This window comes from Notechis scutatus, chromosome 1 (genome assembly GCF_049901735.1).
Source record: "Notechis scutatus isolate UNSWTSFEM ecotype Mainland chromosome 1, rNotScu1.2, whole genome shotgun sequence".
Lineage (NCBI taxonomy): Eukaryota > Metazoa > Chordata > Lepidosauria > Squamata > Elapidae > Notechis > Notechis scutatus.
The window spans coordinates 143,899,957-144,044,135 of NC_142009.1; the positions used below are offsets into that span (position 1 = coordinate 143,899,957).

The window sequence follows — 144,179 nt, forward strand, 5'->3', positions numbered from 1 at the left end:
GACTGATGAAGTGAGACTGGATGATGGGCCTCACAGGTCAGATCGTGCCCAACGTGCAATTGAAGAAGAGCTGAGTATCTTGTGGAGGATTATGGCAATGGGATTAATGGCATGATTAAAACCCTGAGGATGTCTGCTTGTTAATGTTGCCATACAGTGAAAGACCATCCAAGCTGCAAAGACAAAATTACAATGAAAACATGGGAAAACTCAACACAATGAAATATGAAAGGATTATACATTGAATCTTAGGCATCGATAAACTGAAATGGCCTGGAATCAGGTAGTTTAAAATTAGATAAGGATACTGTTTTACTATTCAGGAAATTAAAAAAACAAAGGAATGCCATTGCTTTCAGTCAAGAAAGATGCGAAAGATGCTTGGGTATAGTGCAGTAAATGGCCAAATACCAACTGATCTGTAGTATGAAGGTTATCCAAATTTATGCTGCAGCTACTGATGGAAAGGAATGCAATGAGTTTACTATTGAGTTCAAATATACTACTTGTAAATGGAGGCTGGCATGACAAGATTGGAAATATTGAGGAAAGTATCTGATTTAGGAAACTGAAATGAAGAAGGAAAACTATTTATCAATCCAATTATGTCAGTGTTAATACTATCTTCAAAAAACCAGACATCTATACAAAAGGAATGCCACCAGATAGAGGATACAGAAGTCAAATGGACTACTCTTCCACTTTGACATCAATAGTGCTAAAAGCTACTTGTAGAATCCATGATATTCTGGAGTTTTTTAGAGCAGGGGTCTCCCACCTTGGCAACTTTAAGACTTGTGGACTAACTCCCAGAGTTCCTCAGCCAGCAAAGCTTAGTTGCCAAGGTTGGAGACCCCTTGCTTTAGAGAATTCTGTCAGCATCTTCTATTCTACCAGAAATATTTTCTACTAGATAAATCTTACAGGAAGTGGAATTGACATCCAATTGTTCAGCAAATATTTTAAATCCTTTCCCAGCCTGATTTGCATATATAACCTCTGAAGGCCTGAGTTTTCATTTGGCATGGATACCTCACTTCAATAACAAAGAGCAAATCAAACTAAATGAAAATGGACTAAAAAATGTAAATATGGTATGTTAGTTATATGTCCCCTTTATAAATATTGTATATATATATATTTGCTGAAATATATGTATTTAGAGTAAAAAAATTGTGCTTATTTTTTTACATGACAATGTTTTGTTAAATGCCTAGACTCCTTTCAATTTCAGTTGGTGGACAAATCTCAAATAATTATCAATGTGTAAACAATTTGGGGTCATAAATAGTTAATGTTAAAATACTCTTAAACCAAACTTCCAGACTATATGTATCTGAGCAACAGTATGAAAGAAGATTGTCATTGCCACATTGATTTCAGCTGACAAACTGTTACTCCTAATGTTATTAATAGGCACTCACATTTTTATATTAAATCGTTATTAGCATGCTATTTCCAACCACTGATCAAATCTTTCAGAACAGCATTTATAAAACTGGCAATTTTATTTCCCCACACTTCTCAAGAGTTGTTAATGTTCTATTTTATGTTCTATACCCAAACATATATAATAAACGTACATATATACACTAACATACATAGAATACATATGTATATTATACAATATAATATACATATATATAGCTCAACAGCGAGAGATGAAATTCAGACAAGTTTTGAAAAAGGTAAATTTAAAAAGTTTACAACATCAGTACAAGTGAATTAACATTCAACACATTGAAAATTATCAAACGGTTAATGACTAATTGCCATTATTTGGAAAGATTTATCTTCAGATCTACAAATTAGACACAATGTTCTTCTGTTCCTTGCCCACAAAGTTTAACTTAAGTGCCCAACATGCATCTCATTATACAATTAGTTTAATGTCATCAATGGTCTCTTAATGGTGAAATGCTCTCTAATGGTTTCATTCAGTGGTAAGATTGGTATAAATGTATCTCCTTTACATGTTAAAGCATAGCAATTCTTTCCATATTACATGTGTTTTTATTTATTTAGTAACAGTAAAGCTAAATTAAAAGTTAGTTAAACCATAGGAATTTAACACCTACACTGAGTTAATTTTGGTTTAAATAAAAACATGTGCTTTCATTCTCTGCTTTGCTCCTGTTGACCGATAGTTGCAGTGTTGACAGTTTGCAAAGCATTGTTTGGTCTGTAGATGAAACCAGTGCCTTCATCTCCAAATTCTCCAAGCTGTTCAAGCGAAGAAACACAAGGACTGTGATCTTTCAGCATACTTGGTAACTTATTCGCTTTTTCATGGATGCGGCAGGACCGTCTTACAGGTGTTAGGAATTTCAGATTTTTAATTGCAGAGTCATCACATTGCAGCCTTTTCTTTGTGCTTAGGGTAAAAAAGGGAAACCATATTTAGGTATTTACAGGATTAGAATGCAATAATTCAATGTGGCTTGACAACAGAACAGCCTTAGTGAGTGAATAACAGTATTACAACTATTAATTTGGCATTGAATATTGTAAAAAACAACAACATTGCTTCTCTACGGATAATGGATATACATATTTCAGCCATGTGTGATTTTAGGAACATAAAACCATGCCAGTTTAAAAGACTGATAATTTTGACTGCCAAAGCTGGTTTAGAAAATATTTCAGAATTTGATATTTGGGCCAAAGTTGCAAGTCTTAGTCACTGTTGCTATATACCCTTTTATAATGATATAGATCCAGATAGCTTGTTTTATTACTTCTAAGAAATTCTAAATATATCAGTACTAAATACAATATTACCACTGTTACTACCGTGTTTTTCATAAAATAAGGCCAGGTCTGGTCTTATTTTTTGAGTCCCGAAAAAACGGCTAGGACGTCTTTTCAGGGGTGACTTAATTTCCTCCCCCACACGCACCCCAACCTAGAGCGCCCCAGGCGCACTCACCTCTCCACAAGGCTGCTTCTATCGGCCGATGGAAGCTCCCCGAAGGCAGTCACCCGCCGCTTCTATCGGCCGGTAGAAGCGGCGGCGTGGAGAGTCGAGTGCGCATGGGGCACTCTAGGTGTGTGTGTGGGGGGGGGAGGAAATCCATCAGCTGGTAGAAGCGCCCTCGCAGCGAGCACCCACACGCACTCCCCTCACCATGAAGCCGTTTCTATCGGCCGATGGATGCTCCCTAAAGGCAGAGTCACCAGCTGCTTCTATCGGCCGGTAGAAGCGGCCTCGGGGCAAGCGCCCATGCGCATTCCCCTCGCCACGAAGCCATTTCTATCGGCCGATGGAAGCTCCCCGAAGGCAGAGTCACCAGCCGCTTCAGGGCAAGGCGTTACAGCCCGCGGAGTACTCCTGACAGGAGCGCCCCATGTGCACTCCTCGCCACGAAGCCATTTCTATTGGCTAATAGCAGCTCCCCAAAGGCAGAGTCACCAGCTGCTTCTATCGGCCAGTAGAAGTGGCCTCAGGGCAAGTGCCCCACGCACACTCCTCGCCATGAAGCCATTTCTACCGTCCGATAGAAGTGGCTGGTGACTCTGCCTTTGGGGAGCTTCCATCAGCCAATAGAAATGGCTTCGTGGCGAGGGGAGTGCGCGTGGGTGCTCGCCCGAGGCCGCTTCCACTGGCCGATAGAAGTAGCTGTTGACTCTGCCTTCGGGGAGCTTCTATCGGCCGATGTTCTATCGGTAGTAGATTGGAGTATTCTAGCCTAGGCTACCTGCAGGGTGCTCCTAAAGGCAAGTTTTCTCCCTCCCCTTCCCCCCCATTTCTCTTCACCTCATGTAGTTTTAACGAATGATGTGAGAAATGGCGGGGAAATGCATGGATTAAATAGGCCTAAATTTTTTTGGGGGGGAGGGGGGGGCTTAATTTCACTTCATGCCTAGAAATCATGCTGGGCCTTCCTATTGGTGGAGGCCATATTGTTGGAGAAACACGGTATTTAAAATATTCATACATGGCTTCTAGACATCTAGTAGCAAAAGATATTATTTTTCCTGACAATGTACTCTTATTGTCCAGCAAGCCTCAGGGGAAGACAGATATGGTCAATATAATGAAGATTGGTGGAAATCTTACAAAGTATATCATGTTAAAATCAAATATGTACAATTATCTTTTTTCCAAGCTCTCCAGGTGAATGAGAACCAACGGTTATCCTGGCTAAAAATTGTTATCCTATTGGTCTTAAGGAATTTAATAAGTCCCAGGTAGAGTTTAGGATGCCATGGGGTTGGGGAGAGCCATGCACAAGTTGAGGTAAGGGATTGCTGCAGTGTAATGCAAACTCAGGAAAGCCAGAGAAAGAGGGCGTGCAGCAAAGGGGAGGAGGAAGGTTACGGTGCGCAAGAGCAAAAATATAGCTTGAGTTTTAGGAGATTTGCCTGAGTGACTTGCAACCTTCCCTGCTGGTTTTCCCATTGGCTTTGCTTTTGGGAAGTCAATTGGGAGTTACAAATAGTGATCATGTGACTCTGGAACATGAAACCACTCATAAGTGAACTGGTCGCCATGTGCCTGAAATTTGTTGAATTTGTGCTTGAAATTTGAAACAGTTGAACAAATACTTGTAACTAAAGGACTACTTACGGTGGAATTTTAGTTTAAAACAAAATACTTCTTTTGAAGATAAGCTATGACTGAGAGCCTGATTCCGATAGATAAATCTCAACAAGGGATTTCACCTGCCAATTTTCACTAATCAGTTTTTGAGTCCTATAATGCAGGGGTCCTCAACCCTCACGATACTGATCCATAGCCTATTAGGAATCGGGCTGCACAAGCGAGCAAAGCTTCATCTACGCATTAGCAAGATCAAGGAAGTGCACAAAACCATCCTAGCCCCGCCAGTCCATGGAAAAACTGTTTTCCCTGAAATTGATCCCTGGTAAAAAGAAGATTCGGGGCTACCTCTACAATGGTTTTCAGCTATTAATTTTCTTCTCAGTCACAACCTTGAAATTATTTTTTTCAAACTCACTCAACTCAAATTCAGGTTCACTTTTCCCAAATACTTGGATATTACTACACAAATTGAGCATACCATCCTTTTCAAAAATTAAGGACAGCAACTCCACATCCTCAGACCCTACATAGAAAAGATCATATTAAGACTCACCTTTCCAAATGGGAAGTCGTTGACAAATTATATTTTATTAAATATGAGCATTTTTCATTTTCAGGAGTTTGAATCTCTAGGATTCTATCTTTCTCTGCATTGGTAGCAGTTTCTTCATTTTTTAAGTCTTTCTGCATCTGTTCTTTACTTTTGTTTTTTTCCTTAGGAAAGTCTTCTTTGATTTTTGAGCAAATTTCTGTTGATTCTAGAAAAGCTTCATTACTATGCTCCACTTCGTTATTCAAACTGACTTCCTTGAAAGCCTCTTTTATCTCCGCTTCAGCTGGTCCCTCAGGATTTACAGAGTTTTCTTCCTTCACGCATTCTGAAAAAAATATAAATATATTCTGTCATGGTATAAGGCAGTGATGGCTAACTTTTTTTGGCACCGAGTGCCAAAACGGGAGCGTGCAGTGAGCACGTGGGCACCCGCGTGCTGGAAACCGAAAGAACAGATGATCTTCTGGTTTCTGGTGCGCATGCACATGTGAAGACCAGCTGACCGGTGAGCATGCGCTGGCCTTTTGGGAGTCCTCGCGCCTCCCTGCCCACCCACCAATGACCCGGTTCCACAGCCTCGGAGAGGGAGAAAGTTGGGTGAGGAATGCTTCCTCCCTCCGCTGGAAAGATGGAGCCCCTTCCTGGCCTCAAAGGGAAGGGGCGTCAGTACTCCTGGGGCTTGGGCTGGAGAGCCAGCAGGTGGAGAGTTTCGCCCCAACTCTGGACGGAATGAAGCGCCCCTCTCTAGCCCACCACTGAGAACAAGCCAGTGGAAATCCCCCCCCACTTCTGCCAAGGGAGTGTGACTGCTTCCCGGCTAGTGTGCCTGTTACCCCAGCGCCAGACGGACAGACATTCCTCCCGCATGGAGTCAGCTCCTGCGCAGCCTCGCCTCCCCAGAAGAGACATAACAGGATGAGACAGAAGAACCACCACTGCTGGACCAGACAGTGGGGCACACAGGTAGCCCCACCTCCCCCAAAGAGCAGGCACAGGGTGAGAGACAGGAGCGACAACTGCTGCCGTCCTTTCATCCCTGGCAGCAGGAGCAGGGCAGTTGACCACCCAGCCAGCAAATGCTGCCCTGCCTGCTACTCCTGCCGCCGCTGGGGGCGAAAGGGTGGCAGCGATTCTCGCTCCTGTCTCTCATCCTGTGCCTGTCGCTGCTGCTCTTCTGGGGAGGTGGGGCTGCATGTGTGCACCATCGCCATCCCCTCAGCTCCAGCAGTGGTTGTTCTCCTGTCTCTCGCCCTGTGCTGCCACTGCCGGTCAGGACAGTTGGGGCCGTACAAGAAGGGAGGGAAGCCCCGGCCCTCCTGTCCTCGCCCCCAGTGGAGGCAGCGGTTGTTGCGCTGCCAACTTCCAGGTGGGCTGCTGGAGGTGGAGCTGCCAGCGGGGAGGCGAACTACCTGTCTGGAAATGCCGAGGGCCTGTCTTGCTGGCGTGGGAGCGGCTGTGGTGGCTGGCCAGTCCTGCCCTTACCCCTGCGTCTGCTCTTCTGGGTAGGTGCAGGAGCTGAGCAGGAGATGGCTATCATATAGATTTAAAAAAAGGAAAGAAAAGAGATTGATATACCAGCTAATAGATGGAAGGGGGTATATATATCAGGAGATAGAACAGAAAAAAGAAATTGCCCATAAGTATTTTGAAGAGTTATATAAAAAGGAAGAAGTTAACAAAGATAGAATAAGAAACTATTTAGATGAAGTGAAGGATAAAGCAATTGGGGAAGAAATGGAAGAATTATTAAACAAAGATATTACTTGGTTTGAATTGAAATCAGCAAGAGAACCAGAAAAACAATAAATCCCCGGGACCAGATGGGATTCCAGGGGAACTGTACAAGGCAATAGCAGAACAAATAGGACCTCTTATGGTGGAAGTTTTTAATGACATCTTATTGGCAGCCAGGATGCCGGATTCATGGAGGGGGGCATTGATTTCGCTGATCCCGAAGGAGGATTCGGATCCCCGATATATACAAAATTATAGGCTGATTTCACTGTTAAATACTGATTACAAAATATTCACTTCTATTATAGCAAGTAGACTAAAAAGAATGTTAAATGAGCATATATATGAAGATCAAAATTGATTTCTCCCAACCAGACAAATCAGGAACAACTTAAGAATAGTACTAGATGTCTTAGAATTTTACGAAGCCCACCCCGAAAAATAAATTGCACTTATGTTTTTAGATGCAGAGAAGGCCTTCGATAATTTAAATTGGCAATTTTTAATCCAAAAAATTTATAATATGAATTTAGGCACCAAATTTGAAAATATTATATCAACCATTTATGATATACAACAGGCTAATATTATAATAAACAGGGAATATACCCGCCCAATAAAAATAGAAAAAGGAGTCAGACAGGGCTGTCCACTCTCACCCCTGCTCTTCATATTATCATTAGAAGCATTACTAATGCGAATTAGACAGAACCCAGACATAAAAGGATTAAAGGTTAAGAAAGAAGAATATAAGTTGCAAGCTTTTGTGGATGATATGATTTTTTTTCATTGAAGAACCAATACAAAGAGGACAAAAACTGATGAATGAACAATTTGGAGCAGTAGCAGGACTTAAAATTAATAGGAAGAAAACAAAATTAATGACTAAAAATTTAACAGAAAATAGAACTAGAAGTTATGGGAATACAAATGATAAAGAAAATTAAATACTTAGGAATATGGTTGACAGCACATTGTAAGACACTTAAGGAAAATAATTATGATAAATTGATGCAACAGGTAAAGAAGGATTTAGAAACATGGGGCAAGCTGCAACTTTCATTATTAGGCAGGATTGCTGCTATTAAAATGAATATTCTTCCAAAATTCCTATATATATTTCAGACGATCCCAATCAAAGTACACAAAAAAAATTTTTTTGAAGAACTTAATAAAATAACTGTAAAATTTATCTGGCAAGGGAAAAAAACCTAGAATAAATTTAAAGGCAATGCAGGATATGATGAGCCGGGGAGGGCTGGCACTTCCAAATTGGGAGTTGTATTATAGTGCAGCCTCTTTAGTATGGTTGAAGGAATGGGTGAATTTAACCAATAAGAGAATATTATTCTTAGAAGGCCATGACTTGCAGAGGGGGTGGCATGCTTTTTTTATGGGATGTAGGGAAAACTAGCCAGAAATATTTTCACAGACACCTAATCAGAGACTAACTAATTTGAAGAAAATACGGAAAAAACACTATTTAAAAATACCAATTTGGATTTCAACAATGGAGGCAATGATTCACCCAAATAATCTGGATATCACTAAAATGATTAAATATAAGGACCTATTGGATACGCAAGGAAATTTGAAATCGCGGCAAGAACTTCAAGAGTGGGGACTAAAAATTGATCGGTGGGCATATCTTCAAATTCAAAGTAGATATAAACAGGACAAGAAAGAATTTGGAATTAACAATAAACTCCAGCAATTAGATAAAATTTTATTAGCATCAGGCAAAAAAAAATATAACAAAATTTTATAATTATTTATTAGAAGTAGAATTAGAAGAAATTGTAAAAGGGAACATGATAGCCTGGAGTAGGAATATAGGACGTAGCATCACCATAACAGAATGGGAAAAGGTCTGGGGTAGAAATAATAAAATTACAAAATCGGTAGCATACAAAGAAAATGCCTATGTTTTATAGATGGCATCTTCCTCCTTTGAGATTAGCGAAAATGCACCCCAATGAGTCCGAATTGCTGGAAATGCAAAAAAAAAAAAAAAAAAAGAGGGACCTTTTTTTCCATATGTGGTGGTCCTGAACAGAAGCTCAAAAATATTGGCAGAAAATTAGAAATTGGCTGGAAGAAATGACAAGAGAACAGATCGAATTCAAATCAGAGTCCTTTCTGTTAGGGATCTTTGATAAACAAATATCAAAAAAGTGAAATATATAATAATACACATTTTGACAGCAGCCAGATTGGTTTTTGCACAATGTTGGAAGCAGCCTCATGTTCCATCAGAGGAGATGATTATTCAAAAAATTTCAAGTTGTACAGAAATGGACAAATTAACTTTGGCATTAAAAAATAAAGACACTTCAATATACTACAACAGCTGGAACTGCTGGTACAAATGGATAGACCAAAGATAGACTTCACACTAAAAGGCAAAAGAGGATAGGATAAATCCATAGTAGTGATACACAGATATATGTAAGGATTAGGTGTGTGTATATGGCATAAAATAAGGATAAAGAGGTCTTACAAACTGTTGAAGATGAGAATGCTTTTAATAGTTTTCTATTTTTTTCTTTCTATTTTCTTCTTCCTTTCTTCTTTTTCTCTCTTTCATTTATGTATGTGTTGTTGGTTTAATTGTAACATCAATAAAATTTATTTTAAAAAAAAAAAGAAATTCAAAAGGTACTAAAATGGAGGCAAATAAAAGTTAACAATGCTGCTTATAACAAGTAAAATGCATCATACAGGATCAGGTTCAGCAGGGCAAAATTGAAAATCTGAGGAAACTAACCCAATAATGTTAAATCTTACCATCAGTTTTTGGTAGATCTTGTCTAGCCTTTATAACATCTGCAAATGTATGACGTAACTCATCCTTAGGCTGAAAAAACAATCATTAATATCCAGTTAGCTTAGCTAATTATTTTAGAAAATTTAGGTCTTCCTAGCTCACTGTGACTACAGATGGCTTACAAAAGTAAAACCCTAAATACAAAACCCAATAAACCCTTATCCCACACAGATACATGACAAACCACTTTCTCTTTATCACCTAAGGTCCTCAGGCCACTTGTAATTACTTACAATGTTATAAAAGATCACTATTCAAATAAAACTGGAGATCCAGGTTCAAATTTCCTCAGATATTTATTTTATTAATCAAATGTATATGGCAACCCACCACGCAGAAGGTGACACTAGGCCATGTAAAATAATATGCTTAATGTAATCTTAGACCGCTCACTCCCACATAAGATTGTTATAACAAAAGAGGACTATGCCAACCTGATTTCTTTAAATAAATGGTGGAATGCTTTTAACTTTTTAAAAACTGTAACTTTAAAAACTATTTTAACTAAAGAGTTAAAATATGAGAAAGTTTATAAATATATACAAATATATGCAAAGTAACTGAAAACAATTAAATTTAGTAAAACACATTTAAGGGTGTTTACCTGTGCTCCTGCAAGAATTGCATTTTCATAAATAGTTATTACTTTTTCTGTGGAGCGAAACTGCTCAAGACGCATATGGCACACCCAATACTTAGCAAACTTTTTTGCTTCTGGTATTTTCACTATCAGGTTTTCCAAAATGGAATATACTCTTTCACCTACAAAACCCTGAAGAGAAATAGCAAAGAAAAAATGTACCAAATGTCTTTAAACTACATGACTTCTAGAGAAATGTTAATATGTTGCATAAGCACAGACTGCAGTTGACTTTAACTGTTCAATTAATAATCCAAAGATGCAATTGGTTTGAAAAAAGTGACTGATGATCTGTTTTCCAAGTTATGACATCTCATCATCTTCACTCATGTGATAGCAATTCAGGTGCTTAGTAACAGGCATGCATATGTTTTCAGTGTCTTGTGGTCATACGATCCCAATTTGTTACTTTCCCAGCCTGCCTCTGACAGTCTATTGAGAAAGCCGGATTCACTTAATGATCAAGTGATTCATTTAACTGTGTGGTTCGTATGACTGCTACAAAAATTATTATAAAATTGGCTCTGGTCATATAACTCAATTTACAAATGCACCACCATACATTAGAAATGCCAGTCCCAATTGTGGTTTTAAGCCAAGAACTACCTATAATGCATAAACTTCTGTGAATTACTTTATATTTTCATTATCCAGAGAATGACTAGCCTTTTATTTAACACAAAACTTCAAAGAATCTTCTCTATTGTAGTAATAAACATATCTGTGTTCTACAGTTCAGTCTTTTTCCCCCATTCAGGGCAGATCAGATTGTTCTAGTTCAGGGCTATCAAACTCCCTGCTGGTGGGCTGGATGTATCACGCGCTGGCCACATCCAGTTTAATGAAGGGGGAAAAAGTCCAGATTGACACTCGTGTTCTAGTTACAATATAAAATGATATATAAGATGTTGTCATGAGTTCCGGTTTGTAAGGCTTCAGCGGTGGCAGGAATCCGCGATCGTGCGCGGTTTTTGCTGCGCTCGCTGCTGGAGTGCCCCCGATCCAGCCGGATTTGGAGGCTATAGTTACCCCATAGAAGTAACTGAAGATAGGGGAGAACTGGGCAGGGGCCTGGGGGGATCGCAACCCCCATCCTCGGCCGGCTAAACTCCCTTTTCCAAAGGCGGTGGAGCGGCAGTCAGCAATGGCCGCCACAAAAAAGCTTTCAGCCGGACAAGAATGTGCAGGAGGAAGCTGAGAAAGTGAAAGTTTTTGGCTGAACCGGGATAACAAGTAACATCTAAATACCCTGGAAATTTAACTTTCTTAAAGATACATTATTCCCTAAGAAGATCGTAAAAAGCGGCAAGTGAAAAGGGAAAGTTTGTTTTTTCTCACTCTCCTTCCCTATGGAAATAGCAGATGGAAATAGGAAAAACCCATTTTGGCAACAGAAGGTAATTAAACTTGAAAATTAAAGCCAAGGGGACATTAAAGATTTCTGAATATTGGAATTAAAAAATTAAAAATTCTTTTTTTGCTATAAGTGGGAAGGGAGAGGTAAAGAATTTATATTAAGACTTTGCTGGAGGAGACTGCTTGGGGCTTATAAGATCAGAGATGAACTGTAATAAGACTTCTAAAAAATACATTTTGGAACTTTGTAATTGAATTCTACCCCAGGAAGAGAAAGTATAAAAAGAAGAAAGTGCTCAATGAACCAGTTTGTGTTGATTTGGATTGCTTGGTGACTTTGAGACTTTTGGAAACTATTTTTTGAAAGACTAAAAACATTTGGGTTGTTTAAAAAAATTTCACAATGGCATTATCTGTTGAAGAATTGAAAATGGAATTCAAAAAGTTAAAAGAAGAGGAACAAGGGAAGGGCTCTTCTGGATCTGTTTTTCACTTCTTAGAAATGGCGATTTCTACCTACCAGGAATTACAACAAGAAGGCTGGGATGATGAAGAAGAAGCCATCTTTAAAGAACAAACAACTTTAGTTGAGGAAGAAAAGGGAAAGAGGGGAAAGAGAATGGAGAATTTAAGATTTAAAAAAACAACCAAAAAAGGGGAAAATAAGGTGAAAAATCGATACAATGTCAGAAAGCAACAAAAAAGAGGAATACAACAGAGAGAGGAGACTAAGAGGGTGGAGATTAAGAGATGGGGGAGGTAAAAAGGCTAGACTGGACAAGAAAGGAAGGGAAAAAGGGAAGAGAAGTTACAAAGGCTTGAAACAGGATGTAAAAAAACAGGTTTTTTTCAGAGACAAAGGGTAAAATACAATTAAAAAAGAGATTCTGCAAAAGTACATAAGACTGTACTGTAGTATTTGTATTTGAAATAGTTAGAAAATTGGAATATTATATGATTTAATAAAATATTAAAGGGAATGTGTAAGATGTTTAAGATTTAATGATAGAGTTTAATTTGTTATAGATCATTGTTTTAACTATGTTATAAACTTATTATTTTCTTATTTTAAAATGTAGTACGTAGAATGTACTAAGCAGAATCAGAATGGAAATAATATATTATTTTAAGTGTTAAATTTAGGGGAAAGATAGAAAAGCGTCACACTTCAACCAGTGATTATAGAAGAAATTTTGTGCTAAAGAGAAAAGATAAATAGATAATTGAAAAAGAACGGACAAAAGATACAAGTATAATGATTTAAATTGAGATGAAATAAATAAAATAGAATTAAGAGAGTGAAAAGAGGGGAGAAGCTATATAGAAAATATAGAATGGTAAACAAGATATGAAATGGTATATAAGGTGAGCATGGATTTATGTCTGTACAAAAAGATGTAACCCGGGATTAAGCCGCTTTCCAAAAAGAAGTTTTATGTTTCTGTTTTGTGTTTTGTCTGTTTATTGAAAATTAATGAAACTTTGATTTAAAAAAAAAGATGTCATGATGTAGCCTACCAACTCTCTTCACATTGATTCATTATAAGACCAGTTGCCTTGAAAATCCAGTATGCCTTGTACCTTCAGAATTTATAGAACGTAATAAAGTACAAGAATGTTATAAAAGTTAATTCAGCATTATGGTGGTTTATTTAAACATTGTACCTTTTCAATGAGATCCACACATTCTGCAAGTGTCTTGTTGACCTTATCATTAAGTAGTCCTTGTTCATCTTCTTCAACGATAGCAGCCCAAAAAGATTCAGCTGGCTCTTTGATAGTTTGCTGACATGTTGCTTTTTTAGGCTGACTATTTACAGGTACATTGTTATGTACCTTCTTTATCCCTTTTGAAGCCTGCCATTCAGCTAGCTTAAGTCTAAAATATAAACATTTAAGTTGATTAGTACAGTACTTCATCTTGCTTTTTAGCTAGAAATAGAACAGCTACAGTTATCTAGCCTCAGTGAAATGAGGTCTGTCAATTCACAGCTGTTCATATCTATCTCAAAAAACATTTACATTATAAGAGATAAAAATCAACTGTTAAGCAGTTAATATTCAAAATTGCAATTACAAGTCATGATTGCTAGAAAAATAAGGCAAAGAGAGAACTAAGCTGAAACAGCCAGAGCTGCCCGTATTTTTGTGCCATCGTGTTCAATTGGCAATTGCAGTTCAGATCCAATGGCCTACCAAAACAAAACTTCTAGTGAAAGCACAGAAGCCTGTAAGCCTAAATGCATGTAGTTTGCATGTATAATTGTTTGATCATAATTATCTAAAGCAAAAGAAATATGATTTATCACATTGGGTGGGGGAGCACACAATTAAACATTTATCTTCTGTAATAACAGTTGTGAAAGCATCCTATTATCAAGCCCCCAAATTCAGTATGTGCAATTACTTTAAACTGTTGACTATTCAAGGCTAATTTAAGACAAAGTGAATAAAACATCCTAGTCATAAATATGGACGTGATGGTGGGGCTGCAAGAGTTTATTTTCTTTTGTACAATCTGCATTTTTATAAGTATAGTCATAAAGCAATTTGCTGGATTTTGGTGTACCATGTTGATCAAACCCAGCTAAATGAGATTCCACAAAATCTAGCAAGCATAGTCTGAAACATTCCATCTCTTTTTTGATGTTGTATTGCCTCAATACATTTTGATGCAAAAATGCAGGTATTTACATTACCTTCTCACATCTACAGATGTCGGAGCTTTTTTAATTGATTTTGAAGTAGCATGACTTTCAGAAAGTGGCACTTTTAGGCTTCCACTTACAGTTTTAGATGAAGCAAGTTTGTTTATCCTTGGGACAGAATTATTAGCATTGACTGGAACAGTCTTTAATAGTGATTTCCGGTTGCTGGAAGAGTTCTTTTGGGCTGCCTCAGTATTCTCTGTGCCACCACTAATAGTTAGTTTCTCATGATTCAAAATAGTTTTGGGATGATAAACAGAAACTCTCACAGTACTGGTCTGAAGAGGCTTGGAATTTAGGACTTTAGGAGCACCGGTGTTGCCAGTGACTTTAGCATCCTTTATACTTGCATTATTAGTTGTGGCTGATTTTACTCCTGATTTAGGCAGAGAATTGCTAGGCTCATTTGCTGGAACTTTTCTGAAGGAGTTTACCTTAGAAGAAACTATTTTTCCACGATATGAGCCAAGTATACGTTTATCTGAAATGCATGGAACAGAATTGGAGACTTCTGCTTTTATTTGTTTCTTTATGTTTGCTTTCTGTAGAAAGGTCTGAGTAAATGACATAACCTTGGATTTTACTGCTGCAGATTCAGGATCTGCTACTGTTGTATTGTTTGGAGAATTACAATTTGTATCCGTCTTAATTTGTTTTAGTACATGGGTATTCAAGTTTTTAGGGGAAACAAAAGCATTTTCAAGTATACTGTCTCCTTCGTTCCATATACCCGTAGATACAGTGGCATTTTCTTTGTCTTCCTGAAAAAAATTAACATAGCATTAACTAACATGAATATTTTGTTCTAAAATACTCTTTAAAATTAGAGTGGTGTGAGACACATAGCATCTTGATACGTACTTCTTGTAATTTTCACTTTTCATCAGTTATAACATACTAAAAAGCTATAACATCAGGACATTGGAAAAGCCAGTCACAATAGTAATTTCACATTTTTTAAACTTATCTTTACAGGTAGTCCTTGGCTTATGATCACAATTGGCCCAAAATGTATGTTAAGTGAAACATTTGAGTTTTGTCCCATTTTACAACCTTTTTTTGCCATAGTTGTTCAAGTGAATCACTGCAGTTGTTAAGTTAATAACAGTTACTAAATGAATCTGGTTTCCCCATTGATTTTGCTTGTCAGAAGGTTGCAAAAGTGATCACATAACCCCAGAACACTGCAATGGTCGTAAACTGTGAAAAAACGGTCATGTCCCTTTTTTCAATGTCGTTGCAACTTCAAATATTCTGCCTTTTTAAATATATCCTAAAGTATTTCATTTTCCTAGGAGAGGGGTAGGTTTTAACTTCCAACAATTTAAAAAACTTTAATATACAAGAAACCCTGCCTGCCTTATACAGTACCACAAAATCCTTCCTTATATTTCATATATATTACGGTATAGCCGTTTTTTTTAAAGACAGAAATTCCCATGTCCCATCTCTTAATTGTAATATAAATCTATCTTCAGCTCCAGTCTAAGATACCAATGATAATCTTTTATGACTTACCATTTTTTTGTTGTTGACAGAATTCAGTTTTCCAACTTTCCTTGATTTCCTAAAAAGAAAAGAAAAACCTTTTAATATAAAGCCTCATTTACCCAATAAAAAAGTGTTTTAAACATAGCAATTCTATACGTATTGTTTTCTGGGTTTCTTCTGAAAAGATTGCAGAATGTGCAAGAAACGGCTCAACCAGACAAACCCATTCAAGTTGCACCACCAGATGTCACAAGCCGTTTTATACTTGAATAAAAACAAGTCACAGGAGGGAAGCAATCTGCCTTCAGGCATTACGGCAGCCAGAAAACTGTTGCTTGTCTTCAGAAGACTTAAATCATAACCTACCAAGTCCCCAACCACTGTCCCACCCCCCACCCCCTTCCCCAAAGCAAGAGCCCCCTTTTTCGGCTTCATTTGTTCAACTAGAACCCATCCAACAAAGTGGAAAACTTGCCCTTCCACTAAGTCCAAATTAAATTTGTTTTCGCTCAGTTTTTTGTTTTTTTTAAACAGCGGCACCCCATCCGACACCCCCACCCCCAACCTCACGGCGCTTACCCACCCGCTTGCCTTGCAAGGAAAAGATTCTCCCGCAGAAACGACGCAACCGACTCCCTGATCTCCTCCTACACGGCCGTTTGAATTTAATCTCGCGCCTGGAGGTCACGTGAGCGACACGGCCGGCCGATTAGTGCAGCCGGGAGCTTGAAATTAGCCAATCAGGAAGCAACAAAATGTTACTCGGCTCACTCTTTCTTTCCAGGGCTCAGCAGCCTGTGTGGTTCTTTTGAAAAATGCATGCCGGCTGTTACCGTTCCCCGCCCACCCCTCCTTCCCTCAGGGCTAACCGTCCAGATTGGCTATTTTTTGCATATAAAGTTTTGCGTCTGCCTATATCCTGGGTCCTACCTCTCTTTTTTTTGTGTTCTGTAATTTGTGAGTTCCTTTTGGGGGGAACGAGTGCCTGCTGTAGCAGAACTTTATGCAGTTCATTTTTCGTCTTTTCATTTTGGGAGAAAGGAAAGAAGAAAAATTGGAATCTTTAAAAAAAAAACTTGGGGAAAAAATATTGTTCCACCAGCTTGGAAGGAATTGCTTCCTTTATACGTGCAGATTTACAATCCCATTAAAACTTCATGGGTTTTACTTTTAAACATGCTTATTGTGTTCAAAAGTAACTCTACACTCGGCAGGTGGGAATAGAGGAAAATATTCTCGAGATATTTTAGAAAAACTCTTCTGGAACGGGATAATAATTTCCCCCTGTTTACAGTTAGAAAGCCGGTCTGCCTGCCTACCACTAACAAGAAGTCTTTAGAATAACTTTGTCACTTTGAATGTACACTAATCGGCATACATTAAAATGAAATTTCATTGCATACAGCTCTCAAAAGGTCACCACCACCAATATACACTACATAAATAAATATAATAATAAAATTATGCCTATACCCATATATATTATACAGAGAAAAAACACAGTCTAAGAATTATCACAGAACAAGTCTGAAGGGAATGTCTGGCGGGTGAGCAATGGGTGGCGCAGTGCTTAAAAAAGGGAAATCAAGCTATTCTCCAAAGCACCTAAGGGCTGGAAGGAATGGATGGAAACTAATCAAGGAGAGAAGCAACCAAGCACTAAGGAGACATTTCCTGAGAGTCAGAACAATTAATCAGCGGAACAACTTACCTCCAGAAGTTATGAATGCTCCAACACTGGAGGCTTTTAAGAAGAGATTGGACAACTATTTGTCTGAAATGGTGCAGGGTTTCCTGTCAGAGCAGAGGGCTGGACTAGAAGACCTCCAAGGTCCCTTTTCCAACTCTGTTATTCTGTTCTGTTAAATGACGCCTATAAGGTCTGCCTCCGGTGATGACATCTGGCGTCATTCTCGTCACCACGAGAACTCACGTCCAAAGGGGAGGCGCCATGGGCGGAGCGAGCCGTCTGTATTGCCGGGAAAGGGAAGCGCGTTCGTGCGCGGCGGAGGTTCCATGGATCGCTTCGCCTGGGCTACTGGCCTCTTGGAGATCCACGAGAACCTCGTCACGCAGCAGCGCGGGGTCCGCCTGTACGATGGGGAGGAAAAGGTCAGGGCGGCTGATGGAAGCTGCGCCAGGAGGGAGGGAAGCCGGCGGGGGAGGGCGGAGGGGCCTCGGCCTCTCCTAAAGGCAGCTGGCAAAGAGGGGAACGGGGATGGAGGAGCCCACCAGGTCGTTCTTCGACCGGAGAAAGCCGCGGGGGCGCTACTTGAGAGACGGGGAGTCGCCTAAACAGGAATCCACTTCCATCCCGGATTTCAGGCCCCAGCGAATCAGGCGTATGGTAGATCCGGTTCCTCGAATGTCCTTTTCCTTTTGTTTCATTAGCTTTTGCCTTCTTTATTCGTTACTCAAAAGTGGCAATTATATTGAAGTCAATTTCTCCACGCCCTTTTGCACCAATGTTAGTAGTCCCATATTTTTATATATATTTATGCTATCTCTAAGGAAAGCCGTATAGTGCCTACTCTGTTAGGAATTTTGTGCATCTCTGTGCGCTGCTGTGTTGCCTCTTCGGTCATATGTGAAGCTGTTTCTTCAGTATTATAGTCCATCTTGTAGGCATAAACATCTAAAGCAGTTTACAAATACAAATATATAAATATAATAAAATTACAGTGTTAAAATACGGGAATGCAAATGTCCCCAAAATCTTTGTTCCAGGGCAATTGCTAGAGTCTTTCCTTTTTGAATTGAACTTTATTTGGCCAGGTGCAATTAGACATACAAGGAGTTTGTCCCTGGTGCAGAAGCTCAGAGTGTACAACACAAAGCAACAGAATCATAAATCATAATACCTATAAGTATATAGGTATTTACTACCTATGAGTAGTAAAGATGAAGGATAAATAATATTGCAGCCACACTACATGAATAAAAATAGACATTAGACAACACTGAGAATTAGGAATTCATCAAAGTGAAAGCACAAAAGAAGAAACTATCACTTTGTCTAGTTGTTTGGGCATGCAGTGCCCTGTAGTGCCTCCTGAAGGGAGGATTTGTCCTAGTTGTGAAGGGTCTGTGGGTACCTTCTCGGCCCTCTTCTGACCCACCCAACATAAAGGTCCTCCTGGAAGGCAGACTGGTTGCAGTTGTTCTTTCTGCAGCCTAATTAAGACTACTGCCTGTAATCTGTAGTGGAGTCTGTAATTGTTTGTAATTTCTCCCGTGTTTTCCATAGATTTCTTTACAGTTTACCAGTAAAAAGGGGGGAAATCCAAACCCTTAAAGATAAAATGCTAGGTTGAGAAACTTTTAATACTCTGCTTACCTACCAATTTTTCATGGGTAGAATTAATAGTTTTGAAACAAGAGACATATAACTGTTCTTGGACGATACATGATATTAAAGCATTCTCTGTTTAAAAGAAATATTCCCTCCTTCACTTTGACTTCTGTGAACCCAACTACTACACTTGCAAATGGTGGTCTGTAAACATAAACTTGTGGTTTATTAATAAATCATAATTAAACAACATTGCTTAGCACAATATGTGAATCAATCCAATAGTAGTATCTTCAAATGTGTTGCTTAATTTTTTCCCTTACTATCAAGGGTGACCATGTCTTAAAAAGGAAGTTAAACATTTATTGTTTCTTGCAGGTATTGCTCTGAGTTTTAGACTTTTTTTCTGTACATATCTACAGTGCCTTGGTGTTAGGCATCCTTAGAAGAGATTCATGTATTCTCAGATTAAGTTTTCATTGTAGCAATGCTTGGCTTAGTTCATGAAGTTTCATTGGAATACAGGTGCCATAGATTTTCATTCTAGCCACTAAATTTTTCAAGTCTTTTTCAAGTTCCTGGAAGGAAGGCAAGTTGAACAGTGGTTTGAATGATCCTACTGGGCCATTCAGTTAAAGAAGTTTACAATTGGGATCATATATGATACATTAATAAGGCAGAATGATTGAGTTCATGCTAACAAAAATAAAATAAATCATAAAACAGGCTATTGTAATGTGTGAACTCTTATATTTTTAACTAAGGGAGTACCTTAAATAGGTAGATAGAGCTAGTTAAGAAAATACCTTGAGGAAAACATACAATGTTAATTAAAATGACTTAGGTTGGGTGACAAGCAAATATTTCTCTTGCATAAGACTGCTACAAAACACAAAGGCTCAGCCATCATTTGTTGGTAGCTCTTTACATCTTGAATTCTTGCATGACATTTTGTTTTGACTTTTTTTTTCAATTCATCCCCTTGCGTTTCATTGTTTTTCCTATGGAAATGGATGCACATAATTACATTAGAAGGAATTAATTTCTTCTCCCTTTCTGCAGTCTAATTTTGAAAAAATTATTAACCAAACACAAAATATTTTCCTAACACGTGTATGATTCTACAAAAAATAGCATATTGAAGGAAGCAAAGGTTCTGAATACCTTAAAATCTACTCATTTTTTTTCTCTAGGTGAAGTTTGAAAGTGGAGTATTGCTCCTTAGTACACACAGATTGATCTGGAGAGATCAGAAAAATCATGTAAGTAGATTTATTCTGGCATATGTAATTTTCCTGTAGTATATGATAAAGTTTGATTGATAATTGTATGGGCAAAATAAGTCTTCATGTCCAACTTCATGTTTTTCAGTTTGTTAAATTAAAAAAATATAGAAGTTTTATAGCAAGCAGAGAAAGCTCAGAAATTAGTGAGTGTGATTTATTTGGACCATTCAATAAATTCTCAAAGCAGCTGTGGATTATCCTACATAAAAGCTCTTCTCTGAGGGACTAGGACCAGGAAACCAAAAATATTTCTAGCAAAGAAAGACCAGCGTAGGGCCAGACATTCCCCAAAAGACCAATAGTTTTTACTATTGGTTTGCATGATATTCTATTGGGAGATTCTGCTTCAATTGTTTGGTAGGTACTCTTCCCCCATTGGTACCTCCCTCATTGGGAGGGGTGCTAGGTCTTGGTCTCTCATAATTCAAGGAATAAAGAATACAAAAGCCTCTAAAAGGCCATATCTGCTTATCCCCAAGAAGTTTGTATATAGATCAATATTGCTAAGGTTTGTTAGCTCAGGAATCCCATGCAAAATTTGGAGAAGCCATATATTATTTTATAACTTCTATGACATGAGTCATTTATTTCTGTGAATTGGTTTCTGTTTATGGAATGAAGGGGAGTAATTCCTTCCTTTCTTACAGTTCCTATGCATTCTCACCATTGGCTCTGGAGGGTCCCTCAACTTACCACAGTAGATGTTGAAATGTTGACTTCAGGGGAAAGCTGGTAAAATAATAAGAGTTAGTTTGGTGATTAACTAGTATTGGTAAACCATCCTCAGCTCCAGAAGCTCACAGAATGTGTTTGAGCCGGTCAATTTCTCTTACCACAAAGCAGAGGTGGTATTCAGCAGGTTCTGACCAGTTCTGAAGAACCGGTAGTGGAAATTTGAGTAGTTCAGAGAACTGGCAAATACCACTTCTGACTGGAGATTTTACAGTATCCCCTGCCACGCCCACCAAGCCACGCCCACAGAACCGGTAGTAAAAAAAATTGAATCCCACCACTGCGACAAAGGGTTGCTGCTGTGAGAAAACAAAGGAAAAGGTCTACCCCTACGTGCCACCTTCAGCTCTTTGCACTCATATTCTTGTCGGAAGTGCCTAAGGCGCTTCCGGGTTGAAAAGATTAGCCAGTAATATGACTGTTGCCTGGCGATGCCTGGTTTCATGTCTCCATTAATGTGTCCACTGAAGTGGTACCTATCTACTTGTGGTTATTCGATTTTGAACTGCTAGGCGGAGAGGAACTAGAGCAAATGATGGGAGTTTATCCCGCCACGCAACAGCAATCTGGTCTCGAAAGTGGGCTTACTAATCATTAGCCGAACGTCCTAACCTTGTGAGCCATCATGCTCCCCACCTTGAGCTCTTGAATGAAAAGGAGGACATTTATCTAACAAATAATTTTAAAAATGTGCTGAGTGAGTACAGTCTGCATGAGTAACTTGGGATTCCATTCCCTATGTTTACTGGGAAGCAAATCCTTTCAAACCTTCTTCCAACCTGCATGCAGTTGTAAACTGAATTTGAGTGCAAAAATATGAATATGCCTGATCATTTATTTAGTTATTTGACCTCAGCTTTATTAATGAGAATTCAGTGAACATTTCAAAAATATATTAATAATTAATGAAATACTGTAAACTTTGTAACCTGTATTCTAAGTACTTTCAGTCTAAGCTGTTACTGTGTCCAAAAAGTCCTATGATCAATTGGTAAGACTTACTTATTAAAATCAACCTGTTGCTTTTTATTATTAAAGGTATCAAATAATATAATAGTAACACTACCTTCCAAAGGAATCTGGTAAAGGAATCTCAGTTTGTTTTTTGAATGTCCAAAAGAGAATAGTCCACAAAGAAGATTTCCTGTTACTAGAAGTTGCTTTACCAACCAGGTTTAAGGATACTGTTATCTTTTAGGATTATAGCTCCTTATATCTATCCAAGTGACAATTACTACAAAACAAATTGGGCCTAATAAGCCAGCATACACCAAGGATCATCCTGATATATGACTGGATCATTTTCAGGATTTGTTCATAATCTTGATTATTCTCTCTTATGCTCTAGACCGGTCAGCAAGTGCTCCCCTGTTACTTAAGCTTCTATCCCTTCTTTCCATGTTATAAATATAGTGATTATATTTATAAATGTATTATTGTCCTCTTCAACAAATAGATTAATGGAAATCAGGAATCCAATGTTTTTTCTTCTGTGAATGCTATTGAAGTACTGAAAAGTTTAATCGCCATGAAAACTGAAATTGGTGATCTTGTTATATCCCAGATATTTGCCATAATTTGCAGCTCCATCTTATTCAGGACTACTCAGTTGTAAGCCCAATGAGTTCACTGAGTCTTACTCTGCATTGCAGCAGGTAGTAGCAACAATAAGTGCATATTCTCTTACAATTTAGTTATTGAAGGGCCTTCCAAACTGCAATGAACAGATTATGTATTTACTACATTTATATATTCACTATGTGTTTAAGATCACCCTTTGTTCTGTGAAGAACATTTCATGATGTCTATAAGTACAAGTAGTCTTTGACTTATGGAAATTGAGTGCAAAAGTTCTGTTGTTAAGTGAAACATTTAAGTGAGTTTTGCCCCATTTTGTGTCCTTTCTTGCCATACTTGTTAAGTGAATCACTGTAGTTAAATTAGTAGTATGGTTGTTAAGTAAATCTGGCTTCCCCATTGACTTTGCTTGTCAGAAGGTCGCAAAAGGGGATCACACGACTGTGGGACATTGCAGTCGTCATAAATTCAAGTCTGTTGCCAAGTGTCTGAATTTCAATCACATGACCATGGGGATTGCTGCAATGATTGTGTGAAAAACAAGTCGTAAGTCCCTTTTTTCAGTGCCAGTCACTTTGAACGGTCACTAAATGAACTGTTGTAAGTCAAGGACTACCTGTAAAATATTGATGTCAGTATTGCTACTGAGTAGCTATCACCTGTATCACAAGGCATCAGATGAACAGATGAAAAGGAGGAACCTGCTAGAGCATGTTTTTCCCAGTTGCTTTCTAGATCTTCTGGGGTCCACACTCCCCAATTTCTCAGGCAACAGAAGAAAATAGGAAGAAAGAGATTGCAGATGTTCTTCGGGTTCACAAACGGGTTCATATAAGCTTTCTTTAAAATTGCCAAGCAAAAAAATATATTTTACTGGCTATTAGTTTATGCTATTGATTAATATTTATGCATAACGATACCATGTAATTAAATGTATATTTGATGACAGACCCTGTTGTTGGAACAATGTTAGCTATTTACAGTTTATTAGAAGAAATGCTGTGTTCCACCAAATATGTCTTTGCTTTACCCTTTGTGTCTTATTGCAGGAATGCTGTATGGCTATTCCTCTTTCCCAAATTATCTTCATTGAAGAGCAAGCAGCCGGGATAGGAAAAAGGTAAAATATCATCAACACAAATCTTCGAAGAGCACTAAAGATTTATTGGCCATTGCTGTATCTTCCTATGCAGCTATTCAGTCATTTTTCCCCCAGAACAGGGATATTGTAGGGAAAAGTGGAAAGAATAAGACAGTGTATAAATTAAATATTTGTCTCCTATCAACTTTATAACTATTTTACAGGAACTGTATACTCAATACCATCTGTTAATTGGCATAATTTCAGAGGCTCATTTGTGTCTTATTTTGACCAAAAATTATGTATCTGTCCCAAATGTTCCACTAAATATGGTACATTCAAAGTGTAGAATGTTTAACTGATGTTTAAAAATGCAAAATGATTTAAAGCTTATGGAAACTTTCTCTTCCCCCACTTATTTTTGATTTGCTTTAAATGAAAAAATCTGAATGAAAAAAATTTAATAATGCTTTTTGATTTTAGGAATTTACTTTTTAATAACAAAAAATTCATTTCCTCCTCTTCTCCTATTTTTTTTGTATTTTTAGTGCCAAAATAGTTGTACATCTTCATTCAGTAGGTTCCAATAAGGATCCTGGTCCATTCCAGACTAGTAAATACTCATATATCAAGCTTTCTTTCAAGGAACATGGTCAGATTGAGGTAGGTATGCTTTCTAAATGACTGTTGTATAAAAATAACAGGAATATTTTTTAGTGTGGTTAAAAGATTCTTTTAAGGAGAGAAAAGGGATTTTATTATACAGAATTCCAAGATTATTATTATAATGGTTTGTCGTGCAGTCAGCCAGATTGTTCAGACTGGATTTGACATTTTTATTCACCTATTGAGTTTTTCCCAAAGTCCTGGAATAGGCAGATGTTGATGTTAGAGGTATCATCACAGGATGTAAGCTGTTCTTAGTAAAGCTGCCTTTTACAATTGTTCATTTTTTGACATTATGGCCACATAGTTCTTCAGGAGGCTTACGGAAGAAATGTCTCAGCGCAGATGGGAGAACATGCCAGCTTCTCAAACCATAGATGTTGACAAGGCTTCACAGGTATGTATGCAGTTTCTAATGTTTGGATATCTCATTTCTAAGTAAGAATGGTATTTAACACATGATAGAGAAAACATCAAAGAGGAAGAAGCTGCGTAGGAGCATAGTATGTGATATATATTGGATAAATATAATTGCAAGTGAACCTCTTTAAAAATGATATAAAATATATAACTGGGTCTTTATTTCATAAAGAGGTACACATTGCATAGTTGATAACTTTTAGGAAAACGTCATAATTTAGAATGCCAATATCATTTGGTATGCTGAGAAAGATTTTAAGAAATGATACCCTGACTTTATTTAGATAGTGAATTGTGATTACAGTGAAACCTGGTTTAGCAGATTTTGAATGCAACAGACAAATCTCCATTGTAATTCTGTCATTTTACAAAATTGCATAATGGATTACACTAATAACCATTTTAATTTAACAAGTAATCAGGAATGATGGACATCCATTTCCCCCAGGTGTTCTGTTAAATCAAGGTTTCACATGTACCTACATGAGCCTTAACCTCATCAGTTCGTCTCTCTTTCACTAGCACAGCCACAAGGAAATAGGGAAATATGGCTTCCCTTTTTAACTACCTGGAATGTACCTTTGAATCCAGCAATTTGTGCTTTTTCTTAACAGTGATTTCCTGAACTTTAAAATACAGTTTATGCAGTTTATATCAATAATATCCACATGCAATTAACCCCTTTTGACATTAAAGGGAAGACATATAATCTGCATTGGATAATGAATGGGAGGTGACAAGTCCATGCCCTGTGCACATTCACTGTATTCATATATTGCTGAAAGAGCCAGTATGGTCTAGTGGTTAAGGCATCAGGCTAGAAAGCAGGAGACCATGAGTTCAAGTCCCACTTTGGCCATGAAAGCTAGTTACATCACTTTGGGCCAGTCCTCTCTCTCAGCCCAACTCGCCTCAGAATGTGAAAAGAAATGGTTTGCCCTAGAGCAGGGCTGTCAAACTCGCAGCCTGGGGGCCAAATGCGTCATGCACTGCCAATGCCCATGCCAAGTTTAGTGAAGGGGAAAAAAGTCCTGATATGTCATGTGACGCTACTATGACGATGTGAGTTTGACAACCCTGCCCTAGAGCAAAAACAATTGTATTGATTTAATTATTTATTTATAAATAAAAAAATCATCATGTAGAAAACTTGATTTGTTGGTTTATTTTCTCTAATGATGTTGTGAGTACTTTCTTTTCCTATGAATGGTATCTTTTTGTACCCTACCTAGTTCACAGATACAAGATAAAGAAGGCAGAAAGAAGGCAAAACAAACTAGAAAACTGTTACTATTATTTTCTTACCTGTCAGCAAAAATACTGTATGTTTTTCCCGTCTTCTTCAAACCAAACCTGTTTTGTTGGATACAAAAACGGTCACTGTGTAATACTGCTTCTAAATGCAGCTATCAATGTTTGCTGCATCTTTCCTTGCATTGCTTTTCCATCGTAATTTGTTTATCATACGTTATATTATTCAGAGTGGAAGAATAAGAGCTGCAGGAATTGTTGGCATTGAGAGGAAATTAGAAGAAAGAAGAAAAGAGATGGATAAAAATATTTCTGAGGCAAGTAATTTTCTTCAGAACTAGCATAAATCATTTATACTTTTACGATTTTAAGGGAACCAAATTGCATTCATGTTTTGGAGCAGGGGACATTTTCCAATACCAAATGTTTTATCAAGGTTAGGAAAACCAAGAACTATCACTATTTGGGCAGGCAAAAAGAATGGAAATAGAGAATTCTATAAACCTGAGGCTTTCCTATTGTGAAAAGCTTCTTTTTTAATTTGTATCTTTTGTAACTTTATTCTCTTTTTTCTTCTGTACTTTTGGTTATCTTATTTTTGGATGTTCAGTTTGGGGAGAATAAATCTTCTGTGGAGAATTTCACTGGAAAATGTTACTTTATTATTGGATATATTTCTAGTCATGATTCAGGATTATGTACATGTTTTGTTCAGCATGGATTATGTTCTTTATCCAGTTAAAATGCAGATGTTTGCTTATGTCTTCAGCAATAGTTTGGCCTACTTCCTGCATCTGCTAGTTATTGTTATTTTTTTAAAAAAAGCGATTCAGTTAGTTATTTGTCTCAGGAAGTTCCTTTCAGGTGTGCATACATTTTCTTTGTAAAGTCTAAATCATTTGGTAGAAGGATTATTTAAAACACACTATCTGTTGATTTATACTATTTTTTCTTTTATTGTTGAGTAAGAAATTTGTTTATGTTGTTGGGAGCAAAGCTAAATATGCAGTTTTTAATTAGAATGGTGAGTTTTGCAAATATATGTAAAACTACATAGCACCATGCCCTAATAAATTCTTACAAATTTTCCTAGTGTTAATTTACTTTTAACTTGTAAAATATGTATAATTACATGTCAGATAAGAATATTCTGGTTTAGAGTAACTATTTACTTTCAAACCATGTTGAAAATGACTTGCTAGAAGATAGGAGGCTTTTTAAAGCTAAGTCTCTAATATGCTTTTATAGTCAGAAATAAATCCATTTAGATTACAAAGCAGAAGCATGTATATAATTATTTATGTATTAAAATTACTGATACTTGAATTCCAAAAATGGCAACCAATTGTTTTTTTTAGGTTTTGTTTTTAATTTGGGAGGAAAGTTAATGGTGAAATTACAGGTGTGATGCAATTGCATTTTATTGCAATATGAAGAAATTATGTATTACTAAATCAGTTTATTATTTCAGGCTTTTGAAGACCTCAGTAAGCTGATGGAAAAGGTAATACCTCCACTTTATTAGTAAGCATGCTGATTAATTGGGGACTGAAGAAACTAATTTTATTCAACAGAATAAAATAGGGGATGGAAGTTCTGGGATTCAGCTATATAGAAGTATTAAATGTATCATTCTATATATATATAAAACATGCACATACTATCAATAAAACTGTGCATTATTTGAATCATCATAGCCTAATGATTAATTGTGAAGTTATCATATAAACTAAATAGATAAAGTGAAATATTATTGACAGTCTGTCTAGATGGTAGATATTTGTCTATACAGCAAGCCACAATTGACTCCAACTCAATAACACCTAACTAGATTGTGAAGGAAGAGAAATGCCAGCTAAACCTAATCCAAGAACTCTCTTTCCTAGCTTTGACCTGCTGAACAGTTCAGCAACTCAAACTTATTCCGTGAAGAGTGATCTCACAATAAAGGAGCAAGATTGTGTTCTATCATGATTTTGTGTTTTATTTTGTGTCTTACAGGCAAAGGAAATGGTGGAATTGTCCAAATCAATTGCTAGCAAGATCAGAGAAAAGCAGGGTGACATCACTGAAGATGAGGTCAGCTAATATTCTGCCAAATTATGATTCCTTCATCATTCAAAGTGGTAAAACAGCTCATTTTTCAATAAACTGTGATTTGTTCAGTGAATATTAGTAAACAAGTATTAACAAGGTAAACAAGATTAGTGTTACATAAATATAGCCAATATAGTGGGGTGCCATGTTCACAATATGGTTGCATGATATTACAAGTGGGGACTTATCAAAATTCCATTTCATTCCATTTCTATACTTTATCTTACCCTTGAGTTGAAATCTCTTTTCCGCCATCCCAATCTTAATAAACACAAAGCTGAGACTCCCATATCACTAAGGGAAGCTTCTCAAAAGAGAATATCCTCATGGAAAATCTACCAATCCACTGTATGGATTAGTCAGTTTCCTCAAATCTGTTTGTCAGAAAGTAAGCGACAAAAAAATGATGGGATCCTGCTACATTTTTTTCAAGTATGCCAGGTGTATATCATGACCATGTGAGGCTGAAAAACCTTTTTTTTCCCTTCCTTCCTTCCTTCCTCCCTTTTGTTGTTCTTCTGTAGGGGGACATCATTCTTTTGTTTTGAATTTTCCCTCTTTCGTGCGTTGGGTGTATTAGGATCTTCTTCCAAGTTCACATAGTCTATTATAATTAGTTACTGTTTGATAAAAAATCTGATATTCTCAATTTTAATTTGTCATTTTTTAGACAATAAGATTCAAATCCTATTTGTTGAGCATGGGCATTGCCAATCCAGTTACCCGGGAAACCCATGGATCTGGCACTCATTACCATATGCAACTGGCAAAACAATTGGCTGGAATTTTACAGGCACCTTTAGAGGTAAAGTACTTAATTGTCTTTTTTTTTTTTTTTAATGTGCAGCCTTATATACCAGCACATTGTCACTTTAGCTAAATTTAAAAGGCCAAAGAAGTCAAATCTACTTAGCACATAAATCAGAGAACATTAGGAAATCCTGGGGTTGTAGTCTAGAAACAGAATTTGAAAAAGGAAATCTTGGAAAATCACTACTGAACTGTTGTCAAAAATATAAAGTTAACATATTTGATTCCAAGGGAGTCTTTTTATACATTATCCATAAATGATCCTGAATCTACAGATCTCAGTTCCTCCACTATAATTCTTTGTTTACTTTTCTCATGATAGAGAAAAAAAAAATAGCTTACCTAATAAAATAAATATAGTGCTTTATGAAATCAGAACTGTTTGTAAATAAATCCATTAAAATACACATAGTCCTCATTTAGCCACCACAATTGAGATTAACAACTTGGTCACTAAACGATATGGTCATTAAATGGAACACCACTTGACTGCAACTGTGCTTCGAATTTTCCATCAGCTTTCCTTTTTCCCCACTCCTGCATCCTTTGGGATGCTCATCCCAGTGCTGGAATAATCAACAAGAAGAGAAGTAATGTTTGTATTTCCACTCATTTGAGGAAAAGGGATTACAAGACAGGAAGCAGGCACACAACGGGAAAGGAATATGCTAGTACCAGCTGTTTGCCTGGTGGCGTTCTTGGCTCCCAATCCTGAGGCAGACAAAAACCAAGGTGTAAAAATAATTAAAATATTTACAGTTTCAAGCAGCATCTGCAAGCCAGCTAATTAAGACCACAGAGCTGAGCTTCTCGACTTAGGGTGAGTGCTTTTGGGGCAGCCCTGTAGATAAAAACTGCACTGAAAAACAGCTCCAAAGGGGGAGCAATTTCTCCATTCTATGAGGGGTGGGGAGAAAAAAATGAAGTCAGGTCAAAGACATCAAGTTCTGACTTACTTTAAAGACAAACAAATCACTGAGAATGACACTTTAAAGACTGTAAGTGCAGACATGGGGCACCAAGTCACTTCATCCTCACCATCGTAACTTCAATCACTGCCTAACGCACTCACAAAGCAAGATCTACTTTACAGGGGGAAAAAATCCAAGATTACTCATACAATAGCACAAAGAGTAGAATAAAAGAAATGTAAAACCAGGCAGGTAGAAACTAAAACTCAGTAAAATAAAAATAAAAACATGAAATAGAGAAGACTAAAAGTAACTAAGAGGGATTTCTTCAACTTGAGCATCATATAGAAAGAGAGAGAGAGAGAAGAAAGAAAAGGGAAAGAACGAAAGAGAGAAAGGAAGAAAAGGGATAGACAAAGAAAGACAGGATGGAAGGGAGAGAGAGAAAGGAGGGAGAGAGGAGAAAGTGAATGAGATATATGGATGAATGGATGAATAGATAGATACATGGAAGGAGGGAGGGAGGGAGAAAAAAAGGAGAGGAAGGAAAGATACAAACCCTGGGCTTCAGAAGACTCTTTGAAACAGCACAGCAATCTAGGGCTGGAAGGGATCTCGGAGATCATCTTCTAGTCCAAGAGTCTTCAAACTTGTCAAGTTTAAGACTTATGGACTTCAACTCCCAGAATTCCTGAGCTAACATGACTGGAGGAGGAATTCTGGGAGCTGAAGTCCACAAGTCTTAAAGCTGTCAAGTTTGAAGGCCCCATAGAATATTTAATTGAATTGCACTGAACTGAACTGAACTTTATTTGGCAAAGTGTGATTCGACACACAAGGAATTTGTCTCCGGTACAGAAGCGCTCATTAAAATTATTGTAGCATAAATGTTACATTTGGATGCCATGGAATAAAGAAGACATTCTGAAAGATAATTGCAGGACAATGTGGTTATCCATACCCATGCATGCTAAGAGGAGAGATATTTGAATGCATGGCAAATAAAGTAATACAAGTTCTGCAAAAATTCAATTCAGAGGCATTTCAGAATAAATATTGGTCATGTTTCTATTTTTCGCTTCACATCTTTATATTACTAACACTTGATTCCCATAATGTTTTAAATGGGTGAAATGGTACACCATAGGCAAAGCGTTTTGAGCCAAGTTCCTCAAATGAGCAGAATGCATCCAAATCCAGGATCTATGACTCCCATAAAATTGAAATTTGGCAAATTTTATAAACATTTTAATGACATAAAAGTTACCATAGAACAGTTTGTGGCATAATTCAAAATGTCACAAAACATTTCCTGTGCTGATGTTTGACTGCGCTATACTGTTTAATGTGGGCTGTTTTCAAGGCAGATACATTTGAATGTATCCCAGCTTTTCCAGTAAAGGAAGTTCATTAGAAACACTCACATTCTTGGAAGCATTGAGAAATCTGATAAGGAAATTACCTCTGAGAGGATGACCCAGGGAGTCACAGGTTATCTAGTATTTTGTTAAAAGCTGTAACTCTTCGAAAAGAGATTATTGATTTGAGGTATATTTTTGGCAATGTTAAGTATCACTGGCAAAAAATGACTGGAAGGACTTGACACATTTATGGCTCTGTTGAACGTTCTGGTACCACTGTCCTCTTTACCACAGCCTTGCACCTGTTGGTTTTGGCATCAGGTATATTGCTGCTGTGAAGCTACATCTGTTTGGATTATAACTTCAGTACCATTTTTATTTTTCCAGTGCTCTCTCTCTGGAAATATTGATATTGTCAGATTGCCAGATTTGGTTTGGGATAGCAGAATTTGTGTTTTAAGAGCTGTTCTTAAATCAACAGGAACGGGGAGGAATAATGTCCCTCACAGAAGTTTATTGTCTGGTGAATCGTGCTCGTGGCCTAGAGGTAAGGAATGCATTGTCTTCTGCACTTTAACAAAACTATTTGAGCTTAACTAAAGATGCCAAGGGATCTTTCTGGGGTAATTGCTGATGGAAAATACTGGAACTTAACCATTATTTTTGTTATTGGTCAATAACATAAAGATTGTCCTAGCACAATAAGCCATCTGGCAATGCATTAGAAATCAGTAGAATGAAAACAAACATGTAGATTGCCATTTTTAAGGCCACAACCCTGTTCAAATTTACCTGAAATGAAATTCCATTAAACTCAACTAGGATTATTATTAGGAAACAAGCAAACATATACTGTTAAAGTATAAGGAGGATCCTATGGTCAAAAAAAGTCAGTTTTGTAAAATGAAAGCCAGAAAAAGATGTGTCTGCTGATTGTTAGTGTGTGTGTGTGTGTGTGTGTTAATACACACACAAACTGCTGCTTTGAGAGCCTGGGACTGTTGATAGACTAAAATAGTTAAAGGGTGTGCACAAACTTGGTTAGAAGATGTAAACATCTCATAGAAACCTAGTTGAAACTAGAATATCTGCAAGGCTTTCTGCTACAAATCAGCTAGCGGGAGACCCAAGGAATGCTCCATTGCCAGCATCTTGCTGTGGAATTGCCAAATGCGCAGGAGGAGAGATGGATTCCAGCTATTGTGCATTTTGAGGCTAGCACGTTTGAAACAAAGAAGTAGATGGTGGCAAAGTCTGTTCTCCACTGTTCTTTTCAGAGGCTCAATGACATGGTGACAAGGTAGGACAGACTTCCCCAATCTGGTGCTGGCCAACTGCATCAGTTTTTAATGTCTATTCTCACAACTAGCTGATAGTAGAGACTGAAAGACTGTGTTATGTAATCCAACACGCATCATGTTAAAGAATGACAATGAAGCATTCCAAAAAGACAAATATGCATGTCTTCAGCAAGTATGAATCGTCTGAATGTATGTTATTCTTCATTCTTTTAAGTGTCACACACTCATGGTTTTTTTGAAGAAAGAATGGGGTTTATAGTATATGACAACATTACTCAAATTGTAATCATTGTCCCTTAATTGCTCTTTAAATCTCACAAAGGAATGCAAAAGCCTTGTTAGGGATATCCTAAATGTAGAAGTGTGATTATTATAAGATTAAGCATATGTATATTTTCTCATTAGTTGCTTTCCCCTGAAGATCTAGTAAATGCTTGTAAGATGTTGGAATCACTAAAGTTACCTCTAAGGTAAGAAGTCTTCAAATTGTAATGGGGTACAGGAGAAATCTCTCAAAAGGTGGGATGGGGCTCAGTCCTTTCCCTTCCTTGTATTTAGCGATAGCACTTAGACTTATACACTGATTCATAGTGCTTTACAGCCCTCTCTAAGCAGTTTACAGAGTCAGCCTATTGCCCCCAACAATCTGGGTCCTCATTTTACTGACCTTGGATGGATGGATGGCTGAGTCAACCTTGAGCAGGTCAGGATTGAACTGCTGGCAATGGGCAGAATTAACCTGCAATACTGCATTCTAACCACCATGGCTCTATTTACTTGTTTGTTAGATTTATATCCTGCCCTTTGTTCAGGATCTCCAGATGTCCATATAGAACCTTTATTTGATGTGTTTTTCAGATCCTTATAAAACCTATGTGGAGAAAAATGAGATTCAGAATTAGGGAGCGGCAAAAAGCAAAACCTAAATATATGTGTGGAGTTTTCTCATCGTATGAAAATGCCCATATTATAATCTGATATTATTCTGATAAAACTCCATGCTGCTTTCTCATGCATTTATGGAGTGTAGAAATCATACTGGACTGAACTTTTCACTTCTTCATCCACCTTGTAATGTCTGTCACAGTACTCTGACATATGCCATTACATTATACCAAGTTGTTATCACTTTGTCCCCATATGTAGAAAAAGCTTTGCTAACATAAATTTCTTTGTCAGACTATTAAAGGCACAGGAATAAAGATGGTTTTTAAAAGTTGACAACTATGTTCCGGACTAATGGGATGGAAATACTACAGATTTGATTTGATTTCTTTGCCAAACACACACATGAGGAAAGAGTTATGTGACATTTGGATTGAGACAAAAGCTTACACGTAGAGAGGTTGTGAATCAAGCGGAGTGTGCAAGTCATGGAGATCTTACGGATGCACAGTGTGGAAAAGACATTGGGAAAGTAGATAAATAAAGAACATTTCAGGAACAGGAAAGAGGAAATGTGGAATTGCAAAGAAGGACCTAGTCCTAGTAAATGAGGAGGGGCTCTGGGAAAGAATCCTCACTGTTCTTCAGATCAAAGCAGGCTGCATACAATGAGGAAGGAGGAGGAGTTTGGGAAAGGCTAATTAAAACGGCTAAAGAAAGCAAGACAAAATAACCCATGGTAGGAAAACAGGAACTTGAGGAAACCATGGATGATGGAGATATGAGAAAAAGCAGAGCAAAGAAAAAAAAATCTAGTAGGGACACTCCCCATTTGCAAGAAAGGAGCTCAGCAGGCATCAGTATATGGATGGCAACTAACTTTAAGTTGTGATCATACAAGATCAGTTACAAACTTGGGCACTGCCTTTATGCAACATGCTAAACTTGGTCAATTTTTTCAGTGTATTAATGTGGAATCAGCTTACAGTTCTGTTTAAACCAAGAAGACGGGTTAATTTGGTATCCAGGTTTAACCTATTGTGTAACTGAAGCTGCAGAACTGCTAGGACATCTGCCTCTTAATCCTGATATGGAAATATTCTGTTTCATTGTGTCCTAAGACAAAGGGGAAACAGAGGGTACCAAAACAGAGTATTAGAGCCATGGTGGCATAGTGGTTATAGAATGCAGTATTGTAGACTAACTCTTTTCACTGCCAGCCGTTCAATCCTAATGGGGTTCAAGGTTGACTCAGCCTTCCACCCTTCCGAGGTCGGTAATATGAGGGTCCAGATTGTTGGGGGCAATAGGCTGACTCTGTAAACACTTAGAGAGGGTTGTAAAGCACTGCAAAGTGTTATATAAAGCTAAGTGCTATTGCTATTGGGCATCATATTGGTGGGTAGTCCAACTCTTTGGTGATGGATTCGAGTTCAGATTTGTGCTTTTCTTTCTTTTGGGGATTTAGGTTACGAATATTTGACAGTGGCGTTATGGTGATTGAACTCCTATCACATAATGAAGAAGAAATGGTGGCTTCTGCTTTAGAGACAGTATGTATTTTAAGGGAAGAGGCATATTGTTATTGCCTAGCCTGGCATCTAGATGGGCTTCTTCCTTTTGCTTATTATCTTTTGTTAAGCACACATCCGTAGACACCCACACATTTAAACCTGCCAGGAGAAAAGACATCTATCTGGTTTGGGCTCAGTATATTTAACTTTAATGTTGACAGATTCCCCTCTATCTGCATATATTATTTCCTATCTTTATTGAAACAGGATACTTGTACTGCAAATACAATGTTTTAACCCTTGTTTTCCACCTAGACTATTCATCATGGAAATAGTTGTTTGGAAAACCTTTAAATTCATTCTAAACCCCGTTTTTAAATATTAGACTTCTTTGTTTTTGCCTTACCTTTTAAAATAATAAATGAATTTGTTAAATTAAATTGCAAAGCAGGAAAGGCCTGGTAATTGACCCAAAGTTTAGGGGCACAGGCCTAGCTTCAAAAGGTTTCCTGTTTCTGGGAGTAGGAATAAGCTTTATGTGAAAAAAGGGATGGTCATTTCACATGAAGACAAGCTCGATATTTATCAAATTTGTTACCCTTTGTTACCCCTCCTTCTGCCGACAACTTGATTATACAGTATATGGGTCCATAGAATCTCTCTCTGATAAACAGAACTGCTTTGTGCCACATATTGTATTCATTTTGAGTGTTGCATTGCATCATGTACATGTAGTCTTTGACTTACAACCACAATTGAAACCAAAATTTCTGTTGCTAAGTGAGGCATTTGTTAAGTGAGTTTGGCCGCTTTTTATGACTTTTCTTGCCATAGTTCTTAACTTAGTAACAGTTATTGAGTGACTCTGGCTTCCCCATTGACTTTGCTTGTCAGAAGGTCACAAATGATTATCACATGATCCCAGGAGATTGCAATTGTCATAAATATGAATCGGTTGCCAAGCACCTGAATTTTGATCACGTGACCATGGGGATACTTCAATGGTTGGAAGTGTGAAAAATGGTTATAAGTCACTTTTTTCAGGACCATTGTAACTGTCACTTCAAACTGTCACTAAATGAACTGTTGTAAATCGAGGACTGCCTGTACAGAAAAGAGGCATTGCTTGCATCAGAACATTGCAATTCTGATCTCTTCAATCTGAGCCCTTTCCCTCTCCATATATACTGTACTCCTGATATGGGATTATCACATTGACTCACTGTATTCTTGGGGAAGAGGATAAGGGAGAATTATTTTCTCAGAACTCTCACGGTTTGTCATGGCCAGACAAAGATTGGGTTTCTCATGTAAATCCCACAGACAATTTCTATATGGGGAAAGCCCAACATATAAGCTTAAAAAATGTTCCACGTTTCCTTAATCCACAACATGCTCTTCCTCTTAGATTTATAGCCTGAGTTCCACAGAACAGGCCAGTGTGCATGTCACATTAAGTTATTCAGAGTCAAATCCACCTGGGAGAAGATGACTGATAATGCATTAGCTTGATTAAGCAAGTTTAGCATGAAATGTGGTAAGCGATATTCTGACTTTGCCCAGAGCAAGCTAGGTAACAATAAATTAGTTTAGTTTAGTTTATTGTCATTGCACCTCGTACAACGAAATCAAACACCATCTTCGGTGCACATCATGACCATGAAAATAAACACAAAACACACATCCTTCACACTCCACACATTGAATTGAAAACCCCAACACCACACCAACACTGCACTATACAGTAGAATTCAAAAGAGCTACTGCCCTGGGATAGAAGCTGTTTTTCAGCCTATTTGTCCTTGTTTTTATCATTCAGTACCGTCTGCCAGATGGTAATAGTTCAAAAAAAGGGTGCCCAGGATGAGACGGATCTTTGAGAATATTTTGAACTTTCTTAAGGCAGCAGGAGCTATAAAGCTCTTCCAAAGAGGGGAGAGGGAAACCAATGATCTTCTGGGCAATGACGTTAACCCTCTGGAGCGCTATCCTATCTGCCACTGTGCAATTGGCAATAAACTTATTAATTTGTTATTAAAAATTATCAGATTATGATGTTTCGGGGGTGGGGGGGAGTTGGATGGAACTACAGTCCTGTGTTTTCATACTAAGTTTTGCTAAGCAAGCCATTGATGATTTGTGACCCTTAATCATTCAGAGGTGGAATTAATATGATGAGAATGTTTGCAAAGCCATCTTCAGTATTATTCATAATTGCAATTACATACTCATGTGCAAGACTCATTCTTGTCTTTGTAAACATGTGCTAGTATCACTGTGGCCAACCGAAGCTTGCAGTCTTCTTCAGAAGGACCACTGAGTTATGGGACTTCTCATTGCCTCACTCATTTTATCAAACACTCCTAGGGCTTGGATTAATGGAAGACTAGCTTTTGGATTGATTGATTTCCCGCCTAAGATCATCTAAGGCTTAAGGGTACAGTCATTCAAATCAAATTCAAATCTTTATTGTCAGTGCACAACGTGTACAATGAGATTGATTCAGCCTCCCTTAGTGCACTCCCCCCAGCACAATACATCACTCAGTGAAAAAAAGAGAGAAAATCCCTAGCCCAGTGATCATACTAACAAACGCACAATCCTCCATACATATATGTGCATAACATTAATATTATATTATATTATATTGCACCAATGTGATCATGTTACACATTGCACCGGTCCTGCAAGTCTGTCATACTACGTAACTGTGGTGTTTATGTTGCATTCAGGAGTCTGACAACCCACGGATAAAAGCTGTTTTCCAGCCTGTTTGTATGACTGGCTATGCTTCTATATCTCCTGCCTGATGGCAGGAGAGTAAAGAAGTGCTGACCAGGGTGTGAGTCATCCCTGAGGATTTTCCTCACTCTTCTAAGGCAGCGAGCCCTAGCGATTTCATCTGGTGGTGTCAGGGGACAGCCCATGATGTGTTGTGCTGTGCTCATTACTTTCTGTAATGTTTTTCTATTCGCGGGTATCAGGCCAGCATACCATACCCTAATGCAATAAGTGAGGACGCTTTCGATTGTGTCCCGGTAAAAGGAGGTCATCAGTTGTTCCACCTTGTTTTTCCGCACGACCCTGAGGAATAAGACCCATAAGACCCATGACAGTGTCTTATATCTCTAAAAGCAGTGGTGCTTATTTCTAGTAGACAGTTACAGAACTGCCAGGTTTATTTTGGTGAACTCTGAATGAAAACTCAATGCATTTTATTTCCATCTTGATATAAAGTTTTCATGAAAAAAATGTGTGGAAGTTTTAACAGTTGCTCAGAATGGTAAAGCTGTTGAATCAAGGATAGTAGAAAAATAGATACTCAATATATAATATAAAAAAGGGAAAAGATGGTAGAAAAGCATTGTAACATACAGACTATTTATTAATCTCTGAACCTTTTCCCTCTTAGGTTTCTGAGAAGGGATCTCTTACCGCTGAAGAGTTTGCAAAGCTTGTAGGAATGTCTGTGCTTTTAGCCAAAGAAAGGTAAAACTCTCCCATATGTTCTGATTTTAATGACAGAAGAAATTATAATTGAAGAATTAATTGATTATAATTAAAAAATATTTTACTCTTTTTTTGCAGGTTGCTGTTAGCTGAAAAGATGGGCCAGCTTTGCAGAGATGATTCTGTAGAAGGCTTGAGATTCTATCCAAATTTATTTGTTACCCAAAGCTGATTATTCATTTTTTCTATTTTTATCTTATTTAAATATGTTTGCTAGATGCAGTCTGAAGAAAAGAATGTCAAGAGATATACCCATTTATACCATGGTTTAGCTAAATTGTAATGATGAACCAGTAATGCACCAGGAGGGAAGAAGGGATTAGCTATGTGTAGAAAGAGAATAACGCCCCTAAAAGCTTGTAGATATCATGAAACTGCAGCTATTTCAGATCTTCAAAACAAATTGGACATGAAGGTCCGTTTAGTGACTTTTTTTCAAGAAGGAAGGAAGAAAGTGAAATTATTTAAAAAAAAAACACATGAGGGGAGGGTTAACTGTGGGCTATTTGCAAGGCTAGATAAATCAAGAAGTCTACTTCTCCCTCCATCCATCTTTTGCCATGGATTTGCATCTGCAACTTGAAATCAATAAAATATTAACAGGAGAAAAAAATATTTCTAGAGCAATCTAATGCAAAATAATGTTAGAAATGTCCATATTTTAGGAACAAAACTTCCTTATCAACATTTGTTTGTAATTATTTTCAAAGGAAGAATGGATCAAAAAACTGTTTTGTGTATGGCTTCATGCTGAATGTTAAGACAAGGAGCGCTGTGAACTCAAATTTCCTTCCTTCCATTCTTCAATTGTTGATTCTACAAAGTTTCTATTTTTGTCTCTCTGGCATAGCTGTGAAGGATATTCATCCTGAGTTCTTCTAAGCCAGAGGTTTTTTATGTTTCATCTTTATATTAAAAAAATAAAGATGAAAGATTTACTCATTCTTTATCTTGGAAAAGTTTGCTGGTACTGTATCAGTTTTTATATGAAACAAGAAGAAAACTTTGGTTTCACAAGTTATCTGTTATTTTTTTACTAAGATTATATCCTATTAAATACCAATAATCTCATTGCCCTGTTATTCTGTTTCCCTACCAGATCCACAGTTCACACTTGGCTAGCCAATAGTTTTTTAGCATCAAGTGTCTAAAATATACAATAATACCAAAATAAGGTATTAAAGTTGTCAGTGTGGCTATTTGTATTCATAGAAATATTCATGAATGTTTATTCTGATAATAAAATTCAATTTAATTTTAAATGTGTAAACTAAAATACAAATACAAGGATTGTACTTTGTTACATTACATTTCTGACTATATTTGTATTTTCAGTTGAATTCATTGAAATTTTAAAACTTAGAGAATAACAGTCATTTTGCCAGTGCAATCTTTTTAAAAGTTGCTGTCATCTCCCATTTTGATTATTTGATGAAACTATATTTTTGTTGTACAATATGACAGCTGATTTTATACTTCTAATTTTTTGCTACTTTCAGATATTAAAGTGTATGAGAGGCATTCCTGCTAAGAAGGAACACACAGTATTTTTCTGTGACTATAGTTGGCAGCAGTTTCTGTCAATTTCAATAAATCTGTTTAAAGCAACCAGTGTTTATATTATAAGTGGTGTGCTTGTCAGGGAGTCTTCTGAATAAAATTTAGTTGGGTGGGCTCATTTGGAGATTAGTTGTCCATAACTGGGAAAAATACATTAAGTCTGTTAATTGTTCATGTCTTAATTTGCAAACAGAATCAGTTCCTTTGCTCTTGACATTTTTCTTTTCAAGAAACTATGTAAAGAAGTAGACCTCCCTCCCTTTCCTTGTGTGATTACTTTGAGGGAACGGTACTGATTATATGTCCTGTTATTGATACAGCATTTTTTGTGATTTTTTTTTTTGTACACTCTGTTAAATCCGTTAAGAAATAGTGCTTGAACATTGTTCTGATCAATAGAAAATTGGGAATGGCCCCTTTTAAATTTCTCGATAAAAGTGCAGTGAAAAGTAAAACCACTCCCCACTATAAAAGAAAATACAATAGGGAGAAGAAACTGCCAAAGAGCCATCAGTAAACAGCCCAACCAAGGAATCTCTAAGACCATCCCCACCCACACAAGCAGGCAAGACACCAGAATATAAACTGCAAGAAAACAAGCTCAGAGAGCACCAAGGAGCCCTTCAAGAATAAGATGGCATAGATGATCTGCTGGGAATCTCATCACCTATATGTATATAATTGGCTTTGGCTGCTACTTCAAGGCTGCTGTGGAGTGGAATTAGCTGAGCTCCTCAGCCAGTGCAAGTTCATCATCTCAATCTCGGGCGGTAAGAGAGATAACTCCATTGCAACACTCTTGACGTATGGCTAATAGAGAATTATTTATCATTAATTATTAACTAAGCCCTCAAAGTTCAGTTCATAAAACAGCTATGGGGAGAATAAAAACAAAAACTTCCCCCTTCTCTCCCACCCCCAGGCAGTCATTTTGCTGGTGTGTCCATATGTATACATTTTCTTTGTACAAATGTCATCTTGGTGGACTAGTGCAGAAATGCATTAAAATGGTAGCAAATCTTATAATACAAGGAGGGTTCTAGTGACTGAAACCCATGAGGTTACAGATCTATAAACTTTTGTAACTTTTAGAATGACTAAACACTTGTCTCCAAGATGCTCACACAAGGGATAGAAATCACTACTACCTCCTGTTCATGTTGCCCATCAGATAAACATGCAGCTATTATAAGTAGGAGTCATTGTTTGTCTCGACCTACATTAGTTTGACTCATCCCATCTTGAAAGCATCTTAAGTTGTTAGTGAAAGTAACTTTATGATCAGCCCTTGCGTTTAAGATCTGCAGATCTGTATACTTCAGCAAAGGATAGCTGAAGGAAGAGCATAAGCACAGTTGTGGTTTCACTTAGTAACTGCTTTGCTTAATGACTGAGTTGCCTGTCCCCATTGCTGTCTGTAAACGAGTGTATCTCCAGCTCTCTTATATACGTATTTTTCATTCACCATTTCTGACAAATTTTCAATAGGTATGTTCAAAGGGAGTGCTTGCTTTCATTCCGGCAAAGCTGATAAATCTTTCTGGCATCTAGTGACAGATGGCAGGGCCCATTTCCTCCTCTAGCATATAACCTTTTCCAGCTGAACAGGCTCTTGCAAGCATTAGTTAGCTTTTTACAATAGTTTATTTAATGTTTCGCCCATTTTCGGATCAACTGAATGGTCCTTCCATTAGAATTCATGAACGAATCATCATTATCCTGTCAATTGTAAAAAAAAAAAAACCCAGATCCAATAAAGAAATCTTGCTGGCTACTATTATTCTTAGCTTTAGGAAGGGAGTGTAGATTACTGGTGTGTATTTCTGTGCAGAAGTAAGGAAATACGCGTATCCTGTTTCTAGCTTCAAGGAAAACGTCAGTGGTCGGACAGCGATCCTGTAGCTTTCCCCAGCAAAAACGTTTTCGCCCGTCAGGCTTCCTCGCAAATAAATACGTCCCTCGCACCTTCCAACGGTAATCGAGGCAGCCACTTTAAAAAAAAAAATCCCTGAAAACTACACGGGGCAAAAAAAAAAACCCCTATCCCAAATCTCTTCACTCTCCGTGCCAAACCTCCACCTGTCTCAACGCATTCTGCCCGCAACGCGCGGGACCTCCGGACTCTCCCACCGCGCTTCTTTCCGCCTCAAGAAACGCGCGGGCATTTTTGAGGGAAACGAGGCGAGCCAGGCCCTTGCAGGGATTCTCTTTATCTCGCCGAGAGCGCGGCGATGAACCCAATTCACTTGAGTTCCCACGACTGCGTGTTTCTTAACCACAGGCAAACTTTGTGGCCGCCATCGCGCGCTCTCCGCAACGCGCGTTGCGCTGGTCGTGGGGAGGGGAAAGTCCTGCCCCGCCTCACAAACTAGTCCCGCAATTCTGAGCCGGGAAGGGTGTGTGTGCGAAACGCGTCCCGCAGAAGGGCGCGGTGAAAGGCGGCGGGACGCGTTTCTTTCCAGACCCGGCTGGGCTCGGCGGCTGCGCCAGCGCTTTCCAGTGGGGCGGGCCAGCCAGCCTGTCCGCTTCCCGTCTCTCTCTCTCTCTCTCTTTTTTGCGCCACGCCCGAGGCCAGAGGCGCATCTCTCTCTGTTCCAGCTCGGGCGCGTCTCCTCCGATAGCCAAGGAGGAGAAGTCTCCGCGGTGCTCCCGCTCCAGACATGAGCCCCCAACGTGGGGAGAAACGGGCGAGAGGTCGGCGGCGAGGCCAGCTGTTGACGCCCCGGCGGCTTTTGCTCCTCAGCTTCTTCACCTGACGCCTCGCTGAAGAGCTCCTTCCCCGAGCAAACTGGAGAGATCCCCTTCGAGGATCAAGGTCGGAACTGGATCGCTTGCGCTGCCAGGGCGCGCAGCCGAGGATACGGCCACCGCACTCCTTCGGTGCGCTCGCCTGTTTTCCTCCCGCGACGCCTCTTGTTCCGCAGTTGCCCAGCGCGCTTTTGAAGCAGTAGTTAGGCACTGAGTAATGGGGTCGGCGAAGAAGGAAAATGCACTATATATTTGCGGGACGGTGGGAGGTTATTTTTCTTACGAACTGGGTTGCTTTGGGAATGCAGGTAGTCCTCGACTTACCACCATGATGCAGCAACTGTAGTGATTCGCTTAACATGAGGCAAAATTCACTTAGTAGCTGCCTCATCTAGCGACAGAAATTTTGGGCTCCGCTGTGGTCATAAGTTGAGGACCACCTGTACCGTGTTGCTTGCAATAAGAACATCTTTATTTTTGAAAACTATGTAGATGCTGCTTTTTCTTTGTAAAATAAATTCAAGGATGCTGGCACACATAGAACTTTTTTTTTTTTTGCTCATGCTTATTCAAAAGTACAGGTAGTCTTTTACTTACAACTACAATGGAGCCCAACGTTTATGTTGTTGAGTGAGAACTGTGTTAACTTAATTTTGCCCCATTTTACGACTTTTCTTGCCATGGTGGTTAAGTCAACTGCTGCGGTTGATAAGTTACTAACCCGGTTGTTAAGTAAATCTGGCTACCCCCATTGACTTTGTTTGTCAGAAGGTCACAAAAAGTGATTGCATGACCCCACTGGGACACTGCAACCATCATAAATATGAACCAGTCTGTCAAGCATCTGAGTTTTGATCATGTGATTGCAGGGATGCTGCAAAGGTTGTAACTTTGAAAACTGGGCATAACTTTTTCAGTGCCGTTGTAACTTTGAACAGTCACTAAATGAACTGTTGCAAGTTGAGGACTACCTGCACAGGTTTTAAAAGGTTTGTGATTCTTTTGTGTACCGATCTGTTTCTGCTCTGGAGTTGATCAGTTCAGTAAAATCTGGCCATTTGCAGTTAAACATGAAGTCTTTATTTCTTGTCCCAACATGATTTTTGGATTTCTCTCTTAGCGATTGCTGTAATACTCTCTCCACCCTTTTCTCTCTCTCCTTCTTTCACTGAATTTCTGAGCTGTCCAATAATTTCTGTGCAAACTAATGAAGTATGTACCGGTAATTGAAATCCAGATCCCCCAGGCTAATAGCAGAAAATATTAGAAAGCAACTCTGCAATGGGAAAATCAACGGATCATAAAAAGTTGAAATAACTTTAAAGGTCTGTCATAAACACAGAGAGTAATAAGTTATAGTCAGTACTGAAAGTATGTTAAAGGGACTGGCTCAGCTTTGTGCTCTGAAATGGAATTGTGTTGTGTGTGCATATAATTAACAATTTGGCAGGGACACAGATCCTTTGTTTAAATACACTGGCAGAGTCCAGTCTGCTAGAGGCATGGATTGTTCATGGACAGTGGGACTTCTAATGGGATACAGAAACCACTTTTTTGCAGGTGTATTTCTATTCTAAAACAATGGCATTGCATGCAGTGTAAGAGCATTTGAAATGCTTATGATGCCAAGGCACCTTTTTGGATGCTTTTGCTATGCTACGGCAACACAATCTGTATCTAGTCCAGGCTAGTCCAACCTACATATCCAGGTGTATTGTTGCTGAGATCCTGAATTCATTTAGTTACCAGTAGCTTTTGCACAACTTAATTAAGTATAGAGAAGCGCCAGTTTAAAATGTCTGGTTCCCAGAGGTCTTCTTTGCAGTTCTTAGTTTCTTATTTGCATAAAAGTCTCAATGATAGCTATATGGTGGAGGCTGATGCTTCAGCCACTGAGACCACAGACTATTCTGGATGAAGATGATGGACGTTAGATTGAAAATACAACTTCAAGAGAAGGTGATACTTTGGAAAGTCTAAGAATTAGGACGGCAGGTCCTCCAAGGGCTAATAGGTGTCACTTTTTTATTTTTATTTCCATGGCTTTTTATTTCAGAGAAATGTGTAAGAACTGAACTTTATTTTGGGCTGGAATAGGACATGAAGAATAAAAGGAGTTGGGAGATCACCAGATCAGGATGAAACAGAGGTTGAACATTTTTCAAAACCTACTTCTAGTTTTGCTCTGTGACTATGGTGAGTATTTGGTAAAATTAGCTGGGGATACATCACTCGTGTCATTTTGAAATGTGATGTCCAGATGGATGGACTGGCAAATCCCATCGTTCCTTGATGTCTAATAAAAAGCACTAAGTTGGAAGAGGTTCAGTAGGTACTTGAGGAAACTTGAGTTATTTTCCTTTCCTATAACTCTACACACCTGGAGGAAGACTGGAGCAAGCAGACTAGCCTATTACCTTCTCTGTTTTCTCTGCCCTGCCTTCCATATATGAACGGTGAACTTTCTGTAAAAAAATGACCCTCCCTCAATGGTGGTTTTGGATGGTGGGGAAGCAGACAACTCATGGATCCAAAATCACATTTCTTAATGAATTTTAGACTTAACAGCAACAACATTGGCCATCATTGAATTGAACCAAGCAGCAAGTCTTGCTACATACAGTACAAAACAGTTTTAAGTGTTGTTGTTTTTTTGCAAATATCAAGGGAACTATTTAAAGTTTTAGCTATTAGCTTTAATTTTAGGTAGTTAATGGTTTTAAATGTTTAACTTTCTAGAAAAACAGATGTTCTTTCTAAAAAATTGAAATCCAGTATGGGACAGGGAATCAAAAGTAGTGGAGGTAGGTTTGGCCAATGTAGTTGTGCTCTGTTACATTGTATGATGTAGCAGCTTTAAAATTATTTGTTTGTAAGAATGGTAAGGGAGAGAAGATTTAGGAGGGAAGAGTGGAAACAGTGGGGGTTTCTTGCTTGTGGTTAACAAATGTACTTACTTTTATTAAAAACAGCTAAGAATAAGAGAATTAATGGACCTCGCACATTATAAGTGCACAATCATTACTGAAACTTGATTGTTGTATAACTCAGCAATTGTACATATGCATACAGTTTGGACAGAATTACTATTTTGAAAAACAATTGGGCTTTTTGAATCTTTCACCTGTTTTGAATAAGAACATTGGTATGAAATCACATTAAATTTAGATTAAAATAGAATGACAGAGTTGGAAGGGACCTTTGAGGTCTTCTAGTCCAACCCCCTGATTAAATTAAATTGGGATTGTAAATTAAGCAGATAATAGTTGTGAACCATGTGTTATGTAGATTAAGGTAGGTAGCAGCAACCTTTAAGGTAGATTAAGGTAGGTACCAGTAACCTTTAAGGTAGATTAAGGTAGGTAGCAGCAACCTTTAAGGTAGATTAAGGTAGGTAGCAGCAACCATAATTCTAGCATCCCTTTCCACAGAGTATATTTTTCAGGGATGTTGAGAATGGTCATGCCTTAGGACTTAGGTGGAGTGCTATACTTGGTTAAATTCCCTAAAAAGCATGTAACTTCTACTTCTTCATGCTCTTCTCATTAATTGCGCTATCAAATTCTCTTTTTCCCCCAGTTCTCGGAGCAATCAAACTTCTCTTGGACCAACAGACTCATACAGCTTTAAGCAATGTTACAGTATCTGTTAGTTTTCAGAATTATTATTATGCTAACGACACACTGAAAAACACTTCTGTTCTACTCATGGAGGCCAGCAGCAACCAAATTGTTGCCAAAAAACAGCTTCCAGAAGACCAGCGTCAAGGTGTGATTGGTTTTGAGTGTTCCTACTTTAAGAATGCTGGGAATTACTGGTTGAAGTTGGCTTCTGAAAACATCGGAGGGCTCAATTCCCAACAGAACGGAGAAAGTCTTCTACTCAGCGTGAAATGGCCTATATTTGACTTTGATTTGAGGAGGACGTTAGAGGGTCAAGTGAATTCCCTTCAACTCGGGCTATTTACTAATGAGTATTTATGTCCCATAAATAAAACAGTGATTTCTCTGGATGTAATTCTAACCAGCAACCTATACGAACTAAGGACATTGATCTCAAATGAGACACTGGGCCTGAGAACAAGGAAAAGCCTTTCTCTCTTTGAGTCGCAGTGGGTGAAATTGGACTGCCATGTGATTAGCCCAGAAGCATACATCACTATATTACTGAAATCAGCAGAGACAGGCTCAATCATTGCTTCATCAGGACCTATAGATCTTGTGCACAAATTTGGATACAAGCTAGCCATATCAGAAGAAGTCCTATGTGAGTCATCAGTTGTGGCTTCTGTTATTTCTCCTCCATGCATATCATCTGCTGGACGCATTGCTGTGTTTAAGTATAACTCTTTGGGTCAAATGGTGTCAAAGCTATATGAAAGCATCCTGAATCCAGAAGACCATCAGATAGAACTCAGTTGCACATTGTTCGACAGTGGCACAAACAAATACTGTTTTGAATTTAGCTCTTCCAACCAAGTGAATTCCACACCATGGGCAAAAGAATGTGTACTAATCCAAAGGAATGTTGGTTTGTATTACTTTTCCAAAATGTCTTATTTGAAATTGAAGGATTTCAGGGTCTTCTTGGATGCATATTCCATCTGGAAACTAGAGTATAATACAAAAGCATAATCCATCAACTTTTACAAATAAGCCTGCAACAGTGCTGAGTTGCACACACAGGATAGGATTCCTGCTAAATGTGGTAAAAATTATGCCCTGACAGCTTGCTAGATGGATGAAAGGACAAGGGGAAAGGATTGTACTATATGTTTCTATACCTATTAAAGGAATGAATAGCTTATTAATTTTTAAAACATCAAGTTAAGTAGTATATTCTACTGTATATTCAAGCTTTTGTACGTATGCAGTTCTATAGATGGTGCTGGACTATGCTATTGAAATCTTGCCTTTCTTATTTAAAAAGAAAGAAAAAGAAAGAAATTTTCTTGTACAATTTTTTTCTATGGCTTCTAAAGTAGAGGCACCAGATGTGAACTGCAAAAATTCACAAGACCACAAGATAGTTGCAAAGGAAAATACAGATAGTCCTCAACTTATGGTCACAATTGAGCCCAAAATTTCTGTTGCTAAGTGAAACATTTGTTAAGTGAGTTTAGCCTTGTGAAAAAATGTCATAAGTCACATTTTTCAGTGCTGTTATAACTTGATCACTAAATGAACTGTTATAAGTCAAGGACTACCTTTTCCCCCCCTGCCACCTAATAATTGTCCAGATTGTTGCAACCCAGACCTCATAACCATCTAATTTGTGTCCTTTGCCTCATTCCAACTTATACATCTTCTCTTGTTTTATCTAAATATTTTTTTAAAAAAAATATTCCCCATTCTAGGGGACACATATTGTGTGATGATGAAGCAAATCAAGTAAATTTAAATAATGCAGAAATTCGAATGTGTGAGCATTGGCTTCAGATCCAGATTAGTCACAAAGTATTCCAGGTTGCCTTGGGCAAGGCATGGCAAACCGCTTTGATTTTCTACCAGACTTTATGATGCAAACCTCAGCTAAAAAAAGAAAGGAGTAGCCAGTCACTTACAGAAACAGGCCAAGTTGCTCTGGTGAGATACAAGTGATTTGCTCAACCAACTGAGAAAATACCTTTCTCTTTTGCAATTAATTATAGCAAACATCCAAAGAAATGTGATGATCGTGACTACTGTGTGGCATGCAACACAGATCGTTTTTTTTTTAATGTAGCCTTACATGGTCTTAGAAAGAAATGAACTAACAGCCATTTTGAATCTCTTCCCATACTCAATAGATGAACCTTGAATAAGATTATTGTGGAAATGATGGATCACACATGGTGTCTTGCAAAATGCACTGGGATTACAACTGCCAAGATTCACAGACCAACATATCTGTAAAGTGTCATATTATGACAGGGCGATATAAGGAAGGGTATTATGGCATTCTGTGCTAGGGTTCTGCAACCAAACTCCTACACAGTACCATATGTTCCAGTTTCCATTGCCCACCAATTCAGCTTGTGTGTTGGGGCTAATCTGGAGAGACTCTTCAAGCTATACATGAATGAGTTCAAACTGGAAAAATGTGGGCTGTTGCTTGGCATTATTAGAAATTCCTTTTCAGGAAGGGAGGGCACAAGGGAGTCTCACCATGGCAATAATTCCGGCAGTTGAATAGGTAGCTGCTTTTACTGGACTGCTTATTACTTTCTTTGTTTATTACTTTCTCTGTGAGAGAAGGCTCCAAGGGTAAATCATTGAAAATCATACTGGTGTCATTTCTGAGACGTATTATCTTGTTTATTAAATGTCCCACAACTATGAAGAAGTTGTAGTCTCTAATTGGCCAGGCTTTTTTTTAGTTAGTTCTGCTCCTTCTCAGCATCCCAACATACAAAAATTAAACATTTATTTCTATGCCAGGAAATAAATCACCTATTTAATTTTTCTGTTTGAAACTGTTACTAAAAGCTTAGAACCAGGACTGACAGCATGAACCCTCTGGTAATTCCAGTAGAGCTGCATCTTCTCTCTGACTCAGTCATCACCCATCCAAGCTCTCCTCTTATCTGTTGTATAGGGAAATGAGGATTAAGTATAGTGGACAAGGGGAAAAATTATGCCACCTTCACAAGCCATTGTGATCAATATATTGGTATAGCTGTCTCTATTTTGAAGTGGCCTAGGTATAAAAACTTTCCCAATCAATTATTTCAAATCACTTGCAAGAATGATTTCTCCCATCCCAGTAGCTCATTGACCAGGAAGGAAAGAAGGAGAAAGGAAGTGGTTCAAGGGAAGACATTCCTAACCCAATAGAGAGGAAAGGGGCCCTTGAAGGCATTCTTGACTTTTGATATAGGGGAATTTGCTAACTGGGTTCTTCTAGTGTGGAAACCAATGTGACTAACCTGAGAGCTTTTAATCTGGAGAACTTTGATGCAACTGACAAACAGAGGTTTCTGAAAGTTGACTGAAGCATTTCACTTGTTCCTAGTAGTCCCAGAAGATAGGGCTTGTTTTTTACTTTTCATTTCTTGAATTGTTTTTGTTCTGTACAAGTCAATTTACATACTCGTAGCCCCGCGTCGCGATTGGTTAAGGCGCGCGACGGATTGGTCGAGCGAGCCGCACTGATTGGTCCGCTGCGAATCCCCGCGATTGGTGAAACTAATCGCGGAGATTCAAGCGGTGTCATTGGTCGCGACCGCCGCGGCTCGAGAATAAAAAGCCGCCGTTTTTCCCTTCAAGTTTAAGCTGTATCAGGAGCCAATAAAGAGCTGAAACCAAGTCACTGACTCCGAGCTTCCTTTCTCGACGGACACGACACTGGCGACGAAGGTGGGATCCAGAGAATAACCACCGGCACGTGTCCCGAGGAAGACAAAGGACCGACGAGATGGCCAGCATGACCCCACCAGCACCCTTCAACCCCGCTACCGAGGACTGGGAATCGTACACGGATAGATTCCTGATGTTCCTCGAAAGTAGCAATTTGAAGGATGCGAACGGGCAGAAGAAAAGGGCCGTCTTCCTCACACACTGCGGGCCCGCAGTGTTTAAGATGGCCAAAGCCCTCGCGAAGCCAGAGGACGTGAAGGCGATGGACTGGGCCGATCTCGAGCCACTCCTTCGGAACCACTACGCCCCCGCTGTGCCCATCCTCATCCGGCGGGATGAGTTCTATCGGCGGAACCAGCGGCAGGACGAGCATTAGCGACTTTATAGCCGCTTTGCGAGACCTAGGGGGATGTGCGAGTTCAGAGACCTGGACGATGTCCTCCGAGACCGCGTGGTCCTAGGCCTCAGGGATCAGGCACTAAAAAGTCGACTGATGGCGAAAGGCAACATCGACCTCGGGACGCCCTGGCCAAGCTTCCGCAGCCGAAGCCACCCGGAAGTCAGCAGCCAGACTTCGGAGGGCAGACAACGGGACCACACTGAAACCCCGAGACAAGCCGACGAGAAACCACCACACACCACGGGGACCTGGACTCCGCCTCCGATACCACGGACGAGGAGGAAGACGTCCACCGACTACAAACAGGACGGGACCGGCGAGATCAACGGGTCGTAAGTCGGGAACCAGTGCGCCGGTGCGGGGAAACCACTTTCGATCCGAGTGCCGTTTATCGACGCAATCTGCCGGCAGTGCAACAAGAAGGGCCACATCGCCCGAGTCTGCCGACTCAAAAGACACACAGCCCCGCCGGCGAGAACCAAGCAACCGGGACGAGACGACACCCCCGAGAACCAGAGATCGCCAAGCCGACTATCGCTGAGCCGAGACAACCGAGGACGACGGAGCGGGAAGGCCGACAGAGAGAAGAAACCCACCAGACGGTCACCATCGGCCATGCAGAAACCACGGATGCCCGGAAGGTCTACGTGGAGGTGAGCATCGAGGGCGAACCATGCCGGATGGAGGTAGACTCCGGATCCTACCTCTCCATGGTCGCCTGGAAAGAACTCAAGCGCCTGGTGCCAAACATCCAGAAAAGAGGACTGGAGAACCAGAAACTGATCATCAAGGACTATCAGGGGAACCGCATCCCCGTCATTGGGACCGGACAGTTCGTGGTGACTTTCAAAAACCGCACCGCGAAACTTCCCTGACTATCGTGGACCGGAACCGACCCAGCCTCTTAGGACTCCAATGGTTCGCGCCACTCGGGATCGAGGTCACGGGAGTAAACCACACCACAGAGGCCGACTGGGAGCAGCAGCTGGCGAGGGACTTCCAAGAAGTATTCGACGGCACCCTAGGCAAGTACAAAGGGCCCCCTATCTCTTTTAGCCTAGACCCAAATGTCGCCCCCATACGCCTAAAACCCAGACGGGTGCCTTTTGCACTCCGGAAGAAAATAGACGAGCAGATTGACAAACTCGTCCAAACAGGGGGTTTTGCAGCCAATCGACCACGCCCGGTGGGAGACCCCTATAGTCACCCCAGTCAAACCAGATGGGTCAGTAAGGATCTGCGGGGACTATAAGGCCACCCTCAATTGCGCCTGCAACAAAGCGCCTACCCCGTCCCAGTAGTGCAACACCTATTACACTCGCTGGGGGCAAGGTCTTTGCGAAGCTTGACCTGGCGCAAGCCTATCAGCAACTGCCGGTCGATGAAGAAACCGCGAGGCGCAAACAATAGTCACCCACCGGGAGCGTTTGTTGTAACCGACTCCAGTTTGGAGTCAGCGTAGCCCCAGGAATTTTCCAGAGCCTCATGGAGAGACTGCTGCGAGGAATCAAGGGGTGGTTCCCTATTTTGACGATGTATTGGTGTCAGCAGCCAACCAGGAGGAACTAGAGGGTCGCCTAAGGGAGGTACTAGAAAAATTCAAAGGGGCCGGGCTAAAGGTGAAGAAAGAGAAATGCCAGCTATACACAGAGCAAGTCGAGTTTCTGGGGTACCTCCTAGACCGACATGGCATCCACCCAACCGGAAGCAAGGTCAAAGCCATAAAGGAAGCCCCACACCCAAGAACAAAACAGAGCTGCAGGCATTTCTGGGACTGCTAAATTTTTACAATGTGTTCTTGCCCCAAAAGCGATCACGGCGGAGCCCTTGCATAGGCTCCTGGACAGGACGGCCAAATGGACCTGGGGGAAACGGAGGACACCGCATTCAAGAATACCAAAGACCTACTCACCTCGGATGCCGTCCTCATTCAGTATAATGAGACCCTACCCATCGCCGTCACATGCGATGCCTCACCATTTGGCGTCGGCGCTGTCCTCAGCCATACACTCCCAGACGGAAAAGAAGCACCCATCGCTTTTTTCAAGAACACTCAGCAAACCCGAAAGAAACTACAGCCAATTAGATAAGGAGGCACTGGCCATCGCGCAGCAGTAAAGAAGTTCCACGAGTACCTCTACGGCCGCCGATTCACCCTCATCACGGACCACAAGCCGCTGCTAGGCATCCTGGCAGGGAACAAGGCCACCCCAACATCCTATCCCCCAGGATGACAAGGTGGTCTGAGTTCCTCGCCGCCACGACTACCGGCTCACACACAGACCGGGTAAGACGATCTCCCATGCAGACGCGTTGAGCCGCTCGCGCTTCCCGACCTAGACGACGATCCAGCTCCCACGACGACCACCCTCAGCATAGAGACATTGCCGGACCTACCCATAACCGCGTCAGACATTGCCCGAGAGACTAATAAAGACAAGCGTCTGGCGCGGTATTACATTGGGTAGCAAGGGGATGGCCAGAGAAAGACAGCGATGATGCATTCAGGACATTCCAAACCGGCAAACAGAACTGTCACTACAGAAAGGTTGTTTGTTATGGGGGACAGGGTGGTCATACCGAAAAACTGCAAGGGAAGGTATTACAATTATTACACGAAGGGCACCCGGGATTGTGAGGACTAAAGCTTTAGCCAGAAGCTATGCTTGGTGGCCAGGTATGGACAAGGAGATCGAGGCCTGGGTAGCCAAGTGCTCGCGCTGCCAAGAAACCAGACCAAATCCCCCGCAGCACCAATTTTAGAATGGGAAACGCCCAGGGGACCATGGTCGAGACTCCATATAGACTTTGCCGGGCCCACAAAAGGGAACACATTCCTCATCACGGTGGATGCTTACTCCAACTGGCTGGAGGTAAGCAACATGAAGACCACCACAACAGATGCAGTAACCAAGGTCTTAAACAAACTCTTCGCAACCCACGGTCTCCCGGATGTCATCGTGTCAGACAACGGACCCCAGTTCACCTCACTGGAATTCGAAAGATTCCTAGCGGAACGAGGCATACGACACGCACTGACAGCGACGGCGCATCCGGCGGCCAATGGAGGGCAGAACGGATGGTTCAATTTACAAAAAGAACCCTCCAAAAGATCGAACACGGGACATACAAGAAAAATAAATAAAATGCTCCTAATACAACATATCACCCCTAACACAACGACTAACAAAAGCCCGGCAGAATTACTAATGGGGAGAAAACTAAGGTCACCACTGACAGACTACACCCCACATACAACCCGGAAAAACCCCGGACTCATCTAGCAAGCACCGGGTTTTTGCACCAGGCGACGCAGTCTATGCAAAAACCTTACCGGAGACCCACTATGGGTACCGGCAACTATAACCCAACTGACAGGACCCCACTCCTACCGCTACAGACAACCGACGGACAAACATGGAAACGCCACATCGATCAAATAAGATCAAGAACAAAAACACAACCGACACGCAACCAAACACAGACGACACCGATAACACAAACCAAGAGGGAGGGAAGACACAGAGGATCAAATAGGAAATAACCAGCAATACTCACCAGTCAACAGCCAGCCCGAAGTCTCACCAGGAAGGAACAGCCAGGCCAGCTCAACCAGCCCGGAAAGACCAGGCAGGAGCGGCGAAAGTCGCAGTTTCGACCAACCCGGTAGACCGGGAGGGAGCTGCAACAAGAGGCCCAGCGACACCTTCCAGGAGGTTCCATCGACAGGGCCAAGAGAAACAGAAGTCCCGACCGAACCGGCCGGGAACCAAACAACAACTAAGCTGCGCAAGTCAAGTAGACAAGTACGAAGCTCCCGCCTACCTACGGGACTACGTTACGTAGGACCGAACCAAGAGGGAGGGGTGTTCTGTACAAGTCAATTTACATACTCGTAGCCCGCGTCGCGATTGGTTAAGGCGCGGCGACCGGATTGGTCGAGCGAGCCGCACTGATTGATCCGCACGAATCCCCGCGATTGGTGGAAACTAATCGCGGGAGATTCAAGCGGTGTCATTGGCCGCGACCGCCGCGGCTCGAGAATAAAAAGCCGCCGTTTTTCCCTTCAAGTTTAAGCTGTATCAGGAGCCAATAAAGAGCGCTGAAACCAAGTCACTGACTCCGAGCTTCCTTTCTCGACGGACACGACAGTTTTTATGGATTTTTTTAGAGGAAGGGTGAGTAACCTGTAGCCTAGTAGTATGTGGCTAATATATCTTGACCGCAGTATTTGGGTGAAATAGAGGTTGGAATCCAACTGTGTGGATCACCATACATTTTTGAACACTTCTTTGAAGTGTTGTTCCTACTCTGTAAGTTTTGAAGCTTAATGGATGAAATCTTGAGCTCAGCCTTACTGCTCCCATCTTGGATTTTGACACCTAATTTCCAATTTATATGAAATTGGATCTGAATCTAGGCAGGTCTGTTCTTTTTACCAAGTATTCAGGTATTTTTTTCCTTGTTTATAGAGGAGTTATCTGGAGATATAGGCCAGAATTTGCTTAATGGGCAATCGTTGTAATCGAGAAGTATTATGTTTGAACAGATTTTGAGCAGCACAATTTTTCGTATCATGTTTGTATACATTAGTGTTTCCAATGTGAAATTTAAATATATATATATAAAACAGCAAATTATCTGCCCAGGATTGCCTACTCTGGATGGCCAACAAATCTAGAGTCTCTCTTGCCACTTCTTATATGTTACTTCTTTAACTGGAAGTGTTGAGGGACTAAATCTAGAAGTACTGCATAGAAAAAGGGTTGCTCCATCACCACATGTGACTCAGTGACAATCACTTAATGCTTCAGTAACAAAAGTCAACGTGCAGATGAGATAGAAGCAAAGATGGTTTGCAAGGATAAAAAGGGATGGAATGTCACGCGGAAGAAGGTAGAAGCTCAATTTATATATATTTTATCTTACACCTTCTATTGGCTTGATTTATTTATAATCATTTTCTTGCTGCATTTTGCATAAAGTTTTTTAGCCTAAAAGAAAAGAGTGTGGTGGATATATACATATGCATATGTATATATATATATGCTGTTTGCTGCTAATCAGCCTTGGGTTATTCTTTGGTCAGTGGAAAAGTTCACCACAAAAATGCATTTTCCTGAAGGATCATCAGCTTCAGTTGTGTTACCTTGCTGTATGGCATTTATATAACCCAGGTCTTCTACTACCATTTGCAGTTTGGTTAATTTCTCAGATATTTTTTTTTCTACCCCATAACAACTGAAGTCACTATTGGTCCACAGGTAATCCTTAACAGCTCATTTACTGACTGTTCAATGTTACAACGGCACTGAAAAAAAGAGACTTATGATCGCTGCAGCTTTCCCACGGTCATGTGATAAAAATTCAGATGCTCATATTTGATAGTTGCAGTGTCCCGGGGGTCATGTGATCACCTTTTGTGAACTTCTGACAAGCAAAGTCAATGGGGAAGCCAGGTTCACTTAATAACCATGTTACTAATTTAACAACTGCAGTGATTTACTTAACAATTAAGGCAAGAAAGGTCGTAAAAATGGGGCAAACTTAACAAATGTCTTGCGTAACAACATAAATGTTGGGCTCAATTGTGGTTGTAAATCAAGGACGACCTGTATTTTTGGGGGGAGGGGACATAATTTCAATTTCCACAAGGAATTTGAATCCATCTACTCTCTAGAAGTAATAAATTAATCTGTCTTGCTTTTTGTGCAGGATGGTTGATAGCTTTCAAGAACGTTTCCCTACAGTAATGTAATTTATGTACTCCTAGGAGGATCCTGGAGCACTTGGCAAGCCTGGAGTTCGTGTAGTGCCACTTGTGGAGGTGGCATTCGTGAGCGCTTTCGGGAATGCCTTATGCCTTTCCCAGTCCACATGATGCAAGGTTGCCCAGGAAGGCAACAAGAAACTTCTCCATGTTCTTTAGAAGAATGCCCCAGTATGTAAGCTTGATGTTTCAAAAACTCTATAGTCTATACAACTTTGCATTATTTTTGTATGTGTTCAAGAGATCTCTCTGCCCAATATATTGTCTGGAGACTACAGCATGGAAATTTATGGCAGGCGGGATTGAGGGAAGGAAACCCAAGTATAGAGCTGTGTCTGACTGGCACACTTGAATGTACTCATGTAATCAACATTTCCCAGGGTACTGCCATTTAAGGCCACCTTGAGTCCAGTGAAAATGTGGTATAATATTTGTACATGCACTGGAAATTTTATAAATTGCAAGTATATATATGTGGAGCAAGGGTATCAAACCCATGGCGTCATGTGATGTATTGCAACGTTTTTCCCTTTGCTGAGCTGGGGTGGGCGTGGCCTGCACATGACTGGGCCACCAGTTTTACACCTCTGATCTAGAGAGCATCAGGTTGGGAAAGGTTGCCCATATGTTGTTTACATATTGAGATCCATATCCTTACAACAGGTAGACCTATTGACCAATTGATGTCATAAAATTATTCTTGACTGACAGCTATGCAAATACATGGTCTTTAACAGTTTTTAACCTTATCTCCAGGATTACAAAGTTCCTAAGAAACCCAGGATAAGCCCTATTTGGAATTGCTACCCATAGCATGTCAAGCTAAAAGATTTAGGTTGATACAGAGCTTGCTGTCTCAAAACAAAGTTGACTACTTTAGAGAGAATATTTCTTTGTTTGGTGTTGTCCACTTCCTGGTCAACAGAGCATTATGTGGGCCCAAATTAAGTTGAGATGGCACGCGTATTTCTTTTATGCAGTCTTAATTTACATATCTCAAAAATGTTTCACAAAATCACGAACACAAAGAGCAGCTCCAAAATGTCCCAGTAAAGTAGGTTGTTGTTTTTTTACAATAAATGCCTTGTTTCCTGAATGCTAGATCAGCCATTTTGAATGAGGCTGTCACTTCTGTACAAATAGCACACATTTGTGCTATGTTTTAATTGTGCAATAAATTTTAGTTGTGAAAGAGGGAAAATTGGCTCCAAACTTATTTTGGGCCAGCTCCAACGCCACATCTGAGTAAAAAGCAGTGACTACAAAGCTACATATATCCAAGCATCAGAAATCAGTCTGGTTAAAAGATTGCATTTCAGCTAGTGAAGTTCTGGCATGCAGTAATATCAGGAAGCCAATGCTGAAGTAGTTTACAAAGTTCGTTAAGGCCATAGAGTGAGAAACAGTAAGCTTTTTTGGGGGGGTTGATTGGCACTTATAAACTGTTCATTATCTGATGTCTTTGCTCTTTGTTTCAGTCACCACAACTGGCCTCCTCAGACCATTGTCTCCTGAAACGGAAGGAGAAAGAGCTGCCAATAATCTAATAACTATCACTGGGATATCATTATGCTTGTCTATCATCTTTGCCACCATCCTTATCACCTTATGGCGAAAGCTTTGCAGAACCCAGAAGTGCAGCAATCCAGTTAACTGTGACTCTCCTCATTCATCTGGCTTCCAAAAAAATTCTGATGAAGAGGATATTTGTCCAGACAGACGTCAACAAGAAAGCTTTTCTGAGGGAGAAACTTCTTGTTTTCCCCCAGGAGAAGCTTCTGACATAACCTTGAACTTCAGGAGAAGCCTTCATTCGGTCCCTGGAGATGGAGGAGGATTAGTTCATGACAATTTGCAGTCCAGCGCTCAAAAAATCATCCCTCCCATTTACAGCTATCGCCTTGCCCAGCAGCAGTTGAAAGAAATGAAGAAAAAGGGGCTTACAGAAACAACCAAACTGTATCATGTGGCTCAGGACTCTCTCATGGACACAGTGAAAACAGAAAACCAGGAGGTAGCTGCTGCAAGTAAGTTTAGAATCAAATCTCCATTTCCAGAACAGCCACCCGATTACCTAAAGTCGTCAGGTGAGAGGCCCTGTTCTAGAATGGATAGTACATTTTTGCAGCCCAATTCTGTGCGGAGCCCCGCTCATTCCTCAATGAGGAGAAGCCACCCCAGATATGTTGATAACAAAGGAGAGTCAACAGAAAGAGGATACCAAAAAAGTTCACAGTTCAGAAGAACGGCAAGTTTTCATGAAACTAGAAAAGCAAAGCCGTTTCGGAAAAGAAGCATGTCCACCCTTACGCCAAGCCAGCTGTCATTCATCCCCTGCAGAGCCAAAGTGTGGGATCCTGTTATGGAAAAACAACATTGCGTTAAATCTAAAAATGCAGCACAGAGCACTACGGAGCTTGAACTGTATCTCAGCACCCCGTTGGCTGCAGAGTCATTGAGCTGGGGTGGACATATTGCTCACAAACAGAAACTTCCAGAGAAGAAACCAGATCTGGTTCACAATCGTCCACTGGGATCTTTCGTATCTGGCGCTGATCACTCAGAGCATAAGAGAACCAGAAGCGGACGTTTTTTAAACCCTGCCAGTGCTTGGAGAAAAGAGGCTACTTTCCTAACTCTCAAGGACGATCACCAGAAAGCAGAGACGCTGAGTCCCTCACAGTATAGAAAGAGCAAATGTCAAAGCTTTCCATCTGATACTGGATGCCACTTCTATGACAACACTTCCTTTGCTCTGATTGACTCAGAACAACCAATGTATGGCCTGCCTGGATATTTTGAGTTAAATGAAGGTGAAATAAGTACTTTGACTGCTGAAAATTTGGTGAGCTGAATTTCTTGTGGGCAAAAGGGAGGCTGCAGCATTAGCAACTGCAAAAGCTATTAACTTTCAAAGTGTACTTTAACAGAAAACTCCTTAAGAAGGGAAGGAGGCCTAATTATCATTCCTTTTCCCAGGCCAAAACTTGGGAAAAGTAAATGATACCCTAGCACAAAAATAATGACTAAATATGTACTTGTACGGAGTCTCTCTCTCTCTCTCTTTCTCTCTCTCTCTCTTTAAACTATCTCAGAAATAGACCCTTTAAGGCCAAAGTTAGCCTGTATGCTTATATATACAGTTTACAGTATTGGATAATGATATTGGAGCATATAATACATTTTAAATTGGTTACCTTCACTATCCTCAGAATTCCTCATCAATGGCTGCTAAGTGACTGTGAAAATGCCTATGACATTCTACACTGTGGCATTCAGTGGCCTATAAAATCAGACTTGGAGGTCTGCATTTGGGATTAGTTAAGAAGTTAGTGGGTTGCAGGCATAGCTGGAATATAGCCGGTCTATTCAATTCTATTGGACAAGCACTGGGTGCTTCTTTAACCACTTGTTTGCATCACAGCAACTCCAATTACAAACTTGCCGAGCTTGTTAGATATCCTTTCATATTCAGTCGCAAAGCAATATTCTGCTTCAGAAGAATCCACTTTAAAAAAGATTATTTCCCCCTACAAGGAAACATATCATTTGCAAATTTCAATAAATTCCAGTTGAAGAAACTCCTTAAAATTAAGCCACTTGGACTTGGTTTCTCCCACTAGCATATAGTTATAGAAAGTGTTTTTCTTTCAGAAGATGTAAGTGAAAAAATGTAATGTGAAACAAGAAATGTTATTAATGTTTTGTAGCAGACAAATTCTAGACATTGATAAACAATGAACGAATGTTTATTTTTATGTTGTTTGAAAGACAATGATATAATTGTGATTACATCTTTTGCAATTGCTGCTGGTTTACTTGCATTAAACATGGCTGATGTAAATGTACGAGATAATTTCTCACACATTAGGAATTAATATAATTGTTCACATTTTACCAGAAGGCTGAGAGAACATCCATCCCAAAGCTACACTTAGCCCATCATGGAGTTGTAACATTTCACACATTATAAATTGAAAAGTGACGGCTTTAAACACGTGGTGCTTATTCACAATAATTTTAAAAAAACCTCTTGTGAAAACGTACATTAGCTTTATACTTAATTAGGCAGCTATCAAGCTTTTCACTTTTCTTTCCTTCTTTTCAACTTAAAAAACTCATCAATTTTGAAAATACAAATTTAAAAAGGACAATGAGATGCCAGGTAAATCTGCCTTCCCAATCTAACATTCTTTCGATCTGTTACAACAGCCAGAAAACCCTTCCCTTCTTTAGGTCTCTCTGATGGGATGCACACAAAACCGATCTCATCCTCTCTTTATGTACCATAAAAAATCCTTTCTTCCCAAAGGCTTACAACATTTTCTTTTTCTGCATTTCCCTGAAAGATGGTTAATTTTTGGAAGAGAGCAAACCAAATGAATTCCAAAAACAAATTTAAAAATATCAGTTTATGCAAAAGCTGTATTCAACAACTGAATATTTTTTGTAAAGGAAAGGTAAATAATAAGCAGGATTGTCCTTCTCTACAAGGTAGAGAATTTTTTTTTCCCCAAGCCCATTTTTGAGGGCAGGTTCTGTATGTATGAAAAGCCATCTTTTTCATCGTCAGCTGGTGTACAGGGATAATACGACGATTGGCAAACCAAAGCAAAATCTAATTTTGCTCCTTACTGTAAGGTTTGTTTCAGCATGCTAAGTCTCAAGCCAAGGACCACATATACAGTAATTTTGGCATGCCTTCTTCTCTTTATCAAACATGCCTGAAAAAAAAATCTCAGTTGATTTCACCATTTCCACTCTCTCCATCCAGAAAGGACTGGAACCTGATTTTCATAGCTGTATATTTCAGGGAATACCACAGGCCTCGCCAGGTTGACCAAACCACTCCATTATCAAAGGGACCGGAGTATGTCCCTTTCTTGTAATATCGTCCATTAAGATTTGCTTCATGGCACCTTGTGGAAATGTCAGAGGAAGGGGAAAAAAAAAACAGAACAAGATCTTAATGAAAGGTCAGGGAATGGCCCAAATGCAAATTAGTAGATAAAATGATATAAACCGTAATTATTACCCGATATTACATTATGATCAGTTGGTGTTAGAACTCTTTCAACCAGGGGACCTTTAGTTACGCTGGAGAGGAACCGGGGATTCTAGGAGTTGTGTTCCAACCCAGCTGAAGGGCACCAGATTAAGAAAGTAGCATACACATTTTGTTTAATATGAAAAATTATACTTCAGCTAGTTGCTCTTAGATAAAATTGATCATTTTCTATAATAAAACCACATGATCTGCTTTATGCTGCTACTTAGTCTGTTGTCTGATATATATTTTCTTGAATTCATTTATTTATTTATTTTATTTATTTGATTTGCCAATTGTTTACAAGATAATAAGTATAAGTGTATACATAGTTGTGAATACATGAAATGGGTACATATAAGAAAAATAAAAGAAGAATAAGAGAAACAATAGGACAGGGACGGTAGGCACGTTGGTGCGCTTATTCCCTCTTAGGAAAGGGGTGAGGTCAATAGTAGACAGTCTAAGGTTAAAGTTTTTGGGGTTTGGGGAAGAAACTACAGAGTCGGGTAGAGTATTCCAGACATTGACCACTCTATTGCTGAAGTCGTATTTCCTGCAATCAAGTTTGGTGCGGTTAACATTGAGTTTGTATCTATTATGTGCTCTTGTGTTGTTATGGTTGAAGCTGAAGTATTCATTGACAGGTAGGACATTGCAATGTATGATTTTATATACCATGCTTAAATCAGCATGGTATATTCATGCTATTTCCATTTGGAAACCATTTAATCTTTTAAATAGAAGGTACTGTAGATGGGGAAAAAAGATGGATGAAGGCTTGGAAAAGAAACATATACAATGGTCCTTGTGGAAGGGTGGCAAACAAAGGAGATTTCTGAGGATATCTAAAATATACAGTAGTTGTTGATGCTCACCAGACTGGAAAAACTTACAAAACTATTTCCAAAGAGTTTGGACTCTTTAACAGTCAGCTGCCAGGCAGACTGTGTAAAAATAGAGGCAATTCATCACCACCGTTACTCTTCCCAGGAGTAGTTGACCAACCAAGATCATAACCAAGAGGAAGGTATGTAACACTCCAGAAAATCTAAAAGATCCTAGGGTAATGTCTAAGGAAATGTCTATGCCAAGACAGTTCCAGGCTGCATAAACAGAGGGATAGAATCAAGATCACTTGAAGTGTGAATACCACTTTATAATGTCTTGGTAAGGCCACACTTGGAAGACTGCATTCAGTTTTGGTCGCCACGATGGAAAAAAGATGTTGAGACTCTAGAAAGTGTGCAGAGAAGAGCAACAAAGATGATTATGAGACTGGATGCTAAAACATATAAAGAACGGTTGCAGGAACTGGCTATGTCTAGTTTGATGAAAAGAAGGACTAGGGGAGACATGATAGCAGTGTTCCAATATCTCAGGGGCTGCCACAAAGAAGAGGGAGTCAAGCTATTCTCCAAAGCACTTGAGAGCAGAACAAGAAGCAATGGGTGGAAAGCGAAGAAGGAGAGAAGCAACTTAGAACCAAGGTAGAACAATTAATCAGTGGAACAACTGGCCTCCAGAACAGTGGTGGGATTCAAATTTTTTTACTACCGATTCTGTGGGTGTGGCTTATTTGGTGGGCGTGGCTTGGTGGTCATGTGATGGCGTGGCTTGGTCATGTGACTGAGTGGGTGTGGCCAACTCAATGTCACTCACATCAAGGGCTGCCTCACCTGGCGCCCCTCCCCTCCCAGCCATTCCTTGTCACCCAGCCTCAGTTTATCTATAGTTCTGTAAAAATGTTGTTCACCTTTTTTGACTTTATTATCTGCATACTATAGATGTACTTTCATGGACCACTGAAAGGAGGAAATGGCCCCCATGCTTTACTCAAGAGTGTGATAGGCAACAGGCTTTTAAGGGGCTGCCACAAAGAAAGGGGGACAATGTATTTTCCAAAGAAGCAGAAGGCAAACCAGAAGCAATGGATGGAAACTGAACAGAGAGAAGCAACCTAAAACTAAGGAGAAACTTTCTGACAGTGAGAACAATTAACCAGTGGAACTGCCTGTCTCCTGAAGTTCTGGGTGCTCAATCACTGGAAGTTTTTAAGAAAAGACTGGACAGCCATTTCTCTGAAATGGCATAGGGTTCACCCCAAGGTCCCTTCTAAGTATTATTCTGACACCTTTCTCAGGATTTCTACTCAGAGTTTGGCATCCTCAGTTTTCTTGCCTGAGCTGGGGGTTGGACTAGAAGACCTCCAAGATCCCTTTCAACTCTTGTTAAACACATGTGCATTTTATGCTCTGGACTATTGACATTGAATGCATGTAAACCCTGAAAAATATGTGGTAGCCCTGGGCAAAAGAAAGGCAGAAAAATCACTCTAGGTGTAGGGACAGTGTAAAATATTAACACATGATAAATAATGGAACAATTAAAAATAATAGCACAGAGTTTTCTCTCTCTCTCTCTCTCTCCCTTCTTCCTATTTCTTTTTCTTTCTCTTTCTTTGTCTCTTTCTCTCCCTTCCTTTCTTTCTCTCTCTCTCTCACACACACACCACATTCTCTCTATTTTCTTTCTTTCTTTCTTTCTTTCTTTCTTTCTTTCTTTCTTTCTTTCTTTCTTTCTTTCTTTCTTTCTTTCTTTCTTTCTTTCTTTCTTTTCTTTTCTTTTCTTTCTCTCTCTCTCTCTCTCTCTCTCTCTCTCTCTCTCTCTCTCTCTCTCTCACACACACACACACACACACACCCGTCAGCCTTCATTCCCTCTCACTCCAGGCAGCTTACTCACAAGGGGAAGCGAATCCAGCATTAGAGAAGTTCTGCAGGTAAATGGACTTGCATTTGCAGCTCCTGCAAACTTCCCCATGGCTGGATTTCCCCCCACCCCTTCTTTCCCTCTCCCTCCAGGCCCTTTACTCACAAGGGGAAGCGATACTTCTAGTGTCCATGAAGAATCCAGCCTTGGAACAGTTTTGCAGGTTAACGGACCGCTGCTCCACCCACAGTCATGTGTTTTCAAGTGGCTGCTTGAAAATGCATGGCTAGGGCGGGGGAGCAGTCCTCCTTTTAACTGGGGCATTAAGCATCGGGTGGGCGGGGCAAGCGAGTGAGCGGAAACCGGGCGACCGGGTTGGGGGTGTGGCCGGGCTAGATGTTGCTACTGGTTCGGCGACCCATGCCAAATTCTTGCTACCGGTTCGCCCAAGTAGGTGCGAACCGGCTGAATAGCACCTCTGCTCCAGAAGTTGTGAATGTTCCAACACTGGAAGTTTTTAAAGAAGAAATTGGATAATCATTTGTCTGAAGTGGTGTAGGTTTTCCTACCTAAGCAGTTGGCGGTTGGACTAGAAGACCTCCAAGGTACCTTCGAACTCTGTTATTCTATTCTATTCTATTCTATTCTATTCTATTCTATTCTATTCTATTCTATTCTATTCTATTCTATTCTATTCTATTCTATTCTACTCTACCTCTGTTCTGTTCTATTCTATTCTATTCTATTCTATTCTACTCTATTCTATTCTACTCTACTCTACTCTACTCTACTCTACTCTACTCTACTCTACTCCTGTTCTGTTCTGTTCCATTCCATTCTATTCTATTCCATTCCATTCTACTCTACTCCTGTTCTATCCTATCCTATCCTATCCTATCCTATTCCATTCCACTCCACTCCTGTTCTATTCTATTCTATTCTATTCTACTCTACTCTACTCTACTCTACTCTACTCTACTCTACTCTACTCTACTCTACTCTACTCTACTCCTGTTCTGTTCTATTCCATTCCATTCTATTCTATTCCATTCCATTCTACTCTACTCCTGTTCTATCCTATCCTATCCTATCCTATCCTATCCTATCCTATTCCATTCCACTCCACTCCACTCTGTTCTATTCTATTCTATTCTATTCTATTCTATTCTATTCTATTCTATTCTATTCTAAATATACCCAAAATAGCCTCACTCCTGGCCTGCCCAATGCACACTGAAATAAAATCCCCTCTTCTATTGGTGAATTCATGAGCCTCCATCAGGAAAACACCGAAGAACGATGGTATATGTGTCAGGATTGTAAGAAGAAATCCACTTTGCTTTGAAAACATGGAGATAATGCTAGTGCTTGCAAACTGATTTGTGTTCATCTCTTTTAAGTCTACTTTCCCTTTAGGGAAACTGAAGATGGCTCTCTTTACATCGGCTCTCTTTACATCCATGGGGGTAAAACTCTCTACATCCTCTCTCCCATCCTGAGGGATAAATTAGGCTAGGTGAATGTGCTTGGTCTCAGATAACCCAGTGAGCTTCCTAGCCGTGGAGGAAGAGAGAACCTGGACTTCCTTGCCTGTCTCTGTATCCCATTTATTTTTCTCTAGAACGAGCAATAGATATATCTGAGCGTGACATACAAAATTGCAAACCTGACCAAATTCAGGCATTTGGAAGGCAAATCTGCTCAAGTGCCTACTCTTTTGACTTCAAAAGCGTTGCCCATTGGCTCACCTGTTAAACCACCAGCCACATTTGTTCTCTTCTGCGCAGTTGCCCGTTAGGAACCTGTCATGGTCCCGGTCAGGAGCAGAGAAGGGCATGCCGTTGAGTGATCCAGACCACTGGCTCTCAAAGCTGCTCCCCCCAGACAAAGCATTCCCAGCAGTCCCAGAATAAATGCCAAACCACAGCCTGTAATTGTTCTGAAGGGAAGCCACAGAAACTCATGTTACTAAGTTTCAGGATTAAGGAGCGAGTCGTATGTCACAGACTGCTGCCACCACAAAATATCACGAAACCTCAGAGCCTAATCACATGGAAGCCAGCTCGGTTTAGTCTTGATTAGCGCCCAGTTAAAGCTTTTCATGGATTAGGCAGAGATCAGAGCATTCCATAATTCCCACCCAACCATGGCACTGATTAAATACAGAGCCCCTGCTAGCGGTGTTTAACGGCCCACAGATGAAGACAGCCTGCAGACATTCCCCCGCCTATAGCCTCCGACCACCTCTCCCAAGCACCACCCACGTTCTTTTGACCTTCTCAGCCTTTGGAAACATAGTTGTCTAAATGCCAAACCCTTATTTGACATTTCTGCATTTGAAAGGAGGAAGGGATGGCAGACGGTAATTATGGAGGGAAGGGGAGCCATTTCCCTGGTGGAAGCAGAACGCTTCTCTGAGAGTTTCCAAATTGTGACAGGATTTCGCCTCTCTTCCGGGAATCCTAGCGGGGGTCTTCAGAATCATTGTTACAATTTTCTGGACTTCTATTCTAGAACCTCTTTGAAATTGTCACCAAAAAAGACCTTCCCCCCCCCACCCCATGATTTTCAGCTCATATTGAGTGGAGATTGCTTCGTTATTATTATTTTTTGTATAGGTCTTTGGTCATATATTTCATTTACAATATTAGCTAATGGGGATCCTGATGAGATAAGTGTTCTATTGTCTGCCAGCTCTCATATGACAGGTCTATGGGACCAATTATTCATCCGCAAAGGTCAGACTATACTCACTGTCTCATTCTTGATCTGGAAATCATCATAAATTGCATATCGCCTCTCTCCTTGCCAGTCCATTAGGTCAATTTTCAGTGAAAATCCTCCTAAAATATTAAAAAAAAAAAAAACTTTGGCTAATAAGGGGCATAGTGAACCATTCACTGCAATTTTCGCAAGAGTGCGCAATCTTTCACTTAAGGGACCACATTTTTTTAAATATTATTTTTGGTGGATTAGAACCATAGGGCAGGGATGGTATTAAGGTGTCGTGTAAACCGACAAGACTTTTTTTTTATTGAGTGGTTGATGATAAACGTTTAAAGTGTGTAAAGCAGGCTTTGTTCCAGTGGTGGGATTCAAATTTTTTTACTACTGGTTCTACGGGCGTAGCGTGGCTTGGTGGGCGTAGCAGGGGAAGGATACTGTAAAATCTCCATTCCCTCCCCACCCCACTAACCTGCTTTCCAGCTCCGTTCTCCTGCTCTTCCCTTGATTTCAACACAGAACGGGCCTATCCTACCTTGCATATAACATTATTTTAAATATTTGTAGTATACAGTGTTATTTTATCCAACCATAATCTATTTTGCAAACTGAACATGCCTCTTTTTTTACAAGCGAAATATTTATAATGCTTGGTTTCTAGACCCACTGACATCCTGGTAGCTTTCATGCGTAATGCAATCTGAGATCCCACTGGCCTTTTTAACTGCTGCATTTTTAGGCAGAGAAGGATAAATTGCACCCCTAAGAAGATATTAATAGTCTTCTTTAATAACAGAAAGTAGACCTGTTCTGGCCACTTTAATCATAAATAAGATTATCTGGAATCACAAAAAAACAAGCATGGGCATTGGATTTTGAATAAAGCTTTGGAGTCATATAATAAACATCCCTCCTCTCTTCCCATGTATACCCCATATCAGGTCAAGTCTTGGAAATACACTATACTCCTGTTCTCAACATCTCCACACCTAAATATGTCTAGATTCTCACATTGCCTGTCCTTGATATTTGCCAACGCTGTGTCCTCGCTATTTTGTGGGGAGGCAAGAAGAAGCTATAGGGCCAAACATATTTCTATTACTATACTTAATTTATCCTTAATAGGCTCTTCCAGAATTTATCATAAGAGAAATAAAGATCTTAAAGGCTGCATTCACAAATGGACTGATACAAAACATTAATTTATCTGTGTTTAAATTAATGGGTGGGTATCCTTACCATTGAAAAGGAGATCATAAATCTTATCATTACCAAGCCAATATTCATCATCCTTGCCCTGTAATTGCCCAAAACCTTCTTTGTAATCGAGCCATTCTCTGCAACAAAGAGATGTACACATATTAGCCTCAGGAGACACCTTGGTGCTAAGTAATATGTGATTATAATATTTTAATGATTATTATCTTTACATCACATCTATCTGTCATGATAGAATTCAAGACAGTGTACATGATATTTTTTTAGGAATATTATCTACGATTTGCTGTAAAAATGGCAGTTATCATATATATTCAGGCCATTCCCTCTAATTACCAGCCAATTGCCTGCAAGCCTCCAATTGTGTTTGTTTTTAATTTTTTGTTTGATTAATTAATTAATTAATATCTCAGCTGTATTATTTTTACAAATAACTCAGGATGGTGAACATAACCGAGACACGTTCCTCTGCCTCTTTCTCCATAACAACAACCCTGTAAGGTGAGTGGGGCTGAGAGGGAGTGACTGGCCTAGCTGGCTTTCATGGCTAAAGCGGAACTAGAACTCACGGTCCCCTGCTTTCTAGCCTGGTGCCTTAATAACTAGGCCAAACTGGCTCTCAAGTACAAGTCTCAAATACAAGTGGATTGTTATATTTCCCCCCTCTTATATGGCAACAGATAGTCAGACATAGAAGTTCAAGAAAAATCCATATTTTCGGTTAACAGGAGGTGGAACAAAGGTCATTTCCCTCTGGTTCACTTTTTCCTTTCTTTTCATATTTACTGTGTGAAACACTATAAAAGAGCTTTGCATTTGGGCCTGCCTGACTTCATACTGTTGGCTGGGCTTAGTAGCCAAGTCAAATTATTTTTGGTCCAGCTCCAATGTATTTGAAATCATAGTAAAAGTGGACATTCTTTGTGTTGTTACAGCCCTGTAGAGATTAGGGAGTGAGCTGCTTTCCTATCTTTTGCATCACCATGCCTCTTTTTCATGGGTGCTTTTCCATATACTGAGGAAAGATAGCTTGTCAGCTCTCCTCAAAGCAATGCTTCATGCTTGAAGACTGGCAGAAACTAAGATGGCTGAAGATATTTACACATCGCCGTCATTTCTATTTTCCAGTTCCCCACCAAAAAAAATGTTTGGATCTAATTTTAATCATCATTTCCTTGATCCTTAACTGTGGAGATTACATTCAGTAGAGAGAACACCAGTTGTGGTATTCTACGGGTTCGTCCCAGTTCTGGGGCACTGGTAGCGCCGAAGATCAGCTGGCAGAGAATCGGTTCAGTTTGCTCCGAGTCTCTCCGACGGTCTGCGGTTGGGCCTGCCCGCCCGCCCCTGCTCCTAGGTCCTTTTTAACCTCTCAGCTGTTTGGCATGGCAGAGCGGATTGCTGTGCTAAACAGCTGAGAGGCGCAGTAGCTTAGATTTTACTGTTTTAACGCGTGCACAAAACTTGTGTTCGGCACACGCGCATGATTGCGCAAGTCACACGATCCCACCCCTGCGGCCACGCCCACCAACCCACTCCCACAGAACCGGTGGTGGGAACTTTTGAACCCCACCACTGACCATGAGTCCAAAAATGTTGTCCATTGTCCTCCCTCCTGAATTCCTGTACTGAAGAGATATAGGAACAACAAAATTATTCTTTCTGTGCTTCATATTCAGTGAAATAAAATCCATTTCTGGGACCTCCCTCCCCTTCCACATTTCTACTTTACAATGTTTGCATTTGTTTGTGCCTTGCTGGGAAAAAACAATCTAAACAACTTCTTTGAGAAAAAAAAATTATTTCTGATTGTATAGCTGCTTTCTTCATTTAAAACCTCCTTGAATATTGTGAAAGTAAAGAATGCCATTTCTTGTAACCAGATACATAGCTAAAAAGCCCTAACCACAGATGTATGCTCCTACAGAAGCTGAAATAGAGGAAAGTGGGAGGGACAGTACGTACAGTATATTGCAACCATTATGATACAGATAGAGAGACACAACACCAAAACTCAGAGCTTAGGAGCTAAAACAGTAATTTTTTCCCCATAGGAAAACAGTTGGTCCACAAATCCTACAGAACTACCATGTTGCAAAAGAAAATATCAGCTTTGCCAGGTTTTCAGATAAATCAGCAACACAATTTAGCTATTGAATTCCATAATCCTGGAGAAAAATTGAGAACAAGACTTAATTCTAGCTGGGAGACATGTATTCTTGCATTTCATTTTGAAATATATTTTTCTAAATGTGTGTGTGTGCGTGCGTGTGTGTGTGTGTGTTTCATAGCAAGCAATGTCTGCAAATGTTATGCACATCTTTGTCTTTGTGGGGGCATTTCTTAATTTGGGATGACACATAAAGAAACCGCAAAGTCTTTCCAGGTGAGCTATTAACTACGCTCAAAAACTTACCGGTAGAAATTTTCTTTGCCATTGCACCGCCGTTGAATTACCGTCCACCCGCCTCCATCTGACATATCACAGTACACAAGAAAAGGTTCTCTGTCCTGTTGTGGTTTAATTCTATAGTACCCACTTTCTCTTTTTCCTCTGTTAAACAGCATTGCACAATCTAAACAAAGCATCAAAACAAAACAACAATAGCTCCAAATGATCAAACTACATCCAGCAATCCTGCACAGAACAGAAAAGTATCATTTTTTTTTTTTTTGGTACTCCTTTATTGTCCCAAATTCATAGGCTATTACTATAGATCTAAATTGTGGATGCATTTATTTAATATCCCATTTTCTCTGGAAGAGCTGAAGATGGTATGTAATGACTCCCTCCTCCCATTTTATTGATTTATTTATCAAATACATATACTGCCCTTTTCACTTTCTGAGTGGGCGATTTACAAATGAAAGCCATAAAACCACATAAAAAGACAGCATTAGAGAAGAAGAATTAAAAACAGAATTGAAAGTCTAAAAAGGCAGAGAAAGGGCCCTCAAACCATCGCCCACCCCAGGGTTCCCCATGCCAACTGGCAGAGCTAGGTCTCTAGGCTTTTCTGAGGGCCAGAAAAGTGGGAGACTCGCCTTATCTCAGGGTGTAGACCAGGGGTGTCCAACCTTGGCAACTTTAAGACTTGTGGACTTCAACTCCCAGAATTCCTCAGCCAGCAAAGCTGGCTGAGGAATTCTGGGAGTTGAAGTCCACAAGTCTTAAAGTTGCCAAGGTTGGACACCCCTGGTGTAGAGTGTTCCATAGGGTAGGGGAAACAAAAGAGAAAGCTCTTTTCCAGTGGTGGGATTCAAATTTTTTTTACTACTGGTTCTGTGGGTGTGGCTTGGTGGATGTGGCAGGGGAAGGATATTGCAAAATCTCCAGTCTGACGTGGTATTTGCCAGTTCTCTGAACTACTCAAAATTTCCGCTAGCGGTTCTCCTGAACTAATCAGAACCTGATGAATACCACCTCTGCTCTCTTCCCAGACCCCACTAGTGGAAATTCTTTACCGATGGGGTCCATAAAAATAACCCTCTGAAGTAAGCTGGGACAGAGTGACTGGCTTTCAATCACCAATTGAGCTTCCAAGGCTGAGGGTGGACTTAAATTTGGGTCTCCTTGATGTCACACGTGACCCCTACATCCTCCTGGCTGAGCAACTCACAGCTCAGGTGATTATGGTGACTCTCCATCTCATCCCTGGTTTTCAGAACATCTGAAAGAAAACCACTGCTTGTTAATTATGTCACTTTTCCTTCTTTGGGGCCCAAAGAATGGGTGTGACGAATGAGCAAAGCTTGAGAGGAAAAGCATCCAGTCAATTCCTTTGAACCTTCCAGTGTGTGCTCAGACCACCCGCTGCTCGCCTGAGCAAATAAGACTGAAACACATCCCAAAGGTGCTTTTCAAAAGGCAACTGGAATTTCTTGGCTTTTTCCTTGAAAATGTTTTGCTTCTCATCCAAGAAGCTTCTTCAGTTCAGTCAGAAGCTTCTGGGATGAGAAATGAAAAGTTTTCAAGGAAAAAAAGCCAAGAAAGTCCAGTTGCTTTTTGAAAAGCATCTTTGGGACAACCATCACCTGGATGATTGAGAATCTCCATAGACATTGAAATTTGAAACAGTTTAAAAGTCTAGCTCATGCTCTCAAAAAGATTGACTATACTTTATTAAAAGCTATAAATAATTAGATTTTGTGAAAGAGGAACCCGAACACTAATTTGTTTTGTATACCCCATTTGCTCAAATACCAATCCTAATTCTGGTGTAGACACAGATAAATCATAGTTATTTAAATTTATTAATAAGGTCAGAGACACAGAATTTTTTCAGTCCCATTTTGGGAAAGATTTCAAAAGCCATACTTCCGCTGTGATAGAGCCAATGTTAAAGTGGATAGACCCCTTCTTTGAAAAACGACCCTTCTAAAACAAACAATTGCATAGTTGCATTATTTCCCCAAATTCTCAAGTTATCAAGACATAATTTGAAGAAGCTGTCTTTCTACATGCCTTCTCAGTGGCAAGTTTCGCTAGATTCAGAGCAACCGCCAGTAATAAACATCTCTTGTACGATTACATTTCCAGGTAAGCAAAGTTTTGCAAAGTATAAACAAATGGAAGCAAAGAACTAACTAAATATAGCACTCACAATATTTTTCTATCCTTTTAAACCATTCTTCCTTCTGCCATATCCATACTTAGCTTCTATATACTGCCTACTAAACTTTCCACTTCCCTTTTTTGAAAATTTTATCCATTGGACCCAACAACCACTTTACTGAGTCTTTATCTCAAACTATTTATCTTGTTTTCATATAGTGTATTCCTTTAGTTATTAGAAGATCCTCGTTCGTTCTATCAGTCAAAACCACCTCAACATACTTCTTTCAGACTGGTCACTCTCCCTTTTGTACTTGATCCACATTCATTCACCAACCACTCTTGATCTTATATTTGGCCTCACCATATTCATTTCTTGCACTATCCATTCTTGTTGCATTTAGCTTGTTTTTATGTTTCTTAAGACCTATCCAACACTCATGATATAGGCAGAATTTCACTCTTATACAAGCTTTTTTGTTTCTTTAACAAGCATTATTTTCTTGCAACAGATTACATAGTACTACTTGCCACCTTTCTATCAAGATTTATACTGCTTAAAATCTCTCATTTTCCCATCTTTAGTAAATGTTTTGTCAATGTATATAAATTAAACTTTTCAGTCATCCAATGGTACCTCAGTCCTCATCAGCAATTCATTCTGGAAGACAAGTTGAATGCTAAAACCAACAGGTACCGAGAAAACTGTGTGACTCACCACATGACCCACTATTTTGGCTAGAATAATAGAATAGAATAACAGAGTTGGAAGGGACCTTGGAAGTCTTCAAGTTTAGAAATAGAGAGTTACGAAGCAGCCGGACATCAGCCAGTTCCTCCTTGCATGTCGACTACCAGGAGAAAGATGAGCACCAGGACAAGATTTCTGCTTCAAAATGCATCAGATTTGACAAGTTTTGAAGGAGAGGTATGACTGTATATTCCATTTTCCTTGTGAACTATAACTGCATATGCCTTGTTACATTAATTTCTAAAGCCATACTCCTCATCCGCATCATACAATTTTTCTAATGTTTGCTGCAAATCATTTGGGTTCCTGCTAATCAATATAGCCATCCCCAATTAATTGCTCTCCAGGCATTTTGGACTACAAATCCCCACTTCTCCAGGAAATATGGCTCCTAGGATGTTTGGAACAGAATAACAAAATCATAGAATAATGGTTGGAAAGGACCTTGGAGGTCTTGTGGTCCAACTCCATGCTCAAGTAGGAAATCCTATACCAGTGGTGACTAACCTTTTTAGGCTCCTGTGCCAAAAATTGTGTGCGCTTGCGCGCTCATGCTTGCGGGCCAGCACCCAGAAGGCAATGCGCCCCCTACGCATGTGCTCGCAATCGGAACTGGAAGTGATGAAACGGGCCTAGTTTTTGGTCTTCCTCAAACCTCTGGGAGGCCGAAAAAGGCCTCAAACCAGCCAAATATCAGCTGTGAGGCGTGCGCATGCACAGTGAGGTAAGTTTGCCTGCAGCTCGCATGCCGGCACAAATGGCTCTGTGTGCCACCTGTGGCACACGTGCCATAGGTTCGCCATCACGGCCCCATGCCATTTCAGACAAATAGTTGTCCAGTCTCTTCTTCAAAACCTCTAGTGTTGAAGCACCACAAGTTTTGAAGGCATGTCGTTCCACTGATTGTTCTAACTGTCATAATACGCCTGAAAACCAAGCGTCTACAGAAGGCTATCCTTATAAGGTAATCCTCAAGAAAGACAGATGTGTCCCCTAAATAGTGTACCTTGATCATAGACTAAGAGATTTCCACTAGTTGTGGGCAAAAACATATCCAGAGGTACCGTCTTCCTGGCAGAGAAAACTTTGCTTTTCCTTCTGTGATAGTTGTTCCCCAGCAAGTCTTTCAACTGAAATTCGTATAACTGGAATAAATCTTGAAGCATTTTCAACTTCTTCTGTAGTTTGCTGTTTTCTAAGAGGCATTCTTCCTTTTTCTGAAAGTAAGGGGAAAAATATTTGCCTGAAGAACACATCTATTTTTAACTTTATATTTAGAGTAAGTTAAAGGTTCCTAACATGATCCTCAGCCTTGGTTGTATATTTGTTCAATCTATGGTAGTTATGATTATTCAGCAATAGGATGCCAGTAGGATTAGGCCATAGTATGTGTGTGTGTGTGTGTGTGTCCGTGCAAACTTGTGTCTGCTAGCCCATAACCATGTAGGACCTTTTCATATTGAAGACAGCATGATTGAAAAAGGGAGCAGGCTGAAGCCTTTTATACACTGCAACAGAGAATTGCTCATTATTCAACAAGTGAAAGACAGGTGTGCTCATTATATATTTAGATTTAAATGTATAGGCTATGGCTTCAACGTTGACCAAACCACAAAGCTAACTCTCTTTGAATTGAGATAATTTCCAAATATTCAGCTATTTTACAGCCACTCAGGATTCTTTTCTTGGTGTTAGTAGAAAACTCATCACACGTATCCGGCTTCTACATACCGAGAGTCGTGGTGCAGGTGAACAAAATGGTCCAAGGAACAGGAACAGCAGCAGAAGCAGCTGAATCATTGGGACATTCCCTTGACAGAGCTGGGAGATGAAAGGGGAGGACAGGGATATCTTGCATTACATGCTGACAATAACTTATTTTCTAACCCTTTCCTGTTACATTCCCTTTTTGACACTGAGAGGGTTGTCCCCGTGCCTTCTCTTCCTCTTGTTTCTCTAGATCAGGGGTCTCCAACCTTGGCAACTTTAAAGACTTGTCAACTTCAACTCCCAGAGTTCCTCAGCCAGCTTTGCTTTGGGCGCATGCTCTAATTCTTTTTATTTTTACATCTTTTATGTGCTATTTATTTACAGACGTAAAAAAAAAAGGAAAGCATTATTAGTTTTGGTTTTGTTGCTGTGCTTTGCCATATCATTTTGCATTTCCTACACACACTTGCCACCGGGTGGCAGCAGAAGTGCAGAAAGTATTTTTTTACTGTATTTGCTTTGACACCAGTATACCTCTATTTCAAATTTCTTGGATAGTTTGTTAAGACAGAAACCAAGCTTGCTGTCATAAATTATGCTCTGCAGAACTGGATGCCAGATTCTGCTTGGAGAGTCTCTAACAGGTCACAGATTAATTTATAGTTCATCTGGTGTGCAAGGCAGCCTCAGATTCTCCTCGACTTCTTACTTCTTATTCATCTGCTGAAAGCATCTCCAGCTACAGCAGATTTATAGGCAGACTGTTGCTATCTGATTTTATTCCAAAATTATTGAAATATAAATATCACTGCCAAAGGAACACAGGAAGAAAAGCAACTTCCTTTTTTATCTGCTATAGCAGCAAAGGGATTTTCACTATGATATGCTGCCATCCTGGTTGCTTAGCTGATCTCCAAATATTTGTGTTCACACATTGCACTCAGTGTAAACCTTAATGTGATTTAGCGAGGATGCATGACCCTACGCCTTTGAGATCTTGGCCACTGATATGTATAATTTCTGGGCTGGCTATACTCATCTTGGTGCCAGCTTGCCAGGCAGTTGCTCAACTTTCTATCCGCAATCAGTAAATTGTATTTGCACAAAATGCAAAATGTTAATAATGCCTCAAACACCACTGAATATGCCCAATACAACATGAAAACCACATCAGGTCATAGCTTATTATTTCCCGACAAACTTTGTTTTATCTGGGGTTTCCTGTTTTATTCATTTAGCTTTGCTAGGGGCAAAAACAACCATCCCATTAGGGTGAAAAACCATCATTGTATGAAAAGGGTGGTGTTAATTACCTTGTTCGGCTTCAAAATAAAGCCCTGATAACGCAAACCCCAGAATAGAACAACAGAATTTTAAAGACATTCCTCCTCAGTAATTTTCATTGTTAGCTATAGTGTAGTATATATGTATTGACAATAAGACATGTATAGCTTGTGAATAGCACTTTTTAACCATAAATCTGTTCCAGTTTTCTATTTGTACACAATCCTAATGACCAAATTGCTTGCCTCAGCTGGATACCCTGAGATGTGTGGACTTTGAACTCTCAACCAAAACACACACACACACACACAAAATGATATATATAATGAAGCCCCCTGGTATGATATCATAAAAATAATACAGGGGGCTTCATTATTTTGACCATCAATTCTACCCTGCAAGTAAGCATTGTCCAGTCATTTTTAATTTCTCAGGTTGGTTCTGGAATTAAGAGAGGCCCAGTGGCAAATCATAATTTCAAGGAAACATTTTCAGAAAGCATAGGTTTATTCATGGTCTCACGAATGTCATGAGTGTTGTATGAGGACCTGTTGACTAACTGAAACCTTTTTATATACTGATGTACACTATTAAGTTTATATAGATTTCAAAATGAAAATTAGCATATGATGCACCATTAATCAATAATGTATTTAACTTTACTGCAAAATAATTCTACTTGAGAAACAGATATAAAATTAAAATAAAATAGTTGATGTCCACGCATTACAGAAACCAAAAACTCCACAAAAATGAGTAAAATGTATCAATGGCTAGAGTCAAGGAAAAAGAAAGAAATTGTTGACGCTTTGTAGGAATGAAAGTTAAAGTTTTGTAAACCAAAGAGAATGGAATATAATGGACAAATATGAGATGATACGAATGCATGAGTATAAAAGATGGTTGTAAATATGTATATAATTGCAGATAAATGTAAATAGAAATAATATGCAACTAGCACTATACTAATAACATAAGGGAAAAAGGAAATTAACTGTCATGTGTATCTCTATGCTATAGCTTGTATGGCCAAAATGATGGCCAAGAAAGTCGCACAGTGTTCTATTGTTTTTAACGTTTATTCAATAAAATTTATTTTTTTAAAAAACTCCACAAAAAATGTGTGAATAGCAAGAGAAATAGCGCTTAGACTTATATGCCATTTCACAGTGCTTTACAATCCTCTCTAAGTGGTTTACAACGTCAGCCTTCCAACTCTGTTCAGCTGTATCTAATTGTATCTGTCAGAAATGGCGTAGGGTCTCCTGCTTGGGCAAGGGGGTTGGACTAGATGACCTGCAAGGTCCCTTCCAACTCTGTTCATCTGTATCTATATCTGTATTTCCCCTAACTATCTGGCTTCTCATTTTGAAGGATGGAAAGCTGAGTCAACCTTGAGCCTGTCAGGATCAAATTGCTGGCAGTTGGCAGAGTTAGCCTGCAATACTGCATTCTAACCACTGTACCACCACAGCTCAATAGCCAATGAGGAATTCTGTAGGTTCCACTGCACCTCCCTTATTTTGCTTCCCTATTTCAAGTATTCAGTACTCATTATATGGGCAATTACATGATTGAATCCATTCATTTGACAGCTTATAGCAGAAGCCTATGAGTGTAAGTAATTCCCTCTGATAAGTGGTTAGAATGATTGCAGCCTTCTTGTCTGAGGCAAATCTATATTTCTGCCAATGCTTTATACATTTTGATTGAAACCATAGACTACTTCAGATATTATGCAAACCCACATTTGTATTGCATAAGAACATATAACTGCAGCCATTTGTGGGCTCCCTTGGTAAAGTTTTTATGTGACATAATTAGAAAATACACACATTTTGTGTCCCTACAAAAATGCAGAGACTGTATCTGAACAGAAAAAAAAAGTATGACCGGAGTAGACCTATGTGATTAGACCAAAAACACTGTGGTCATAACACACTCAGAACATTTTGTTCTTTCCCCAAGATAGCCATTTTGAAATTCTGAAAGTCCTTCAAATTGTGCCTGCCAAAGTTACTCCCTTTTCCAGGAATAGACAAAACTCGGAGTAAATCACTTCTCAGCTAATTACAATAATGACCTATTAATATTAGTTTACTCACTAAACTCTGAATAACATTTAAACCATGCACCTATTTTCTGGCAACAATGTAAATTACATAAATGTGCTCCCTTTTTTTAAAAAAAGATGAAACTTTAACAAGTAATATTATCATCAGCCTATTTCATAAACAACAAAATTCTCAGAAGGCACTTGCTTCACTGCTCTCAGTGGTTTTGAGTGCAAAGTGAACATACTGACCAAGTTCACATATCAGTTTAAAATATGTATCATTTTAGCTTAGAATATTATGTGTGCAATCAGTAGGGACTTTACATGTAATATATAGTCTGAACCAGCCAATCTTTCCTCTCCCCCCTCCCTGTCTCTTCTACATGAAAGCAGACTTAGAATAATATTAATATACTAAAAGGCAACACATAGCATGAATTTATAAAATAAAAACAAGAAGAGGTAGATGATGGCAGCTTTCAAATAATGTTATGAAGTAAACTAAGCAAATTAACTTCAAATATAAAAACCTAGCTTCTGAGCTTGCTTGTCAACATTTCATCAGTACAAGAGACTGTGGGGTTTGCTCCTATACAGTAGTTTGCCAATGTTGGTGGGATTATGGTTTTTTCTTTGGTAGTTCCTCGATTAGGTTGTTGTTTTGTGCTTGATTGTTTGTCTGGTCTGGTGTTAATCCCTGCTTATCTGGATCTTGGCTGCTAAAGAGAATGTGTTAATGCCTTTTTGTTTCCTTCTTAACCTTTTTGTTGTCTCTTGTGTCTAAATATGGTTTATTTTCTGTGTGTCTATTGATAGCTGAAGTATAGATTTAAAGTATCCTAACTTGACCATACGTGTTCCAGCACCTTAATCATAAATGCTCCTGCTCCAGCACCTTAATGACACCAGTAATGTCTGCAGGGTGTGGAATATTGCAGAAATATCAAAAATAGCAAGATGTCAGGTAGGGAGCCACAATTCAAGCCCTACTCCTTTGATCATACTTTGATGTTACTGCACATACAAAAGGGCAGAGCTCAGATCAGGATGACGCATTCACCATTTTGTTAGTTTTGACATCCTCTCTTGCTCCCTTCCCCACTGCATAACACTCTTCCCATTAAGAAAGAAGCTGAGCATTGGTTTTCAACGATGCTCTTCATTAAAGCTAGGCAGCACTTCAATTCCCCCTAAAAGTGCTTTGGGGCTATGTCTCTTCTCAAAATCAGCAGCAGATACCTTGGGAAAAGGGTTGCTGTTTTTAAAAAGTTGCATACAAATGTTACATACATGCTCCTGAACAGAACATATTTTTGGAAACAAATCCAAGGCATTGAATATTTCTAATATGAGCTTTCTCAGCATTTCGGTAAAATCCTAAAGGCCAGCCTGAGCTGTACTGCATATAACATGATTAGGAAAAATGTGGTTGCCAGATATTGAGGAATTGTAAGACCAATTATCTCCAACCATTAGCAATGCTGATCTAACAGGCTTGAGTTCTCATTCTGCTGAGAACATACAGTGGTTTCTAATTTCTTAGTTCTTCAACTTTGTTTTGTTCATATTACTTTTATTCCAGCAATTAATTTCATATCTTCCAGATGTGTTCAACCTCATCTCCCATGGAAGCCAAAACAAGCATACAAAATGAATTAAAAATTCTTATTCTGAGCTCCAGACCAGATCATTATATGGAAATACACATGCAATTTTCTTGACAGAAATACATAAGTGATTTACCACTGTCTTCTTCCAAGTTTTTTTTTTTTTAATTTCCCAAATCTGACCTAGAGTCCTAGAATTCTTAGTGGACTCCCATTCACTACCAACCAGGCCCAAGCCCGCTTTTTGGGAAATCAGTCACTGTGTAAAATAAATAGGAACCTCTGTGATTGTAATCGATTCCACTACATCTATGCAGCAACAAGAAAGTCAACAACAACAGGAAGAAAGAATAACGAAATGCAAATTAGGGAAATTCTATCCTCTACTTTTTAAAATGTGACCTAGATTATTAGCCATTAATGCTGTAGAATTGAATGCAGCTGATCTGTTTGTTTAAATATGTGAAAATTAATTGCAGTACATACTAATATCTTCTCTGTCTCTTTTGTCTTTTTTATTTTCCTTATTTGTTCCATCCTGCCAACAACTTGGCCAGTGGTATTCCTGTGTCTTAGCAGCTGCATGGCAAGCAAAAACTTCAGCAGCTCTCAGCTTGGATAGAAACTGGATGCAAAAAACATAACCCCACCCCAATTGAGTAACTTGGCTTGTTATTGAGGACAGAAATATTTAGCTGGATAGAAGCGTTATAGTGTGGACCAGCATCTGTTTCAAATCAGTAAATAATAAAAATAGATATTGGACCTTTCTGCAAGTTTAGAGAATGAATCTATACTGGTGTTAATCTTCCAGATTGTAAATATGGGATTGCCTACAGCAATATTTACTTTAGGCATTCGTTATACTGCGTACATATCAGAGGAAACCCTCCTTAAGATAGTAAACATAAATAGGATCATGCTATGAATTAATTTAGCTTGTGGTAGACTTGAGTTCTTTGGCTTTCCTGTTCACACTTTCCAGCTCTTCCTAACTGTTTATTGAATGTCCACATTCAATAAACATGTACATGGGAGTACAGGATTTCACAGCTTGGACACAGACAATATCTGTACTTTCAGGGAGATCTTTCAAATGATAACATGCTGGCAGGCTGTCCCTAAGCCATTGATATGTTTAGCCAGTCTCAATCGCTTCAGAAATATCTTGTAGTGAACAGAACAGTACAACTTAATTCTGTCCTAACCAATGCAAATTCCAGTTCACAATGTACATCCTGAGGTCATAAGATAGGATTTTAATGAAGCCAGAGTTAAAACCAAATCCCTTAATACAAAAAGGGCAGTCACTTTTCATCTGGCATTTCCTTAAGCAGCACCCTCTATAAATTGTGCTTCCCCCCTTACTTTTATATAGGAGTGTAGAAAAGTTGAAAGTCCTATATCTTGGTCCATTGAAGAATATACAGCAGAGCTCAGAACTACTATAACCAAATGCTATGGTGTGATGGCAAAAATACATTTATTTTTTAAAAGTGATAAAATATCATATTTTATTTATTTATATGGTATCTGCCTTTATTTTTACAAATAATTCAAGGTGGTGAACATAACCAAAACACATTCCTCCTTCTATTTTCCCAACAACAACAACTCTATGAGTTGGATTGGGCTCAGAGTCAGTGGCTGGCTGAAGGTCACCCAGTTGGCTTTCATGCCTAAAATGGGACTTTAACTCACAGTCTCCTATTTTCTAGCCTGGTGTGCTAACCATTAAGCCAAACTAGTTCATTCCCTCAAATTGCATAAACAAATATTCATAGGCTGTAAAAATAAGTCCTATAAATCTATCTGAGAGCTTTTTTTATAATTAAAGATAAAACAATTTGAAAATGAACATATGCAAATGTGGTAGAAGGATGTAAATGAAAAAAGCTTACCCTATTTGTCATGGTTTCATGCATTCAAGTGCTTGAGCAACTGAACATGCATGAGTTTTGATTCTTCTGTAGAGATAGTGTGCATGCTTCCCTATCTTCTTCCCTCCCTACCCTGTCAACAAATATAAATTTATATGTAGGAAAATAAAAAATATGTCAAAGGTTTTATTAGAAATACTTTCAGCTCCCTCTACTGACAATAAAGGGCACAAACACTTTCTGGAAATTTTAGAAAAGACTCTTTAATGACATAGGTGCTTCAATATGCAGAAAGAAGAGAATATGAGTTTTTGTCCTTTCACTGGAAAAAGAGGATAGGAAGGGAGAGGAAAAAAGAGAGAACATGGAAAATAAAGGCCAAAATTCTCTATGTTGCTGTAACACTTCTGAAAGTCAGTGTGGTGTACAGATTAAGATATTGGACTAGAAGTGAAAGATCTAGATTTAAGATTCTTTTAGTCATTTATGTTGATGTAATACAGTTTCTGAAAGCCAGTGGAGTGTAGAGGTGTAAGATGCTGTATTAGATTCAGATTCTAGAATGGCTGGTAATATTGGCCCAGTCTTTCTCTCTATCCCTAGACTGGGAAGTCCAAAAACATCTATCAACCAATCTGCACATATTGGACTATTGTCCTTAACTATTCATTTATCAACTTTATAATGCCACCCATGTATCTACAAAACTCTGGGCAGAGAACTTAAAGTATAAAACATGGACAGTTGTAAACCTTGTTCAGTATACCAAAAATATTGAGGGGGAGCCCTTCCCCCTTGTTAAAAAGCTCAGAGGGAACCCACATCATGCAATTATTGGAAGAAATGTCCATCTGGGTTCAGTTCCAAGTGGGAAGAAAGACACTGGAAACACGGAGGCTGCTTGGAAGGATGGTTTAATGGTGAAGCAGAACCACCAAGCACATGTGATTCTGAGTAGCTGACCACATGGAGTGGAGAAAGAGATATATTTATACTGTCTCTTGGGCCTTGCTCCAGAGCTTCCTATTCCTGTGCAAGGAATGTATCCTACTGGTTGTCAAACTCCTAGGGGACTATTTATTTATTTATTTGATTTGCCAATTGTTTACAAGATAATAAGTATAAGTGTATACATAGTTGTGAATACATGAAATGGGTACATATAAGAAAAATAAAAGAAGAATAAGAGAAACAATAGGACAGGGACGGTAGGCACGTTGGTGCGCTTATGCACGCCCCCTACAGACCTCTTAGGAAAGGGGTGAGGTCAATAGTAGACAGTCTAAGGTTAAAGTTTTTGGGGTTTGGGGAAGAAACTACAGAGTCGGGTAGAGCAGGGGTCCCCAACCGCCGGAACAACTCCTACCAGGCCGCTGGCTTGCTGGGCGCCGCCATCTTTTTCATGAAAAAGTGCTTCCGTGAGCTTTTCCGGGTAGAAAGCTCACGGAAGCACGTTTTCATCAAAAAAGATGGTGGCGCACGCTCGGTGAGCTTTTCTGGGTAGAAAGCCATTTCTACCTGGAAAAGCTCACGAGCAGCGCCACCATCTTTTTGATGAAACGCTGCTTCCGGTGAGGTCACCGGAAGCACTTTTCGTCAAAAAGATGGCGGCGCCCAGCTGATGCTGGTACCAGGCCGCGGCGCCCAGCTGATGCCGGTACCGGGCCGGCCAAAAAAGGTTGGGGATCACTGGGGTAGAGTATTCCAGACATTGACCACTCTATTGCTGAAGTCATATTTCCTACAATCAAGTTTGGTGCGGTTAACATTGAGTTTGTATCTATTGTGTGCTCTTGTGTTGTTATGGTTGAAGCTGAAGTATTCAATGTATTCTATGCGGGGGTCCAGCTAACCTTGTAGGCTGTCTGTGTCCCAGGCTTGGTTGAATCTTGCTGGGTGATGATGTAATGAAGAGGCTTGTGTTCTAAAAGGATGTTGGGCAATTCCTATTATGGCTTTCTCCAGGTTTGGATCTTGAGTGAGCACTAATCCTATCACCCTGGAACTGAAGGCCTTTTGTCTTGTAGATAAAATAGCCCAGTCTTTCTGGGGCTATTAATAAAGGTGGGGACTGCTTTCCATGTTTCTCCTTTTCTCATCCAGGGAAATATAATATTCTGCCTTTTTAATATTTCCTAAAATATTTAATTCTTCTAGGCAGAGGGTGGGTGCTAACTTTTTTCACATACATGCACCATTGTACCAAAGTTCGAGAATGAACAGCCTGCCCCAATACCTGGGGGGAAGAGCCAGGTCTTCATAGCCTTCTGAAAGGTCAGTAAGATTAGAATCCCCTGTATCTCTGGGAGGGGACTCTTCCATAGGGCAAGCAACCATGATAGAGGAGGCATATTTCCTAGGAAACATCAGGTGACATTGCCCTACTGAGGGGACTTGGGGCATGCCTACCCTGTCAAACCTGGTGGGATGGGCTGAAACCATCAGGGATAAATAACCATATCAATTTTAAAGATAACCAACAGCAACTTAAATTGAACTTGGAACCCTGCTGGATCCCAATGCAGTAAATAGTCCTTGTCTTACCACCACAACTGAGCCCAAAGTTTCTGTTGCTGAGACAGTTTTGCTCAAGTTTGTGACCTACTTTCCCCAAAGACAGAGGATACCACTCCATCCTAAAAGGGGACATTTACTACCACTTGATATAGCTAAATATCACCTCCTGAGAGCCCCTAAAACCTGCCAGGAGTGAGATGAATCCAACTTTCAAATAGTAGGATTCAATGTCCCACAGACTCTTGTAACCAAATCAGATTCAGCCCAGATAACCAGACAAAACTGTACATTTCAATGAAGATAAGCTTTTATCCTGCCATAGCATGGACTAATTCAGGCTTATAATAAAGTAGCTTCCGTATGAGGCTGTTACTATAGCCATTCTGCTTCTCAAACTGACATATGTAGGAAATCCAAATATTGCTGTTTTTAATTTATATTCTACAAAGTTTTTCCATCAGTGAGAAAGACAGAAAAGCCATAAATATTTCTGAATGGTAATAAAAGGAAACGTCTGTTTGAAAACCTTCCAAACCTATTTAAATTGCTGTAATTCATTAATGGATATGGCTCTATATTATTGAAAGGGGGGTGGGTTTTTAGCATTTATTATACTGAAATAAATGATTGACATAAACCACATGTACATTGGCTCAAAAGTTAGTTCCTGTTAATTTAATGGCACTTATTCTAGGAATTTTTGAATGCTAATGTTAATTTTTGAATAGTCTAGGGCTTGAGGTTGACCTCAATAGTTTCAAATACCTGTAGTTGTGTTCCTGCAATATACAAAGAAATAAACCAAGAGGCAGTAACCTTTTTTGGGACGAAGGCACACACTTAAAATCAATAAACCTGGCCTCTAAAGTCATGACAATGATTTAATTAAAATTATTAATCATTTTTTGTTCATTGCTGTGGAGAGAGAGTATTTTAGCTACCAAATTAAAATGCTTTAAGCCTATAGCAGGCTTAGTTCACTATTTTAGGCATATGTAAATGAAAGTGAAGAAAAATCATGTTGCCAAAATCTAGTTTTCAGCAGTGCAATTTGGGAGATCTGGAGATATAAAAATAGAACTGGAGTCCATGGTTGCTGATTACTGTCATAAGCCATAGTTTTACAAACCGCAATGGCCAAGTCTATACATAGAGACCTTGATCTTGAGCAGCTGTTGGCAATAAGACTCTTCCATGCCATGTGGTGAATAACAAATTCTCTTAATGGTCCCCCAATGTTTTCCTATAGTAAGCCACCTTATAGTATGACTTCCTTCTTGAGGTCAAATAACCATTCCCCCTAATGTCCTTCTAGAAACTACTGGTAGTCAAAAAAATTAGAGAGCTTTTGGGAGCTGAGTGTTATTTGTACCACTGTAATTCCTTCAAGTTATTACCTTTTAATATTACAGTATTTTATTGTTGTAAATAAGGCTAATATGGTTTAATATGAACAAAAGACCATATGGGTTAGAGTTTTATGTACACGAAACAGCCTGTAGTCACTAGGAGTGGATGGCATACAACGTGGATTATACCTGATCAAAATAAATGTTAAATCGGAATTAAGCCGCCAGTCTTCCGCACTCCTCTGCATTGTGATTTAAAACAAATCATAATAGCATGCTGCAATGCACAAACCAAGGACCTGAAAGGAATCTACACTGGTGGATTTGTGCTAAGCCTAGATCTATTAAGACACAGGGAGGCTCGCCAATGAATCCCGTATGTATACCATCGTGTCTTTTATTATGTGCTGCAGAAATGCAGCTAATTTCGTGTAATAGTCAAACCAAGGCTTAGGATTACACAACACCAGTCAATTGTGTTTTCTTCTTCTTCAAAACAAGACCACGGTTAATAAAATCCAAGGTTATGAAAAATCAGAGTACAGTACAGCGTTCCTGAGGCAGCAGGACGCCTCGCGAAAGGAAAAAGGCGCATCTACCCGTTTTGCGCCCTTCTGAGCCGCACAGCGAGCGCGCCTTCCACGCGCCACGCGGGGGGAGCGTCGCCGCGATAATGGCGCGCGGCCTTGGCAACGGCGTTCCACGAGAGAACTTTGCAGGGAGCCGCCATCGCCTCAGGCCGTCGCTTTTCCCGCCCCGTGATGGCCATAAGCAGGCGCGAATCCCCGTCGGGTGGAGTCGCAGCCGAGCCAGCATGAGGAGGCGCCCCAAAAGGGGCGGCTTTTCTCAGCCATTCTGGTTGCCGCTTCTCATAGCCCGAAAGTACCAGGCGGGGGCTCCGTGGTATTAAATCCGGAGAGCCTTGGGGTGTGTGTGTGGTGGGGTCACCGCAGGTGAGCGTGAGGCCGACCGGGGAACTTCATTGTGCCGTCCAGATTCCCCCATACACTTAGGTCAAGATTCCCTCGTACGCTTAAGTAGAACATGAGGTGGCCGGGCAGCCTGGAAACCGGGCATCTTTCGGTGAAAACTGAAAGAAGTGTACTTCCTTTGCCACTTCCTCCCTGTACGCCCCGATCCGATGAGTGAGCCCTCTCCCCATCTTAGTTTCGTTTAGGAAGGAGAAGAAGAAACCCGAGGGTGGAAAACCTGGAGTCTTCCTCCCTCTTTTCTGCTGTGGTGGGATTGCATCTGTTAAGCTAATTTCTATTTAATTAGTTTCTGTGACTGCCTATCTCAACCCAGGGACTGGGCAGTTTATAATTCCAAAACAATAAAACGTTTAAAATGAAAACGGCATACATATAGATAAATAGAGAAAGAGAATTACCCACTTTAACAATAAAGCCAGGAGGCCGGGTCCTTAACACATTAAGAGCCCCCAGAGGTAGGCACATGGCCAAATTTTTACATTTTATGGAAGGCCAACAGGGTTTGGTTCTCCAAAATAGCTCCACATATAGAATACATCTCAGTGTTTACTTTGGGTTGTAACAAAGAGACCTGTTTCACAGGGAAATAGGAAGAAGGAACATATAAGCCTTGAGTGTTTATAAAAAATAGTAAATTAATAATAATAGTAAAAAATATAAATTAAATAGCTCCTTTGCTGTTCTAAATATTCAACAGAAAAGCTGATATCTTGAGAACTGTAAAAAAAAGTGCTCCCTTTCATTTTGCAGGAAATATTTTTAAAACTTGATCAGGTGAATTTCTCATTCCGGTCTGAAGTAATGATGTAACCAACTTCACCTCTGAAAAATAGGCTGAAGCCAGCTTTCTCTAACATTGGTGCTCTTCAGAAGTGCACCTGTCATGATTCCCATTTAACAGTGATCTTGGCGCTTGATTTAAGGGGTTTGTAATTTGATGTATAGTAACTAAAGTTGGGCAAAGCTGGCCAAAGTGAATGAGCCTCCCAGATATTGTTTTATTGTGCAGCCATCCATCTCCATTTTTGGCACTGTGTTTGGGGCTTTTATTTATAAACCACCTGTATTTTCTATTTTTTTCTTTCTGAAAAACAAAGAGAAATGGAATATATGTTTACAGGTCGTCTTTTACTTACAACCAGTTGTGTAGCAACTATTCAAATTTATGAAGAAGCTCCCTGTGGATACTTACGACTTGTTTCTAAAGTTCTAAAAGCCGCCCTCACAATCACATGACCACATTTATGGGATTTACTTCTGGTTTTCGGCAAAACTAGCCCATAGCAAACCATCACAAAAGTCATAAAATCGGGCTGGTCAAGTGGGTTACCTGATTTATGACCATCACAACTTATGACCATGATGGACAGGCTCCTTTTAGTCATAAATTTATTTGTTTATTTACTTTCTTTGGTATGCTGAGAGCTTTTAATCTGGAACCACTGTAGTAAAGCCTTCTACATCTACATGTGACTTTCATGTGCCAATCAATTTATAGACAATGTGCAGTTGATTTTGGTGGATTAACTTAAATAGCCTGTATGTATACATTAATTGAAGGAAGCTGTGCTTTATAGGATAGCATGGAGGGCACTTGCCTATAAAGTAACTAAGAGTCGGACACCACGAAATAGTAAAAAATAACAATACATTAATAATTTATATTTATTAAACAAGTAACTTGTATGTATAAAATGCCACTTTTGTTATTCTGAACAGTTCCTGTGTTTTTTCTCTTCATAGGCAGTATCTCTGCCGTGTTACACAACATAAGAAATAAAATATAATGTCAACTGTAACACCTAAATTAGAAGTCCCTGTTCGGTGAGTTATTTTAGTTGGAATATAAATGTAACCATAGTTCCATGGCAGCACCCAGTGCTCTGAATGCAAAGAACTTCAGATTCAATTGCTAGTGCCTCAAGTTAATACTAGATATGTAATAACAGACCTACACAAACATATGAAAATACAGTTTAAGTTCAAGTTATATTTTTGTGAAAGTATAAATTAATTTAATGTATGGTTTGTGAGATTGGAGTAAACAGAAAAATCAATACTGTTACTGATTAGATATGTGAAGAGGGTGCATTCATAAAACACTTTTTCAAGATATGCCTTTGGCTGTTCCTTTCCATCCTTGACTAATTTTGATTCCTGCAGTTTTTGAAGAAAGAGGAAAGTAAGTGTTTAGAATGTAACTATAGTGTGTAAACTATGTTAGACAGAATGCCTTTTCATTCAGCGTTAAAGCAGCATCTTACAATTTAGCATCTTCCAGATGTAATAAGGGTAAAATAATTCTTGAGTCAAACTCAGTTCCTGGTGATTACATGGACACATCCACATGGAACACCAATATGAAAGTTGTTTGCCTCTGCCTTCTGGGATATTTTCTACTTCCCAATTTAGTCTAAAACCCTAAAATGTGACATCTGGAGGGCAGTGATTAGAATGGGGAAGATGATGTTGTATGTCGCCTTTGAAGAAGAAATATTAACTATATCAGCTTGATTGATTACAGGTAATCCCCGGATTGCGAGCATTCCCTTAGCGAACATTCAAAATTATGTTAGCATTTACAAACAAGTTCCGAAATTATGAATGTTGCAGCACCACAGCAGCTGCTCGCTGTTACCAACAACCGCAGAAGTTCTGCAAAATTCACCACCTGTTTCCACACACACACCCCCGGCTGAGTCTTCACAGACACTTCACTTGTGGGAGACTCACTTACCTTGCAAAGATCTCTTTATCATGGTTTCTTTGCCTGTATTAGCAGAGAACAGGGGCCTAACATAGTGTGAGATCAGTAGCATGAGATCTTGTATGATTTCATTCCTATAGGCTTCAGCAGCCCTTTGCAAAAAGCCTTTGTTGGCACCAGCGGGAGGAGCGGGCATATCCCTCCGAAGCCCTGTTCCTACTGGCAAATGCAGACAGAAAGCAGCCCTGTAAGGCTGCATGCTGCTTTCTCTCCGCTGGAGGCCTCAAGCTGATCTCTGGTGAGAAAGCAGCCATGGAAGGCCGCACTCAGCCTTACGGGCCTGCTTTCTTGTCACGGAAGCCTTGTCAAGCCCTTTGCTGATGAGAAAGGAGGGAGCAGGCAAAGAAACAGGCTGGGGAGGAAACACCTTAATAAGGTAAGTCATGCAGCACGGCAGGATGCGGGGGAAACAATTATGGGGACCCCAGGGGAGGGAGAATGAGATATCTGTGGGTCAGAGGAGGCCTTGGGTAGTCTGAAATAGGTAACCTGTTCCCTCATTATGCCCCGTGGCCTTCTCCACCCCAAGATACCTCATGTGCACAATGAGCCACGCATTCGCCCATACATTAAATTAGTGAACGCGTGGCCGAAAGTAGAGAGTGATCTCTCACAAATTCTCAAGTTACGGATGGAATGGGCAGGATTACATTCGTAAATAGAGGACTACCTGTAATTCTGTGGCAGAAATCAAGTGACTAAGAAGATTACTGAAGAGGATGCAGGCACACATATTAAGTAAGTTGAACTTCCTGAACAAATTTAAACAACAGTCTTTGGTATAAATGGATATGATTATGTTACCATTGAAGAAGAAAGTTATAATAGCAGCTTGACTAATTAATTCTATGGCAGAACTGGGCAAACCAGGGAGTCTGAAGTTTCTCTTGATGATGGTGTTGAGGAGGAAGTTTCTTATTCAGACTCATGGATGAGGTAAGCTGATAAATTTAAATAAAACACAACATTATAGTATTATAAATACCATAATATTTCTTTGTTATTGAGTTGAGTTAGTTGAGAAAAGTAAATTAGGATTTTTAAAAATGCTTATATTTAGTAAGCATTTGAACTACTGCAATGCACTCTATATGGGACTATCCTTTGCTTCCAGGTGCAATTCAAGATATTAGTAATTCCATTTAAAAACCTGCAAGGCATGGGTCCATGCTTGAGAAACTGCCTTGTCCAGGGGTGGGATTCTACCAGTTCTATCCGGTTCTATAGAACCCCTTGTTAACTTTCTAAGCAGTTCAAGAACCAGTAGTTAGAAGCAATCTCCTTTTGTTTTTTTCCACGCTTATTACATTCTTGGCAGACAGCCTAGATTTACTGTCTCCAGAGCTTTGGGGCTTGGCTTTCTTAAAGGGGAAGGGTTGTTTTAAGATGTTTACACTGCTGTTGGGAGGAAATACTTCCCTGGACAATCAGCACTTTGAAGAAATAATTGAATAATGAAACAAAGCTTTTAGTGACAGGGAACCAAGATGAGTGACATTCAGCAAGGCTTCTTGGCTAGCTAGAAAAATTGACATTCAAACATGTGTTTACATATTCTTTCTGAGTTTTGGTCTAAAACTGGTTTTTGGTGAGGGTTAATTCTGTGCTTGGTGAAGTTTAATCCTGTGTTTATTGATGGGATAATTTTCCCTATTCAGCTTCAACAAACAACAGCTACTGTTGTGATTTAATTATTTGTATTGTGTTTGAATTTTTTCCTGCCTCATGGTTTCTTTTTCTGTCTGGGGAGGGGGTTCTTCCTTACTGCTTTAGTACTATCTGGCACTGTCCTTTTGGGGTATACTTCCAAGAGGCAGGATGCAAGCTTGGCACTGATTTTTTTATTGCCTTTCTGGGGGTCATGTGACCTTTCCTTAAATCTGGATGATTTCCTTAGGATATCTTGTGAGGTGAGTGAGACCAGCTTTAAGTGGTGCAAAAGGATCTAAGGATTGCTTTTCCTGGATGTGCTCTTTCTGGAGAGCTTAAATGACTCTGCTAAAGGGTTTCACTTTATGAGCAAGAGATGGCTGCTTGATAGTTATCACTGCATTTTAACTATTTTCATTCCTCAAAGTGCTCTGACACCCTGCCTGATTTGTAACTGGTTTGCAGGTATTTTTAATCTAATGATTGGTATTTAGGGCAGCTTTTTGCAAGCAAAGAAGCTTTTTGTATTTTTGTACAGGTAATCCTTGACTTATAACAGTTCATTTAGTGACCAAAGTTACAATGGCACTGAAAAAAGTGACTTATGACCATTTTTCACACTTATGATTGTTGCAGTATCCCCATTGTCATGAGAGGCCAGGCGAGGAGAAGCACCCCTTGACATGAGTGATGTCGAGTTGGCCATGCCCACCCAGTCATATGACCACCAAGCCACGCCCACAGAACTGGTTGTTAAAAAAACTGAATCCCACCCCTGGCCTTGTCCCTTTGGGACTGGTCCACCCCACCCATGCTGGAAGAAAGAACATTCTGCGGGCCCCACAGTCAAGCAATTTTGGCTGGTGTGATCCAGGAGGCCTTCTCTACCATGGCTCCTGCCCTTTGGAACATCTTGACCTCTGACATGAGATGAGCTTCCACCCTTCTGACCTTCTATAAGGGCCTGAAGACCTGGTGCTGTCAGATGGTTTGGAGTCCTAATGGCGGAGCATCACACTGGAAATGGTTGATGAATCAAGAGTGCTCCCATCTGCACATCCTGCTCCCTCCCTTTCCATCTTTTAACTATAATTTTACCTTTGTAATTTCCATTTTTATTTTTTAGAAATATTTATCTGTTATTAATTTTAATGCTATAAGCCACCCATAGTCACTTTGAAATGAGATAAATAAATCTAATCAATCAATCAACCCCAGTAGCAGACCCCACAAAACTTACAAATTATGTATGCGTTTATTTATGAAATGTATAGGCCACCCTATATTATATATAGTAAATTCCTTGTCAATATGTACCAAAATGGCAATAAAGTCATATAAGGTTTTAAAAGTATGTATAAAGGGAAAATATGGCTGGTGAGGAGAGTAAGATCCAGTACAGATCAGAAGAGATTAAACATTTCATCAGGCATGGAATGTTGGTTTCATTGATTGAGGAAGAATAGTGTTTGGAAATATACCATATTTGTTCCTGGTCCTTTTTCAATTTATCATTTCATTTAATTTTAAAGTGCATTTAGTTTTTAATATGTGCCATTTTGTTAGTTCCTGTCAAATGGTTCTTCTAGAAAATAAAAAGCACTTCCCAAATTGGCAATGTAGCTATGGGGCTCTAGTAAATAACTATACAGAGTAAAATAACACTGAGAAATTAATTACACAATTAACAAACATTAGAGTCATAGGAATTTTTTTCTTCTTAAGGACATAATCTGAATATAACAAATTCAGACTCTAGTTTTAGGTTGCTTTTTAATAGAAGGGTATGCAAGAGACAATAATGTATTTTTACATAAGAAAAGGCGGCTTTTTTGTTTTGTAGACATAGTTGATCTATGCAGCTGAATCCAGGGTATATATACAGATACGGATACAGATAATCAGAGTTGGAAGGGACCTTGTAGGTCATCTCGTCCAACCCCCTGCCCAAGTGGGAGACCCTACACCATTTCTGACAGATGGGAGTCCAATCTCTTCTTGAAAGTCTCAAGTGATGGCATTCCCACAACTTCCAAGGGCAAGCTGTTCCATTGGTTGATTGTTCTCACTGTCAGAAAGTTTCTCCTTATTTCCAGGTTAAATCTCTCCTTGTTCAGTTTCCATCCATTGTTCCTTGCCTGGCCTTCGGGTGCTTTGGAAAATAGCTTGACCCCTTCCTCTCTGTGGCAGACCCTCAAATATTGGAAGACCGCTATCATGTCTCCCCTGGTCCTTCTCTTTACTAGACTAGCCAAGCCCAGTTCCTGCAGCCATTCGTTGTATGTTTTAGCCTCCAGTCCCCTAATCATCCTGGTTGCTCTTCTCTGCACTTTTTCTAGAATCTCAACATCTTTTTTATAATGTGGTGACCAAAACTGGATGCAGTACTCTAGGTGTGGTCTTACTAAGGCTTTATAGAGTGGTATTAGTACTTCCCTTGATCTTGACTGTATCCCTCTGTTGCACTCAATTGATTTCTTATTTTATTTATTAGATTTTTTTCGTCCCACCTTTATTACTTTATAAACAACTCAAGGTGATGAACATACATAATACTCCTTCCCACTATTTTCCCCATAACAGTAATCCAGGTGAGGTGGGCTAAGAGTGACTGGGGCAAAATCACCCAGCTAGCTTTCATGGCTAAGGCAGGACTAGAATTTTTGTTCTCAAAGCATCAGGTTTCTAGCCTGATGTTTTGACTACTAGACTAAACTGGCTTTCTTTCTTGATAGAATCCTGTTTACTCATTTTTTATAGATTCTATTAATGAATAAAATGTATAAATGTCAGTTTAGTTATCTCTTAAAGCTTAGATTCAAAAATCCTTGAGACAAATAGAAACAATTGCTACTTTGAGGAATTATAAGGAAAACAAAAAGGATTGCTAGGAAGATTTAACTAGTACTTAGCAGGCCTAGAAATATGAGTGTTACTGGGGGTATAATTAGTGGTGGGACTCAATTTTTTTTACTACCGGTTCTGTGGGCGTGGCTTTGTGGACTTGTGTGGCTTTGTGAGCGTGGCTTTGTGGGCGTGGCAGGGGAAGGATACTGTAAAATCTCCATTCCCTTCCCACTCCTGGGGGAAAGTTACTGCAAAATCCCATTCCGTCCCCACTCCATTAACCTGCTTTCCAGCTCTGTTCTCCTGTGCAGGGCAACTAAAGAAGACCCAGCCAATCAGCTGGGACTCGGGTGGCAGAGAATAGAGGGGGGCAGGGCCAGTCAGTCAGTTTTCCGGTTCTCCGAACTACTCAAAATTTCTGCTACCGGTTCTCCAGAACTGGTCAGAACCTGCTGTATACCACTTCTGGTTATAATTCTAGACTGTCTTATAAATGCAATAAAAGTTTTTGTATTATTGATACTACTACAGTATATAAACTTGATTAGGGAGTACAAATATAATTCTAATTTGTAAGGCTTGATTTGTTCCTTGAAATCTTAGTCAAAATCTTTAACAATTTTTTTACTCCCTTTCTCTACCAACTATTCAGCAAGGTGAAAAAAAAGATATCTCCATGTGTGATGTCTTTTGGATTCAGGTAAATATTATGTTTATATGAAATGTAATTAAGTACAAGGAAAGAATTGTACAGTGATTTTTTCCCTTTCAATTACCACAGATTTACTGTATCAGAATGTATTGCTCAGTTTATACATTTTTATAAACCATGGTTTCTTCAATAAGTCAGTTTGCTGGATTCATTCAACTATTACATAATTTATAATTTACAATCCATAGTCTAACTACACATGACAGATATGAGCCAGTGGTTAAGAGTGCAGTACTGCAGGTTACTTCTGCTGACTGCCAGCTGACTGCAATTTGGCAATTTGAATCTCACTAGGCTCAAGGTTGACTCAGCTTTCTATCCTTCCGAGGTGGGTAAAATGAGGAGCCAGATTGTTGGGGGCAATAGGCTGACTCTGTAAACCGCTTAGAGAGGGCTGTAAAGCACTATAAAGCGGTATAATGGTCTAAGTGCTATTGCTATAATATCAAACTACAGTGTAGCGCAATGTAAGAAGTCTACAATGCACATGCCTCCAGCTTGGGAACACTGTCTGCATTTGCATTAATAACATAATTGACTGTTTTTTTTCATGTCTTTTCCATTTTTAGTATACACGCAGGCAGGTTGTACATTACACTTGTGGCTCTCCGACACCTTGTCATTCCACCACTGACTTGATAGGGTTTGATAAGACCATTTTCTTTCCAAAATAAGCATCCCCAGAATTTATTTCTCTACAGCTCTCATTATCAAAAACTATAGTTAATAATAACTAGAGATTACAGAAGACGTGATCCAAAACCAGTTGGATCTTAACATCTTATGTAATAGAAAAACAAAAAGTATAGAATTATAACTTGCATTCTTTTTGTTTTGAAATTTGCCTACATTTCTCATCTCCCTTGCATTTGCAGATTTTTTGGTGTGGTGCTTATTTTTTTGGATGTTTCACTTGTGATTCTTTCTCTGTTGATTGATGAAGACCATGAATCTGTTGAACACATGATTGCAAACCTCTCTTTGAGCATAGCACTATTTTTCTTCGTAGATGTGCTCCTGCAAGTATTTATTGAAGGGTAAGAGCATCTGTGCACATAGACATTTGCTAATTCTTACAGGCACCTTTATGGAATGAAATGTGGGAATTTAGAACTAGCCCTAGAGATTGAAGGGAAATTATATATTCTTATAGTAGAATTGTACAAGGAATAAAATATTTTAAATATTTTCTTTGTAAAGGTTTAAAGTTTTGGGGGAAATCTGTAAAAAATAGTTTGGAATACTCCTGTACATATTTCTAGAGCAATGATAGCTAACCTTTTCCATGTTGTGTGCCAAAAATGTGCTTGCTCGTGTGCCTGCACCCATGATGCAATGCACGTGCGACTCCCCCCACCCCTGCGTATGCACGTGCGATACCCCCTGCGCTGCACGCCTCTGCACATGTGCACGCAACCCCCCCACACCACATGCCTCTGCGCATGCACGTCTCTTCCACGCGTGCATCTCCCCCGTGCATGCGCTGCAGGTACCTGACAATCAGCTGGCTGGCGGGGGCGTGCCCACATGCGCAGTGGGGCTCTTCCGGGCAACCTCTCGCATGCCGGCAGAAGTTTTCTCAATCACCTTTCCCTCTGCCAGAATTTTTTCACTTTTCCAATTCTGAGCAAATACAATTCTAGCTGCAGTTAATACGTGAATAATCAAATATACTTTTTCTTTGCTATAATCTTCACATACCATCCCTAATAGAAATATGTCAGGTTTCAAATCTATATGTTGCTTTATCATTTTTTCCAACCATGTGTATACTTTTGTCCAATATCTTCTAGCTTCTATGCACGTCCACCACACGTTAATATGATCTAGGTGTCTGATGACACTTCCAGCATTTAGCTGATTTGTCTTTAAACATCTTTGCCAATTTTGCTAGTGCAAAGTGCCATCTATAAAATATCTTGTACAAGTTTGCTTTGTATGCTGTCAGTATTGTTAATTTATAATTTCTTTCCCGTAACTTCTGCCATCTATCTAATTCTATAGTGTCCCCAAAATTTTTCACCCATGCTATCATTTACTTGTTGTTCTTCTAGTTTGATACCTAATAAATAACAATACAATTTTTAATCAATTTATCTTCTGTTCCTGTTAATGTTTTGTCCAATTCTGTCAACTCCTTATAAATACCATCTGCTTTAACATCTTTTTCATATCTTTATTGTATCTGCATATATGAATGCCAATGCATATTAACCCTTTATTCATTCAATTATTGTTTGGTTTTGAGTTCATCCTTTTCATTCAATATATCCTTATATCTACCGTATTTGCCGGGCGTATAAGACGACTTTTTGCCCTGAAAAGATGCCTCCAATTGGGGGTCGTCTTATACGCCGGGTCGCCTTATACGCCGGCAAATAGTAATTGGGAAGCACTGCAGCTGCCTGCGGCTGAGGCACTTTGCGACTTTTTTCCTGATTCGTGGAAACGAATCCCGTGAGCCGAAAGCAGCAGCCAGCCTTCTCCCAGCTCCCAAGGAACGAGGCTCGCACCGCCCGAGCTCGCTGAGGTATCCAGCTGGGGCTGTCAGGAGTTGTTACCGCTGGCGCGGCTCCGCTGCCCAGTCCCGCGTTGCCTCGGGAAGGGAAAGGCAAAACCAGGAGCCGCTGCTGCCATTGCAAAGCGCCGCCGCGGCTCTTCCTTTTGCCTTTCCTTCCCGAGGCAACACGGGACTGGAGCCGCGCGAGCCGCGCCAGCGGTAACAACTCCTGACAGCCCCAGCCGGATACCTCAGCGGAGCCCGGGCGGTGCGAGCCTCGTTTCCTTGGGAGCTGGGAGAAGGCTGGCTGCTCCTTTCGGCTTCACGGGATCGCTTTCCACGGTAGACAAAAGTGCCTCAAAAAAAAAAAAAAGTGCAAAAGTGGAAGGCGTTGGAAGAGGGGCGAGTATATAACAAACTATATTTTGAGTGGAAATGTTGGGGGTCGCTTATACGCCGGGTCGTCTTATACGCCGGCATATACGGTAATAATGGTTTCCATTTTATAAACATTTGGATGTATGAGTGCTTCCATTGTTGATAACTATACTGGAATTTTCAAATAACATTGTTCTCTAGTTTTTTCCCACATTAACAATAAAGCATTCCTAACATAGTGTCTTTGAAAATATCCATGTATCTTACTTCTCCCATACAATAAAAAAGCAAGCCAGCCCAATTGCAAATCATGTCCCTCCAATGTCAACAACCTTGTATTTCTTAAGTTCATCCATTCTTTCAACCATATTAATGCTGCAGCCTGATAGTATAATTCCCAATTTGTAACCCTCCTTTGATTCTTGCATGCTGCAACATTTTAAGGTTAATTCTTGCTTTCTTCCCTTGCCATATATATTTCAATACTATTCTATTAATATCATCAAAATATTTCTTCTCCAGTTTTATCGGAATTGTTTGGAAGAAATATAATAACTTCAGTAATATATTCATCTTAATTGTTGCAATTCCTCCTCTTAATGATAACTGCATGTTACCCCATTTTTCCAAAATTTTTCTTAATTTGTTGTTTCAATTTATAGTAATTATCCTCCTTAATCGTTCCACATCTAGCCGTCAATTGAATCCCCAAGTATTTCACTTTCTTTGTAATCTGGATATCTAGTCTGTCCTCTTTTCTGTTTCTCTCATATTTTTTCTCATATTTTTACCAGGATCTTAGTTTTCCCTTTATTTATTTTCAATCCTGCCACTTTCCCATATTCTTCTATCTTGTTTATCAACTTAGGTCCTGTTTCTAGCGGTTCTTCTAGTATGAAAACCAAATCTACAAATGCCTGTAGTTTATATTCATCCTTTCTTATTTCCATCCTTTTTATTTCCTTGTCTTTCCTGATGTTTCTATTTAACACTTCTGAAGTTAATACAAATCATAATGGTGACAAGGGACACCCTTGTCTTGTTTCCTGCCCTTTCATCCCCTATAGCAGCAGGAGTAGCGGGCAGGGCAGTTGACCCCCCAGCCAGCAAATGCTTCCCTGCTCACTATTCCTGCTGCTGCTGGGGGCGAAAGGGTGGCAGCGGTTCTCGCTCCTGTCTCTCATCCTGTGCCTGCTGCTGCTGCTCTTTTGGAGAGGCAGGGCTGTGTGTGCGAATCACCCCTGCCCTCTAGCCCCCAGTGGTGGCAGGACCAGGGGGAAGGGCAGGAGCGACTGGCTGGTCACTGCAGCTGCTTCCACGTCGGCGAGCCATGTGGGCAGCTCACCTCCCCGCTGACAGCTCCTCTGCCAGTATCCTGCCTGGAAGCAGCAGCACAACAGCCGCTGCCACCGCCTGGGACAAGGGGGCAGCGGAGGCATGGATGGGCAGGCCAGTGCTTCCTTCCCTCCTCCCCTCCCGAGCAGGCTTCTTGCACAGCCCCAGCCCTCCAGCCCTCAGCACTGATGTGCATCTGTGTTCCGGAGAGCATGGCTGGCTCGGGCACATGGGACAGGGCCCCATGCCCGAGTTGATCAGCGTGCTAGAACCCAGAACAGGAAGGGGAGCAGTGCTGTCAGCCAGGATGGCTGGGGCCGTACAAGAAGGGAGGGAAGCCCTGGCCCTCCTGTCCTTGTCCCTGCTGCCCCCTCACCCCCAGTGGCAGCGGCTGTTGCATTGCCACTTCCAGGCAGGATGCTGGAGGAGGAGCTGCCAGCGGGGAGGCAAGCTACCCACATAGAGATGCCACCGAGGGCCCAGCTCGCCGATGTGGGAGCAGCTGCAGTGGCTGGCCAGTCCTGCCCTTCCCCCTGCAGCTGTGGCTGCTGCTGCTCTTCTGGGGAGGTGCAGGAGTTGAGCCAGGTGGGAGGAACACTGGGGACAGAAGCGGTCAAGCCTCCTTGGCAAAAGTGGTGGTGGGCTGCGTGGGGGGAAGCTGGCACTTCTGGGGTGCCCAAGCCGGCCAGGTGCTCTGGAGCATGGATGTGCTGTGGGCTGGAGCCACGCAAGAACCCCACTCAGGCAGAGAGGGATGGAAGTCCTGGCCCACCCATCCTGGCCCACAGCTGTGTCCCTCTCCGGGTCTTTTGGCAGGCACACCAAATTCTATTTTCGTTGCTGGTCTTTGCCCCTGCATGCGCACCAGAAACCAGAAGACCAAGTGGCCAATGCACATGTGCGCATTGGGAACAAGATCATCTTCCTGGCACATGCATGCGTACCAGGCAGCTGCTCTTCTGGTTTTTGGTGCTTATGTTTTCCTGTTGTCGGTGGCCATCTTGGATTCAAGCCTTCCACCACGAGGTGAGAGGCCATTTTGTAAGCCAGGGGGCCATTTATACCCTAAGGGGCTTAATAGAAAAATTTCTAAACAGCTTCTTTCCAATGCAAGAGCCTTATTTTACAAATGGAGCAAGATAAGGCTCTGGCAGAGCTTTCCCCCCCAGTGGAACAGTCTTTTAAGCCCAATAGGAGAAAATGACGTAGGCAACGCACCCAATCAGTTCAGAGGGAGGTGGCTGCTAAAATCTATGATGCCACCTGGAAGGCTTTTTCCTGATGGTGCCTCAGGGAGGATCTTTCTCTTGCTTCAGCCCAGTTGGCATAAGTTCTTAGCTTCCTTCAGCATGGGCTGAGAAAGGTTTGGCCCCCAACACCTTACGCAGGCAGGTTGCGGCCCTCTCCTCAGTCCTTTCATGGGGTTCGCTTCCTTCCTTATCCCATCACACTTCAGTCAGGAGGTTTTTGAAAGGGGCTTCCAACCTGCACCCTCCGGTGGTTCACAGGTATCCTTCCTGGGACCTTCATGTGGTCCTTGATGCCCTTACAAAGCCACACTTTGAACCCCTTAGAACAGTGTCTCTCCGTTTCCTGACTCTGAAGGTAGTGTTCCTTGTTGCCATCACTTCTGCCAGGAGGGTTTCCGAGCTTGCTGCTCTTTCCATCAGACAGGACCTTTGTTCCTTTCACGATGATAGGGTTGTTCTTTGTCTGGACCCCTCATTTATTCCAAAGGTTAACACCTGGTTTCACAGGTCCCAGGACATAGTTTTGCCTGACTTCTGTCCTCTCCCGCACCATGACTTAGAGTGGCAGTGGCACACGCTAGACGTAAGAAGGGCTCTTAGAATATACATTAAACTGGGCTGACCACAACCCAATTCAAATAACCTGGAGAGGTAGAAGAAAACCAAAAAGAAGATGGACTCTTAACACCCACTTAATAAAAGAAGAAGAATACACTAATAAATTGAAAGAAGAACTGAACTTCTTCTTAAAAGAAAATAATAATGAACTAACTTCGAAACAAAATATATGGGACACAATGAAGGCATTTATAAGAGGAACAACAATCTCTTACAATGCTATGAGAAATAAAAGAAAGTATGCCCAACAAAGTAATTTACAACAAGAAATTAAGGATTTAGAAACCCAACTACAAAAGAACCCAAAAAATCAAAGAATACAGAATCAGTTAATAACAACTAAACACAAACTAAATTTATTGGAACAAGAAAAATTGGAGATTAGTCTGAAAATGACTAAACAAATTTATTTTGAGCACGCAAACAAGCCAGGGAGATGGTTAGCCCACAAACTTAAGAAAATGAAAGAAAAAAGATGGATACACCAATTAATGGACGAGAGGGGCAATTTGAGATTTGAGAGATAGAGAAGAAAAATGAGATTACTTTTAAATACTTCAGGAAATTATACAAAAAGGAAGAAGTTTGTGAGGACAAAATAATGAAATACCTAGAGGAAGCGAATGAAAAAGCAATTGGAGAGGAAGAGATAGAATTATTAAACAAAAATATAACATGGTCCGAACTGAAGTCAGCAATAGAGAAGCAAAGTAACAATAAAGCGCCAGGACCGGACGGGATACCTGTAGAACTTTACAAAACAATCATAGAACAAATTGGACCACTGATGCTGGAAGTATTCAATGAGGTACTCTTAGCAGCCAAGATGCCGGACTCGTGGAGGGGAGCCTTAATTTCACTGATCCCGAAGGAGGACCTAGACCATAGACTTATTAATAATTATAGACCAATCTCGCTCCTGAATGCAGATTACAAACTATTCTCTTCTATAATAGCTAATAGACTAAAACAGGTTCTAAACACACATATCCATGAAGATCAAAATGGATTTCTCCCATTTCGACAAATTAAGAATAATCTAAGAACAGTGATAGACATTTCAGAATACTATGAAGCCCATCCGGAAAAACAATTTGCATTTATGTTTTTGGACGCTGAAAAAGCATTCGACAATTTAAATTAGCATTTTTTAATTCAAAAAATATACAATATGAACCTCGGCACTAGATTCGAAAACGTCGTCACTACAATTTACCACACTCAACAGGCAAATATTCTAATAAATGGGGAACAAACTGACCCGATAAAAATAGAAAAAGGGGTTAGACAGGGTTGCCCTCTCTCTCCTCTGCTTTTCATATTCGCCCTAGAATCTCTTTTGACGTATATTAGGCAAAATTCGAGAATTAGAGGACTGAGGATTAAATCAGAAGAGTACAAAGTACAAGCCTTCGCTGATGATTTGGTTTTTTTTCTGGAGGAGCCTATAGAAAAAGGACATAACTTATTAGAAGAACTAGAACGATTTGGAGAAGTCGCAGGATTTAAAATTAATAGGGGAAAAACAAAATTAATGTCTAAAAATTTAACAGGAGACCAGAATAAAGAACTAGAGACAATAATGGGAATACAGGTGACAAAAAAAATTAAATACTTAGGAATTTGGCTTACTCCACAAAGCAAATCATTAAAAGAAAACAACTATGACAAACTTCTCCAACAATCCAAGAAAGATTTAGACTCCTGGAGTACATTACAACTTTCCTTATTGGGCAGGATTGCTCTGATTAAGATGAATATTCTGCCAAAATTTCTATATCTATTCCAGACAATTCCAATCAAATTAAATAAAAAATTTTTTTATGGAATTAAACAAGATAACACTGAAATTTATTTGGCAGGGGAAAAAAGCTAGGATTAATGTAAAAGCCCTACAAGATTTGAAAAGCAGAGGAGGGTTAGGCCTGCCAAACTGGGAAGTATATTATAAGGCAGCCACCCTACTATGGATAAAGGAATGGGTGAATTTAACCAACAAAAGAACACTAATATTAGAAGGCCACGATATGCAGAAAGGATGGCATGCCTTTCTGTGGGAAACTGGGAAACCCAGGCAATCATATTTCCATAGGCATCTTATCAGGGACTCTCTATTAACCAATTGGAAAAAGTACGAAAAAAACTTTATCTAAAAATACCGATTTGGCTATCTCCAATGGAAGCGATGGTACACCCTAATAATTTGGATATAACTAAAATGATTAAGTACGAAAATTTATTAGACCCACAAGGAAAACTGAAAACCCGACAAGAATTACAAGAGCGAGGATTTAAAATTGATCAGTGGGTGTACCTTCAAACTCATAGTAGATATAAACAAGATATTAAGGAATTTGGAATCTACAATAAATTACAGACTTTAGACAAAATTCTATTAGGATCGAGCAAAAAAAATATATCTAAATTTTACAAACATTTATTAGAAACTGAACTAGAACAAGAAATTGTCAAAGGAAATATGATTGCGTGGAGCAGAAACGTGGGACGGAGCATTACTCTAGCAGAATGGGAAAGGATCTGGAACAGGAACATTAAGATCACGAAATCAGCAGCTTATAAAGAAAACGCATATAAAATGTTTTATAGATGGCACCTGCCCCCCTCGAGATTGGCGAAGATGCACCCCAACACGAGCCCCAATTGTTGGAAATGCCAAAGCATAGAAGGTACCTTCTTCCATTTGTGGTGGTCGTGCAAGGAAACCCAGAAGTACTGGCAAAAAATTAGGCGCTGGCTAGAGGAAATAACCAAGGAACAAATAGAGTACAAACCAGAGTCCTTCCTTCTAGGAATTTTCGATAAACAAATACCCAAAAAATCGAAGTATATTGTAATTCATATCTTAACCGCAGCCAGACTGGCATTTGCCCAGTGCTGGAAATTACCTTCCATTCCCACTGAACATATGGTTATTCAGAAAATTTTACAATGCGCCGAAATGGACAAACTAACCCAAGCACTAAAAAATAAAGAATCCTCATCCTATTACAACAATTGGAATCCTTTGGCTAAACCAAAGATAGATCACCTTTAGGAAAATTATGGCCGAGGGCCTCTGAAGCAGAGATAAAGAAAAGCACCGCCGATGATACTTTTGAAGAAGAAAGGATCTTACAGACAGTCACAAAATATGGTTTTATTTTAACTGTTTTCCCTACTCTACCCTTCCCCTCCCTTACTCTTCCCTTTCCCCTCTCTTAGGCTTTCCTCTCTCTCCCTCTTGGCCTAGGCTAAGGCCTGTTTGTCTTTTTTTTTTTTTTAAACAAGTTTTATTAAAAATTTCAACAACAAACAAATCATTACATATTTAAATCTTTTCCTGTCTTTCTACAGAAATTTCCCCAATATTCTCATAAAACACAAACAAACACAAACAAACATAAAGAAATCTTTTAGTAAAGTACCTTGGCCCCAGTTACCTCTCTTTGCATGGGCAGCGCATATCACTCTTCACAATTCTATCTTATTTAATCCATCTTAATTAAATCATTATATTTATATTTTTTGCCCATTCATTATCCCTCTATCTCTTCTTATAATAAAAAGAATTTCTCCTGAAATCACTAATCAGAGTATGATGCCTTTCTATCCTCCCCCTAAGTTAGTAAAATTAACATTCAACATAACAAATACCCAATTCGGTTCTGCTTGGTACATTCTATCCACCAAAAATGTTTAAATACATTGTATCCTCCTTTCCTTCAATATTTTATTACATTTTAAAAATCAATCATTATTAAAGACTTCAACATTTTAATTTCTTATTAAATCTTAAACCATTCTAATTTACTATTTCAAATATAAATGTTACAATACCATCTTCTGTACCTAGCAGAATCTTTTTACAGAAGTTTATATTTCATCCTTTGTCCCTAAAAAAATTCCTCTTCTCCCATCCAATTTTAAAACTTTGAGGCTTTTCTCCGCCTTTCCCTTTCTTTCTTCCCCCACCAAATCTTCCTACCCCCCTTCTTCTTCTAACCTCTACCTTGCTGGGATCCCTTCTCTGTTGTGTTCCCTTTTTCTCTTGTTTGCTATCATTATATTTACTTTGCATCATATTTTTCTCTTTCTCAAATGTTTTTTAGATCTTAAGTCCTTCATTTTCCTTGCTCTCTTCCTTCCTTCTTCCTTAGATAAGTTTTGGGATTCAATAAAGATGGCGTCTTCGTCTTTTCCTTGTTGTTGTTCTTCTGTTTCCATCTGTTTCATTGTCTGTTGGTAATTGACCAGCGCCATTTCTAGAAATAGAAAAGCTTTTTCCATACCATCTTTGCAGGCTGCTTTTGTTTGCTCATATTCATCTCTCAGGTCTTCAAAAGGGAAAGCCATTATAAATAAATCTTTTCTTTTCTTTATTCCTCTTTCTTCTTACACCAACCAAATATTCCGAGAGAAAGGTAAAACAATCCCAAAATCCACAATCCTCAATAAATCCAAGCAAGCCAAAATTCCCCCTTCCTCTTCCAGGGGTGGTATCAAACAAATAAAAAGAGAGTCCAAATCTATATTTTAAAGCCTTATTAAAATTATGTTTCTGTCCTCAAATCTTCAAGGCATCTCCTCCAACAAGATCCAGATTTATATATTTTCTTTATCCTCTCCCTTCCGGCTTAATTCCGTTGGGAGGGAGAGTAAACTTTCCTTTCAGCACCTCAAAATAGCCGCTTTTTTTCTCTTGTGGAAAAAATCATCAAAAAACCATCTTTTCCAGGAATTAAATTAGATAAATCTCAAAGCCCTGGGTCGACCAAGAAGAACTTTCACTTTCAATAACTTTCTCTTCTTCCTCCTGCGCATACTTGCCCGGCTGCCGACTTCTTTGTGGCGGCCATTACGGACCGCCGCTGCACCGTCCTGGTAAAAGGGGTTCTGCCGGCCAGGGAGGGGGTCTGCAACACCCCCAGACCCTTCCTCCGGATCCCCCTTACCTTCAGCTACCCCTGCAGGGCAGCCTTGCTCCGCACCCGTCCGGATCGGAGCCCCAAAACGGCTAGCGCAGCAGGGATCGCGCAGCTTCGCGAATCCCTACCGCTCGCGAAGCCGACAAACCAGAAACTCAGGCCTGTTTGTCTTTTTGTTGTACATAACTTGTAGTTGTGTTGTTCTTTTAAAGGTAAAACTAATAAAGTATTTTTCCAAAAAAAGAATATACATTAAACGCACTTCCTCCTTCAGGAAGTCAGAAGCCATGTTTGTTTCCTTTTTCCCTTCTCACTTGGGGCACAAGGCCTCTTCTCCTCCTATTAGCAGGTGGGTCAGGTCTTGCATTGAGCAGGCCTACAAAGCTGCGGCCCTTCCGGTTCCCCGAGGTCTGACGGCGCACTCTACCAGAAGCGCGGCCACTTCTGCTGCCTGGGCGACCCAAGCATACTTGGAGGAGAGTTGTTGTGCGGCCACGTGGACATCCCCGTCTCCTTTCATCAGACACTACCGTTTGGATGCTTTTGCCTCAGCGACTGCAGCCTTTGGCAGACGGGTGCTTCAATGAGTGGTTCCACAGTCGATGTGTTGAGCCAGACGATGACCCACCCGTGGACATGCAAGCTTTGGTATATCCCATCCTGGGCTCTCGATGCAGCATGGAGGAGAATGGGCGTGGATAGAAGTTACCGTGAACACCCTTTCTATCTATGCTGTGAGAGAGCCCAGCCCCTCCCTTGATTCATCTGGAGGGGGTAAGACATATTTCTGTATTTATTTTGGGCTTTCAGAGACACCTTTCAGTCTGTCAAGTATCTTCGCCAAAGCTGGGGTCTCTCCCGGGGGCTGAGTACAGACTCAGCTATGACGTCATAGGAAGGAGTCAACCCATCCTGGGCTCTCTCGCAGCATAGATAGAAAGGGCGTTCACGGTAACTTCCACCAACGCCCATTCTTGTTCCCATACCATCAGGGTCATGTAGCTCCCCTTCTCCTTCTGTCTTCTATTTCCCTTTCACCTTTAGGTGGCACTGTTGCACTGCTTTCTCTTTTTACTGTAACAATCCCTTATCCAAAGTTCTCCAACGTTTATAATTAAATGTGGGAAGGTATAAAATCAAGAAAAAAGAAAAAAAAAGTAAATCCCAATGCCTCTTCTTATTTCCCTAAATTAATCCAATAGATCCAATAAGTTCAGTCCAGTTGCTCAGTTACTGTTCATTCACAAGTTCTTAATTAATGACTTCCTTTCTGAATCTGCACCGGAAAAAGCTTTCCTCGATGCTTTCTTCAAGGTTTTTTTTTACCCACCTCCACCTTTACTTTTGGCGCTTCCCTTCACCCTGTTTTTCCCAGGGGGCTCTTCCTTTAATATATTTGGGAAAAAAAGGTGGTTCTCACCCAGTATGATCACACTTTCTCTCCTTTCCTTCTTTCTGTCAGCAGCTGCCCAAGCTTTGTAGCGCCGCACAATGGCTGCTTTCCTTTCCTGCTGGCTTGAAGAACTTCCTCTGGATCTGCCAGTGACTTTGCAATGTCCTTGGGATCAATAGAGTGTTCTCTTCTTGATTCTCGCCCCTCCAAGGCGATTTAGGTCCAATAGGGACTACTGGCTGTCAGGATGTTGACGCCCCCCCAGGAGCTCCGAGGAAGTCCATCGTATCACTGCGACATCAGCTCCACCCTGTTCTGAATCTCCCTTCAACAGCTTGGGGTGACTTTTAGTTGACAAAACAAAGAAAGCTTACAAAAACAAAAAGAATTGTGAAGGCCTTTAACTATTTCATATCACTAAACTATTTTTAACTATTTTTCATGAGCTCTTTATCTACACTATATTCTGTATCTTCCTATCTTTCTACTATATATCTCTAATATATTTATTGCTAACATCTATGTTTCTTTTGTTGTAAAACTTGTATAGATCCTATTGTCACCCTCTATAGAACTATACTACAGAGTTCATTTACAGTCTGAGGGAAGAAAAATATAGGTTCTGTGCAGAACTCCAAGGTAGAGTTTCCTCTTTCCTTTTTTAGCACTGAAGTCTTATTGGCAGCAGCTGTTTGATGGCAACTGTATCATTCTGACAGTGGGAGACGGACACCACCATTAAGCTATTGTTACTTAGTGTTTGAATACTCTTATTTGTTTTGCATTTCAGATTCAAAAACTACTTCAAATCTAAATTAAACATTCTAGATAGCATCGTTGTTGTGGGTAACTTGTTGGTTGATACTCTATATATTGCCTCTGACTTGGGTGGAATAACTGTAATTCCAAGGTAAGAAATATGCACCTTTTCAGCTCAAAGGTGCTTTTTCAAAAGGCAACTAAACTGTTTTTCCTTGAGAAAGAAGACATTTTGCTTCTCATCCCTCTTTCTCAACAGAGGGGGCGGGATAAAACACCACCTATCTCCTGTCATATAACGCAGCCCTTGCAGCAGTTCTAAGATTCCATTTGCTCTCTGATACAGATGACCCTGAGGGCATAGATAGACTCCCAAGTGGCCTCAAGAGCTCCCAGGGAGAATGCTAACAACCAGATGGCTGCAACAATATATAATCCTTCCACTCACCCCGCCCCCCAACCCTATCTGAACTAATCTTTCCATTGTCCCCATCATCCTGCCAGAACCATGAAACTTCTTGGATGAGAAGTGAAATGTCTTTTTCTTCTTCCTCAGGAAAAAACCAGTCAAGCTGCCTTTTTGAGAAAGCACCTTTCAGATAACTGTGACCTGCATGACTAAGAATTTCCACAGGCACTTGATCAGCCTAACTCCAAAATGAAGAAATGCAATGTTAAAGACCTCAATTTTTATTCTTTAAAAGGGAGAAATGGGATGAGATGAGATTATAAATTATCAGGCTTTGCATGCATTGAATTTAACCTAGCTTATTGTGGGGTTTTTTGTTTGAAGAGTGATATCATTCTGATACATAACAATAGTTGTTCATTTGCTCCCAAAACAAAGTGGATATTAAATGGCATTCTTACTCCTTTTTCTACCACAAAAATACTGATATCTATAGAAATTCTTTATCTGTGGGACGATATGGTAGGAGATGAGGTTGTATAATAGTTTGGTGGGATTGAAACTTAAAGATTCCCAAACCTGAATACCATTGTAGGTGGGCCTAAACTGTGATATGGGTATAGCCAAAGTTGGCACTAATAGTTGATATAATCCCATTCTTTCTATTTCCCAGAACAGTTGTCATTCTTCGAATGTTAAGAATTATAATTCTAGTAAGAATTTTTCGAGTGGCTGCTGAGGCAGAACGACTAGAAAAAATGACCCGGAGATTGGTAAGTGAAATAGATAGAATATTGCTAGCTCTGGTGCAGGGGTGGGATTCTGCCGGTTTGGACCGGTTCTATAGAACCGGATGTTATGAGTCTGCGCAGTTCAGAGAACTGATAAATCATACCCCTGGCTGGCCCCGCCCCTTCCTGCCTGTCCACTCCCTGCCCCGCCCAGTTATTCCTCATCTCTCCCGCCATTGCTAACCTGCCTTCGCCCACCATTGCTGCCTGCTTTCCACCACAGCCCTGATCTCCCTGGGTGAGTGAGTCTACAAGCAAACCCTGGTCGAGTCAACTCCTGGGCCAGCCTAGGCCTCTGCGCTGTCCCTCCCCCATTCCCGGGCTTGCCTGGCTTGCTTTGCCATGACCTAGCTAGCTAGCTGCCCCCCCCACTGCAAGGCCATGGCCGGGAGAGAAGGGAATGTTGTGTTTATCCCCCGGGCATGAAGAAGCTGCAGGGCCATGGCAGCACTGGCCGGGAGAGAAGGGAACGTTCTGTTTCTCCCCCTGTTGCTGCTGGATCCGACCAGGGAAACGCCCCCCCCCCAATGTGCTCTGCTGCCCTTGTCTCCGAAGCTGCTCATTTGAGGAGCGAGGCTCCTGGGGCCCCGAGACTCCCAGGCTCGCCTTGGAAGGGCTGCTGCCCAGAACTGAAGAAGGAGCTGAAGGTCGGTGGAGGGAGAGGGACACAAGGACCATCTCCTGTCCAGAGGGAGCCCCAAAGGGAGGCGTAGAGCCGGGCGACAGCAACAAGGCAGTAATGGCAAAACCGCCAAGCCGGGCAAGGAGGAAAGAAGCACCAGGCTAGGTGTCAGAGTTGTGGAGAAGCTCCAAGCAGAGGCAGAGGAGGCTGGAGGGAGCAAACGAGGGGCAGCCAGGGAGTCTGCGGGGAGTCCGGGTCCTTCTCGGACCTTCAGGCTTTGGCCGCGCTCGGCGGGAGTGACGGGGAGGGGATCTCTTCCCTCCCCCCACCTTGAAAAGAGCCTTTCCTCTGAACGAATGGAATCGGTCGCTTTGTTGTAAGGAGAGTGTTGGGAGGTCGAATTGGTTGGGTAAATAGAACAGGAAGAAGTTCATAAATTGTGTGGCTGTTTTGCAAAGGGAGGCAAAACTATTATTACTGAAATATCCATATCAGTATTCAATGGGAGGAAAGCAATCTATGTGCATGTCTATTCTTTTCTTTTTCTCCTCTTGTGACTGGCGGCTGAGAGAGAGTGGGGGAGAGAGGTGGCAGTGCATCCTGGAAATGCACCTTGGGCAGCTCTGGGAGGCAGCAGCAGCAGAGCACACCCGGGCATTCTCCAGGTCGGATCCAGCAGCCCGAGGGGGAGAAAGAGAACATTCCCTCTCCCTATCTTCCCCTCTCTCCCCCTCTCTGTGTGAGACAGAGACAGAGACAGAGGGGGGAGAGAGAGGGGAAGATAGGGAGAGGGGCAGAGAGAGACACACACACAGAGAGATACAGGGGGAGAGAGAGCCATAGAGAGACAGAGAGAGAGGAAAGAGAGAAAAAGAGAGGGAAAAAGAGGGAATGAGAGAGGGAAAGAGAGAGAAGAAAGAGAAGAAAAAGCAAGAAAGAAAGAGGAAGGGAGAGAAACAGAAAGAGGAAGGAAGGAAGGGAGAGAAAAAGAAAGAACAAGAAAGGGAGAGAAAGAAAGAAAGAAAGGGAGAGAAAGAGAAAGAAAAAGAAATAGGAAGGAAGGGGTGGGAAGAGAGAAAACTCTGTGCTATTATTTTTAATTGTACCATAATTTATCATATATTAATATTCTGCCCTGTCCCTACACCTAGAATGATTTTACAGCCTTTCTTTTGCCCAGGTATTTTTCCGGGTTTACATGTTTATAGTCCAAAGCATAAATACAGGTGTGTTTAACAGAGTTGGAAGGAACTATGGAGGTCTTCTAGTTCAGCCCCCTGCTCAGGCAGGAAAACTGAGGATGCCAAACTCTGAGTAGAGGTCCTGGGAAAGGTGTCAGAATAACAGAATAACACTTAGAAGGGACTTTAGGGGGAACCCTATACCATTTCAGAGAAACGACTGTCCAATCTTTTCTTAAAAACTTCCAGTGATTGAGCACCCAGAACTTCTGGAGACAGGCAGTTCCACTGGTTAATTGTTCTCACTGTCAGAAAGTTTCTCCTTAGTTTTAGGTTGCTTCTCTCTTTGTTCAGTTTCCATCCATTGCTTCTTGTTTGCCTTCTGGTGCTTTGGAAAATACATCCGTCCCCCTTTCTTTCTGGCAGCCCCTTAAAAGCCTGTTGCCTATCACACTCTTGGGCAAAGCATGTGAGCCATTTCCTCCTTTCAGTGGTCCATGAAAGTACATCTATAGTATGCAGATAATAAATCAAAATAATAAGCCAAATAAGTCAAAAAATGGTGAACAACATTTTTACAGAACTATAAAGTTGAGGCTGGGTGTGACAAGGAATGGCTGGGAGGGGAGGGGCCAGGCGAGGCACCCCTTGACATGAATGACATAGAGTTGGTCATGCCCACACAGTCACATGACCACCAAGCCACTCTCAACCAGTCACGTGACCACCAAGCCACGCCCAACCAGCAAGTCACACCCACAAATTAAGCCCCACCCACAGAACCAGTTGTTAAGAAATTTGAATCCCACTCCTGCTCTGGTGCCTAGGTTTGCTGAATTCACTTCCTAAGAAGACTGATATAGTTTGCGGGCTTGTTGTAAACAGGTAAACTGAACCAGCCTTTTCATGTACAGTATATAGTTTGAAATCTCTGATTGATTGTTCTTTCTTTTAATAAATATGAATACCTTAATTAATTTTTAATTGACTTTTTCCCTTAAATTCTGTGGTTATCTTTGTACAGGAAGATGGGATAGATGTACTTGAAGACTTTTTCACAGGAGACGGAAGGCCAATGTTAGCTTAGAATAGAAGGTTGCATTTCCAATCTATCTAAAGAGCACCAGACAGAAAACATTGAGGTCTTTTGTTGGAAGACAGACCTTTTCAGGCCTTGTGATTCCATGTAATATTCAGGTTTTCATTCTGAGTTTCAGATGATATGTCATCTGCTTCACATTGATTACAAATTTTGCACTTTAAACTCTTGTTCTTGATTTTCTGAAGAACCCATGATAGTACAGGTGGTCCTCGACTTACAACAGTTCATTTAGTGACCGTTCAAAGTTACAACGGCACTGAATTTTTTTTTCACAGTTATGGCCTTTTCAGCATTCCTATCATCATGTGATCAAAACTCAGTTGCTTAACAACTGGTTCATACTAGCTGTGTCCCAAGATCATGCAACCTTTTGACAAGCAAAGTCAATGGGAAAGCCAGATTCACTTAACAACCAGGTTACTAACTTATCAACTGCAATGATTCACTTAACAACTGAGGCAAGAAAGGTCATAAAATGGGGCAAAAGTTCACTTAACAAATGTCTCATTTGACAACATATTTTGGGCTCAGTTGTGGTCGTAAGTTGAGGACTACCTATAAGGCTGAAGCTCTTAAATCTTTGTGAATTTTATGCCCTGAAACCCTAAGCTCAAAGTTGTGTGTGTGTGTGTGTGTGTGTGTGTGTGTGTGTGTATGGTACTTCATTTTAACAGCGAAGTAGTATATATTTGCAAATGGGTGACAGCACTGTGTCTAACATCTTTTTGGTTTTGTACCACTTGATCTAATTTTTTTTTAAAGATAACATCATGTATGTGTAACTTGCCTGAGGATATATTTAAAAAGCCACTTACGGTAGATTAGGAAAGAAATCTGGCTGCAGATGTTATTTTCTTGCAAATTGTCTCTCTCTGACTTCTAGTACTATATTTCTAAAATGTGAGGAAAGAAGAGCCAGATTTTTGAAAGAAAAAAACCTGCAAATGTTATAAAACTTATTCATTGTAGAGATTTAATGGAGAGGAATCTTTTTGTGAATAGAATTTATGTTTACCATATATTTAATACAAATTTATTTATTGTAAGCATGTATAAGAAAACAAGTATAAATATGAACATAACATATAAACATATAAGTATAAACAGGTATAAGTATATACATAATAAATGAGTACAAATAAATGGGAACAGTAGGACAGGGATGGTAGGCATGCTGGCGCAGCTATGCATGCCCCCTTCTATTACTATTGATTGTACCAGCCTTTGCAATGTTTTTAAAAAAAGTGCTTTTGCACTTGTTGAGTTAAACTATGTTATGATTTTAAAGCCAAGGTGCTTCAGAGTTAGGCAGAAAAATATTGGAAAAATTTTCAGGAAGTATTCAATGGCAAACCATTTACCCATTGTGTTAGGCAGTTACCAGGAGATGAGTGATTTGAAAATGCCTTCATCTTTAAGGGGATAATTTCTGGAATCTGTGCTTCCATGACTGACTACTTATTTCCTAAGATCACTATTTAATATTGCTTTTTTCCTTTTGGCTGACAGGTCTCAGAAAATAAAAGGCGTTACACGAGAGGTGGCTTTGACTTGGATCTCACTTATGTCACTAGTTAGTATTTCTTGACTAGTGGAGGGATTGGTTAAAAATGGAGATCTAGGCATCCAAGGATAATTGAAGAATGTGTGTAAGATGAACACTAGAAGAATCCTTTGTTCCACTTTCCATCTCTAGATATTACTTTTAGGGAAATATAGTGATACCTGTCCTTCTCTTTACTATTGTTTCTTTGTGTTGAAAATCAGTGCTTGCTGAGGTATATATTATCAATTATACTGAGCAGTTAAACTCTAACTATTTTCAATAGTCTAGAATATTTCTAGAGTAAGAGTCATGTAAAAAAAATCTTAATGTGGCCAAGAGCCAACGCCACCTTTTTCAACCTTTTCATTTACATAGTCGTGCCTCTCTTTGAATGAAAAGGAAATTAGATCTTTAATTCTGTCATTATGGTTGGTTATAATAGAGAACGTTTATGCATAAAATTTTGATATCATGCATCAGTGATGTTCCCAGGGGTGGAGAATACCAGTGTGAATCAATTGCATTAGCAGCTTTTGCCAAAGACTATGGCATTACCTTTTCTTGCTAGTAATTCGCGAATGATTAGATCTTGAGCAGGTCCTTTGGCTGTAGTTTGAAAGAAACTATAGTCCATTCCCCCGCCCCCCCCCCCAAATGCCCAAAGTAACGTAGGTAACATAGCCATTGGAATATTGATTGGCAATTCTGGGATCTGTGTTAGTGTATTTGGAAGGTATTAGATTGTGGAAAGTTGCAATGTCTAATATAGAATAAATTTGATTAGTAACACAATTGTCTTTTTCATGGAGCTTTATAATCCATTTGTACTGCATAATATAAACAGTTACTGATTGATATTGGGATTTAGATATGTGCTAATAAAGTACTTCTTTATTTAGGGATATTTTGTTAAAAATCAAATTTTCATTGCTGTAGCATCTTTTCCATTTGAGTGTTATAAGAGACCTAATGATATGCCACTAATATACCAGTAAATTATTTGACCCTTCACCAGGTCAACTGGTGACCATATTTTTAATTGTTAGATGTCTTTTACATCTTTATTGTAATACAACACATTTTTCTTTTTTTTTAATTTAAAGCAGCAAATTTATACAGTAAGTATAATTCTTGATTTACAACTATTCATTTAGTGACAGTTCGAAGTTACCACAGCAATGAAAAAAGTGACTTTTGATGTTTTTTTCATACTTTCTCATTCAAATAGAAAACAGTACTCTTAATCAAGGGATTAATAAGCAAAAAATATACCCCTACCAACACTGGAAGGGGCAAGCTACTGTACTTTGCTATTGTGGAGCAAATCTCACACTCACAGTGCTGATGTTACTTTAGTTGGTAACAAAACATCTGCAAGCAAACAAGCTCAACAAACAAGGACTCTACAGTTATTTACTTTCTGCATAAAATTTAATGTTTGCTTGGTGGTGCTAACCTTAAAATTGTCCTGCTTCAGTTTTTTAAACATCTTTTGTACTTCTGAACTGATTTAAGTCACTAATTAATCCAGTTCTCTCCCTTTAAAAAATGTTTTACCTGAGTTATATCTGCAACTATGACCACAGGATTTCAAGCTGTCACGTTTTTGCTTAAGGGAATGTACAAATTCCAAACCCCAGAGTTGTATGTGACAGAAAAGACCTTGTCATAATCTCAAACTATGAAATGTTTTTTCTTGTTTTTAATCTACAATTATATGAAAAAGTACATTCCATGTAAAGTTTTTTTCTTTTTTTATTATATATGGGCATATCATTTTATCTTCATTCAAACAGTATGTAAGTATAGAGGTGATTAATTGAAGAAAAAATGCTATAAAATTGATTTTGCAATCATTAATTCAACAGCAAAAAAGAGCAGATATGCCATTTCCTTCTGTGGAAAAAATAAATATACTTTCTTTTTTATCGAAACATGAATTTCTTCTTTTGATGAAATGCTGATTTTGATTTTCACTAAACATATCTTCTGGTACTGTGGCCAAATAAATCTATCTTACAACCTTCCACGTAGATGTAATTTGTGCGGTAAACTCCTGCAATTTAATATCAGTAGTAGTGTGAACTATTTGAAGGTGATAAAATTCTGGGCTTTGTAGATGTCCACTTCGAGATCTTCTGGATAGGGGAATCATAGATGTTCCAAAAGTTTGACAATTTTTTGAAAACTTTCCCAGACTCATAGGTGTTATAATCTCCTTTCTGAAGGCTTCTGAGAGTTCTTTGGATCTAGGCAGGTGTTCAAGAACAAAGAGCAAAATCAATTAAATGTCTGAAGTTTTAGTAAAATAGGTTTAATAAGGTCTAATCTGGTATACCTGAGTCTAATATTAGGTATTTGAGATACTGTAGCGATAAATGTTGGGTGCCTACTTAGTTTTTCCATATGCAAAATTTGCATTTATGTTTATTTAAATTACACAATGTACTCCAAAATGTAAATGGTGCATGATATTTCTTATAATTTATCTCCTTTATTAACATAGTTGAAATGAAGATCAAATATTTGTATGTTGAAATATGTTAAAAACATTAAAAAAAACCAATTACGTATACTTACTTTTTCACATGACTCTACTCGAAGTAGTGAACCTATGAAAAATCTCACATTTGTCTCACAATGCAGATCTAACATTTTCTTTCTTTTTCGCTTCTTTGTATCTATTCATTAGCTCGTGTTATAGCAATGTCGTTTCCATCTTCTGGGCAGCAAGCTTTCTACAGGAATCCTATAGGGGTAATCTAAAGATTAAAAGATAATGGAAATAATTTCTGATACTCTGTGAATCTTCCTCTTTGTTTTCCTCCACTCCCGGTTACTATTGGCTGTGTTTCATTTTAGTATGATTGTAAGAGATAATAATGGTAATTGTAGAAGAAAAGAGATCTTGGTAGTTAAAGCTATATTGCAAAATAAAAGATAGTCTGCCTTTAGGGTTTTTTCCTCAAAGCTTTGGCCTGAATCCAGATATAGATTTAGCATCTACTTAACATATGAAAAAAATGGGTTTCAATGATAAGCAATGAGAAATAATAACTACTCAAGGAGAAGGCCAACCTAGAACTAAGGAGAAATTTCCTGACAATTAATCAGTTGAACAACTTGCCTCCAGAAATTATGGTTGTTCCAATAGTGGAGGCTTTTAAGAAGAGATGAGACGCCCATTGTCTGAAATGATATAGTTTCCTGCTTGAGCAGGGGCCTGGTTTAGAAAACCTCCGAGGTCCCTTCCAACTTTGTTATTCTGTTAATAATGGTATTTAATTCCTCTTTTAAATTGGTGAGTTCTGCAGGCCTCATAATGCTGACTATCTGGCTCCTTCAGCAGTTATCAAATTTAGCAGTGAAAATTACAATTCTTTGAGTTTGCAAATAAAGCGAAAATGCTTTCTGCATTTTGAATAAAAAATCAGTATGATCCACATAATGAAGATTTATTATAGGTTCTCCACACTATGGACTATAGTATGATAAGCACATATCCATATATACTCAAAGATAAGCACCCCCAAAATGCATCCCCAAAACTGAGTGCAGCTTATCTGTGGCTGGGTTTATATGGTAGTACTTTTTAAAAATGCATATACAGGTAGTCCTTGACTTACAACAATTTATTTGGTGGTTGTTTGAAGTTACAATAGCAGTGAAAAAAGTGACATGACCTTTTTTCACATCACTACTGCACCATCCCCATAGTCACATGATCAAAATTCAGATGCTTGACAACTGACCCATATTGATGACAGTTGCAGTGTCCTGGGATCATGTAATCACTTTTTGTGACCTTCTGACAATCAAATGAGGAAGCCAGAGAGTCACTTAATGGCATTAATAACTTAACAACTGGAGGGGTTCACTTAACAACTGTAGCAAGAAAGGTTATGAAATGGGGCAAAATACTCTTCTTGCTGAGCAGCAGAAAGTTATGGTCGCAAGTTAAGGACTACTTGTATATAAACAGATAAGCTGACCCTCGAATTTTTAATTAAAATATGAAATTTGCCAGCTGAAGATAAGCAAATTGTGAAAATTAAAGCATATGAAAAATTTTAGGCTTACCTTTGGGTGGCATATTTTTCTTGGTACAGCATTTTTATTAAAAAAGCTTATTAACAGATGGACTGTTCTGTAAGAATATGCAGTATATTTACTTCGGTTTGTCTCTTTCTCTGAGTACTGCTTTAGCTTATTGATGGACTTTAGCAATACCAGTGTTTAGAATTCACTCAGGCATACTGCTTGGAAATTATGGAAGTAGAAGTCAGATCGTAGGAGGTTGCCCTACGTCTCTATATGGGCACCAAAACACTATCTGAGATTTAAATCTTCCTTGAAATACTTTCTGTCTGAAACCAGCTATATAAAGTTGGTAATAATTCATGCCACCTTGACAATTAAAATATATTATTATTTTTTATAAGGAAGTTGCAAAGTTCTTGGATACAAAACATGGAGACCACTACAAAGTCTACAATCTTTGTAGTAAGTATTACTTTGTTTTTTGGTCACCAAAACTGGAGCAGTCAGGAAAACTTTTACTGCATTTGCTCTAATCACAAACCAGGACATTCACTACCTTCAGTCTTAGCCCTGCCTTCTAGGTATGCAGTGAATGTCCATAACTGATGGAGAACATGAACCTGGGTATCATATATCTTAACCACACCACACTAAATCAGTAACTGCTTCCTTTTAAAATAAAGTTCTGAATGATATAGAACTCATTGTTTATAGCCTTAAGATACATTGATATTCCCATTTTTAACCTCTTCAACATAATGGTTTTTATTTAGTTTTCCTCAGTTCCATGTTTTCCCAACTTAGTGGTTTCCATCTGATGGGTTCAATACCTTGCTGACTGAAATTCTTATGTTGTAATATCAAAACATATGGAAGGTACAAAACCTCTAGAAGGGAAAAACTGCTTCGGTTATAGACTGATTTTTTCAGTTCACTTCTTAATGTCAAGCCTCATTGTGGCAAGTGTTGAATCAAACTTTTCTAAGTTTACAACATCTATGTCATTCAATGATCAAGACTGTGGTCCTAATTGTGGTCATAATTTGAGGACTACCTGTAGCTAGGCAACTACCTATCTAAAAACTGTAGATGTTAACTGAAGACTGTTTCTGTTAGCAACAAAATTCATTATAATGGCAGGGAGGAGGGTTGAAAATGTTGCTGTTTGCTACCCTGTCAACTCCAGTAGAAATTTGGAATAAATATAGTTTTGCTTTTTTTCTACACAGTTTAATAGCATGCAACATTGTGTATGTATATTTAATGAATCGTATAGGTATTGACACTTCAAATGGCCATGCACTGCTGGATTTTAAATACTGAGATGAAATACATACTGTAATTTGAAACATCTAATTCTAAAAATATAACTGCACTATAGATGTTTTTGTTGCTAATTTAAAAAAATTCTTCTCCAATCTATTGTTAAAACTGGAACTTCCACTGACTAATTAGAGTGGAGGCAGATTTACATCAAATTTATATATAATTTACTATAGATCAGACATTGCCAGCCTTTTTGCATTAGATACATTTAAAGTTTTGAGAACAATTGGTGCTGCTGCAGAACAATTGCTGGTAAAGATTGCTTGTTCTCAAGATGGCTAGCAGGAATGTAATCAATTTCAAAAGTAAAGGTTTGCCAAAATGTTACCTCCAATGCTATTAGTATTCCTTTTATTAGATATGCTATATTGCCCTGGCTTAGTGTTGCTTTTTTTCTGAACAGATGGGCTTAGTTCCAAACTAAACATGTTGATTAAAGTTGCTTAACATTTTTATTTTGTTAAGGAACTCAGATATTCATGAAAGAAGGATGAAAATACATAGTTTTCCATTTTAAAAACTCTGAGTGTATATTTTAATATTAAGAAAATCAGGTGGAGCATGGAGTTATGTAGATGCCCAAAGGGAATTGTGGATAGTGTCCCAAGTACCATTTAAGGACATTTAAGATCTAGATATTTGTCCAAAGTATTGCTTTGTAATCTTCCTAATGGAACTCTGTCTCTGTTTATATACATAATTGTATAATATTTTTTCCTGCAGGTGAGCAAGGCTATGACCCAGAGATTTTCCATTATAGAGTGGAGCGGATGTTTATTGATGACCACAGTGTTCCCTCTCTAGCGTAAGTATGATTCTGCAATGTAGATTTGACAATAAACTAACTGGCTTATTAAATAAAATAAAAAAATTATTAAATATAAAACCAACTGGCTGAATAAACCAAGTCCAGTTGATTAAAGTTTGCAGATATCTATAGTCTATAAAAATATATAACCTATGAAAATCTATAAACTATTGAATTTACCGTATTTTTCAGAGTATAAGACACTTTTTCTACCTGCAAAAGAGTATAGAAATGCCTGTGCATCTTATACAGTATATGTTGCTGAAGCTCCCCCCACCCGCTGGCCCCAACCCTTTGGCCTCTGCCTCCTAGCAATTTGCCTCCTTGCAGCAAATAGCCTGTTTCAGCTTCAGCACAGCCTGCTTAGCACAAGCAGCTGATTGTCGGTTGGATCGGCTTCCTGACGATCAGCTGTTTCAGGCTGCAGGGATTGCCATTGCCTATTGCTGCCTCAGTATGCCCCATTTTCGGCCTCCGCATCCCATTTTTGGCCTCCGTGCACCCCATTTTTGGCCTCCGTGTGCCCCATTTTCCACCCGTTCTGATCCCTGCTGCCCGGAATGGGGTGAAAATGGGGCGTGCAGAGGCTGAAAACGGGATGCGGAGGCCAAAAATGGGGCACGCAGAGGCGGCAATAGGCTATGGCAATCCCTGCAGTCTGAAACAGCTGATCATCAGGAGGCCAATCCAACCAACAATCAGCTGCTTGTGCTAATCAGACTGTGCTGAAGCTGAAACAGGCTGTTTGCTGTTTGCTGCAAGGAGGCAAATATCTGCAAGGCAGAGACAGAGGCAGATTTCCCCCCCCCCCCTTGTTTTCCTCCCCAAAAGCTAGCTGTGTCTTATACTTCGGAGTGTCTTATACTCCAAAAAATATGGTATATATTGCTATCCCACAACTGTTAGCAGTTCACAATAAGGTACAAATAAAATATCCACAATAAAATATAAATTAATTAAAACTCTGTACCACTGAACCTTGCAACATTAATTAACACTCAAAGCCCTCTGGAATAACTTACTTTTAATTTATTTCCTGAAAGTTGTAATCAATGGACTCAATCTCATCTTCAGAGAGAGGCCAATCCAGAGGGCAGGGGTCATCAGAGAAAAACAGTGCCTCTGGACTTCAGCCCCATCACTTCCTAAAAATAAAGCAATACTAGCAGCTTCTCCCTGGAAGAGAAGCTTTAAACAGGTCAAGTCCACTTGAAGGAGGCTAACCTGAAGTACTAAGGGCTAAGCCATAAAGGGATATGTACAGGGGTGGGATTCTACCTGGTTGGACCGGTTCTATAGAACTGGTTGTTACGATTCTGCACAGTTTGGAGAACTGGCTGGCCCCACCCCACTCCGCCCACTCACTCCTTACCTGGCATGTGGGTCATCCAACTTGCCTGTGTTGTGCCTTCACCTAATTTTTGATAAGTTGCTATTTTTCTTCCCCCCTCCCGACCATCAGCTGTTCCAACTCAGTTGTGCCGGGAGGTTTAGATTAGCTAGAAAACAGGAAATTATTGGAAATTATTTCCTTTTGGACCTCAAGGACCACCAAACTCATACTTTTAAATCCCAAGGTCCACTAATACAATTTTTTTAAAAAAACTAACATATTTAATATATTTTTTAATGTTAAATATAAATTTAATTATATATACATATATACACATATATATACATATACATACACACACACACACACACACACACACCACTTACTTATTTAATTATAACAAAAATGTAAATGCTTAATGATAACAAAATAAAATGTTCCGGGCTGGAAGCCTCACCCCACCTGGCACCTTCCAAAGAGACAGAAGAGCGGGTGGGGGTGTGTCTGAGCTGAGGGGCCTCGGGGCAACTGCCACTGGGAGAAACAGAGGCAGAAAGGGGGCTTTGCTCTCCTTGGGGGGCAGCGCCCCTCAGCTGCCACTCCAGGGGCTTCTCAGCAGGCATCTACCTACAGAAGGCCTGCCGCCTTCAGTGATTAATTGGAGGGAGGGGAGGGGGAGAAAGTGGGAGCTCCTTTCAGATCCTGCAGTTGAGGAAAATCTGTGGGGGGGCTCTTCCAGCCTCACTGGAGACAGGCAAGGAAAGGTGTCCCTGGGAGCACTTTGCTCGCTTTAGCACTTCGCTGCCAAACCCAGCCACAGCCAGGGATTATTTGGGGGCGGGGTAGGAGGGAGAGAGAGAGAGAAAGCATCTCTCGCATTACCAGGGGAGGAAAGGAGGCAAAACAAAGCTCACTCTTTCACCGAGACCTACAAAATGGCAATCTACCTTGTTCCAGGAGTTCTTTGAAATCACCAAATGCTCCCACTTGCAGTTTTCGCACCTCTCGGCTCTTCAAGGGACCCCAGAGTCAGGTCCCTGAGAAGCACGCACCAACCAGCTCCCACACATGGCGGCAACAACAATCCCCTCCCCAGCGCCCACTGTTAGCTCTCCCCATTAGTTCTCTAGTTTTGAATTTCTCCCGCCTCTCTCACTTTCCTCCCCCCCGCACCCACGTGCAGACAGGCAAGGAAAGGGAGATGGAGCTGTGCGCAGCTCTCGGCTCTTCCAGCCCTCACTGCCTCTCCCAACATCGAAACCTTGGAGATGCAGGCAAAGCCACCACAGCAATCGCGCCCTGAGTTGCTTACTTCTCCACTTCTGCCTCCTCCTCCTCCAGCACCTCCTTCTCTGGGTACGGTGATTCTTAGCTAACCAAGCATGCTAAGACAACTCAGGGCGCTACCGCTGTTGCGGCTTTGCCTGCATCTCTGAGGCATTGATGTTGGAAGAGGCAGCGAAGGCTGGAGGAGCCGAGAGCTGCGCATGGCTCCATCTCCCTTTCCTTGCCTGTCTGCACATGGGCGCAGGGGGGAGGGGGAAGGAAAGAGAGAGAGGCGGGAGCAATTCAAAACTAGAGAACTAATGGGGAGAGCTAACAGTGGGCGCTGGGGGAGGGGACTGTTGTTGCCGCCGCCTGCTGTTTGTGGGAGCTGGTTAGCGCGTGCATCTCAGGGACCTGACTCTGGGGTCCCTTGAAGAGCCGGGAGGTGCGAGAACTGCGCAGCCTAGATTAATTGCTTTGGGGGGCCATTTCTTCTGCGGCCCACCAAAAAATTTCCACAGCCCACCTGTGGGTTGCTGCCCACCGACTGGCGACCACTGTTCTAGCTAATCTAAAAGCAGAGCTGAAGCTTCATTAGGACTGAAGCTTTTATTTTTCAGTGCAGACTCAGGTAGCAAATTGCAGAAATATAGATCTTTGAGTGAATCTGTGATTCTGTGAGCAACTCAGTCTGCCTGCCTGCTTTGCCTGATTTTGGGTAAAAGTTGCTCTTTTTTTAATAAAAAATTCAATATTTACATACATGGTGTGTTGTGAGTTAATTTTATGAGTTTACTTGTTAGCAAATTTTATGAGTTTGCTTGCAAGCATAAAAATTCAATATTTACATAAATATTTACAATATTTACATACAAGCCATGCCCAGCCAGTCGTGTTACCACCAAGCCACACCCAGTCAGCAAGCCACACTTACCCAGTCACATGACCACCAAGCCACACCCACAAATTAGGCCACGCCCATAGAACCGGTTAAGAAATTTGAATCCCATCCCTGCATTATATGCAATCTAAATAACAATAACAATCAATATAGTAACATGTATTTCCTAATACCGTATCATAATATAATACTAACACAACCTTAGTAGATGTAATAGAAAGAAGGAATGACCTTGTGGGACAGAAGAAAGAGCTGCTACCAAGATAAGTGTCAGATAAAAGAAGTCTGAGTCCTGGGCAAAATTGTAACCTGAGAAAACATCTCATACAAGATGTTTTCTTATCTCATAAATTGGGGTGGATGGGAATGCATTTAGGTTGCAGGTTTGTGTTACTGTAATTTTATAGTAAAAGTAGTATTGGCCTGCATGATTCAGTTTCCTAGTCTGGTCTACCTTAGGTCTGATAGTATAAATCCAGAATCAAACCCGCTGGAAGCAGGGATGGTCATCAAATTGATTGCTCTTCCTCACAATTGTTTTTCTGGGCCTCCTCATATACCCCTCAACCCATCATTACTGGGATCATCCTGCTACCATCCTTAATGGTGTGCTCACAGTACATATTCCTCCCTTACAAGCCAATTAACCAACCATACACCCACACTCTGGGCTCAATAGTCTGGTTCTTGCCAAGCCACTCTAGCAGGCTATCCTATCCTGATCCTCTATTCCCATAATCCATCATAATATCTCTCAAAATGCCCTTCCTCACGAAAGCCCTCCAAGCCTAATCTGTTTGTCTCCACTCCCCAGAAAAGAAGACTGTTAATAAGTTCAGCTAGTTTCCAATTGTGAGCAGCAAAAACCCCTTCCAGTGGGAAGTCCTTCAAATCTCTCCTATGAACTTTGTGCTTCATGTGGCTTATCTCCAGAGGCAACCCAAACAAGCTTAAATGGAAATGGTGTGTGGCTATAAGAAATTCCACTGCCAGATGGACTTGTGCTGTTCTGATAAATGATCGAATATTTTAATTTTTCTACAGCAATATCTAGATAAGCTCTTAAACAAGCATTCTTCCTTTTCTTTAAGGGAGACGCTCACATTCACTGCCAATGTCAGGAAGTGGATGGAACAGGACAACCGCAATGTTATAGTAATACACTGTAAAGGTGGGAAAGGTATGTGAACTTTCTGGTTTGGAAGGCATTCCCAAAGATCTCTCTTTTGACAATTCTTATAGTGCAGGAGAGTATGTAAAATGATGCCCTGAATTGGGCATAGAGGCTAGCAGCTGTCAGCATTAATGCTGAAGGGCTGATAAAATGTTTTCAGATAATGTATTAGTTAAGGGATGTGCTGACCATAGCCTCACATGGTCTTGAAAAATAGCCCTGTGCAGAATGCACTGTAGTGATCCAGTCTCTTTCAGACATGCTCAAGGGGAATGTCATTTTAGCCCTTCTGTAAACCTTAGAGAATCAGTCATTATCTGGGATGCATGGAAATTCTGTAATAGTTTTAGCATTCACTGATAGTACCTGTCTGCAAAAGCTGTTTGCATCACCTGGTGGTAGATGTGCAGGCTGAAGGTGCTTTTCAGATTTGTTAGGAGCTGCAGGGGTGGGGTTGCTTAATACTGATGCTGTCATTGCCTCATTCTTGGGGACAAGTAAACACAACAGCATCATTATTTCTAAGTCACTGATTTCCCCTTTTTGATGCAGGTAGGACTGGAACTATGATTTGCATCTGGCTTATTGACACCGGCCAGTTTAAGACTGCGCAGGTACCAAAGTAATGTTGATATTTTCCCTCTTGTTTCTGAATGAATTAAAGTATGTGAAATGACTATGCAGACTGTGTTGAAAAGTGCTACCTCCCATAATTTCTTCTGTGTGGGTTCCAAATATAAAATGGGATTAAAAATGGATACTTTCAGTATGGCTTGACCAAACCACCTAGTATGCAACTTTTGTTTGTTCAATGTCATCTTTGATAAGGACTTTGAATTTGCCATATCCAGGACTTCATGTAATAGAGCCTGGTACGTATTGCCGTTCTGAAACCGTGTGAAATTCCTTCAGCAAGGCTTGTTCCTATGTGTGTCCAACTGTTCCCCCCGATTACTATTTTACCTGTTTGTCTGCAGTAAATGCTAAATTGTCCAACTTGTAATTATTTGGATGTCTGCTGGAATTCTATTTAAAGTGGCATTAATTTAGGTGCTGCCTATAGAGTTCTTCCAAAAATTGCTTATGAATTGTAATTTATAATGTGACTGAAAAGGAAAATAATTAAATATGTATTACAGTAACTGTTTAACTAAATCCAAATTAAGCATTGCTCCACTCTTCCCAGTTGGTTTTCTTGGACACATCTATTTTCTGAAGTATAGCTCTGGTATGCTACCCACAAATAATGAGTAGTTCTGAGGCATTCTGCCAATCCCAAGTTATGCACTTTTTCTCATATAAGATTTCTAGTTAGTTATTCTTAAATACTCTAAGGTGCTACAATAGTTATAGTAACATAATTCTCAATTTTTAAGGAAAGTTTGGAGTACTTTGGCAAACGAAGAACTGATGAAACTACTAGCACCAAGTTTCAGGGTGTTGAAACTCCATCACAGGTAAAAATGTACTATGAAGCCAATGTGTAAGGTTGAATCAAAGAACTAACACAATTGATTGGCAAAAAATAGCTGTGTGATTTAAATAGTTATCTTGTGTTTTTACCTTGCATTTCTCAAGTGCTGCTTCACTTCCTTCATTCAATTATATGAGCTTTGGGTTTGGTCATGTTTTGATTAAGTGAAACTTGGGACATGAATGTTAAATCCCCCTCCCCCCCTTTATGAAGTCAAACATCAGAATGATATGGGAAATACCTTGGGAGATGGGGCAAAGAGATGCTGCCTAGAGAATGGTCAGATAAGAAACAGCGTATCCCACGGCTAGATAGTAGTTGGGACAAGAGGCTCAGAAGGGAGTTTTTTGGGCTGTACCTTCAGATTTTCAAGTTTCTATTAATGTAGCTTCACAATGAAGTAGAATTAGATTATCTGATCTTGCTTCCTGCCTGGCTACTTGATAAGGCTGACATCAGTTTTGCAAGTTTGCAAGTTTTACAATTCTCCCACTGTCTCATTTACTGCCTGAGAAACTCTGGAAGATCCTTTCTGAGCCTGTTGCCCTATCTACCATCCAACTGCAGGGTATTTCCTGGGCAACATCTCTTTGCTCCATTTCCCAACAACTTTGCCATATATCATGACAAATAGCCTCCCCTTTGGATTAGCAGGGCATTTGCTTTCCTTAAGGTTTTTATTTTATACAGATATGAATTTTTAATTATATTTATTATAGACTATAAAATTATTTTTGTCTCAAGGCACTCCTACATTTTATTTGCAGAGTAGGTATGTAGAATATTATGCAATCTTGAAATCAAAATACAACCTGATCCTCCCACCAGAGAAGCCTTTCAGAATCAGATGCATAAAACTCTATGCTATCCAAGGTAAGTGGCACTAAAATGCTGTAGGAAGGGGATTTTCCAGCTAATGCTGCAATATCAGCACTTAGATCAATTCGGTTCCCTCCATCACTAGTACTATACCTTCAAAGTAGGTCTGTGAATGGTCAGGCTGAATATTCTTGACATTTACAGCTTGCTGAACCCATTCTAGCTGGTCAGTTCATATCCACACACACAAAAAAAAGGCTGTTGGTTGTATTGAATCAGACTGCCCCATCTCCCTCTGTTGGAAGTAGAATTTAAAAAACAAACAAGGACTTGGGGGAAAAACTTGGAAAGAAGTTATAGAAGGAACATATAGGGAAAAGAGTGGAGTTTACCATCTCTTTGAACAGTCCCTATTAAATGGCTGGAATGTTTATAAGTCACAGGAGAAGTCTAAGTAATTTAATCAAAGCAACATCTGATTTTTTTAAATAAAAGTTTTATTTAAGTTTTCACAAAACATACAAATACAAATAAAATATCTTTTTTTGAGAACAGCGTGCCCCCAGGTTATCTCTTCTCCATACAGACATAAACTCAATATATATTTATCTTATACATTCTAATCCATATCTTATAACTATTTTTGCATTTTTTTCAATAGCTTTTCCCTTTCTTTACTTCCTATAGCCTTATTTTAAATTATCTAATTCCTTTCTTAATTCAATTAGATATCTTTCTAATTTTTAAAATCTTTCTAATCAGTGTTTTTATACTTTTGTCTGTCCTGTTTACAATTTCATATTATCTTTTCTCATAAAACAAATTTTCCCCTGTAATTACTAGACTGGAGTGTAACATCTTTGTATCTTTTTTTCAAATCTTGTTTAAAAATTTAAGTTGCACCTTTACAGTTACAACATTCATTTTCTAACCTCTATTTTATAACACATACCTATTTTCAATCGAATTCTGCTTGGTACATTCCCTTAAAATTACACACTAAATTCTTAAAAGAAAAAAGTCTATATGTATAAATATCTGTGTATATCTGTATAACAGTAGTAAATGGAATAATTATTCTATTCAAGTACAGCTCTGCCATTAATATTAATAACAATCTTTTACATTTCTATTTCTTTTAACAAACATTACCTAGTAATATCAGTTGTCTTTCACTTTAATCATCTATATTTCATATTTTACTTATTTAAATATTTACTTATATTATATTTACTTATTTAAATAAAAAACCAAACAATAGTAATTAACAATAGTCAATAAAGTTATTATTCTTATTCAAGTTCATCTTGTCAACTGATAAAAATCTTCCATGTTTCTTTCCAATTTTTTTTAAACTTCCTTTTTAAATCATTGAGAGCCTTATTCTCTTTACAAACAAATATTCCACTACACATCAATAGAATTTTTTTCTATCACTTTAATCATCTAACCTATTTTCTAACCCTTTTCTATTTCTAATATAACAATGCTATTCCATGCACCCTTGCAGAATCCTCTCCTTAAGTTAAATTTTAACCATCTAGGAATGATTGATTGATGGTTCTCAATGAATTATAGATTAGCAAACCTATAAATACTATTGTATTCCCAGCATTTAAATAGTCAAGTTGTCAGAACAGTCCAAATAAATCTTGAGAGCATTTTAAACTGGATTGGAAAAGACTAGGAGATGAAAGAGCTGATCATTTTGCAACATCACAGGATATTTTTGGTTTAAAATATGAATTCCATTGTTTGGTTCCAGTATTTATCTAATGCATGTCTTGTCTCCAATTCTCCTCTTTCCCCTCTTTAGGAGTTGGTAAAGGCAATGGGACTGATTTCAGAATAAAGATAAACATGAAGAAGGAAGTAGCATTTCAATGCAATTGTGCAATACAAATAAACTGCAAGGTCAGAGCTTCATGTTAATTTAACAATCCTGCAGTCATGAAGGCCAGGATTTGTTGATAGAGTTCCCATTTGTCCCATGATCTGTGTACTGCAATGGAAACTGATGCATCCTTGCTTTGAATTCCCTGATTGAACAACTCCAAATAAGCAGTAATGAATAAAGTAGTGAGATGGGCCATGCTTAGTGGTATGCATGCCAGGTATTTGTTTCAGTTCAGTCTGAAGTGTCTATAAATGAGGAGGAGAAACTTCTTATTTGAGATCCTGGAGAACCAGTATAAAAAAGAAAATGCTAGGAACACTAGTAATCTGACTTGCAATATGGCAGCTTCTGCTATTCCTTTTGGCTGTGTTGTGAGAAAAACAGATCCTTTTGCAGTTCTTTACAAAAATAGCTAGCATGCTATTTGACTACCATCCAGAAAGGCTGTTCGATGATTATATGTCAGGTAAGTTCCCACAAATAGTGATAAATTAACTAGAGGTGGCACTGATCTATCTGAGAATCAGAGAAGAATGTATTTTTAATGTTCATGCCCTGAGAGAAGTAACCTTTGAGAAGCAAATTAGGAAAAGCTGCATTCAAAGGAGAGCTAATTATTACCTAAAGCACTAATAGAGAACTCTTAATGTTGCACGTGGCTATATAGTTATAGAACTACAATCTGTTCAAGAGCTAAATGGCAGTTTTATGGCATGACTTCTTACCCTTAAAATTTCCTTTTGAGCCAAAATGGGTAATGCAATATGCATATGACTGTCAGTCTCTCACATACATAATCTCGTCCTCTGAAGTGGAGAGACTTATTGAAATATTAACAGATAATGAGCTGAACCTCCCTCCAAGCTCCGTTGTGGTGATTTCAGTGCATGAAAAAAGAAATAATAAATTACAGTCTTGCATTTTGTGAGAAACATTTAGTGAATGAAAATAAGATGTATTTCTATTTTGTTTCAGTTGTTCCTTGATCATGAAAATGACCTGTTAGTAATTGGTTTGAAGAACTGTCCTGTCATCAGAAATGATGTGAAAGTCAGATTTGAATCTACTTCTGTAAGTTGAAAAATGGTGACTTTGTTACATACCTTTCACATTTGTAACTGTTGAAATAGTCATTCCATTCCATCTCAGTCACAAAATCTTTAAATGGTTTAACCATCCTGCTGATCTTACACCCACCTACGAAACTTGGCTGACTTTAAAAAGCTAAGCTGGGTAGGCCTGTTTTGGAGTCCACCAGGAAATGCCAAACTAAAAACCTCTAAAAAGAGTGGCAAATTATTTCCAGATTGTTATTAAGGAAATTATATAGACATGCCTCAAAGTGACCAATTGTTGATTTGGATTGAAAAAAACTTCAGACTTTTCTGTTTTGCAGCTTTAAGCTGCTAGACTTCTCTGCATAAATTGACCAGAAGTGGCCAGTTTAAGACATCTTATTATGGATTTCAGTTATTTCTATGGTTTGGCTGTGATGATGACTTGATGTTTAAGTAGCATTAACTGTATTTCTTGTCTTTTTTTTTAAATGTAGGATATTCCAAGAGGCTATGGTGGCTGTGCTTTTTTTTTTTGTTTCCACACAGCTTTTATACAGGACTATCAGTAAGTTGTGATGTTTGAAAGCACACATGTACTGGAAAAGAAAGCCAAAATGCACCCAGAGCTATGAGCCAGGGTATAAGAGGTTTTAGGTTATAGAAGCTTAGTTTAAGTCTCCATAGAAAGAGACAGGCGTTTCTTTATTTCTCTGGGGTTGTGTATTTTGGGGGGATAGTCTGTTGAGAAAAAGAGGCCTGCCATTTAATATTGCTTAGTGTGAGCCAACTCTTCAGAGAATACCAGGTTTAAAAAAATGCCTCTACCATGTAGACCAAGGGTTTTCAAACTTGGCAAGTTTAATACTTGTGGACTTCAACTCCCAGAATTCCTGAGCTAACATGCCTGGAGGAGGGATTCTGGGAGTTGAAGGCCACAAGTCTTAAAGCTGTCAAGTTTGAAGACCCCGGTGTAGAGAGATGTTCCTATTACTGTTTTTCCTTTAATGGATTTATAAAGTTTACTAAGCCTATAAGAAAAGTTATGTGATTATTTAGTAAAAGCTCACAACTCTTTTTTTGAAAATAATTTATCAGTTTTTGTCACTATGGATAAATAACTGTATTTGCCATGTAAGAGATCCAGAATACTAGAGTGGCACCTGAGGGTTTTTAAGCAAGGGGATAATTTATGTTGCAAGTGTTATTTCTCTCTTTCTTTAATCTATTAAACTATCTTTCATATTGCTTGTTTGCTAATGTTTGGAAATACATTTAGCGTTGGCTAGAATTTATTTTGCATTCAAGCTATTTTATTCTTTTCAAAAACTATTCTCTTCTTAAACTATTTATATTTACTTACATGGGGACATTTATACAGGTTCCCCTCCCAATTGCATCTATTTGAGACATCATAAATGAGCATTGCTGAGTACCAATACTCATGAAAGTATGAGTTTTATGTGCTTGAAAATTCAGCTTTCTTAGATGTGACACACTTGTCATTCTTTCTATGAGTAATATTTGGAGGTGAATGATAGCATTGCAGAGACACAATGGCACCATCTATGCGCAGGAGACAGGCATGTGTATTCTTAATGGGAACCAAAGGGTTGCTGAAGAGTTGAATATTTTTCTGGGAAAATAAAATAAACAGGCTATATTCTATTACTTCAAAATTCAGTGATATAAGAAAAATATTTTGTACTTTTCTGTGCATTAGTTTAAATCATTTACATAAGAGAACTAGTTTTTTTTCTCTTTTCCCTAGACTTTTCCTCACAAGAAATGAAATCGATAACTTAAACAAGTCAAAGATGTGGAAGGTGTTCAGAGATAATTTTGCTCTGGAGATAATTTTCACTGATCCATGATTGAAGCAAGCAGAAACAGACTTAACTGGGAATTGCATAATAATTCAGTAACCTGGTTTCACACCCGATATGGAATTGTATTGAGACTACTACTTCTCAATGTGCAGAATCACCTTGAATGTAAAAATAAAACTAAGGACTAGTGCGCTATCATGATTACAACAATTAATTTTGCCATCTGGATTGTGTGCAAGACAATTAAAGGGTCTTCAAAGAGTTTTACTACTCTCTTTTGTTCCCACCCCTTTGTAAACTCAGTAACAATTTCACATTTTGATCTTTTAAAAATATTTTAATAATGACTGCGTTATTGGCCAGTTTCCAATAGCAGTTTATGACTGGGAGTCTGGAGATCAGGCTTAACTACACTGCTCGAAAAAAATAAAGGGAACACAAAAATAAGACATCCTAGATCTGAATGAATGAAATATTCTAATTAAATACTTCGTTCATTACATAGTTGAATGTGCTGTCAACAAAATCACATAAAAATTATCAATGGAAATCAAATTTAGCAACCCATGGAGGTCTGGATTTGGAGTTACACTCAAAATTAAAGTGGAAAAAACACTACAGGCTGATCCAACTTTGATGTAATGTCCTTAAAACAAGTCAAAATGAGGCTCAGTAGTGTGTGTGGCCTCCACGTGCCTGTATGACCTCCCTACAATGCCTGGGCATGCTCCTGATGAGGTGGTGGATGGTCTCCTGAGGGATCTCCTCCCACACCTGGACTAAAGCATCCCCCAACTCCTGGACAGTCTGTGGTGCAACGTGGCATTGGTGGATGGAGCGAGACATGATGTCCCAGATGTGCTCAATTGGATTCAGGTCTGGGGAACGGGCAGGCCAGTCCATAGCATCAATGCCTTCATCTTGCAGGAACTGCTGACACACTCCAGCCACATGAGGTCTAGCATTGTCGTGCATTAGGAGGAGCCCAGGGCCAACCGCACCAGCATATGGTCTCACAAGGGGTCTGAGGATCTCATCTCACCTAATGGCAGTCAGGCTACCTCTGGCGAGCACATGGAGGGCTGTGGGGGCCCCTAAAGAAATGCCACCCCACACCATTACTGACCCACTGCCAAACCAGTCATGCTGGAGGATGTTGCAGGCAGCAGAATGTTCTCCACGGTGCCTCCAGACCCTGTCACATCTGTCACGTGCTCAGTGTGAACCTGCTTTCATCTGTGAAGAGCACACGGCGCCAGTGGTGAATTTGCTGATCTTGGTGTTCTCTGGCAAATGCGAAACATTCTGCACAGTGTTGGGCTGTAAGCACAACCCTCACCTGTGGATGTCGGGCCCTCATACCACCCTCATGGAGTCTGTTTCTGACCGTTTGAGCAGCCACATGCACGTTTGTGGCCCGCTGGAGGTCATTTTGCAGGGCTCTGGCAGTGCTCCTCCTGTCCCTCCTTGCACAAAGGCGGAGGTAGCAGTCCTGATGCTGGGTTGTTGCCTCCTCCACGTCTCCTGATGTACTGGCCTGTCTCCTGGTAGCGCCTCCATGCTCTGGACACTACGCTGACAGACACAGCAAACCTTGCCACAGCTCTCATTGATGTGCCATCCTCGATGAGCTGCACTACCTGAGCCACTTGTGTGGGTTGTAGACTCCGTCTCATGCTACCACTAGAGTGAAAGCACCGCCAGCATTCAAAAGTGACCAAACCATCAGCCAGAAAGCATAGGACCTGAGAAGTGGTCTGTGGTCACCACCTGCAGAACCACTCCTTTATTGGGGATGTCTTGCTAACTGCCTATGCTTTCCACCTGTTGTCTATTCCATTTGCACAACAGCATGTCAAATTGATTGTCAACCAGTGTTGCTACCTAAGTGGACAGTTTGATTTCATAGAAGTGTGATTGACTTGGAGTTACATTGTGTTGTTTAAGTGTTCCCTTTATTTTTTTGAGCAGTGTATATTGTTAATGGCTTCTAATGCCAGATTCATCAGATTTATGTGTGAGCCATGATGTCCCAAGGTTTGAGATCAAAGATTTTTTCTGCTTTTTTTTCTCTTTCTCCATTCCATAGCCTTGAGTTTCTGATATATTTGGGCTAATTGTTATCCTACATGTAGGAACTCCAAACATTGTCAGATCAGGTAATTTCATAATCTGCATTGACTGGGAAGGCTTTAAATTCACAGTTCAGTTTCCAGGCATGATAGGGGTGGATGTATAGAGAATATTATGTTAGCAAAAGTTGCCACAGAAGTTCATTGTTTAAAATGGCTGGAGTTGATATATAATGATGATGGCTTCTTCATCATAGATACTGCATGTAAGCGATTACATTAACTCCCCAAATTTTTCCTTATAAATAACCTTTCATGTTTTCTTTGGCAAGCAAGAAATTCTACCTTTTGATCTAGTTAAAGTGTAATATTGGTTCATGAATATTTGCTCAGCAGCTTTATATTAGTTCCACATTGATGGTTTGTCATTTCATATATATAATTCCTTCAAGTTTGCTGCACAATATCATGAAGGAATGAAATGCTTTCTCCCTATGCTTCTCCTAGATTTAATGTATGATTTATATAATTTTATGTTTTCATTTAAACTATGATGCCCAACATTGGAATACATAACATGAAATATAATTTTTGATTAAAATTGGCAGTTGGAAGCATAGTTCAAATGGTATATCAGCATCAGGAAATTGTATAGTATGGTAATGATTTTGTGTAATATGTAAGAACAGGTTTAACAAATAATATCCACAAAAACAATATGGTGTATTTTTATTCTGAAATCTTCTGATCATCTGTTTGCAAACCTGTCAAGCAACATTAGGCATTCAGTTATATAGTCTATTGCAGTGTATTGCATACTTGTCAACTTTTAAGAGGTATGAACTTCAGCTCCTAGAGTTCTCCAGCTAGTATTCTGGCTGGGGAATTCTGGGAGTAGTAGTCTGCACATCTTAAAGCTGCCAATTTTGAAAATCATAGATCTAGTTTTTTAATAAGTTATTAATACTACTTTGAATTTCCATAATTAGTATGTAATGCAGAATTTGCTACTACTGTATTCCAAAATATTTAGTACATCTAAAATTACTCTGTAACATGCCTATTTGTGAAGGATATTGTGAAATGCATTGAGTTTCAGCTGAATGCTTGTTCTGTAGGTTGAATCCAGATGCAGTGTCAGTGAGCTAAATGCAGACTATACTCCATTCCAAAGCATTGTTAGATGAGCCAATTGTTGTCCACATCACTAATAATAATATGCTACAACTAAGAAATATAACGTGATTATGGCCAAAGACAGCAGATGATATTAATACCTTTTACTTTTAAAATAAATGCTTAGACTTGTGTAGATTACCGGTATATGTCATTAAAGAATGAAAAAAAGCCTAACTTCTGTAATCAACAGTTTCAGAACAAAGGCACTGTATTCTGGCAACAGGGAACATTATAAAGAAATATTGGGTACCAGATTACAAGTGATTTTTTTTAAGTCTATTTATGTGTAATGTGCTTTCCAATGTTCTCTGGTGTGTGAGAATCAAGTAACCAGTAAGTAGAATTGTATACAAATTAACAAATGTGGGACATTATAAAAACTACTCTGCAATATACCTCCTGCTCAGCTTCCCAGCATATTAAGTTACTTTTATAGTGCTGTCACTATGTTGCAAGCTAATAGTTAACTGCTATTGCAGCATATTCTTTTTTAAAACCCCATGACTAAAATTTATATAGAAGTTAGTAATTGAAATCCCTTATAAGATCATGTAGTATCAGTGCTGATCTAGATATGTAAATCCACAAAGCACACGTTTAGAAAATACAGCATTTTTACTGAAATCGTGTTTTTTAAAAAATGTAGTCATTTTACTCCCATTTCACATTTTAAAATCTGTCACTCACAGTTGGACAATTACTGTGGTGACTACACATAGTCTAATGATATCAGTCTGTGATAAAAGTTCTAGCTATCAAATTGGTTCATCATCAGTTTACGGCTGTGTTCATAGGCAAGGAACAGGGCACCATTGGCTGGGAATGCACGGATCATAGTAGGTTTCAGTCCAGAGTACAAGGCAAACACGCCTAGGAGCAAGACATAAGCATTAGAAAAACTACCTTAGAATTTCACTTCCATCACTTTTTAAAACTCAGACTATGTTGTACTGATTTAAAACTGAACAAGGAAATCCAACAAAAGATAAACTTTTAGGAATTTCAGCTTACCTACAAATTCAGAAGAAATGGTTAAATATTTTTGGCTTGATCAGATGACTTATCTTTATCTCCATTTATTATTTATCTTACTTTAATGCAGAGGTGATATTCAGCAGGTTCTGACCAGTTCTGGAGAACCAATAGCGGAAGTTTTGAGTAGTTCGGAGAACCGACAAATACCACCTCTGACTGGAGATTTTACAGTATCCTTTTGCCATGCCCACCAAACTACGCCTACAGAAAAGATAGTAAAAAAAAATTGAATCCCACCACTGCTTTAGTGAGTAGTTGATAAGGTCCAGAAATATGTTAAGCAATATAATCTATTCAAAAAATTAAAGATGAAATTGTAAGACTGAAATGACTGGATTCTAGTAATAATAAAACTATATATAAATTATCCTGCGGTTGATTTGGAGATAGTGAATTTGAAAGAAAAAATAAATCTAAAATTTTATCTGGACCATGACTATCATAGGTCTGTGGTTCGCAACCTTTTCTTTCACCTTTTGTGCCATGGACCATAGTCATGGACCCCCAAGATTTAAGATTTAAATCATAACAGTTCTTCAAGCCTTTGTGGACCCCCTGTTATGATAATGGACCACAGGTTGAAAACCACTGTCATAGATTAATTATATCTTAAGAGTGATTAAACTCATCATGGATTCACAGGTTATGAAACCTAAGTTTCTTACCAAAAATTAGACCGGAAGGCTGCAAGTGCAAGTGAAGGAATCAACAATAAATGAAATGAGTGTACAGTTTATAAAAAGTATAGTAACATCAAAATGGCATGTAGATATAATACAAATGATGTAGTTATGTAGTCATATTTGATTCAAATGACATAACACATTATTTGTCCTTCACTTGTCTAAAGCCTAAAACAAGTCATAATACAATTTGGTTTTGGAGTATTTTGCTGTGATATGGAACATTCCTGGGATGATGTGAGCTGCAGCCCAAACTTAAAGGGAACCAATCAAGAAAGTCTGCCGTATGTTAAAAAAGGAGGTGGTGGTGACAGAAAAGAACTGGGTTTACATATTATACCAAGTTCAAATGTGGGTTATTGTTTGTGATTTAGTCTCACCTGCAGGCATAAAAACAATTCTGTAGGGGATAGCTGATCCCAGCTGTGGCGGTGCAGAAGTTAAGAGATACCCTCACCCATGGCCCCGTTAGCCTCTTCCATATTCTAACCTTCATTCTTGACAACACTTGCAAAAGTTCTCATAAAGCCCGTTTGTTTTCCTGCCATGGAAAGAACTTGGATCCTAGATTTGATGCAGTCCACTGGGTAAACAGCAATCCAGAGACACATGCCACCGAAGCCACCACTGAGCATCAGTGCAACCGGACCTATAAAAACAAGCAGCAGGAGCTTAATATATTGTAGTATGATAGCAAAAAAGCCAAGTGATTTCCCCACCAACTCGCAATTTCATTAAAAAAAGATAGTTCCCATATCCTATTAGAACAGGTAAGCATGCTTGTTTTAAGGGTCAGTGTATTGGTGAGTTATGGGAATCACTTGAACGATGTGTGTTGGCTACTGAATTGTCCAATTCTCTAAATCTCTGACTTGGCTGCTGTTAGGTTTTTTTCCCCCTTCCTTGTGCAGGTCAAGAACTGAAGGAAGGAATGGGCACTGGTTCTTCTCCACCTAATTTGGGTTGGGCTTCTTTTTCTTTAACCAGTAATCTTTAAGGCTTCTAGTCCATGTATGTCATACACTAAATAAATAATTTAAAGCTACTGTGTTTATATGAGAAGATTTTGAACAGGCAACAGGATTGTTTTTATTATACAGACATCCTTTGAGCTTAAAAATCAGCAGGGGTGGGACTAAAAGAAGCTGTATTTATCTCAAGACAAGAAGACATATTGTTAGCAAGCTCAAACATACCTAATTCTTCTTTTGGTTTTCCAAATGCCAAAAAGGTCCGGCTCAATTCATAGACTCCAAAGAATAAAAAGTAGCCTGGAATTTCACGTAGCAAAGTGCTGAACCAACCACGGTAGAAGCCAAGGGGGCCGTCCTTTTGCAGTACACTTTTTATTACTGACCAAACTGTACTAGGAGAAGAAAAAGAATATTGCTACAAGCATAGGTTGCCAGCTAATGATGAGAGAAGGGACTATACGATTGTAAGTTGAACTGAAAAAAAGATGGAAAGTGATTCTATTTCCTAATTTTAGTTTTTTTTTCCTCCTTTTTTCCTCCCATTTATCTTTTACTCTGTGAAAAAAATTCTTAATGAATTTAAATCAATCAAAATGTAATAAAATAAAATATGGGAAACATAATTAAAAAATAATATACAAACATGTAAGTGCAGAGAAATAAACTAATTCAAAGTGTCAAACCATTTCCAAACCTGGAAAAGGCAGGCAGGGTTGAGGCTAACTAATTACTTACTTGTGCTGTTGCACTATCTGCCCAGATAATTTCATTTCGTGCATGGCCTGCAGACGGCACTTCACAAGCTCTGTAGGGCAGAGGGCCAAAGTGGCAAAGGCAGAAGCAAAGGAGCCAGCCACTGCATTTTGAAGGTCGCTGCAAAAAAAATAAAAAATGACGTGTTTCTAGTACATGGAAATCACATGCAGCTCAAAGCTAGCATGCCTTTACCCAGTTGGTGCTGCAAATAATTATAAAAAGAGATAGCAAAGGAGCCTTTTATAGCATCCCACCTGATGAAACAACCATAGGTGGTGGTTGTGGGGAAAATAGAAGACAGGAGTATTAGATATGCTTGCTGTCTTGAATTATATATATATATATATAATTAGTGAGATAAAATCATATCACCATGATCATGCTTTCAACACTGGATTTAATGAAGCATCTTTTAAATTCCCTGCTGAAAAACAGGATGCTGTATGATTATCATTAGTAGATAAGACTCTTTTTGTACCAAACATTAAAGGAAAAGAGTGTTCTACAACAGTTCCAAGTATCTTACTCCCTACCAAAATGTATCTAGAAGCTTCAACATTACTGAAAAAAAATAAGCATAACCTCTTTGTTGTTTTCAATGGGCAACTGGTCACAGTGATAAACACTTTCAGTAATGAAATTAGAGGAAAGAAAGAAGTTGGGGATGTGATAGAGTTTTACATCCATTTTTTCCCAGTCACCATCCTTTCTTGCTCAGTGACCCAGCACATTTCCACAGTATTTCTATTTTTGCTTTGCCCACTCTTGGATGCCTACATGATTTAAATGGGGCAGTCCTCCAAATGTTTTCAAAGCTCCAGAATCATTCCCTCATGATGATTTTTATCATTTGTTTTCCAGGCCTATCCATTGTCCTGAGTGTTCTATCTTTTCAAAAGTTTCAAATGTCCTGCATCCATCTTCAAGAATCCTTTAACTTAACCCAACTCATAGGCATTAAGGGGATGTAAATACTCTTTCTTGGTTCATCAACTTTCACACCAAGCTTATAGATGCTTTGCAATCTATTTGGCTTTAAAAGAAGCTAAACTAATATTATATATTTTACTTTTGTTCATTTTAATTTTGTCTTGGGATTTTTTTGCAGTTCATATTGTCAGCAGTTAACATTTAGAAAACATTAATTGATCCTAAGAACAAACAATTCTCCAATCATGCAACTCTGAAAGTAGGTCAAGTATTTGTCAAAGGTCACAGGTCAGATTAGCAGATTCATGCGGCAATCTACTGAAGCCTCACATGATTCTGGCAGTTGACTAACAATCGCAAACAGGTAAATTCCAGATATAACTCAAGGATTTAGGACATGGAATATGGAAAAAATATATTACATGCCTGTTGTTGACCTGGTATCTATCAATCTGAGGGAGAAGATACTGTTAACTGGATTTTCATTGGAATGTTCAAAGGAGCATTTCATCCTTTGCTATAGAAATCCTATTAGCAAGGAGTACAAATACCTGATCTGCAAATAAATCAGTATGTGGATAGGTGGAAGAGAGTGGATGCATGTGGTTTATATACTATGCAAAGCTATGATATGATTTGATTTTTGGTCCAATTATCCTATGAATCTAGCCACTATGATTTGCAAACCATACATTATCATTTATCATGTTATAGGAACTCAGTTATTTAGAATTCCTTCAGCAAACTATGATCTAAAACAGAGGTGAGCAACTTCTTTAGATTGGGGACCTCAACTCCTGATTTTTTTTGGAGAGTCAACAGGAAGCCATCCCATGACATAGTGACATCAACAGAAGGGGAAAGAATTCAGTATGTTCCATCTGCTTTTCAAGGTACTGGTGGGATGTACAGAGGGAATGGGAGCAAGTCACTTTTATTCCCCCCCCCCATTCTTATTTAAGAAATCCCCCAAATAGGATGAAATGGTATGACTGAGTTTCTGATGATTGTCCTCAGCACCTGGACTGCAGTCCTGTTTTTAGGCCTCTGAAAAGCCTCCTGCCTGTATTCCCACCCATATAGTTCAAAAAGAAATGCCACCTACATCAGACATTCTGCCAATGAATTTCAGTGGCTCAATCTGGGGCAGCTGAACGACCACATGGAGCCTGTGAGCTTCCCATTCTTGGTTTAAGGTAAAGTAAGGACAGAAAGGAAGTGCCATGTTACAAACAGCAAGTTTTGTTGCCACTCTTTCAGGAATAAGGTGGCAAGGAAAAGGTTTTCAGATTTTCTTCTTGCAGACTCCTCTTTTAAACAATTTCACTGAGAAAGCCGTAGTAGTAGGCTGGCTTGCCTGGAACACTGTCTGACCCATAACCTGATTAAGTGGAGAAAGCTTATGGCTCAATTAATCAAAACTTAAAGGATTTTATCCATAGATATTTATGTTTTAAACTATTGCCATATTTCCTAAGTACCAGAAATGCAGAGAGAGAAAAAATCAAGCTATAATTAAAAGAAAAACATCAGAGTCAAGGAACAGAGTTTCTATCTCAATAGGATTCTCATTTTCTGGGTGTGAGAACTCCACTTCTACTTCTGAACTATGATACTTTAAAAAAAAAAATTTTTTTTATAGCTTCTATTAGTTGCAGAGTGGTTGAGGGAATCACACACTAACCTCAGCTTTGCTTTCCTATCTAGGCCAGCAATTTTCCTCACGATATTTTGGCAAAAGCCATAACACATAAAGAGCACGGCATTTTCAGCAATGTTTGCCACAAGTGCAGGGGTGGTCCCCTTGTAGAAGCCACGGAACCCTGCTTGCTTGTAGGTCTTCACAAAACAGTCCACAAGCCCTTGGTACATGGTGGGGAATGTCTGCATTTTCACCTTTGCGGTGTCAAATGGCTGACCGGTTATCACGCAGGCAGTACCTCCTGCATGAGAAAGGAAAGTAAAAACATCAGAAATGGGAGTTGCTAGGTGGCTGGTTTTGGTTTTGCATTTTGGCTATTACATAACATTCTCAAGCAAAAGGAGGTAAACTGGAGAAAGAAAACTATCCTTGACAAAAAAGGCACATATTAATATGTGTGTGTGTGTGTGTTTATATATATATTAGTTATAAATTTATAATATTTTAAGCTTGATGCTAGGGATAACCAGAATATTTGCTTTGCTCTAGGAGTTATCAACTTTTTCACACAGGGCACTATCTGGCAATTTCATATGGTGCCAAACCTCCCTCATCTTAAAAAATATTCAAAACTAAAAGCCAGGTCTTATGAATCTGAAGGCAAGAATATATTTTCTGAGATTTGGGTTATTTTTCATTTCAGTCACTCCTTCCCTCTTTCAAAATAAATAATATGTATTAAAATCATGCTCTCCCTTTTTATGAACCTATAATCCCTTAATTCAAGGTAGGGTTCTGGATGGAGCTGAAGTATTAAAATCATACTATCCCGATTGTTTTTGTTTTTTTTTTCAAATAAGGGACTTATTAAAACCCATCTCACAGAGTGGTAGTTGTGGGGAAAATTGAAAGTGAAAGCATTATGTATGCTATCTTGAATGGCACAAAAGGTGAGATGAAATAATAATAATACTGTTGACTTGGCTTGGAAGACAAGAAAACTAATGACAACTGACCTCGCTTTGTACCCAAAAACTAATGATAACACATCATGATCGGCTCTATTTGCCAAGAGTTGAAGAAGCTAGAGGAAGGTGAAACAAACTGTGGAGAAAGAAAAGCATGGCTTGAATGACTACATTAAGAAAAGCCAGGAATCCTTGCTGAAGGTACCCAATCAGGGAAAGCTCTTGAAAGCAGCACAGCTGAAGGCTGAGTATAGAAGAAACAACTGAAAACTGACAGTTAATTGGAAGAACAAATCAATGCATGAAAGATATAGAAGGAAAAGCTGATAAAAAAAAACCTACATGGAGTTGGTTAAGTTCAGGAGTGTTAATGAAAGAAACTGAAGGCTTTATTTTTGTAGCTCAAGAATAAACTTTGCCAACTACCCGTAGTTGCATGGAGGCAAATATTTAACATGTAACAAACAACAGCAAATATTGCCTTTGTAGTAAAAAGGATGACACACTTGACCACTTGATTAGTGGCTGCAGCAAACATTCACAAACTGCCAGAAATATTCATTGGAAACATTACCAGAGGTTTAGATTTGAATGTAATAAAAGCCCCTGGGATCATCAAGGTTTCGGAAAATGAGGGGGTTAACATCTTATGGGACTTTAAGAACCAAACAGACAAGCATCTTCTTAATAACTTGCCTGATATTTACTGAAAAGAAGAAAGTCTGGTTCATTTATGTTGCTATTTTGGATTATGCTAGGATTGAGGAAAAACAATTGGAAAAAAATTATGAAATATCAGAATTTGTAGATCAGAGTTGAATGATGATGCAGGGGGGAATCTTTTGTTATACCAATTTTGATTGGGGCCCTTGGAGCATAACATTATCTGGAAATATTGAATTCATTAGACCTGAACACCTAATTTTAAAAAAATTAGGAATTGGTTGGAACTGCCTATATTCTTAGATACTATTTTAATAATTCTTAGGTCCTTGGTTAGGACTTGAATGACATTTTCATCAGTCTCAGACAGTGAATCTCACTGAAAAGTACCCACATATACCATAAGTTGAATCAGTATAGTACAGGGATCCCCAACCCCTGGGCTGCAGAAGTGGTGGGAAGTAGGTGAATGGGTATGCTCCATTTAGGCGAGCAGTGGGCGCCGGCGCCTGCCACTCACACAAAAGGAGCTGTGTGCATGCTTGCCAGACAGTTGCACGGAACTATCCCCTCTCCCGCCTCCACCGGTCTTCAAAGCCAGAAAGGTTGGGGAACTCTGATGTACTACAAGCTTTCCCTAATCTGGTGTCGCCTAGCTATTTTAGAATAAAAGTTTAAAATTTCTCAGCCAACGCGGCTTTTGGCATGCTGGTAGGAAATTCTGGGAGTTGCAATATATGGAGTACATCACAGTTTTAAAAAGTAGCACAGAGGGCCTCTGTGGCTATGACTCAGATTTAGGAAACCAAAGTTCAATTCCTCACTCAGGATGAAAAAGAATCATGATCTAAATCTAATCTGTATCAGTACTATCATAAAAAAGTAGAACAACTGCTGATGCTTGCTCTAATATTAAGTTACCTGAACAAATTATGGGATTTCCACATGTTAACAACATATAATAGCAGGAATCCCAACACCACATTTTTCTTCTTCTGAAGAAACCACAGAAGAAAGCTCACATTCGCCTTACTTGGAAGTGCTGAGTGATTTATAGATCTAGAAGAAGGGCACTTCTAAGATTAAAAAACAAAAGCTGGGAAAAACTGAGGAGCGGCACTGAAAATGAAAAGAGTGGTTTCTCCTATAAAATCCTGCTATCCTAAGCAAAAGAAACAGTGATGTTAGCTAGTTGAGAAATGAAACATCTGCACGAGAACAATCAAGCTGAGAGAGCACCAAGGACCTACAGAAGAAACACTCGGGAGCAAAAACGTTATCTTCCCATCATTCTCCTCCAAAACCAAAGAATCAAAAATGTCCATCTGGAGGCTTTTCTAAGTGAAATGCTTTGAACTATAAAAAAAAAAAAGCCTCAAGAACACACATTTTACAACTGAAATAAATTATTTTGTGCTCTTGACAATCATTTTAAAAAAATGAATGCAGATATAAAAAAGACCCTATCTTTCCATAGTAGTGACAACTACGCTGACTTAAGAAATGCAAGCAAGGTACAAACTTGGCTCTCTCTTGCACATGTGGGCATTTGTAATTTCTACTTTTCTTACCCTCTTCTTAAACAAAAGAACAAGCAACAGCAACTAAATGATGGCTGCAAATTTCTCTTTCATACTTGTACTGGGTTTTGTAGATTCCACTTCTAAATCCTTGTCCAGAAATACAATAGAGTACTATTTGGTAACTTTGTCAACTTTAAGATGCATGGACTTCAACTTCCAAAGTTTCTCAAGCAGTATGCAAGCTATTAAGCTCCACTGATAGCCTAGCTCAACAGTCCC

General features: G+C 39.5%; 6 protein-coding genes across 11 annotated transcripts in view; 3 read left to right on the forward strand and 3 right to left on the reverse strand.

Annotated features, from left to right (window-relative positions):
• Window positions 1-1,489: 1,489 nt before the first annotated feature.
• Window positions 1,490-15,805, reverse strand: CKAP2 (cytoskeleton associated protein 2). The gene is made up of 7 exons (XM_087952379.1): window positions 15,770-15,805; window positions 14,356-15,125; window positions 13,322-13,535; window positions 10,265-10,432; window positions 9,621-9,690; window positions 5,100-5,424; window positions 1,490-2,374 (listed from the first exon to the last, which is right to left on the reverse strand). The coding sequence occupies exons 1-7, from the start codon at window positions 15,803-15,805 to the stop codon at window positions 2,116-2,118; spliced, it is 1,842 nt and encodes a 613-aa protein (XP_087808505.1). The 3' UTR covers window positions 1,490-2,115.
• Window positions 15,806-17,800: 1,995 nt separating this feature from the next.
• On the forward strand, window positions 17,801-40,158 carry VPS36 (vacuolar protein sorting 36 homolog). 3 transcript variants are annotated; one of them, XM_026668599.2, is made up of 14 exons: window positions 17,801-17,967; window positions 20,341-20,409; window positions 23,793-23,863; window positions 24,373-24,487; window positions 24,798-24,887; window positions 26,392-26,478; window positions 27,633-27,665; window positions 28,163-28,240; window positions 28,929-29,063; window positions 31,822-31,887; window positions 33,047-33,111; window positions 34,995-35,079; window positions 38,453-38,529; window positions 38,629-40,158. In XM_026668599.2, exons 1-14 carry the CDS (start codon window positions 17,872-17,874, stop codon window positions 38,720-38,722), a joined length of 1,161 nt encoding a protein of 386 aa, XP_026524384.1. In that variant the 5' UTR covers window positions 17,801-17,871; the 3' UTR covers window positions 38,723-40,158. The 3 variants fall into 3 exon arrangements, with proteins under 3 accessions (XP_026524384.1, XP_087803763.1, XP_087803773.1); XM_087947637.1 differs by having other exon boundaries at window positions 17,835-18,202; XM_087947647.1 differs by lacking the exon at window positions 17,801-17,967 and adding an exon at window positions 17,971-18,197.
• Window positions 40,159-42,530: 2,372 nt separating this feature from the next.
• THSD1 (thrombospondin type 1 domain containing 1) lies at window positions 42,531-61,638 on the forward strand. Of its 2 annotated transcripts, none has more exons than XM_087947663.1 (5): window positions 42,531-42,925; window positions 44,956-45,054; window positions 46,438-47,388; window positions 56,369-56,536; window positions 57,844-61,638. In XM_087947663.1, the coding sequence occupies exons 2-5, from the start codon at window positions 44,997-44,999 to the stop codon at window positions 59,217-59,219; spliced, it is 2,553 nt and encodes an 850-aa protein (XP_087803789.1). In that variant the 5' UTR covers window positions 42,531-42,925; window positions 44,956-44,996; the 3' UTR covers window positions 59,220-61,638. The 2 variants fall into 2 exon arrangements, with proteins under 2 accessions (XP_087803789.1, XP_087803783.1); XM_087947657.1 differs by having other exon boundaries at window positions 42,602-42,925; window positions 44,915-45,054.
• Window positions 60,099-82,050, reverse strand: LOC113412769 (fibrinogen-like protein 1). Of its 2 annotated transcripts, none has more exons than XM_026668597.2 (8): window positions 81,931-82,050; window positions 75,104-75,193; window positions 74,379-74,589; window positions 70,483-70,642; window positions 68,088-68,185; window positions 66,879-66,967; window positions 65,873-66,063; window positions 60,099-61,284 (listed from the first exon to the last, which is right to left on the reverse strand). In XM_026668597.2, the coding sequence occupies exons 1-8, from the start codon at window positions 81,952-81,954 to the stop codon at window positions 61,104-61,106; spliced, it is 1,044 nt and encodes a 347-aa protein (XP_026524382.2). In that variant the 5' UTR covers window positions 81,955-82,050; the 3' UTR covers window positions 60,099-61,103. The 2 variants fall into 2 exon arrangements, with proteins under 2 accessions (XP_026524382.2, XP_087803797.1); XM_087947671.1 differs by lacking the exon at window positions 81,931-82,050 and adding an exon at window positions 80,516-80,619.
• Window positions 82,051-88,553: 6,503 nt separating this feature from the next.
• LOC113412653 (phosphatidylinositol 3,4,5-trisphosphate 3-phosphatase TPTE2-like) lies at window positions 88,554-132,604 on the forward strand. The gene is made up of 18 exons (XM_087947686.1): window positions 88,554-88,591; window positions 90,390-90,470; window positions 94,684-94,731; window positions 95,619-95,780; window positions 107,933-108,052; window positions 108,984-109,083; window positions 113,516-113,579; window positions 116,245-116,309; window positions 117,995-118,055; window positions 119,643-119,724; window positions 124,319-124,407; window positions 124,954-125,015; window positions 125,778-125,858; window positions 126,643-126,748; window positions 128,511-128,608; window positions 129,567-129,662; window positions 130,144-130,214; window positions 131,418-132,604. The coding sequence occupies exons 1-18, from the start codon at window positions 88,554-88,556 to the stop codon at window positions 131,518-131,520; spliced, it is 1,527 nt and encodes a 508-aa protein (XP_087803812.1). The 3' UTR covers window positions 131,521-132,604.
• Window positions 132,605-135,322: 2,718 nt separating this feature from the next.
• Window positions 135,323-144,179, reverse strand: part of SLC25A15 (solute carrier family 25 member 15) — a 13,775-nt gene continuing 4,918 nt past the window's right edge. The window contains exons 3-7 of one of the 2 annotated variants that reach the window (XR_015746025.1): window positions 140,789-141,047; window positions 138,154-138,291; window positions 137,641-137,810; window positions 136,825-137,093; window positions 135,323-135,596 (exon numbers count right to left, since the gene is read on the reverse strand). Coding sequence is in view for 1 of the 2 variants with exons in the window: in XM_026668592.2 (XP_026524377.1) it covers window positions 135,475-135,596; window positions 136,935-137,093; window positions 137,641-137,810; window positions 138,154-138,291; window positions 140,789-141,047 (848 nt within the window). In the remaining variant the exon portion in view is untranslated. The remainder of the gene's footprint in view (window positions 135,597-136,824; window positions 137,094-137,640; window positions 137,811-138,153; window positions 138,292-140,788; window positions 141,048-144,179) is intronic. The other variant, XM_026668592.2, reaches the window with a different exon arrangement.

Coding starts and splice junctions, on each gene's coding strand:
- CKAP2 (XM_087952379.1), bottom strand. CDS start 15,805: ATGGGAATTTCTGTCTTTAAAAAAAACGGCTATACC. Junction 5,425..9,620: donor AGATCTACCAAAAACTGATG/GTAAGATTTAAC, acceptor TATTTTTTTCAG/AATGCGTGAAGGAAGAAAAC. Junction 2,375..5,099: donor ACGACTTCCCATTTGGAAAG/GTGAGTCTTAAT, acceptor TTTTACCCTAAG/CACAAAGAAAAGGCTGCAAT.
- VPS36 (XM_087947637.1), top strand. CDS start 18,074: ATGGAGGAGCCCACCAGGTCGTTCTTCGACCGGAGAAAGCCGCGGGGG. Junction 18,203..20,340: donor CCCAGCGAATCAGGCGTATG/GTAGATCCGGTT, acceptor TTTTTTCTCTAG/GTGAAGTTTGAAAGTGGAGT. Junction 23,864..24,372: donor GCAGCCGGGATAGGAAAAAG/GTAAAATATCAT, acceptor TTGTATTTTTAG/TGCCAAAATAGTTGTACATC.
- THSD1 (XM_087947663.1), top strand. CDS start 44,997: ATGAAACAGAGGTTGAACATTTTTCAAAACCTACTTCTAGTTTTGCTC. Junction 45,055..46,437: donor AGTTTTGCTCTGTGACTATG/GTGAGTATTTGG, acceptor TTTTTCCCCCAG/TTCTCGGAGCAATCAAACTT. Junction 56,537..57,843: donor TTCTTTAGAAGAATGCCCCA/GTATGTAAGCTT, acceptor TCTTTGTTTCAG/TCACCACAACTGGCCTCCTC.
- LOC113412769 (XM_087947671.1), bottom strand. CDS start 80,614: ATGCAGCTGCTAAGACACAGGAATACCACTGGCCAAGTTGTTGGCAGG. Junction 74,590..75,103: donor CACCTGCACCACGACTCTCG/GTATGTAGAAGC, acceptor CCTTACTTTCAG/AAAAAGGAAGAATGCCTCTT. Junction 70,643..74,378: donor TCTCTTAGTCTATGATCAAG/GTACACTATTTA, acceptor TGCTTTGTTTAG/ATTGTGCAATGCTGTTTAAC.
- LOC113412653 (XM_087947686.1), top strand. CDS start 88,554: ATGTCAACTGTAACACCTAAATTAGAAGTCCCTGTTCG. Junction 124,408..124,953: donor ACACTGTAAAGGTGGGAAAG/GTATGTGAACTT, acceptor TTTTTGATGCAG/GTAGGACTGGAACTATGATT. Junction 129,663..130,143: donor TCAGATTTGAATCTACTTCT/GTAAGTTGAAAA, acceptor TTTTAAATGTAG/GATATTCCAAGAGGCTATGG.